The 144,179-nt window shown below is 48.9% G+C and overlaps 1 long non-coding RNA gene across 2 annotated transcripts; it reads left to right on the plus strand.

Annotated features, from left to right (window-relative positions):
* Positions 1–16,769: 16,769 nt before the first annotated feature.
* On the plus strand, positions 16,770–96,935 carry LOC138550342 (uncharacterized). Of its 2 annotated transcripts, none has more exons than XR_011294102.1 (3): positions 16,770–16,937; positions 72,656–72,742; positions 88,958–96,935. It is a non-coding gene; the product is annotated as an uncharacterized lncRNA (long non-coding RNA). The 2 variants fall into 2 exon arrangements; XR_011294108.1 differs by lacking the exon at positions 16,770–16,937 and adding an exon at positions 18,305–18,987.
* The last annotated feature ends 47,244 nt before the right edge of the window (positions 96,936–144,179 follow it).

The following is a 144,179-nucleotide window of genomic DNA, read 5'->3' on the forward strand; positions in this document are numbered from 1 at the left end:
GGGGAAGGGTGGGGGGGAGTCCAGTACAGGGGAAGTAGGCCAAAATAATAATACATAGGTCGCCTGGTGGCAACTGCAAAGATAAGTGCAGACAAGTGCTGGGAAGGGAGGGCTGTAGGGATAGAGAGACAGTACTGCAGTGCAGGGGTTGCCAGGGTGGCAGTGCAAGTGGACAGTGGCTGGGCCAGGGACCGAGGTTGGTGAGAGTGTCCCAGTACCAGCTCCTGTGCAGTTCCAGTGAAGAATTCTGCAAGGGAGAGGCAGAGAGTAAGCAGAAGCAAAGAGGAAGGTCTTGAGGTGCTTCCAGAACAGGAGATGGTTCCCCTCAAGTTCAAGTCAGGCAGGAAGTCTGTTCCAGGGGGAGGGCCCTGCTGCGGAGAGAAACCTACCCCCAGCTAGTTGCTCTGAGAAGCGGATGACCTGGACATGCAAGGTGTGCATCACACACACCTGCAAAACAGGCCATGGCCATCACTGTCATGTCACTCAAACCCTCCCAAACATCAACATGACATGGCAAGCAATACCCATACACTGACGCAGTAACAATAAGGTACACATTGCCATGTCCTAAATGTACAGTGGCATCGGACAATGATGCCTGACCCGGAATCAGATGAAATGACAGACCAACAAAATGTCCCACCCAAAATAAGTCGTTTCCAAATGCATTGCAACAGTCGTAGACGTAACATCACAATGAATGCCTGTCTATATGCACATTATGCATTGCAAAATCAACACTGCAGCTCATGTGTGCAGTGTCCCACTCCTGCATCACACTGCTCAGCGCACAGCACAGTGAACAGCCATTGCGTGTGATGCACACCCTGAGCATCACATCTAAGTGACAGACTACATCAAACATCAAATTAGGCATGTACTGGATCCATGACCGGTCACAGAACATGTGCTGCCGGGACACAGTGGGCACCAGAAGGCAAACAGTGTACACGTGGATATGCAAGGGTGGGAGTACATGGAGTGCATCCGAGTGCAAGTGTGTGGTTCTGCAGGGACATGCACTCCACATATGCATGTGCACTCAAGTGACCATCAGTGTTCCCTACACATCACATGTGAACATCCACCATGTGTACACCCCAGCATGTCAAACCACAACTATCCCCTCGCACCTGAAAGGAAAACACAACACATGAACAGGCATTGATCAGCAGAACACAACATGTACATAGGACAACAACATTACAATGTCAGAGTTCCCATCACACTGCAGGGCAATGCAACTATCAACAACAACCCCCCCCTCCCGCGCAAATGACCATGACCCGCTGAACAACTGCACCTGGGTCATGGAGCCTCCAACCCTCATTTCCACCTGGCCACAGGATCACCTTTACCCTTCGTGTCCATCTCCCACCTTGTGTGTAAAAAGATGCCTGAACCCTCAGAATCCACACTCATTTCCAAAATCACAAAATCCAAGGCATGAAAACGAACCCAAACACCCTCCAGTAGATGACTTGACGTAGCAGTACCTCACAAACGCCAAGTACTACCACAATGATGCAACAACCAAGGTAGCACAGCAGAACAATGTCACGACAGGATGTGAGACATGTGTGGTACATGACATAGGATGATGCACCATGAATGGATGTGTACTGTCACAGGTCCCCTGTACAGGCGCAGGAGTCTCATGAAACGACCACCCACACCATGTCCCGGGTGCCTGCAAGGTCAAACTCACACAGGCCCCTGAGATCATGGTGGGGAATGAGGTTCAGGGATATGCAGTCGGGACAGGTGTAGACACACTGGATGACTGGAATGAGTGGCAGGTGAGGGGAGGAGGAATGACACATGAAACTAGGGAATGCACGAAAATGTACAACCTGCATGAACACATACACAATCCAAACAAACTTGGACATCATTGTCATGGCCTTCTGTAGTCCAGGCTCAGGAGTGGTACGAACCAACCACCCCCTCTAGGGTTTTGGCGCCTGCAAGTTCGGGGCTTACACAGGCATCCGCAACCCCAGTGGGGAAAGAGGGTCAGGGAACGTTGCTTGGATAGGCACGGGAAGCAGGAACACCGGGTAGAGGGTACAGGTTTCATAATTGCATAGGATCACGGGTGATTAGGGAAAAAAACATACCAAATAGGACCACACATACATCCGTGCATCAGTACACTCCCCAGCAAGCCTATGCAGGGCAGTTTGTAAGGAAAACAACAAGACACTTAGCTCTGGTTTTGAGTGCTGGCCTCCTGCCTGCGCACTCTCAGGGCCGGTTACAGGAGCACTGCAATGCTGCAAAGAGAGACACAGTCAACAACCTGTATGTGCCAATTACACGAAAACACAACACAAAACATGCCCCATAGCAACAAACTACTCTACAAACAGACAATCAGTGCTCGATGCTTCGTACCCATATATAACATCACCCCTGTGACAGGTCATACACAGTCAATGCAGTAAGTCAGGCGCTGGTGGGTGCGTGGCAAATGGAACACCAATGTGTCACAATTCACACAACATGCAATGTTCCCTGGGTAAGCAGACAGACCCATATGGCAAGCCATGACTACAGAGCAAGTTGCGTACCACCATGACCAAAACAAAGTTGGCAGTGCATTTATCATGAAGTACGTGGAATAGACATGCACTGCACCCAAGTATGTCCCTTGCTGTATGTCCCTGTGAGCTGCCCCTTTCCATGTCTCGGAAGGCTACATGGTTGATACAAGTGCCTCCATGAACCTTGGTGTACCGCAGGGTATGTGCCACTGCCCCTGCATGTGTCCCAGACAACCCTACTATCAACAGCCATCAGTCCACAAACACATCTGAGCTGCATTGTGTGCTTCAACACCAATATTCGTCTAAGCTCACCCTCAGTGCTGTGAGTAAGCCTGCATGTGCAACTCGCCTGGTGCAAGCTTTGCTGTGTCGTGGCCCCCCTGTGATGCTCACCTTGCCTGGAGTTCCTTGGAACATGTCAGCAGTTCTAGGATGTGGGTCTGCAATCACTGTGGCTCTGCTCGTGCACACATGTGCATGTGGGCACCAACAAACGGGTCAGGAATTCCGTCGTCCAATGGGCCATGTCTGCTGGCAAAGGTGCTCTGGTGCCTCATCCCCCTGCAGAAAGTGCATGAAACAAATGATTAATGCATCAAAGTGATCTGTGTGTGTCTCATCAGGCATCTCATTACTTGACCATGTCAGAGAGTCACATCACAAATCACACCATCAGTCCGTCTTTGACTTCCAAAGTGTGGAACACTATCTACAGCATGAATTGCAACAGGCACGTGTACAGGAAAGATATGAGACATAATACACAACGCATAGCAATCAATGTCCACATTAATCATGACACACCCCATCTAGCAAAAGCTGAACAGTGGACAATTACACCTAAATCATCCCCACTAGGGGTGTCAACACAAGTCACAAAGCACCAGACATGCCACAGATATGACAGTCCAAAGCCCTTGTGTAAAATTCTGTAACACCGAACCATCCTTGCGAGCCCATGGATAAGGGAGGCAGGAGTGGCATATGTGAGTCAAGGAACCCAAGCAGCAAACACATACACAAGACAACCATGAAGGGCCCAGCTGGAACAGACAGTGGATGCCTTCAAAAACCACAAGTCACATGAAAGCACAATAGACTACAAATTTTAAACTAACTCAACTATTAACTAATTACACTAACTATGGAAAACCTACATTACCTATTTAAACTAACTATCAAACAGAAACTTAACTAACTAAACTAAAAGAAAAATCAAAAATGGCCACATACGACCCGGGTGGGAGGGGAGGCACCCAGGAGGGGGGAGGTACAGGGTGCTGCTCAACATCCACATGCGATGATGCTGAGCCAAAAAAAAATACCTCCATGGGCTCAACGCCTGCACAGCACGACCTATGTGGGAGATAGATGGTCGTCCGAGTCTGGCTCATCCTGGAAAGGAGGACGTGGCACAGTAGCCTGGCCACGCCTAGCCGCAGCTTGCCCCTCGTCGGCAGCAAGTCCGCCGGACAGGTGAGCCTGGTTCTGTGTGGCGATGTTACATAGGTCTGCATGCAGAACCTCACGTGATACACGTGCTTCCTCTTGCAAGGTAGCACGTGTAACACGGAGTTCCTCCTGCAAGGCCTGGCTGGACAACCGCTGCACCTCCCGGCAAGCCTGTAGCTCAGCCGAGATGGTGCGCTCAAGCTGTGCAAACCTCTCCTCTGCCTGCTGCCTCTGGGACATCATAAGGACACCCAGAGTGGATCTGAGGGAGGCATACTCCTCCCTCAGGGCATCCATGTGCGCCTCTGCGTGAGCAGCAATTGCTTGACGCAGAGACGACATTTCAGCCTGGCGTGCCCTGTCTGAGGCCGCCATGCCCAGCCTGAGCGAGCGGGCCGTGGACCGTGCCGCCTGCTGCTGGAGAAGCACCTGCCTAGCAGGGGGGAGCACAGATCGGGCCACACGCTCCATGCTGTCAGCGATGTTCTCCATTGCTGCCCCCTGCCGTTCGGAATTGGCAGTCATGTCTTGCTCCCACTCAGTATACAGCGGTTGCGCGCGGCGACCGCGTTGCCGGGCTTGACCCCTGCGGGACCCAAGGACCGGAGGTCCTCGCTGTGTTGGCACCGCCTGCGGCTGCACGACTACATGCCCCCGTCGACGTGATGTCCCGGGCACATCAGTGACTGGTGTGGAGGGTGACCCTGCGTCCCGATCCACCACGGGCGGAGGAACCAAGACTGTCTGATCCCTCAGTGCAGGTGTCGCAGACAGAGGAGTGTCCACATCAGAATCACTCACCCCTGACACATGGACTTGATGCTCATCCAACTCAACATGGACGTCAGAGTCGTCATCAAGGCTGGACTCACAGGCAGCCAGAGACAGGATGGACTGCAGCACTTGGGGGTTTTCGTGGCCTACCACCCCACGACCCCCACTAGTGCCGGGTTGATGTGGTCTTACCAACCCTGTGTCTGGCATGACAACACCATCCTCTGCATCCATTGCGTCATCACCTGAAAAATAGAGAGGAAAAGGTCACTACACATGTCAGAAGCACACAACACACACACACACCGACAGCAAAGGCATCCGGCAGACATGTGACACACGACATATGACCTGGCATGCATGCTGGGTCTACTTTGAATAGCCACTGTGATCAGACCTGTTGAAAGGTGACAGTTTGCATGGAAGTGGGTCTATGCAGTGCTGAAAATGTGTACGCCACTCACTACCTACATGTACAAGCACTCCATGGTGTGTGCCAGGAAATGTGAAGGCAGTGCAATGTCAAATTCAGACATCACGTGCATTGTGTATTCAATGTGTACCATGTCTAGCAGCCAAGCACCCCTCCACCCCAGTACCAAAGCAGGGATGCCTAGCATGGTATCAAAAGGCTGCCCATACACCTGTGTATTGACAAGCAGTGTTGACTGGCATCAACAGCTTAATGTGAATCAAATTACAACACTGCTAATGATGCTGGGACAGTGGGCAGGACACATGATGGAAGATCCGGAGGCCAGCCACGTGTGAAGAAGACACGACAAGAGTTGGACAGAGTCATTGGCCATTGAACAGGCTGAGGCCTGTGAGCCACACAGATTGTCATTGCCTAAACATGTGTGCAACGCAGGACTGAGCCACAGTTGACATGGGGAGGCCGATAATATGGTAGGCAATGTATGTAACCAAGGACTCATATTACAGTGATCATCCAGTCAAGGACACATAAGGGCATGCGTGCAATGCACATGGAGCATGAATGGGCACTCATGTCCCTGCGGGACATCTGACCCATGCACAGTACAAGTGGGATACCCTGCATCGAGTACTAAGGCTGTACCACACGGCATATGTCTGGCAGTTTCTAAGCTGGAAGTTAGCATCTACACAGGACACATGAACAAGAAACTACACATTGGCAAGAATGTAGCAGACCAGTGCAAAGGTGGAACTGGGGTGCAGATTGGCGGAGGAGGGGCAAGGGAGCATGCCCACATGGAGTCCCGCATGCAGGCAGAGGAGACATGCATGACGGTAGCATTGCATTACTTACACATCAGAACCATGTACACGTCACATGTAGCAGCAATCATGCACAACACATCCCACAAGTGAAACACACACGTCCTCAAGAACTACGCATCAACACTCACTGGACTGGGCATCAAAGTCCAGCATCTCTCCCACCCCTTCGACCAATTCTGGTGGTATGAACTCCGCAACGAGAGCCTCATGCGGAGTGAGTTCTTCCTCCTCTGGTGCAGGCCCACCGCCAGTCACCAGAGTCAAGTTGTAATTTGAGGCACGCTTAGCCTTAGTGCTGCGCTTGATGTCATTCCAGCGCTTTTTGCACTCCTGCGCCGTGCGCACCTCATGGCCGAATGAACTGACATGTTCCGCAACATGCTTCCAGTGGGTGTCACGTTGGGCAGCCGTAGTCTGACTATTGGCACCCACTAGCATGTCACGGCTGTGTCCCCGCACGTAGTCCACGAGGAAGTCCAGTTCCTGCTTACAGAAAGGCTTCTTCCTCGACGTGCAGGAGGTCGTGGCTGTGTGTGGGGTCCCAGCCTGTGCTGCAGGTGCAACCTTCCTCCTCTTGGACTGTGGCGCAGACCCTGGCTGGCTAATGCCGCCCTGACCAGTATGGCCAGTGGGTTCGGTGGATTGAGCCGAGGGAGTGGCAGGTGGAGGGATGACCAAAGGCCTGACTTGTGTCAGTGGCAGCTGGGTGCCCACTAATGGACCCTGCGCAGCAACATCAGCTGTGGCAGGGTCATTGACCGCAACGGTCCTGGTTGGCAGACTCACAACCGGGGTGCTGTTGGGTGCATCTGCCCCTGCACTTGCCAACACCCGGCTGTTCGGGGCAGCAGATGACATGACTGCCCCAGGGACACGTGTCTTGGTCTGAGCAGCCCGGCGTGCCCCTATGGTTTCCCCCCTGGCCTGTTGGAGATCTACCAAGGGCTCTTCAAGTGCCAACGCAGCCTGCGCTGGCAGACCCTGAGCCTGGGTGGCGGTGTCCACAGCTGCACCTGCAGCTACCGCTACCCTTGGGCCCGTGGCAGTCGATGGAACGGACTGCTGGGTCATACGGGTGCAGTGCCAGATGCAGGAGCTGCATCCCCCGGAACCACAGGGGGTGGTGGCATGGCTGCACCAACACATGGCACAACATTGTGCTCAAGTGGCGCACCCCTGCCTCTTCCCCCTCTGTGGCTGCCCTGGACACCCTGGAGTCCCCCTACTCCCTGGTCACCACGGCCACGTCCCCGACCACGCCCGCCACGAGGAGTATGCCCAGCTGAGGCGCCCCTCACCTTTGGTGGCCTCCCAACCATGGCACAGATGTAATAGTGCTGGCACAGATGGAGTGGTGCCAATGGGAGGTGTACACCACAATTGTCCTGGGCAATTGGGGTGAAGGGGGTGGGAAGCAAGATGTTAACAGCCCCCCTGCACCTGCAAGGCTGTATGTGAACCCGGTGATGTGGTGACGGGTCACGCAACGCTCAGGCACCCCAAAACTGCAGTAAAACCGTGCACGCAACCCTGCAGCCTACGTGCGTGGATTTGACCTCCCGCAGTACGCGGTGGCACCCAGTAACACGAATAACGCGTACGCGTGGGACACGCAGGCTACGATGACATCGAAAATGGGTGCAATACACAGGGGCACCCGCAGTGGGAAAAGGAGCGTTTGCGACTCGCCGTCTGACTAGCGCGATGCAGAAAAACACGCATAGCCAATACCCCCGCCAAAAGAAGAGATACGTCCTTGAGAGCTGTGAAGTAGATGGCGCGCGAAACAACTGGAAGCAGCAACACACGTCGGTCTCCACGGAAGGCACGTACAGCGAACTGCTGGGCCCGCTCACCTTTAACCCGTGCTGAGGGAAACGCACGCGCGTCACGTCACATGCGGACGTGCAGTTTTTCATGCGCGATTACGCGCATTACACGCGGACGTGCAGTTTTTCACGCGCGATTATGCGCATTACACGCGGACGTGCAGTTTTCCACACGCGATTAGCCTGGGTACGTGTTTTTCCGGGTGTGCGGGTAGTTCCACACGCGATTAGCCTGGGTACGTGTGTACCGGGGTGGCGTGAACTTTCACACGCGATTGGTTGAAATCCACGTGTGTTCTGTCATCACGTGCAATGAGGGATACAACCTCGCACGACACGTCACAGACGCGCTCACGCGCTGAGGGCCTTTGGTCCAATGAAAATGCGTATGCGTGCAGACGCGCTTACGCGCTACGGGCCTTTCCTCGAATTACACGCTGACGTGCAGATTTTTCACGTGCCAAATCACTCCGTATCAAGCTGGCCACGCGAATACACACGGAAGACCACGCTCCTGCCCAGAAGGCCGAATCACTGCCCCCCAGTGCCCCGAGCAGCCTCCCACGTGCCATCTGCTGCTGCCTGCCTGCCTGCCTGCCTGCCTGCTGCCACCGTGCCCTGCCATTTGGTGCCTGCACATCAGCCATCTGCAGGGGTCCAGTTGCTGTGTCGACCCCTGCTGGAACAGTAGACTCCCGACTGGGATACCATCGCTCCACAGCCCAGCCCCAGGACCCAGTTGCCCACCCACGCCTGCCTCGGGGGTCGCCATGTCGGGGCAAGCACCATCTGAGACCAGTGGCGACCCCCAGCCAGAGAGGCAGAGGGCCACCAGCTTCAGTGAGAAGGAAGTTGGTGTCCTGGTGGAGCATGTCCTGGGGCATTATGATGCCCTCTTCGGAAGACCACGCGCCAACAAGGAAGGACGGGAGAGGATCTGGGACGATGTAGTGGTTGCCATCAACGCGGAGGGGGTGGCAACCCGCGACATCAAGCACATCAAGAAGCGCTGGGAGGACTTGAGGTCCAGGACCCTCAATAAGGCCCGGCGCCTCGCGGAGGGGGGCCGGGCACGCCTGAGTGACATCCAGATGAGGGTCCTGGAACGCGTACACCCAGCGCTCCACGCCCAGATCCTTCGGAGGCAGACCCATCTGGAGTTGGCCGGTAAGTGGCCAAGCATTACTGTGTGAGACAGGGCATGTTGCAGTGTGCTGGTAGTCTGATACTTGCCTGTATGTGTGACATAGGCCATGTACGTATGTGTGTGTGCAGGGACATCATGGTCAGGCATGTGAGTACAGTGATGTGTGAACCACATGGTTGGTGCATGTGTTCTATTGCAACATGGGGGGCTCTGTGCGGAATGGACACATGGAAGCATGGCAGTCTGTTCCTGGACATGGGTGGGGGTGAGGGATGGGTGCTGGTCCCATGTACACGTATGGTGCCCATGTGTGTGTCTGAACTGCGTGTCTGTGACTTGTAACTGCCATGGATGCATGACACATGTCTGTGACAATGTTCAGATTCACTGATGCAGCCTAGTCATCCTTGTATCCACTGCGTCTGTGGTGTACGAGGCCAGATGGATGGAACTACGGTGAGGTGTGTGCATGTGATGGCAAGACCCATGATGCATGTGAGTTTAAAACCAACATTGTATGAATCATGAGTCCCTTGGTCATGTATGCCAATGTCCATGGCATGCGCCATGCCTGTTACTGTATGTGTTTTGCCTGCACTGACCCATGTGTTGTGGAGGGACATGATGGAAGTGATGTATGACAGTGCCACTCATCTGCTGTTGCTTCCTGTCTAGGGGATCATTGTACAGTACCCTGATGCTTGTGTTCTATGTCTCCCTCTACACAGTGGCAAGTGAAGAAGAGGGCGGAGAAGGCGCTGTGGAGCAGAGCGGCGGGGATGCCACCACGGCTGCAGCGGAAGGGGTGGGTGAGCCCCCACAGGGGCTTGCACCGGCGGAAGACGGCGTGGAGACATCCAGGTTGGTGGTTTCCACAGAGGGGGAGGAGGCCGCTACTGAGCCACACATGGGGCCTGGTGGGGGCATCCCCGCTGGTGCAAGTGTTGCAGTCCAGGGCCAGGGGCAGGAGGCAGCACAGGTCGCCGTGGAGGTGCCTGTGCATGTCACTGTCCCTGACACTGTGACTGCACCACCATGCACCAGCAGGGATGCCCCATCCCAGGCCCGACCGCAGGTAGGGGAGATGTCCATGTCATCTGACACTCCTCTACCTGCGGACGAGGGGACCCCTGGCCGTGTGGAGAGGGTCCTGATTGGTGTCGCGTTGCGCACGGCTGGCATTCGTGATGAGGTGCATGCTTCCCGGGAGGAGCATGCACATCATCACGAAGAGCACCGTGCGTACGTGAACCATTTGGGAGCCGCCATGGTCGGGGGTTTTCTACATGTGTGTGGCCTTCTGGCGACCCTCTCCTCCTCTGTGGAGGCTATGCGCCAGTCGTGCTCCATGCCGTCTTCCGGCCCAGATGCCACCAGGGCCCCCTGTGGACCTGCCCCAACCAACGCAGCCAGCTCGGTGGGGACCCCATCCCTGCCACAGTCGGGAGTCGAAGGTCCAGCAGGGGTGGACACACCAGCAACTGTCCCCCTGCAGATGGAGGATGTGCCGGCATCATCTGGCAGGGCACGTGCACGACGGCATCGGTGGATTCCATCAGCCTGGATGCCGTCGTGCTGGCAGAGGCAGTGGCGTCGGAGGCAGCAGCAGGCTCGACGTGGGAGGCATCATGGCTCGGGGCCATCAAGATCAGAGGGGCAGGCATCGGCCGGTGGGCAGGAGAACCCTGGGATGGCAGTGTCTTCCGTGTGGGAGCAGTTGGTCCAGCGGATAGGTGCGGAGCGGCAGCGGGCAGAAGAGGAGCAACTCACCATGGTCAGGGCGGAGTTCTCCATGCGTCGGGCGTTGAGGCAGGCTGAGTGCCTCGAGGAAGCTCGCAGGGAGTTTGAGGTGGACACGGGGTTGTCCCTGCGAGACCTCGGGGCCAGGACAGAGTCCCGCCTCCGGGACATCGACATGGAGTTCGAGGATGCCCTGGCCGGCAACATCACAGAGTGAGCCGCAGGACTTGCCCGCTGCCATTGTATATAGTTCTTTAGTTAGTTAGTGTTAGGTTTCCTTTATTTTTTAAGTTTTTTTTGGACCGCTCGGACAATGGCCACTTTTCTGTATATATTTTTATTATTAGTTAGTAGTAGTAGGTTTAATTTATGGTGTTGGGCTCATGGACCCTGTTTGATGTTTGGAAAACATTTGTTGGATTTATATTTGTGTTCACCATGAGGCAATGGTTTTTCCTTATTTTTCCCCCCATTATTTTGCTTTGGACTACATTAGTTTTTGGATTCCTTTGTTTTTTGATTTTTTCTATTAGTTCTCGGACATGGACCATTAGTTTTGTCATCCCCATTGTTGTGTGTTTTATTTCTTTACTTCATTTTCATCTTTAATACATATATTTATTACTTACATTTGTGGTATTTTCTCATTGGTTTCATGCATGTCATGATATGGGTTTTGACATTCACTTGCACCCATTGTGTATGTGTGTGTGAGGGACATGTGTTCATTTACATACTTGCCATTGGGGTTGTATCATGTAATTGCATCTACTATGTGGGTGGATGCAATCCTTGGCTGGGTGTTTGTGCTGGGTATGCTGCCCATTACTGCCATGATTGCGTTTCGTCAGGACGTGGGGGCAGGGGGACATGAGTGGGGGCCTGCTGGGGGGTGGGGGTGCAAGGGGACATGGTTGGGGGCCTGCTGGCAGGTGCCCCACAGTGCTGGGGGGTGGGGGTGCAAGGGGACATGAGTGGGACATGGTTGGGGGCCTGCTGGCAGGTGCCCCACAGTGCTGGGGGGTGGGGGTGCAGGGGGACATGAGTGGGGGCCTGCTGGGGGGTGGGGGTGCAAGGGGACATGGTTGGGGGCCTGCTGGCAGGTGCCCCACAGTGCTGGGGGGTGGGGGTGCAGGGGGACATGAGTGGGGGCCTGCTTGGGGGTGGGGGTGCAAGGGGACATGGTTGGGGGCCTGCTGGCAGGTGCCCCACAGTGCTGGGGGGTGGGGGTGCAAGGGGACATGAGTGGGGGTCTGCTGGGGGTGCAAGGGGACATGAGTGGGACATGGTTGGGGGCCTGCTGGGAGGTGCCCCACAGTGCTGGGGGGTGGGGGTGCAAGGGGGACATGAGTGGGGGCCTGCAGGGGGGTGGGGGTGCAAGGGGACATGGTTGGGGGCCTGCTGGCAGGTGCCCCACAGTGCTGGGGGGTGGGGGTGCAAGGGGACATGAGTGGGACATGGTTGGGGGCCTGCTGGCAGGTGCCCCACAGTGCTGGGGGGTGGGGGTGCAGGGGGACATGAGTGGGGGCCTGCTGGGGGGTGGGGGTGCAAGGGGACATGGTTGGGGGCCTGCTGGCAGGTGCCCCACAGTGCTGGGGGGTGGGGGTGCAAGGGGACATGAGTGGGGGCCTGCTGGGGGTGCAATGGGACATGAGTGGGACATGGTTGGGGGCCTGCTGGCAGGTGCCCCACAGTGCTGGGGGGTGGGGGTGCAAGGGGACATGAGTGGGGGCCTGCAGGGGGGTGGGGGTGCAAGGGGACATGGTTGGGGGCCTGCTGGCAGGTGCCCCACAGTGCTGGGGGGTGGGGGTGCAAGGGGACATGAGTGGGGGCCTGCTGGGGGTGCAAGGGGACATGAGTGGGACATGGTTGGGGGCCTGCTGGCAGGTGCCCCACAGTGCTGGGGGGTGGGGGTGCAAGGGGACATGAGTGGGGGCCTGCAGGGGGGTGGGGGTGCAAGGGGACATGGTTGGGGGCCTGCTGGCAGGTGCCCCACAGTGCTGGGGGGTGGGGGTGCAAGGGGACATGAGTGGGGGCCTGCTGGGGGGTGGGGGTGCAAGGGGACATGAGTGGGACATGGTTGGGGGCCTGCTGGCAGGTGCCCCACAGTGCTGGGGGTGGGGGTGCAAGGGGACATGAGTGGGGGCCTGCAGGGGGGTGGGGGTGCAAGGGGACATGAGTGGGACATGGTTGGGGGCCTGCTGGCAGGTGCCCCACAGTGCTGGGGGGTGGGGGTGCAGGGGGAAATGAGTGGGGGCCTGCTGGGGGGTGGGGGTGCAAGGGGACATGGTTGGGGGCCTGCTGGCAGGTGCCCCACAGTGCTGGGGGTGGGGGTGCAAGGGGACATGAGTGGGGGCCTGCTGGCAGGTGCCCCACAGTGCTGGGGGGTGGGGGTGCAGGGGGACATGAGTGGGGGCCTGCAGGGGGGTGGGGGTGCAAGTGGACATGAGTGGGACATGGTTGGGGGCCTGCTGGCAGGTGCCCCACAGTGCTGGGGGGTGGGGGTGCAGGGGGACATGAGTGGGGGCCTGCTGGGGGGTGGGGGTGCAAGGGGACATGAGTGGGACATGGTTGGGGGCCTGCTGGCAGGTGCCCCCACAGTGCTGGGGGGTGGGGGTGCAAGGGGACATGAGTGGGGGCCTGCTGGGGGGTGGGGGTGCAAGGGGACATGAGTGGGACATGGTTGGGGGCCTGCTGGCAGGTGCCCCACAGTGCTGGGGGGTGGGGGTGCAGGGGGACATGAGTGGGGGCCTGCAGGGGGGTGGGGGTGCAAGGGGACATGAGTGGGGGCCTGCTGGGGGGTGGGGGTGCAAGGGGACATGAGTGGGACATGGTTGGGGGCCTGCTGGTAGGTGCCCCACAGTGCTGAGGGGTGGGGGTGCAAGGGGACATGAGTGGGGGCCTGCTGGGGGGTGGGGGTGCAAGGGGACATGGTTGGGGGCCTGCTGGCAGGTGCCCCACAGTGCTGGGGGGTGGGGGTGCAAGGGGACATGTGGCTTGGCTGGGGGGCATGCCCATGGTGGATGGGCTGCCTGCGGGACATGACAGGGGTGCAGGGTAGTCCGCTGTGGTGTGGGCTGCCTGCAGAGGTCGTGGAGGGGGTAGAGGGGAGACCTGGGAGGACCCACACTGGCAATTCACCTCTTCAACTTCCCGCACACCCACGTAATACACTGCCCCACTCGCACAGGCCCAATCGCGTGTAGGATTTCTCGCGCACCCCTGTAATGCACGTACCCAGGCCAATCGCGTGTAGATTTTCTCGCGCACCCCTGAAATCCACGTACCCAGGCCAATCGCGTGTAGATTTTCTCGCGCACCCCTGTAATACATGTACCCAGGCCAATCGCGTGTAGCATTTCTCGCGCACCCCTGAAATCCACGTACCCAGGCCAATCGCGTGTAGATTTTCTCGCGCACCCCTGTAATACACGTACCCAGGCCAATCACGTGTAGAATTTCTCGCGCACCCCTGGAATCCACGTACCCAGGCCAATCGCGTGTAGATTTTCTCGCGCACCCCTGTAATACACGTACCCAGGCCAATCACGTGTAGAATTTCTCGCGCACCCCTGAAATCCACGTACCCCGCTCAATCGCGTATTTAACTTCCCGCGCGCCACTTTTTTGATGCGCTGGGACTCTACCGCCTGCCTTCGTGTGGCGGCCGTGTTTCAGCTTGTGCGTGTCTTTGGCTGTGCGTGGCTTTGCCCTATTCGATTCCATGAATACGTGTGGTTCGAGTGCGTGTGGGCGTTCCGTCTGCTTCCCTGCAGTACATCCCCAGTTACGCCCTTATTTTCGCGTGTTGTTCCCCATTCCGCGCGTTACGCCCCATGTCCCGCCCACTTTCTGGTGTGTGCGCTGAGGTCGTGCGCTTTCACTGTGCGCGTCGCGCACGCATTTCGCGATGTTGCAGTGACTTGTGCGCCATGCACGAGTTTGGCGCACATCCCGCGGTGAACACGCGCAGGGACTTCCATGAATCGCACGCGTGCGCGTGCGCCTGTTTTTTTCCGCTTGCGCCTGCTTGCGCCTGCCTGCGCGTAGATTTTCGGCGCACGTTTGTTCCATGAATCGGCCCCCTAGTATTCAAACCCCAATCCACATATTCAACAATATTTATGTGCGAACATAAGCTGTCAGTTCACATTAACATTTAAACAGCATTTTCTTTATTTTCAAAAGAGCAGATTCACACGTGTGCAGGTCTTGCATTTCAAGTTTGCAAATGCAGTTCTGCAGACCACAGGACTGTTTTTCAATTGATCTTTTGGGAGGTTTTGCCTGTACTGTTGGTTCATGGACACAAAGAGATACTGCACAGAGTTTCTTTGAAATGGACATGGAAAAGAGAACCACCACGCTATTTCCTTCAATTGCTGCAATTGGAGCGCGATGGTTCAGATAAAAGCAGAACTCTTTGCCCTTCATTTTTTGGCAATCAGATGTAGTAAAGCATGCAGGGGTGTGTTTCCATGGAATACATAACATACATAACTTTGTGGTGTTATTGATGAAAGAAAGAACAATTGCAGAGCCGTCTTGAATGTCGTGCACAACTTTAAGAATAAGAGGACAGAACAGCAAATGTCGAGCCGTTCTGAATTCGGATCATTTTCTTATGATTTAAATTGAAAGTAAAGCAAATGCAGAGCCATTCTTTGGGAGGCAGTGTTCAGCGCTCACCACACATGTGTCAGGAAGACAGAAACACACCCGTTTTTGTGTCACTGTTTCAATGCGGTTTTTGGTGGAGGGGATTTCTGCATAGGGCCTTAAATGTACCACACAGAGAGCGGCCATAAAAGGACCAGGCATAATCCCAGCACGACCAGGGGACCTATGACAGGTACAGGACCACCCCAGGATGTGGCGGGCATCATGGCTGTACCATCTCTGCCTAATGCCTATTGCTCTTTCCCCTTCCGGTGTTTCTCGGCTACAGAAAAACACATTTGAGGAAATGTCTCTTCTACTGGGATGAAAGTAGCCTGACAACCAGAGAGTGTCTGAAAGAAACGGAAGCTTCCAGAATGCAGAACTGTTTGTGTGCTTCTTGAAATGCCTAACACAGAGGCTTGCATTCGCTCCCTAGAGTTGGGTTGAATATGAACGGAATAAAGAGTATTTTGTTGTTTCCATATATAATGTCTCGGCCGGGGCTCAATGTAGTGATGGTTTCTGTGTCTTTGTTGCACTGTATCTTGCTCTGCCTCATCATTCACTGTAGAGCTTTACATGTGCTGTTCAGCCTCGCTACCAAAGGTGAGCCAAAGAAGCTAGGAGTTGCTGTTGGGCCTACTCAGTGGCAAAAGTCTTACACTGGGTGGTAGCCAGAGCAGACGGTGTCTCCTCTGGAACCGCTTGCTACAGGCTGCTGAAAGCCATCAATGCAACCCCCCTCCTGAGACTTGATGAGGGCGTATGGAGCCCCGCACCATTGCCAGGGAAGTGGATTGTGTAACCGATCCCGCGACACAAGGAGGGCTGGTAATAGCCCCACCACCGAAACTAGGTCTGGGGCACCACTAAGGTTCGAGCCATGATCCCAACTCCTCAAAGGCCTGAGGTCTTGCATAGCGCCATTCTAGCAATCAAGCTGGCCTCGCTGCGCGTAAGGATGTGGTGGCTGCACCACCCCGCTAGCCACAGCACGTTGGGTCCTGGGCGCACCTGCCCCGAGGCTGCCAGCGGGCCTCCCCACCCTAGTGCATGGGAGAGGCCAGAGCAGGCCCACCCCCGCCCGTCTCCCTGCCAACAATAATAAGCACAGGCGCAGGAGCCCCGCCCGCCCGTGCCTCCCCCCCCCTCCCCGGCAGTGAGCGCAGCCTTGGGTGTGGTTTCTAGGAGTACAGAAAAATCTGCACTTGAACTCGGCTGAGGAGACAGAGAGAGAGAGGGGGGGTAGAGGCGGAGGGGAGAGCAGGGAGGGGGCGGGGGCAGAGACCTGTGAATGATTTCCCGGGCAGCCCAGGCCCTCCCCGCCCGGAGGGGGCGGCCCGACCCATTCACAGCCTCATAAGAGACGCAGGGTGTGGTGCTGCTTTTTTTCCTCTGATAATTGGAGTTTGGAGACTGGGGCCGCGTGCTGGGGACGAGGCTGGCTGGGAAGTTCTCTGTTATTTGGGGATGGGGGGACCCGACCCGTGGACGGGTGCAGAGACGCCCCTGCAGGTAAGACCCTCTTTAAAATGTTCTATATTTATGGAGCCTCGTGCCCCCCCCACCCCGAGTCTTTAATTCACGTGCACGATGTTAGCACAGCTTTGTATAAATGGCCTTTGTTTCCAATGTTTGAAGGAAGGAGTTTTCTAAGTGGGTGCTTTTTGACACCTTATCCTCGCCCTCTCGCAGAGGCAGCGCCTAGAGGCGGACAGTAATAGTAGTTTGCAATCGATGAGCTGAAGTTGGGACCCACGTCCCCGAATGTGCGCCCTCGATGCTATATGCTTCTGGGGTACCCGATCCGGGATTCTGGGGGCAGACTAAGCCTCCAGGCCCAATGTACCCGACGCTCACCTTGGTTTCCAGCTCGGCTTTGCTGTCTCCCCTCCCCCAGGGTGCAATTATGGTCTTTTTTTTTGTTTCAACTCTGGCACTTGCAAGGCACCCACCTTTGCCCTTCTGTGGCTTCTTCTCTGCGCTTACTTCCGAGACCCCCTTACCCCCGCCCCTCACCCCCCTGTTCTGCTCTAGGTCCACTCGCCCCCTCGTGTGGCAAGTCTTCAGGCTGGCACGAATCTTCCTTGCTGGGGGTGTATACACGCCTGCCTCCCAGCTCCGTAGCATGTTCTAGAACTTTCTCTTGTGTGGTCCACGAGAGGGGAACTTTAACATGGGTGGGGGGTGGTGACAGGGGCGAGAGTAAGCGATAAGAGGCCTGGGCACGGCTGTTCCTCACCTCATGAAAGATCAAAGGGCAAACTGGGGCCTAGGCCCAGCAAGAGGGGGCAACGTCTTGGGAGTGACTCGGTGGTCAGTGGTTGCAAGGGTAAAAGTGAATGGTTCAGTCTAGGGCCCACCTTGTGAGGGCCAAGAACTCGGTGGTGACGGAGGGCCTTTTGAGGGGCAACCCTTGCCCTTGTCTACACGGGCGATGATACGCCGAAGGGACCGCCTTCGGAGGTCGAACTCCCATAGATTCGGGGCGCGCACCCTGAAGGGGAGGACAGGCCAAATTGGGGATCCCATTGGACTTTGGGTGATCAGGCATTGGCAAGGCATGGTGAGGAATCGTGCATGGATGCAGGGCCTTGTTCCCAGGCCCTGCACGTGAGTGCCCTGCCGGTGGGTAATGGTGGGTGCTCAGGGTGGGCACAATGGACTGGAGTATGGATAAAAAACACTGTTTCTTCAGTGGGTTCTTGGGTGCCTTTGAAATCTCCCCTCTAACCCATTGCACCTGGCAGGAAACCGTGTGGCCATTAGTGACATTTAATTTATTTTTTAAATGTACGGTTTTGCTGTATTGCTCAGAAATCATTTATTACGAAACAGATATTTTGCTGTGTCATTCCATGGGGGCGCGTCAACAAGGATTGGGGGCTGGTAGAGCCTTCTGGGTGGGTGCTGGTCTGCGTTTAGTTCTGCTGTGCATTTATGCATCATCAAAACTACACTGTGGCTGCCAGGTTCTCTGCTGGCCCCGCCGGCCTAGGGAGACACGTGAATAGGAGCGTGTGACGCACTTCCTCCTCCCCCGACCATAAGGCATTTCCCATGCGTGTGAGGAACACATTTCAGGAGTCCTTGCTGGGGCGCAAGCCTGGGCAGAGCGAGGGCCAGCGGCGCGCACCCATGTTGCCCAACCCACGGCGCGACTACCCCACTGGCGGCCAGCACGCTCACCGGGCCACATGGTGTAACCGCATCCTTCGCAGGCGGCAACGAAGATTAGTGGCCCCAGACGCCCTGTCTGGTGAGGCGGCCCCACCCAAACCGGTTCCCGCCTTTGAACGTCCCCACCCCTGGGCCATAACCAAATCCATCTAGAGTTATTTTCCATATGTGTTTCATGGGTGGCGGTGGCGGGCCGCTTCTTGGCTCGTTCCGTTCATTGCTGCCTCACACCAAAGGCACCCAGGGCAGAATCCCACGCTTCATCAGCTCCTGACTGCCCAGATGGCTGAAGAAGCGAGGAAGGACCATGGAGGCCCTCCAGAACCTCACATAGGAAGAAACTACGCAGCGGGCCTACTTGCAGGCTTTAGGTCTACACATTAAGGTGAGGTTCCATCTCCTATAACCACGGCATGATTCTTTATGGTTTTTGGTCTTCTCTGCAGAAGCGCTAAGTTTTTTTGTGAATTATATATAATCTTTGGTATAATTGGTGTCCCTATAGAAGATTCTGGTTTTCCGTTGTTTCCACTTGTGGTGGAACAGCAGTGAGCTATGCCGACACCACCGCTTTCGCTTAACTCTTTTCAGAATAATCATACATTTTCATCAGTAGGAAGCGAGATTGAGAAAAAAAAAGATTTTCTGAGTAGGATGCCGGCCGGGGCTTGGCTCCAAGCCAACCGTGATCTGCTTTAGTCGCATGCGAGGTGTGTGGTTGCGCGCACTCAACTCTTGCGCACAGTCAACTCTTTTGCAGTGGAACTTGCGTCATCCAGTCAATGGATACTCTTCGACATGTGGGAAATGATTCTGTTTCTGGGAGGTTCAGGGTGGGCCTCCACCTCTAACCATGAAAGGGAACCAAAGCAATTGATTTGGGGACTCTAGTGTTATGTCACGCATGTATCAATCTGTGGGTCTCCGCTCCTAATCTAGCACCTTTCATGGGTACTGAATTTGAACCCTAAAAATCTCATACATGTACCCTATCCTCTACACATTCACGCATGCCCTTAAAACAGTGGAGCCATGGAACCTGATGTGACTGAACATGCCACCCGGCACTGTAAGATACCGCCACAACGTGTCATTGCTCGAGTATAGTAAATATCATTTTTTCCGTTGTGCGGTTTCCCGGCTAGGTTTGTGATACGTAATCAACGTACATATGCAGATCTCAACCCTTGATGGCAACCAATAAGGCCCAGAGCTTCTAGAGTGATCAATGAGGTTTGATCTCACAGAATCCATGCACTACATTTCCAATCTTACCAGTACCAACACAATCTCCCACATTTCCAAGGTGCATAAAATGGGAACCATTGAGTTGTGATGGTTTAGCTCCTGGCTGAGGAGCATCCGGACAAGGAAGGCTGGTCTGGTCATAGGCTGGAGTTGGCTCAGTAGAAGGTGCCACATGCAAACCCACCCATACGATGCTGGGTGATGCAGACCTATAATCTGCGGTGCAGGGCCGATCATGGATCAATATTGCATGGCTTATCTGTATCATAGTGCATGACTTGTCTGTACATAAAGGATTGTTCGTTTCAGATCAGGACTTCAGATCAGGACTTTGTATTCATTTGAAATGGAAAGAATTGATTTTGGGGTAAAAATTTACTCTTTTGGCCAGAATTGATTCTCATTGAAAAGGCACGATCTTCCGCTCGTCGTTCGCTTCTTCGTCAGCTCTGTAATGGAACCATTATTCGCTATTCACTGTCGGTTTTCAATATGTCATTCGACGAATCTGTGATTCGTTATCCCCTTCTCAATTTTTGATAACGCAGCACAGGCGGCGAGGAACCCTTGAACAACAAAACGGTCTTTTGTACCCAAAATTCGCTATTCTCCATCAACCTAATTCAATCAAGCGAGACTGCTCTTCTCAGTCAGTTATCTATACGAACCCTCATTTGCTATTTATTAGAGTGGCGTAACAATGCGTTGGTTGGTTGCTTGTGGATTTGGGCTTTGAGTCGCAATTCGGATAAGAGCTTGCAGTAGAGAAGCATACTTGAATATTGAAATATAATTTTGCGCAAGTGGGAGCCATGGCTTACGGCTGCTCTGTACAATAAACATGAGCCCACATATGGGGTGAGTATTGAGCTTTGAGGGATTCCTCTGGGCCTCCCTTGAGTTCCGTGTGCTGATGGACATGCTTGGATTGGATACACGGTCACAAATGGATAACGGCTAATGGCATGAATGATCATTTTCTAGGCTCCGCCCTGGCCTGCACTCTCAGTGGGCACTGAAACACTGAGTCGTGTTATGGCAACAGAATGGTGAGCTGGTTGGAAAAATCCCAAACGTATTTCTTTCCCCCTCATCAGGCCAGACGCCCCCTTCTCACCCTTCTCTGAAAACATTGTAACTACTTTTTCACCTCCTCCTTTTGAACTTTGTGAAGCTCTCCTCTGGATAGGGCCAGGGATCTATGAAAGTTAAATTAAATAAATACCCGCCTTTATGCATCTTGGGTGGGGGGGTGAGAGGGGGGTGAGTTGAGGCGGAACAGAGCCATGTCTGAAGGGCCACACCATACTAGATGGTGCTTGCCTTTTTCGGACGAGGGATTTACAGGTAGTTCAAGCTGATGACGATCTCCCTTCCCGCGACTAAGTCCCTTTTTGTTTGTTGACCCGTAGAATGTACACCATGGTGACGGCAATGGGGGAGTTTGCTGCGAGTCCCACGATGGGTAGGCCAATAGGAAATGCGTGATTCATAAATTCTCATACACTTGATAAAGTAACACTGAAGGAGTCCAGAGGCCTATCTTGGCTTTACGATGGGCCCCCGCCTCCCCTGTTTTGACAAATTAGAAGGCAATGGCCCTTGGATTTGGGTCCCCTGCCCTCCTCTGCCAGAGGCAAGCACCTTTGATTGCCTGCAGGGCCTGAAGCACCTCTCGACAGTCTTAGAGACATTTTTTAGCGAATAATTCGGCATTTTTCTGAATGAGTGGTGGATGGTTCGCCGGAGTTTAGCAAACGCTCCTCGTTCCACGCGTTCTTTTTGATACCTGTAGTCCAAAGTCCGACGTGTATTAAAGAGTTGAGGGAAATAATCCCTGTTCCCCGGCCGCCACCCCACCCCACTTTGAACACCCCCCATTAAACGTTGGGACTGCATTGAGGCATGGGACAGCCTAATTCATTTTTTATCTAGTTCTCCAGTACCGAATAGAAGCCTATCATGGATCGCCAGGTTTGCAAAGTCCAACATTGGGTGGAAAGGCCATGTATGGAGACTTGCAATCAAAATAGCTCACATATGTGGGGTGTACTTTTTTCCTTTGGTATTATTTTGTCACTTTTGTCATTTTTTTGGGTGGTTGAGCGATTAGACTTTTTTTTCTTTTGGTATTTTCTTTTGTCATTTTTTTGCTGAATGAGTCATGTGACTTATATTTCATTTGGATTTCCTCACTTTCCTGGGTGGCAAGATAGCTCGGTGGGTATAGCACCTGATGTCAAGAGCTGATTTGTAGGTTAATTGTTGGAATCCTTACAAGGCCACCTCGGCTTGCCATCCACCCAATTAATACAAATGTATGTTCAATAAGGAGTGTTTATAAAAACGTTCTGTGTAAAGCACCTCCGTGGAAGCCCCATCTGCATAACATACTATTCGTGAAGCTTCTCCATATGCCCCGCTTTGAAGCAGAGGCCAAGAGCGGTAATTGGTGGTTTCTTGCCAGCTGGTTTGGACTGGTGCAGGATCTGCTTTGCACCAGGCTCTCTGAGCCTGACCTGTGGACCAGCCCGACTTGCCTCCATATTCCCTGCTACTGAGCCTTATGGAATTAAAAGCATCGACTAAAGTGGCAGCACTGTACACCGTGGCATACGTTTAATGGTCACCGCTGACAATCCAGCCTACAGAAAATTCCTCAGCAGGAGCACAAACCCACCAAGCTATCTTACTGTGCCATAGACTCTTTGATGTCCTGTACTGGCAGTGTGCCCACTGCTTCAAACTCGTGAATAATGAAGAGAGGCCACCCTTTTCCAAGAAATGGGGGACCAGAAAAATCAGGGAATGTAGCTTTTCATCCTGGCCTGAACTTGTCGACGACTGAGCTGGTATTCAACTGGGTGTAATCGTAGCAGAGCAGTACACCAGCAGGCCGGCCAATACCCATATCCGGTGGCCTGAAATTGTTTGCTGGCATGCGTATCTACCAACATCCGGCGGTTTAGTGCTATGTTAATGTTAAAGGATATTTGTACAGCGCGCTATCACCTCCGGAGTGGTCCCCTGGCACTCTATCTAGGTTTAGCCCTCACACTGTGGTCCCCACACCTTTCCCCTCACACCTCCCCGGAGATTGGGTGACCTGCTCCCCCTGTCCCCACCTCTGGCTGCTTGTAGATCCCCGGCTGACCCAGAGACTGGGTAATCTGCTCCCCCTGTCCCACCCTCTGGCTGCTTGTAGATCCCCGGCTGACCCAGAGACTGGGTAATCTGCTCCCCCTGTCCCACCCTCTGGCTGCTTGTAGACCCCAGGCTGACGTAGTGACTGGGTGATCTGCTCCCCCTGTCCCACCCTCTGGCTGCTTGTAGATCCCCTGCTGACCCAGAGACTGGGTGATCTGCTCCCCCTGTCCCACCCTCTGGTTGCTTGAAGATCTCCGGCTGCCAAATTGCCCCAGATGCCGTGCTGTTAGTTCCCTTGTTTTTATCCCTTACGATCTGCTTGCCTCGCCCTGTACTTCCCTCTACTTGTTGTGAGGCGCTCCATTGCTTCAGGGAGCTAGGTCTGTGCACAATAAATAACAAAGTAATTATCTGGTGTGTTGGCAATGGATAGACAATGGTCCAAAAAGTCCATCAATGGGAGTCATTTAATAGGAGGCATTTGTTAGGTGGATACTGGGCGTTAACGGGGCGGGGGGAGGGGGGTACATGAAATGCTTATGGACACAGGGGAAGGAGACTCGGGAGCTTTGAATGGCCAGAGTGGAGATCTTATTTATTGGGTTTTTATAATGCGCCAATACATGGGTTTCAAGGCGCAACAAGACGAGGGGGGGGGGGGGCAGAGATGACAAAACAGAACTGTCCTACTAGGCCTTGTACGTTCAGCAATAGTAGTGCAGAGGAGGAGGGGTGGGGTGGGGGGGTGGGGGGGCAGTGCCAGAGGGTTAAGCGAGTGCCCGGCGAGGCCAGCTAACTGCGAGGGCAGGGCTGGAGAGGCTGAGGGGTGCAGACCCAGCCAGGCTAGTGCAGGGGGCGCGACCCCCGAGGGGCAAGTGCAGGTCACAGCAGTGGGGGAAGGGGTCAGAGGAGACCCACTGGTGCCTTGTAAGAATCTGGAGGAACCAGGGAGCCAGTCATGAGACAGAGCGGGAACATTTGCAGGGGAAGGAGGAAGAGAAGTAGGGTCTTGAGAAGCTTCCAGAACTTAAGGTGATCCAGCTCAAGAGTGAGAGGGGCAGGGAGGCACCTGCGGAAGGGAAATGTAGCCCTCAGATTAAGAGGGGGTGCGGCGAGAGCGCCAAAACAGCAACATATCATCTGTGGACTGTTTCTTTGAGACCATGCAAAGGGAAGCTCGACATTTCCAAGATGTTACCCGGAACTTACTATTGGAGAAGAACCCATAGTTGGTTGGAAGCTTCCCATGTTGTGTACGTGCCAACCTGCATCCAAAACCCCCCTCCCCCGGGCTGTCCTCAGGGGGGACAGAAGAGCCATGAGGGAACTGTATAAAACCTTTTGAAAAAAATCAGGGTCCCCTTGACCTCAAAGTAGCCAAAAATGAAGAAAAAATATCCCGGCAAAGAAAATGGCATGGCCACCTGCTGCGATGGCACATATATTGATGATTATGGCTTTCGTAGTCCTCTGCTATGATATCACAGCGGGAGGATACAGCCCCCCAGTTCCCTGAAATCAAATGGAAGACAAACACAACAAAAGGAACCAGAGAAAAACAGATGTTCAAACTTTACAGAAAGTCAGTGTTTTAAAATGTGTATTTTCGAGATGAAATGACTGAATCTTTGGTGCTGCCCGTGGTGATAGTGATTGGACTGGTGGGCCTGGCCTCACCGTGGACCCCTCAGCTCGATGCAGTCCTCTTAACACTAAACCCTTATCTAGGCCTTCTTCCCTTTTCCTAACTAGTCCCTGTGAGATTTTCCAGTGTTGTGGTCTTTAAATATTGCCTTTTGTTGTTGTTGTTGTTGTTGTTGTTGTTGGTAAAAGGACCGGTCACAGTGCCTGGCAGATAGCTCAGTGAGCTAAGGTGCCTGCCCCTGATAGCTGTGCAGCAGCCTGCCGTGGCAGGTTCGAATCCCTAGAGGGTCAACTCGGCCTTTCATCCTTCCAAGATCGATACATTGAGTACTGCTCTGTGGTATGTCTTCTGTGATTCAGCGCTGTGATAGGTGTGTAGTGCTATATAAGAAATACATAATTATTCTGTTCACCCTAGGAGTACAGGCACACGAGTCTCCCCTCTCTACACATATGCCTCTGCGGTAGAAGGAGAGCCGCAGTATCTGGGTACTTGCAAACTGCAATGCATCTACACAGCAGGAAGGCTAGGTCTTCTGGCTGCTCCCAAGAAAGTTTACAAGGCGGTAGGGCGTAGCGGTGAAGTGGTCAGGCTTTTAGGCCTTGTGTGACACCTTGGTTAGTGTAAGGTCCGTGAGGAAGGTTCATGGCCACTTGCTCAGGCAAGTCAAGCTTTGATGGTTTCTGTGACACCGGAGTGTCCGTGTCGGTGTGAGATCCGTGAGGCGGGCGTGTGGCCTCTTGCTCGGTCTAGTCAAGCTTTGAGGCCTTCTGTCACACTTGTGTCTGTGTTAGGTGAGTGGCCTCTTGAGCTAGTCCAGCTTTGAGGGCTCAAGCGACACCTGCCTGCGTGTGTGAGATCCGTGAGGTGGGGGAGTAGCCACTTGCTTGAGAAAGTTGAGCTTTGAGGGCATCTGCTACCCCTGGAGGTTGGGTCTTCCTGTGTGACCTGTGGCGAAGTGAGTTTGGTCTTTCGTTTCAGACTTTGGGGCTTTCCCTCACTCTTGGGTGCCAGTGTTAGTTTCTCTAGTTTGCATCAACTAGGACTCCGGCATAAGCTTACGGTATGGTGCACGCAGAGGGGACCTTTATCTGGGGCGAGTGTCATGTCCCCTGAATTGCACTTTAAAATTTAACCTCTCATGAAACCTTCAAGAAACGGCTAAAGACCGCCTAATTGCCAGTATTAATTAATTCAGATTTTCACCTCCTATTTTCGTGGTGTTACATGGACGGTACGACCAAGATCCCTCCATGGATAGACTTCCACTCATACCACATAATGTGTGTGGTAGATTATGGCAAAGCGTGTCATTGGTGGTTGGAAGAGTGACATAGCTACCCATAGCAATACATACACTAACTCGCCATCTTATCCCGAACACGTATGTGTAATATGTTTTTGATGCACTGTAATCCACCTCTGTCCTTCCCAAACCTTTGACCTTTACATCCCTCTAGCGTCTCAAGGAACTATACTTGCACTAAATGTGCACCTGGTACGTAAAGTTCTTACCTGTTCTATGTGTGCGTTTTTATAAACCCATAGTTAAGTTTACTATCTGACTCCCCTCCCGAACCCCACCCTCCCAACCACCCCGCCTCCCTATGCTCTTCACCCGTCCGTTTAGTTCCCCAGCTAAGCCAAGAGTCCTAACCATCTAGGTAAGAAGCCAATTCAGTTATGATATGGCATTTATAAGTTAGGGCTCTAAGACGAAAACTTATTTGATAAGGGGTTGGCCCGATCAGGCACCAAACCGGCTGCTGCTCCCAAACACAGGTGGGGCTGGAGAAGTTGGATGTGAAATCCACGCGAGACCCAAGAATATGAAAGAAAGCAGTCCTGTAGCACATTTCATCTAGCAAAGTTTGGGGTGGATTTTGCAAAACTTATGTCCCAGGATTGTTCCAGATATGCTTACATGAGAAGAAATGGTTGTGTTTCGTGTCCTGATGCAGACCGGTAATACCAGGGGTTCGTGTCGAAACATGCCGAGTCAAAATAAGAAACAGTTTTCAGAATAATTATAGGTTGCGCAAATGATACTGAGAAATGATCACCTTCTCAGAAAACAAGATTAGCATTAGTGTTTTATTCGGTACATTTTATTCTTTTACATTTTGTACGTTGTAACTTTATGGTTGCCCCGAGCTTTCTTTCACCACTCCATTTCCCCTGGGAATGAAATTGGGGTCCCTGAAAGGAGGAAACCTGCAGTTTGCTCCCTGATTGGAGGGGTCTCCAATTTTAACATGCCCCCCCCCCTTCCCTATATGTACCCCTCCAGCACAGTGCGGGGGACCAGAAAAGGTTGGGTTCTTCAGCTCCCCAGAGGAGTGTTGTAGATGCCCGGGAGGGACCCAGACTCCAGGTGGTGCAAGAAGTCATGTTAACGGGGATATCATTCATGGCGTCATGTGTGTGCTCATGGGCTTTTCAAGGGGGCTCGGTGTTAAGGTGACATAGCAACCAAGACGTGGCACATTTCAAGGTCTTTTTTGTGTTGAACTGTTTCAACTTAACTCTCTTAACCAAAGTTATGTTACTGAGTGTACATGTATGTACAGGCTGGGCATAAATCATCCCGGAGAGAACAGTGCTAACAGAAATAGGAATTCAGTTAAAACAGATTTAAAATGATCCAATTCATTGTAACAAAACCCATGAGATCCAGGGGGGAGGGAAGTGAGGATAATCTTATCTTGGAGTCCCCTCCGCCCCGCATAGATGTCACCCATCATTCTTGACCCCTCCTGTGATCTCACGTCTGTCCTCATTGGCCGAGTAACGGCGAGTCACACAAGCGTCTCATCACTTGCCACATCTGCCACGTTTCATGGGTTTTGTTGCCATGAAACGGGCGTTTATTTATGTTTTTTTTTTTTTTTACAGAATTTCAAAGGTTTTGGTATGCCATGGCTTCTCTAAAAACAGGATCTGATATCCAAGGTGCTATGGCCAAACTGCTTCTTACATGGCACACATTCGTCCAGCTATTTTTGGGAATGTCCGTGTTCAATCGAAGAACCTTTTTTTTTTTCTGTGTCCAGCAAAAATGCGGTCTGGAAAATGTTGTGGTGAAAATACCTCTGCAGTGAAGTTGCCAAGCAAAAAGTGGTCAAAAAATGCAGCTGAAAAGTAGCCAAAAATGTAGTGCCTCTAGGGGGATTATTGGGGTTAAGAAGGGTTTAGTGGGCTTGTGATTGCCTGCTTAGGGGTTCGGCTAGGCCTTGGGGAAGGAAAGGTGTTATGATTGGCTGGTTAGGGTTTAGGCTAGGCCCTGGGGAAGGAAAGGTGTTATGATTGGCTGGTTAGGGGTTAGGCTAGGCCTTGGGGAAGGAAAGGTGTTATGATTGGCTGGTTAGGGTTAGGCTAGGCGCTGGGGAAGGAAAGGGGTTAGAGTAAGGTTAGTTGTTAGACTAGATTAAGTGTCTTGGATAATGGTAGGGTAGGGGTTGTTGCAAGGCTGGGACTAATACTGGTTTGGTAAGTGTTACTGGTAGGGAGCTGGGGGAGGCCTGGTGATGGTGGCGTCGGACAGCGTTTGGGATAAACGGGTTACGGTGAAGTCAGCATTGGGGTACATGTTAGACTTGCAGGTAGGTTCAGGCTAAGATTAGTATTAGAGGAAGGGTTTGGATGAAGGCAAAGGCTATGCACTTTGAGGCGAGCTGGTGATGGGTTGGAGAAAGGTTCACTGTTCATTTTCTATTTTGCATCGAGTCTCATGCAAATAAAATGCTTTAGCGCGCTGAAGGATGAGTTTACTGTGAGAGTTCAGAGAAGTAAGAGTTGCAATTCGAGTTAGGGGCAGGCTTGGGGTGATGGTGGTAGTTTTGTGCGAGAGTTGGGTCATATTTACAGTTACAGCCTTGTAGTTTTTTGTATTTTTGCTGGGCAACATTGTCACACTTTGCAGTGCTTGTATTGAATGACCGCATTTGTTTAAATGACATTTTGCATAACTACGTTTTCACATAGATCCATAAAGCCTAATACATTTTGAACTGTTTAACAAAATAGTTTTCAAAATATATACTTTGAGGGCATCGTGACACCCACGTGGGTGCTGGGAGCCTGTCATACATTGGTGTCGGGATCCCGTTATGCACGGGGCACGGGGCTGAACATTGAATCATTGGCGCCGCTGCGCAGCCCCCAGGAATACTCGGGTCACCTTTGTGGGTAAGGTGTTCTTTTTATGGTGCATGTGAAAAGCCCCTGCACCTTTTGCGCTTGCTCCAGTGTGCTCTATTCTCACAGGGAGTCTGAATATCACGGACGTGCACATTTTGACGCATCTTTTCACCCCCTTTTCAAATGTGCTCAAATAAGGGTCATTCGTGTATCTTTCCAAGCGCCCCCCTCCCCGACTACTCAAACGGAATCTTTAAAATGCACTGAAATCGGCGCAATCCCCTGCACGTATTTGGAAGGGAATGCACAATGCAAACGCCGCTCCATAAAGCCTTTTTCTTTTTTCATTTGCGTTCATTTGTATGTCCCTGCCACATCATTTTGTTGGCCACCATTCTCCTAGCATTCAAAGAGCCCCAAGTTACTCGTATCTTGTCAGCATGTCAAGCCCAGCTCCAAAAGTCCTCATGAAAGCCCATTTTTTTTATAACACTGGAAGGATGCAAAGCACTACTGCTTCTATGAAACTTTGCACAGCTGAAAAGTGCCTTTGCACTGCTGACGCACACCCTGATTCATGGAACTGTGCAAAGTCATTTTGTGTTGCAAAAAAATGGCTGCACGGATTTGCACAGACTTTTCACTGCAAAAATACACTTTGCACAGTTCCCTGAATCTGGGTTTGTGTCCAGTGCAAAGTCACTTTTCAGCAGTGCAAAGTCACTTTTCAGCAGTGCAATGTCACTTTGAACCGTGCGGAAAATCGGGCCCCAAAGCCTGCGCGAGAACCCCATTGAGTCCTCTTTTTAGAATTCTGCCTTGCAGTTTTCCTAAAGCTAAAATGGGGGAGAAAAGTCCCAGAATTGAAAGGTGAAACAGAACTGGCTTTCTCGTGGACGGCAATGAATGTCCCTGCTGAAGCACATCTTAAATAGATATTTATATCAACAAATCTTTACAGCACATGAGGACTGACTGTCCGCAGTAATTTCCCACTCCCTGGTCTATTGCGATTCTGCAGGCTCTCCTTCGTCTCCAATTCTGTCTTTGCTCTATGAGCGATCCCTGGGTTCTGCCCAGGGTTTGCTGAAAAGCCTGTCCTGCTTTTGCACCCACTACTCATGCTGAAAGGCATGTGCTTAACACCACCTCCTATAGCCCCCGGGTTATGTTAAGTCACAGATAGACGAGACGCCTCAGAAAAATGGCAATAGATCACCATAAGGAAGTCAAAGAAATAAACAATAAAAAAGAATGGAGATTGCGTATCGTTGCTATGGTGCCGAAAATAAAATGAATAAAAATGATTAAGTTGAACTATTCTCCCTTCATGCCTGAGGTGGGGCCATGTTTCAAACCCATGATGCTCTGCGCTGTCTTGCTTCCAATGCGTGGCCCCTCGGCTCCTGTCCCTAAGCTAAGCTCCAATGAAGGAGGGGGTCTATACTTCGAGGTTAGGGGGGGTTGTTTGGGGGGTCCAAAGATCCCCCAAGTATGAGTTATTCCATCATTTTGGCATAAGAAATCAGGTGGATGTAATTTTGTAAAATGTGTTTCACTGGGGTTCCCAAAAAAGACCACCATGCACTGTGGGTTAAAATAAATCCCTTCACTGTCAAAAAGACCAGGCCAGTATTAGAGTGAAGCTGACTGGTGCTACCCATCCAAGTAGGCCAGTCCCAAAACACTTCTGCTTCTGACTTAAGGGCAAGTACATGAACAGAAATGGGCCTCTTTCTAATTTACCAGAATGAACAGGGTCTGGATGTGCCCAATGCATGGCCTAAGACAAATGTGGCTGAAAATGCTGTTTTTCCTAAATACATGCAAAGCTACACTGGCTACTTAACATACACGCTGCTATCTGTCTCTTTATCTTTATGCAACATGAGACTGTGATCCAGAAATCTAAAGTCAAGCCAAGAACTTTATATGCGTCACAAATAAAAACCCATACTTTTCAACATTAAAATGAGAATATTTAAAAGGAGATGCCGACTTGCAGTAGAAGTGAACACTGGTGCTCTCTGTTGACTAGCCCATTTGGTGCAATTCTGAATGTACCTCGGTTAATATTGTGAAACCAAAAACTGTTATGAACTACAGGTTTAAGTGTAATTTACTATACAAATGTTTAATCGCAATGACGTGAAAAATGTCGAAAGGTAAAAACCTTTGGTTGATCTAAAGCTATACTTTGGAAGCATGGATGCAGAGAAGCATTTCCACTGAAATTAAGCTGTGACCCATGGCCTGTTGGTTTGGTTTTGGCTCTGGGAGAAAGATGACAGGTCTTCAATTTAAAGAGAAAAAAATAAAAGAATTATGGAGGAGCGATTCTAACTACGTGATTTGCTGATAAAACAGCCAACAGACACGATCTGTAAGGTCGGGTGCCCCATAAAAAGTGCAATTAGTTCTGAACAAAGATCCTTTGAAATCTGAACTCCAGACCTTTTGGAGCTGGGCCCACCAAGAAGAATGTCTGGTTGTCAATTAGTTGCTGATAACATGTCCTGCAGAAATGACCTTGAGGTCAAGCTTCACATAAACTGTACATTAAGCAATGAGCAATCCTTTGAAGCCAAGCAGAAGAAAATGTTAAGATAAGTATGGATAAACCAGATGGCTGGTCACATGTCTTGAGAGAAATGAAACCTACTGAGGCCATGTTATGCCTTGCCATTGATTAAACATTGAATACAGGTTTTCCTTAACAAAAGGAGCAGCGTGTATTATAGAGAGGCCACCCTGGGTTCACATTAAACAGGAGAAAGAGCCCATTAGGACCCTGTACAAATTAACTTTATGTGATGTACATAGTTTAAGTTATGTGGAAAGGTATGATTTTTGCAATTCATACACCTGAGCAATAGGAGTGTTGGCACGGGAGTAGATAATGAAAATAAAGTCTAAATGGGAACTGTCCCAATTTTAGCTATTTCGGCGCAGCAGAAAACAGCGAAAAATGGTAGCTCCGCTCAGGAAGGGCGGACCGAGGTAAAATTAGTATGGTCTGATTCGCCGGGAAAGGTTATTGCAGTATGAGATTTTTCAGAACTTAAGAGGCACAAATTGTTGTATCTATTCTCCTCCATCAGCATACATCATACATATCTCTCAACTCCTGGTCCTATCGGCAGTCAGGGGGTGAGTGAGGCAAGGTGAATGGAGCAAACTAGCCAATCCCGACCGTGGGAATTACGTCAAGATTGCAGTGTCACTAGCCCTATAAAAGGCCCAGTTTAAATCCAAACTGGGACTTTTGTGAATTATTCCTTGAGAGAGCTGCTGCTGGACTCTTGCGAGGAACAACTAGCAGAGGGGCCTCGATCCTTGCATTGGAGACAGCGGCTGGGACGTAGAGAAGCTAGCGGGGACCCATACCAGACGAGCAGAGGAGTCTGGGTGCAGGAGAAAATCCCTGACTGAAAGCCCTTGACAGAACTGTGCTGTCATCAGAGGAGCTCTGCTGTTTCCCTGACCCAACCCTCCCATGTAAGTAGCTATCCCAAAACCATCCATTGTGTGGGTAGCCACCTGCCTTTCTCTTTTCATTAGTGGGTAGAGGGGGGTGAAACTGGGTAGGCCCTTTGCACAGTTGATTAAATCTTACTCGACCTTATTTGCCCATTAGAAAACCACCCCTCTGTTGAAAATGAATCGTGTTGGGAGCAGCCATCCTTAAACCTTTCCATTAAAGTGTGGGGAGAGGTGAAGCTGTGTAGATCCTTAGCACATTTGATTAAAGTAAATCAATTAATTCACACAGAAAAACACGGGATGACGGTTGTTAGAATTCAAAATGAACAATCGCTCATGCCAGTGTGTTTGAGCTGGTATAGCCCATAAAGACATGGCTGTCTCTGAAATGCTTGACTTTCACATAGGAAGGGGGCAGTGTCCATCATCCATAAAACACCACCTATCAAGTCAGTGTGGAGGGTGCCACTACGAAATTCTTCATTTAAAATCAGAATTACAAAGTATTGCATTTCATCTGTGGGTACAAAAACCTTCCCTTTTGGTTCCTATTTTTCTCTGACACCAAGTTACCAAGTCTTGCCTTTTATTTGCAAGTGTGATGAAAAAAGGGTTTCATTTGCGTTCCATTTTCCCAACCGTGCCTAAATAACAAGCCCAAATGTTTCTCTTTGAATTCCTTTCCCAAACAGCACCTTGTTAAACAGAAGCGAACCGATTTTTCCTTGTCTCTCACTCCCTGCATCTTGCCTTTCAATCAAAGTGGTCATATTTAGTTGAGGGCTGGAGGGTGGGCGTTGCTGGGAGAAACGTATTGTTTCAAATTAAGTCAGTTCTGTGGATTTTGTACTGTATTGCGAATGTTTTCCATTGGTTAAATTGAAATTCAATCTGGTGTCAGTTGTTATGGCATGTTTCAAAATGTCACCTGTAGTTTATATAATCGAGTCATAGTTGTTGTGTTAGCTGTTGCCATAGCATTGGTGGCTGATGTTGAGTCCGTTTGTCAAATCTTGATTCAATAAATGAGTATTCTTACTACACACCGGCCTGGTTCCTAGTCCACTGGTAACACAAGTGTTGGGGTTGGGTGTGAATCGGCTTGGAGGCCTCACCAAAGTAAATTTAAACAGTGCTTTATTGTGTGCCACCTTTCTCTGGCGGGAGTGGGGGGCACTCCCAGAGTTATGTGTGACCACATAATAAACCGTGACAACACCCTGATGGTTGCCTGACATGGCATAGCTTGTACTTGTTTGTTTTGAATGCGCTTATTACCCAGAGGTTTCGAAGCGCGGACCTGGGGATCGAACCTGTGTAGCTCCTATTCAGTGTTGCTCCGCGTCCTTTCTTCAAGGCTAGCGCTTTGCCCTGAGCTATCCTCCCGCGGCGTGTGCTTGTGCTAAACCGGAGAGACCTTTTTATTAAGCAAAGGCCTTCCAAAATAGGAAAAGATGCATTTCACAAAACCAGGTACACTGAAAAATATTTTATGAAAAATCTTCCTCTCACTCAAGGGCTTTCTTGCATTGTAGTGCTTCTTACGCCCACATATTTTCACAACACTACATTTTTTATTTAAAGTTTTGTGACTAAATTTGTCTTTTTTTGGACGTGTGCCTTATTGCCATTACACGCTTCTGTAGGGCGGCTCTCTGTGTTGCTCGTCTTGGAGTAAGTTACTCCTGCATAAGTTACACAGTTGTGCGCATTTTCGAGATCACACACTTATGGAGAGTCGTATCCTCTTTTGTGATGCGTCTGCCAGTGTCTTTTGCGCAGCTGTAGTAATTTAGGAGTAAACTAAGGCGTAAGTCCAAGCCGAGTTCTGTTCTGCCTTGAACTGGTGGGAGGTAATTTCACACCACAGAGAAGGTCCGCCCTTACTAGGGCTGGTAGACGAGGGGGTGGGAGGAGGTGGGAGGAATTAAACAATAACACTTTGCATCAACAGTTGCATAAGAGAGGCACAGGCCTGCCCAGGACAGCTGAGAAAAGTTGTAGTTAGTAAAAGGTGCCCGCTGAACACAAAGATTTCATCCAGCCAATTTTGTATGTGAACGGCCCAACACGTCAACGCACAAAGCAAAAACAGCTACTTGCGTGCTCCCCTGTGCGCTAATACATGTACCCTTTAAACAGTGTGTGTGGTTCACCGCAAGCAGGCCTGCACCTTGGGACCCTATGCAGGGTCCCCGTAACTGTTACCGGCCCCCCGACAAACATGCGTACGATTTATTGTAACTCGGATAAAACTCAAAACTGCGTGTGGACCCCAGTAAAGCATTCCTGCGTCCCACCACACTGCATATGCGCACCCCTAAATTGGATCGGAACCCCGGCTGTGTACACACCCCTAAATCCAACACCCGATATTTCCTCTGAGCGGTCAATCCTATAAGTGCCTGTACTCCTGCCTTTGGGTGGCAGATACTGTGAGGGCTTTATGTGGCCATTTCCCTGCAAAGAGGTTGCGCGGACGGATTCATGAATACATATCGTTCTGCGCAATATTCGGCATTTGATGGACTGCCTATAGGCCGTTCCACATAACTCCCACATTTTCCCTTGCTCTTCCATGTTCCGCCTCCTACCCTGCCCTCTCCGCAAGCCACGCCCACACTCTGGATCTCGCAGTGAAGTGCCGAGCCTGCGCAGTACGAAAAAGTCCTGCGCAGTCGATTCCAAGAATCCACAAATGGGATTTTGTGTGCAGTTTGGTGCACAAAGTCCCATGTTCCGCGCAGATAAGTCCACGGATCTGGCCCCGTGTGTCTTCCTTGTAGCCGGCGGTGGGCATACCTGATGGGTCTGGCGTCTTTCGGTCTACGATCGGATTCAGTGAACAAGGGACACAACCTCCTCGCCGTTTGGATTTGCTCCCTTCCCATCGTCCTTGGTGCTCTGCGCACCCCACTCCTTAAACTCTTCCCTCTTCATTGGTGTCATTTTAGTGGGGGGGAAGAGGGCTTGTCCACCAACATTTCAGCAAAATGACTCCACTGTCCTCCATCTTGACTTAACACTTCTATTTCCTTCTCGGGCTGGGACTGCGGTGCTTTTCGTGCGCTGGGGTGGCGCGCGAGCCAATGGCCAGTGCATTGACCCTGTCTTTCCATTACCCCTGACAATGGCATGCCCGGGTGATCACTAAAGGCGTATTCCTGCTGTTGGGCCCATGTATCCGCTGGCACTGTTTAAAGCAGGCTATTGCCAAACTGAACAATTGTGTATGGTTCCATGGGGTGTGGGGGGGCAGAGGGAATAATTTTGAAATGTTAGTGAGGGGCCTCTTGGTAATCGACTGATTTCTTGAAGCATGGTTGGGTTGATCTCTGGAGCTCAGGCGGGCTCTTGGGGGTGTGGGGGGGTTGGAACAGCCGGATATGGGTATTGGATCTGAATTCCAGTATTTTCTCTCCACTGGCAATTTCAGGGCAATGTTATTCCTTCAGGCCTAGTAGACCAACATCTTCCCCCTCACCCCCTGCCAACCTAGCCCCCGCCTCCTATGAGATCACCGCCAACATTAAAAGGAGGCTTGGGGGTGAGGGGGGTGGGTGTAGGCACAGAGGCCTGTAATATGTTCCGTGAAGGGGGCAAAGAAACCTTTCGCTTCAAATGTATAACCAGGCGGCCTGGAAGGAAACGGCTGATTGCTGATTGAATTAGGCAGCCGGTATTAGCCATGATTAGCTTAAATTCAATCAGCCAATCAGGGGTTTGGGTGCAGACAGGCACTGCCAAAAAACGGCGCACAGATCCCAGGAAAGGCAGCGGGACCAGACGTGCCAAGTCTGGAAAATGGATTCCAGGCTCTGCAGACACGGGCCATTAACGAATTTAGGGGCTCTGGTCCGCCCAGAATCGATGCCTTGTTCTGGGAACGCCCCCGCTACTCTGAAGAAATGCCGTCTGTGATTGCTGAATACTTTGAGAGCGTTATCCCGTTTAAAGGGGCACTGCCTTTCTCATGGGAGTCTGTGCCACAGCTGCACTGCCCAAGCACCCAAAGCAGCTCCTCAAATCCCGGCCGGCACTATTTCCATGCGTCCCTTTGAGACCTGGGGAACCTTAGGATGAAGGGGGCCGGGGGAGGGGGGGTGCACCACACTCTGATACGCATTGCTTCCTCAAATCTGGGACCAGGGAGAAGAGCACCTGTAGCACCCCTGGCACTGTGCCTGGTGTGGGCAGCCTCCATAGACCAGGACTTGGGAAGCCATCTTCTCTTGTTTGGGATGGCCTTTCTTTGCCCACTCAGCGCAGCAATGGAGGCAGCACTCCTTCACCCATAATACTGAGCCATCCTGGATGTGTGTAGGTCTGGTCCACTCCTTCACCCAGAATACTGAGCCAGCCTGGATGTGTGTAGGTCTGGTACACTCCTTCACCCAGAATACCAAGCAGTCTGGATGTGTGTAGGTCTGGTCCACTCCTTCACCCAGAATACTGAGCAAGTCTGGGTGTTTGTAGGTGTAGTCCACTCCTTCACCCAGAATACCGAGCCAGTCTGGATGTGTGTAGGTCTGGTCCACTCCTTCACCCAGAATACTGAGCAAGTCTGGATGTGTGTAGGTCTGGTCCACTCCTTCACCCAGAATACTGAGCCAGCCATGGATGTGTGTAGGTCTGGTCCACTCCTTCACCCAGAATACTGAGCAAGTTTGGATGTGTGTAGGTCTGGTCCACTCCTTCATCCAGAATACTGAGCCAGCCTGGATGTGTGTAGGTCTGGTCCACTCCTTCACCCAGCATACTGAGCAAGTCTGGATGTGTGTAGGGCTGGTCCACTCCTTCACCCAGAATACTGAGCCAGCCTGTATGTGTATAGGTCTGGTCCACTCCTTCACCCAGAATACTGAGCCAGCCATGGATGTGTGTAGGGCTGGTCCACTCCTTCACCCAGAATACTGAGCCAGTCTGGATGTGTGTAGGTCTGGTCCACTCCTTCACCCAGAATACTGAGCCAGCCTGGATGTGTGTAGGTCTGGTACACTCGTTCACCCAGAATACCGAGCCAGTCTGGATGTGTGTAGGTCTGGTCCACTCCTTCACCCAGAATACCGAGCAAGTCTGGGTGTTTGTAGGTGTAGTCCACTCCTTCACCCAGAATACCGAGCCAGTCGGGATGTGTGTAGGTCTGGTCCACTCCTTCACCCAGAATACCGAGCAAGTTTGGATGTGTGCAGGTCTGGTCCACTCCTTCACCCAGAATACCGAGCAAGTCTGGGTGTTTGTAGGTGTGGTCCACTCCTTCACCCAGAATACTGAGCAAGTCTGGATGTGTGTAGGTCTGGTCCACTCCTTCACCCAGACTACTGAGCAAGTCTGGGTGTTTGTAGGTGTGGTCCACTCCTTCACCCAGAATACTGAGCAAGTCTGGATGTGTGTAGGTCTGGTCCACTCCTTCACCCAGAATACTGAGCAAGTCTGGGTGTTTGTAGGTGTGGTCCACTCCTCCACCCAGAATACTGAGCAAGCCTGGGTGTTTGTAGGTGTGGTCCACAGGCAGCCCAACCCCTAATGCTTTGCTTAAGGAAATGGTGGGAGTCTCCAGTCACCCTGGTCACTCATTTGCCAATTCCCGTCCTTGTTGCACATTGTGTGCGATGTATGAGGGATTGAGGGAGGGGCAGGCAGCGGGGCAGAGGGGAGTGTGTGGCGGGCAGAGGGAGAGAGGCCAGTGGCAGGAGTGCCTCGTTGGGCCTTTTTATGTCTTATTATGACTTGTGATGCTTGCTTTTCCTCTGTGTATTGTCCAGGCCAGATCATCCCTGGCTTTGTGCAGCTTCTTGTTCGCACGCCTCACTAGCCTCTTCACCATTCTACTGTAAACCATATCCAATACCGCTCTTCTCCTGGGTGCCCCTTGGCGATTCTGCCCCCATTAGTTCCACTGTGGATTTGCCCCGCTGTCATTTTGCTCCCAGGTACCCTAGTGCAATTCTGCTCCCCGGGGTCCCTATGGTGACTTTCTCCTGGGGCAATGTCACTCGTGTTGGGTTTGTACCCACGGCTGTCGGCTTAGGGCTGCTTGCGCTGTCCGCCCTTGTGGCCACCAGCCCACTCCAAGGGGTGCCTTGGGTATTCTCCCTGAGGTGCACCACCACCAAGACCTGGCTAGGCCTACCCAGCGGGGCTGCCTAGTTCCATATCGTAGGCAGATGAATTTCCGACCATAGGAAACGTGACCCACCTGGGCAGCCATGAGGTGGGACTTGTGACGCACCTGGGCAGCCATGAGGTGGGACTTGTGACGCACCTGGGCAGCCATGAGGTGGGACTTGTGGCGCACCTGGGCAGCCATGAGGTGGGGCTTGGGACGCACCTGGGCAGCCATGAGGTGGGGCTTGGGACGCACCTGGGCAGCCATGAGGTGGGGCTTGGGACGCACCTGGGCAGCCATGAGGTGGGACTTGTGACGCACCTGGGCAGCCATGAGGCGGGGCTTGTGACGCACCTGGGCAGCCATGAGGCGGGGCTTGTGACGCACCTGGGCAGCCATGAGGCGGGGCTTGTGACGCACCTGGGCAGCCATGAGGTGGGGCTTGTGACGCACCTGGGCAGCCATGAGGTGGGGCTTGTGACGCACCTGGGCAGCCATGAGATGGGACTTGTGACGCACCTGGGCAGCCATGAGGTGGGACTTGTGACGCACCTGGGCAGCCATGAGGTGGGGCTTGTGACGCACCTGGGCAGCCATGAGGTGGGACTTGTGACGCACCTGGGCAGCCATGAGGTGGGGCTTGGGACGCACCTGGGCAGCCATGAGGTGGGGCTTGGGACGCACCTGGGCAGCCATGAGGCGGGGCTTGGGACGCACCTGGGCAGCCATGAGGCGGGGCTTGGGACGCACCTGGGCAGCCATGAGGCGGGGCTTGGGACGCACCTGGGCAGCCATGAGGTGGGGCTTGGGACGCACCTGGGCAGCCATGAGGTGGGGCTTGGGACGCACCTGGGCAGCCATGAGGTGGGGCTTGGGACGCACCTGGGCAGCCATGAGGCGGGGCTTGGGACGCACCTGGGCAGCCATGAGGCGGGGCTTGGGACGCACCTGGGCAGCCATGAGGCGGGGCTTGGGACGCACCTGGGCAGCCATGAGGTGGGGCTTGTGACGCACCTGGGCAGCCATGAGATTGGACTTGTGACGCACCTGGGCAGCCATGAGGTGGGACTTGTGACGCACCTGGATGGATGCACTCGGGTGGTTCTCAGGGGTAGGAAAGGTGATGCACTCAGATGGATTTCTAAGGTAGGGGGGCTGACACATTAGATTAATTCCTAGGGTGGAGCTAAGATGCACTTGGATGGAGCTTGTGGCGCAGTTGGGTGAACTCTGGGGGTCGGGGATGTGATGCTCTTGGATGAATTTTTTTGGGGGGTATAACACATTTGGACTGATTCCTAGAGTGGGGGGGGGGCAGGAGCACCTGGATAGATTTTTAAAGGATTGCTGGGTTGGGAGGATATCGGGATAGCGAGGGGTGGAGCACTTGGCGAGAATTCCAAGACTCTCGCTGAAAGTCCATATTACTAACTCACTACTCTGCGTAGACCTCTCGAAGTCTGGACTTAAGACAACCAGACCCCTACAGCACCACAGTCCGCTCGTACTTCACAACAAAACAAACACAATCTCTCACCACAGAAAATCATATTCGTGCTCCCTGAACGGTGTTTCCGAACTGAAGCTGCCAACAGCACATCACGGCTCGCTTGCTCTTTTCCCACTCACCACTACTAACCACCCAACCCCCCTGCTTGCACTACAGACCCGCCTGAGCACCTGGAGACTACCCGTGTGGTATAAGAACCTTAATGTCAAAGTCTTCACAGACTGCGCCTCACTGCCATGCTGCAAATCTACCCCTATACACACACCCACTAAGCCACCCTGCGGAAGGCATTAGAACACCCCTCCCAGTATATATCATACATCAGAATGCTTGACTTCTCCAGCCAACTTCTGGATCACATAGGTCATATATGGCCAAACCATCCTCACACGGTGAACCGAGGCGCCTCCCCTCTGGACAAGGTTACCTCAAATGCAGTCAACACGATCCACCCAGAAGCAGGTCCAAACACAATGTCCAGGCACTTCAGAACTGTACACATCAACACAACAGCAAAGCCACCGTGCATTTTTCCCCCTCTTGCCCCCCACTGTCAGAGCGCCTGGAGGCCAGGCACATGGCAGTGGGGCGCTATACAAATTCAGTAACGGGTCCTAACGTAACTTCAAGGCTCCCACTGACTGCTTCAATAACCGAGTGCCTTTTCCTGCTGTGGTTTCACAGGGCACAGTTGTTGCAATGAAGGAGGCTCGGGAAATCATGTGACTTGCATGAAGTTCCTTTTTATTAAGTTACATCAATTAGAAGCGAGAACCATGTACGGATCTCCAGGAGACCCACTGGCTCCCACGACCCAGGCCAACATCCCTCAACTGCCTGGGCTGGAACCTACTGCATGCATACACATTCCAACACTTACTCAACGTGCTCCCATGAGGTCACAGGCGCACCATGCATCCAGAGAGATGCGATATAGCAACAATGTACCACCACCAGCAGCAGGTGCATTTTATACGAGTCACCACGGCGTGGTGTTCTGATATGGCATAGCATACCTCGTGCATAGTGTACAGTTGACAGTCCGCACGGCTGCTCTGGTTTCCAAGTGGTGGGAAGGAGTACTTCATGGAAGCGTAAAATACTTATTTTTTAATAATGTTCGTTTATTTAGCTTATAAATAGCGCTACGAACCCTCAGGCGTGTGGTTCTCATGTATAGACCTCGTGAGGATGAAAGGCTGAGTTTGGCTCTGCCGGGATTCGAACTTGAGTCGCAGGCTCTGCACAGATGTCAAAGCGAGCGCCCTACTCGCTGTGCTATCTGGCCAGCTAATGTATTAACGGGTATCCTAAATGGACTATACCATTCCCGCGGGAAGGGAACCCGGCTATAGAGAATGACCTGAGAAGCGATATCGCAATAGCTCTGGGTGACCTTTAGACTGGAAGAGGAGGGGGGCACACTCAGCCAGCTATTCGCTGTGTTAAGTTTTTGTTTTATGCACAAACCAATAGATTATTTGCCTGTGCAGCGAAATCTAGAAAGTTACATTAAACCCTGGATGGATTATAAACAGCAGAAACGATTACAATTGTAAAGTGAAGCTAGTGTTGCCAGCTTCGGAGTGTGATCCGGCATGGAGAATGATGCACAGAAATCTCTGCCACAGGGACACCACTAACTGAGCTATCCAGGGTTTTCCAATGACTGCAAGTTGGTAATACTCCTCCTTAACACTGTGGTGAAAGGACTGATGTGTCTACTTCAACCCACTAACCCCCCACCCCCGCACCGCTCTTCACTGCCATAAACACACACACACACAATAAGTCCTGAGCCTCCAACACAGAACCACTCCACCAGGAGACCAGCTCAGTGGGTTAATGCTCCTGCTGTAGATTGGTAGATGCTAGCTTCCAGGGACACACCTGGGCGCGTTCCACTGGGAGGGGAGCTCACAGGGCTATTGTTCCTGTTGCAGGTGATGTCACCAGGTCACTTGCCCCCTTACTGCTAAACAGCCAGCGTGAGGACGTGCAGGCGTTAATTGTGTATCCCACAGAATCCATTGGTTCTGACTGTTGAATGTAGAGACGTTTTTTTTTTAGGGTGAGTAGGGTGACCAATTAAAACTGCACAGACCAACTCCCAGTATTCACTCAAAAGGGTTTCTTACTGAATCAGAACAGGAAATGCTTCAAACTTAAAATTCTGCACATACGTATGTTCCCATAATTCTCTTTGCTATTATGCAAATCGCCAGGATTGATTTCTATTAAGAAATGCTGTATTGCGTGGCTGCGGACCCGCCCCCCTCCAAGGATGAGAGGGTTCCCCCAATTCACTGTTCCCATTTCCAGCACTGCTTGCTGGTACTCGGGTGTTTAGCTTTAAAAATGTACATGTGTGCGTTTTCATACTCTAGTAAATGACGTAGGCCCCATGACTTTTCACAAATGCACGACTTTCTTATTCCCTTAATTTTCGGGAGTAAACCACCGAGATATCTCCCCAAAAAGAGGAGATCTTCATAGAAATGACGTGTTAATAAATGGGGGCAGGGATTGGTCTTAAAGCGCTAGAGCGCCCCGATTGTGAACTCTTCTGGGGAGCGGCGGTAGTGGGGGTTTATGGTACCGAAGGCTCCTGCGCGACGGAAATACCATTTCCCCGGAACCAGGATGAAAGGCAGTCCTTTGCAAATGCACACGTTAGTTTTGGGGGTCACTGGAACAACACGGGGTCCCAAGAGATTGAATTTTAAGACTTTAGACATCAAGTCCTACCCCGCCCGAAGGAATTCGTGTGTGCGGGTGCAGAAAACGATTGAGGGATGTATCCCGAAATTGACTGTTTTTACCCGTCTATTACTAGCTGCCTAAAGGTTGGGTGTTCTCCGCAAATGCGATGGTACTCCTTTTATCCGAGGGGTCACAGCCAGCGGCTGCAGAGAACCTGGTGTGCTGTTACACGCGGTGTTCTCTGGGGGCGCTCTCGTGGTGCCAAGGGCCGGGTTCTCTACACACACTAATGCCCCATAGTGACGTCACCCCGGAAATCTGAAGGTACTCGTACCCCGCCCCCACCCCTAAATCTACACAATATGCTAATAAACGCAATCAACGTCAACAACGAAGGGAAAACACCCGGGGCGCCCGAAACGGGGGTCTGTTTACTGTCAGCAGTTCACACCCCATAATAACCCGCTCAGTCTACTTCATACCCGCTTGGCTTTACACCCCGAGTCCCCAGTAATTGGGGAGCACGTTTTACCACCATTGAACTGGGCTTCTGTGCCCACTATTTCAAACCCCCGCAACAGCGCGGCGACCCCCCCCCCCCCCAAGTGGGGGAAAAAGTTCTGCTTGAAAACCACACTCAAAGGAGCGCTTTCCATCGTTCAATGAAGCGCCTACTGGCCACTCGGTTTGCTCTGTGGCGCTTTGTGAAAGGGCTTGCATTTCTTGCTGAGAGGGTCCATGTGTGCGTGGCATCTAAACCACTTTCCCGGACAAGGGAGGGGCACGAGGGGTGTTTGGGGCCTGCATTCATTGCAGGCTCTAAATGACTGTTACATGTCAGAAATGACACCAGTGTTGCATGTCAGAAGAAACACCAGTTTCCTTAATGTGTTCCCTGTTCTTTCTTTTATAAACCATGTACACGTGGCCTTGTCATATACGGTATCGTTGGGACCAACTAAAAAACTCACATTTGTACTTGGGTGTAAATGGCGTGCAACTTGCACGTGTAATGTGGGGGCTACCAGAGGTGGGGCGAAGGGGAGGTTATAGTAGCTTGGATACCCCATACTAGGGGGGCGGGGCACATGCGTAGGAGTTGCACAGCCTCAGGGCCTCCACAGTGAGTAATACCATCATTCTTCTTAGTTGCCGCCCACTTAAAAAAAATGTGTAAACAGTGCACCCCTGTGAGACGGGCGCCCCAAATCTGGGCTCCACTGTTAAACCCTAACCTTTAGTACTTGGCTCTTAACCATTGTCGCTGCAGCGGCCATATTGGTTGGGCCAAGGATTCAAGCGTCACTCCCAGAATGCTTTGCAGGACCCCTCCTGATTAGCAAGAAGAGCTCCTGCTTTCATGTCCCTACATGGGGACCCCACCCAACCTGAAATCCCAGGAGAGCGAGCTCCTCGTCTTACCTTTCTGAGGCCAGTCTACAACCTAAATGCTATTGAGGTCCGGGGGTGGTAGTGATGGGGTGGTAGTGACCTAAAGGGCAGGAGGGAAAGCGACCTCCTCCAGCCCTGCGTTTCCGTCTTCACTTGGAAGTTCTGCCATCTCCAGATGCCTGGGAATGTCCTGGCGCACACACCCGTGCTGCGTGCTCTCCTTCCACCAAGGAATCTTTCCAGTTTATACACTAAGGGCCTGATTCGTGGAAAATAGGGTACTTGTGCACCAACTGCGCGCAAGTCTTCGTTCGTCGATTCATGGAATCGAATGTGCGGTACTTTTCCTAGACTTGTGCGGAGTTCGCTCAGGCTCGGCTCGTCTCTGCGAACCGTCGAGGGCCTTGTGAGACTGCACGCAGAGCGTGGGTGTGGATTGTGCAGAGCTGGGAAGGGGGCGCAACACCAAAAATGAGTTGCTAAAAAAACTGGGCGTTCCGAGGGACGGCCTGTAGGCAGTCTCTTGCATGCCCACAATTGCGCGGCACAAGAGGTATACATGGATTCAATTGTGCAACCTCTCGGCCGCAAGGAAATGGACACGCAAGGCCTTCATACTATCCGCCACCCGAAGGCAGGCGTAAGTACACTTGCGCATAGGAATCGCAGCGCAGAGGTGGGTTTGCATGTCGGTTTTCGGGGTGTGTATCCAATTTAAGAGGGCACGTATGCAGTGCATCAGGGTGCAGGAATGGTTTATAGTGGTTCGCACGCAGATTTTTTTGAGCTTTCCACCGAGCTACGATTTTCCATATGCATGTTGTCGGGGAGCTGGATACACTTACCAGGGACCCTGCGCAGGGTCCCCGAGATGCAGGCCTGCTTGCAGAGGACCCCACGCACTGTTTGAAGGGTGCATGTAATCAGACTCGGTGGAGCATGCAGCTGTTGTAGCTGTTTCTGCTTTTGGGGCGTTCTGGGCTCAAATCTGGTTAATTTGCGCAGTAAATTCCATACGTGGGGCGCACATTTTTCAATCTGCGTGCATGCTCGTGCAGTGTCCTTCTCGGTGCGCGGCCCTTGCTGGATTTCTGTGGATTTCTGCGCACCTTTCTATGAATCGGACTCTAATGCTCAACAATCAATGTGTTTTTTAAACTCTATCTTCAAACACATGTCTTCCTATCCACACGATAGCTACTTCCAGCTTCAAAGCGCTGGAAAGTGATCTGATCACATGATCCATCTCCAAATTCTACATGCTCAATGCGCCCGGGAGTCCCTTCCAGCTTTCAGTGCACGCGTGCCAGTATAATGCCTGGATCTGGTGCAGCGCTGTGCATGCGCTGAGATTCAACCACAGCTGGAGTATAGCGCCAAGCAAAACTGCCTAGGCACTGCTTTTCCCACACCGTGGCTTTACCAGGAATATTGTGTGCGTTTGCAGTGATTGAGTGAACTCGGTGGGTAAGCCACCTTCTTTTGACCCATTTCTCCAATATGGAGGTCACACATTTGACTTCAGGCTTGATATTTTTTCCAACACCATTTGCTTAATTTTTCGTCATTTTTGTTTCAGTGAAAGCCGGCGAGTTAAAAAAAGAAGAAAAAGGCAAACACAGACTACTTTTTTTCTGGTATTAGCAAATTCGAGGGTAATTTTTCTTTGTTTTTCTTCTCTTTATACAGTTATGGGGCAAATGTTATGAAAATCTAAAATGACCATATAACTTGATAGCAAAGATAGTTGGCACTGCAAATTTAGGGGAAATTGTCATCGCACACATGTCATCACATTGACATCCTTTTCAGTCCAGTTCCAACGGAAGGACCTCAGGCCCGCTGCTCCCCAACGAAAACCACAACAATTTAATATTGACAAATCTTTATTGAAAATGGGTGATGAAATTGGATTTGTAAGGCGCTTAATCCTGTAGGCATGCAAGTGGTCTACGTTTTAATATCCTGTTTTTGTAACATGTTACATACCTGATTTGACCTGTTTTTAAGTTCTTCCACATGGTCGTAAATTGAAGAATTGAGGGAGTAGGAGGCAAACCGAGTTTTCCCAGGATCAGAATTGGAGAAGCAGCAAAACTGAGATACAATTCTGTTTCAAAATCTAGGAAAGGCCTCCGAATAGGGGTGATTTATTTTCTTTCGAAAAGTTAGTAGCAAGCGCCATTTGTTGTGATGGTCCAACAGAAATTGCGTATTTTCGGTTCAGAGGATGAGATGACGATCTTGGATGACTTGAAAGCAGTTTTGTTTTAGCAAGCTATGGACTGTGGCAGCAGTCTTGGATGAGTAGCGATTGGAACGGTCACTAAATGATCCTCGGTGGACCGACGAGGCTTGAGCTGTAATCCCTGCGGACACTCAGACTTTCTGGGCAGAGTCTGCTCACTCTTGCCCCGATACGTCCCTGTAAACATTGGAGGAGTGGAGTGTCTATGAATGGGCTGAAATCGGCAATCTGTTCTTCATTAATAATTCTCAAATCCCACTAGACCTACAGAGCGAGTTCCTCAGTTTACATACTCAACCTAAGAGAAATTCACTTGTCAAAAGGTGACTGGTAACTAAATATGTACCAGTGCTTTTAGTAAAATGGTCCTTTTTGTAAAATGGTGCATGTCGCCATAAGCACACTACATATTTGCTGCAATATTGTCAAGCATGCACAGTGAAACTGTATTTGCCATTTAGTGCAAAGTGAGTTTGTAGTGAATGAAAAATAAGTTTCTAACATCCCCATACTGGCTAGCAAGGTCGAGTATCATGCAAAGGGTACTCACCGTTCATAAAACTACTCGCCAATGCTAGTGGGCTAGTAGATTTTGCAAGCCTGGTGATAGGTCATTTTAAGGTGGTTATCACCATCCCCACAGCTCATTGGGTTCCTCGAACAAGGACTGCGTGTATTCTGTTGTGAACAACAGTGTCCGAAGATGAGGACTACGCTGTCCCCTGCACTCCTTTATGCTGTAAACGCAGCCAACAATAAGTTACATTTGTAACTACAATTATTCCATAAGACATTCACACCGCAAGCTCAAATTAGTTGTGTTGGTTTCTTTTTTACTGTGGTTGAATAGAGCTATACGTGTTCCGGGGTAAACACGCCTTCTTCAGGAGCAAGATATCAATTGAAAACATAAATGAACAGTGTTTCATTATATATTCCACAGCTTCTGGAAGTACTTTTCCTACAGAGCAAATCCACACTCCTAAATGGGAATAAGGTCCCTACCTCTGACACGTTCTCCATCTCTTGTGTGATGGGTTGAGACCAGAAAATAACAGGAAGGCGCCATAGACCGTGCAGGTTTAACACCATATCTGCGTGCACTGAGAAGCGGCTAAGAACAGGAGAAAAGCAGTAACCAAATTCATCACCCTGTGATGCATGGACAAGGTATCCGGTGTATTACCCCACAGAACACCAAGCATCCAAAGCGACACACCCAAGAGGAGCTTTGGTCAAGATCAATAGAAGAACAGTCCGAGTTCGGTGAAAATAGAACGGAGAAGCACCGATGCTGAAACATCAGTTCGATGAATATAAGCAGGCCGTCTATAGCAAAGACCACCAGTGTAGGCAAAGAACACCAACAATTCTTAATCAAATTCTACTAATGTTCCTCTGTAAAGCGGAATTCAAGGCCAATCGCCGATAGTTGCAGAAGGTCTATGGTCGCCCAACCAAGATAGTGCATCGGTATCTCGTACAATACGGAAAGCAGGGTCTGAGTAAAGAAACAATGCAGGATATTCCAGTCACCCTTCTGTTAAAAACAGCCTTCATTAAAAGTGTCACCTGTACCAATACAGAGTAGGCTCCAGATAGGACAACAGTGAGAAAATACTCCCTGTTGCTCAAAACTGAAAGTAGAATGCTAACTGTGTTCTGATGCAAAAGTAAATATTACATGAATTAAGTACTTACCTGCCACTTGTAGTGTTGGGGCACAGTCGGATAAACAATGCTTCGACAAGTATTAAGGAACATGTATCTCAGAACGAGTAACGCCCCGTGTAAACACGCGAAGCGTTATTTACTATAGATGTGGAGAGTAAAAATAGAAAACTGACTGAGTAATGAAAGAATGTAGTAACGGGGGCCTGAGTGGCCATTTTAGACATTTTAGAGCAGAGTACATATGGTAGAGAGCCCATATGTACCCACGCTATGTGTACCATATTGGCGAGACTGCGGGGGCAGTTCGTAAGGCGAAATAAATGCAGACTCGCGTAAGGCGAAATAAATGCAGACTCGTTTTTCCAACTAGTTGAGAAAAAGCGTGTTCTAAATAACACTGTCTGCAGGGTTCGAAATTGAGATTGTATGTGAAGGAGCTAAAACCAGCTCCTGGGTGTCTGGCAAAACCCTGAAGGCATGAGCTACCGCAGGGGAACCGGGAGCTACCAGAAATGCTCCTTTAACTTGTTGTCCAGTTTGTATGAACAATTATGTTTAAATTCTCCTGTACATTCTCAAATACTCAAAGTTAATGTCACTTTTACGTGTTTGGAAGGCACCAGTTGGCCTTAGGAGCCAAAAGTAGCTCCTGGTAGCTGTTGCTTTCAAGCTAACCAGACTCTACTATGCAAGAAGAAGGCGCTAAATAGCTCCTAGCTCCCCTCAATTTCAAATCCTGTGTCTGGTTGTATTCTGGAGACAATACATTGATGATATTTTCTGAATCTGGTGCGGCACAAGAACAGAATTTAGCAATTTCTTTGAATATCTCAACCTGGTAAACTCAAGAATCAAATTTACCATGGAAGTTGGCTCCCCAAAAATACACTTTCTAGATGTGCAAGTGAGATTGTGAGTGGACGAATAATAACCAACACATCACAAGCCAACAGCCATGAATAACTTACTACACTTTACAAGTGCACATGCGAGGTCAATGAATAAAAGCCGCCCCTGCAGCGCAATCCTTAGACTGAAAAGAATAATTTCTGATCCAAATAATTTGGATTCATCGGAAGAGGATATCCAAAAGAGGTTCTGGCAGTGGCAATTGAAAGATGCAAGCATGTAGAGAGATGAATTACTTCAATACAATAAACGGAGCGATGACATCCCACTATTACTTGTATCAAAATTCTCTAGACACAGAGCGCACATTTTGCGCATAATCAAGGGACCTTGGAAATGCCCTTCACGTAGACTCTCAACTATTGAAACTATTTCCTCAGCCACCTGTAATGGAATACCAAAGAGGGGGAAACCTATGAGACAAACTGGTGAGGGCTGAGAAACCACCACTAGACCATAGTACCTTACGTGAATATAAGAAGGGGACTTTTCTGTCTCGCATGCAGTATCTTGAATAATGTAACGAAAGGCTATTGAGTTAAAGATTGAAAAAAAAAGATCTATTTAGAAAGACCGCTCTGTGACCGCACGCTCAGAGTGGTCTTTCTAAATCGAACTGCTGTCATGCCCCAGCCGCACACAAGTGCACGCAGGGGCTGACAGGCGGGTCGGGACCAGGAAGAGCTGTCACGGGAGAACAGGGAAGTGTTGGTGTGAGTGTGTGTTGCGTGTTGGTGAGTGTAGGGGTTGGGGGTATGCATGGGTGGGGAGGGATGCAGGGGCAGCTGAGGGAGGTCAGGGGGTGAAACAATTTTTGCAGCATCCTGCAAGTGAGGGTGGTGTAAAGGGTTGTCATATTTTCGCTTTTTGTCAGCTGCCAGAAATTGGGCAAAAAAATCGTTCTTTTTGGTAGGCAACCAACAAAGAGTGAACATATGACATTGAACAAACTAAAGGCAGTACAATCTTTACTCAGAGCCTGTTTTCCGCGTTGTATGACATACCGATACACGATCTTGGTTGGGCGCGCAGACCTTCTGCATCTTTCGGTGATTGGCCTTGAATTTCGCTTTACACAGGAACATTACTAGAATATATGGTAAAAGATTGTTAGTGTTATTTGCCAACACCGGTGGTCTTTGGTATAGACGGCCTGCTTCTATTCATCGAGTTGATGTTTCAGCATCGGCGTTTCTCCATTGTAGGTTCTTCGAACTAACTCTGACTGTCCTTCGATTGGTCTTGACCAAGTTCCTCCCTGTTTTCCAATCATTTGGGTGCGTCACTTGGTATACTTAGTATTCTAGGGGATAATGCACCAGATACCTTGTCCATGCATCACAGGGTGATGAATTTGGTTACTGCTTTTCTCCTGTTCTTAGCCGCTTCTCGGTGCACGCAGATATGGTGTTAAACCTGCACGGTCTATGGCGCCTTCCTGTTATAGTCTGGTCTCTACCCATCACACAAGAGATGGAGAACATGTCTTGGGTAGAGACCTTACTCCCATTTAGAGGGTGGATTTGAGTCCAGAAGCTGTGGAATATATATGTAGTGAAACACTGTTTCTGTTGCTATTTTGCTCCTGAAGAAGGGGTGGTTACCCGGAAACACGTAGAGCTCTGTTCAACCAAAGTAAAAAAGAAACCAGCACAACTAATTTCAACTTGCTGTGTGAATTTCTTTTGGAATATTATTTAATTGCACTTACAAGTTCAGCTAATTGTTGGCTGTGTTTACAGCATGTGTGTGTGTGTGCAGGGGGCGGGGGAGTCCTTGTCTTAGGATGCCATTGTTCACATGTTTGTCAAGCTCATGTCCGGGTTAACTCCCCTGCACCCAAATCTGAGCCTTCGTATTGTCCTGTATACAATTTACCTAAGAGTAGATGCACAATTAACACAATCATTTTTCTCTGTTATTCTTTTGGCATGAATAACATATTAAATATATCATTTTGGAACCCTTGTAAGTGATCTTGAGATTATTCGGGATCTCCGTCATCGACGATCTTCATCTAGTAGTTACTTTTACTACTGAGAAGGGACTGGCTAAGGAGGACCACGGAAGTGACCCCGTCCCCTTCACAGGCTATTCACAATGTGGGTCAATAAGCGACCTCTCACCCCATTTTCCAATGGGGTTGCTCTGAGGGTGGGGGGGGGGCGACGTAGTCGAGGTCCCTGGCCCTGCAGCTAAATGAGGACCACCATGAATGGGCGCCCACTTGTGTGCTCGATAGAGGCCCCTGAAGTTTTTTTTTTTTTTAAATATTTTTTTTAGTTTGACCCTCTCTGCATCCTTAGTCTTGTTTTGAAGCCACCTTTTGGGAGTTTTTTAAACTTGGTGATAGCACACACCCTGTTTAATACTCCTCGCTAGACTAATAATTGTTTCCAAATAAATGACAAAAACAAGAGGGTTCTGGGAGTTTCTCCACTACCGGCTTATATCCCGGGTTAGAGTCTCAACCAGAGTCTTTAGCTCACCATTCTTTCACAGAAGAGAAATTTCCACCACATATCAGCCTTTGTCCTGCCCAAGGGCAGTCCAGCACCACAAGATGACACAGCACCCCACACCACATCACGCCACTGAAAAGGCAGGGAAGCAACCACAAGCTGACCCCCCTATCCCTGACAGGAAGGTTAAAAGCCTTGTAACGTGGAAAGAAACGCTCGCCTGTGCAGCCACAGCACACTTCCTACCCAGCAAGTAGCCAGGATAATAGTTTACCAATATGTCCTTTTTTAATTCTGTAAGAATGTATACAAATATTAGTCAATTCGCTAAAGGGTAATTCATGACCATAAAAAATCAAATCCAGAGTACACTTTCAATAGCTGTACTGTATATTAATACAAACTTTCATTTACATGAAAAGCACCCATGGTAACAGGAAGCAGGCGGTATTTAGAATACAGCCTTTCTACTGGTCAGGTTCCCTATGTTTGGGACAGTATTTATCTTACTGGTCACGTTCACTGTGTGTGGGGTGGTGTTTATCTTACTGGTCAGGTTCACCATGTGTGGGGGAGGTATTTATCTTACTGGTCGGGTTCACTATATGTGGGGCGGTGTTTATCTTACTGTATGTGTGGGGCGGTATTTATCTTACTGGTCAGGGTCACTGTGTGGGGCGGTATTTATCTTACTGTATGGGTGGGGCGGTATTTATCTTACTGGTCACTGTGTGGGGCGGTATTTATCTTACTGTATGGGTGGGGCGGTATTTATCTTACTGTATGGGTGAGGCGGTATTTATCTTACTGGTCGGGTGTATTTATCTTGGGGAATATCTTGCAAATGCTGCAGGCAGTGACTTATGGGTTCAAATGCCTCTCAAACATGGGGATTTCATCAAACTTTAGCTCCTCCTGGTGGTGGAGGTGACATATTCTTTTTGCCCCCCCCCCCTAAAATGCTAAGGGGCAGTATATTTACGGAGGCAAAGAGATGAAAGCGAGGGGAGGGGGTGAGAACGCGCTCATCTGAGGCCCACATGCTCGTGCCCTTTATGGACGGAGATGCACAATGTTCAGAAGGGTCACCACTGACCCTCCTGTGCGTTGTCCCAGTAGGACAGCAGCAGCAGCGTGTCAACCATGCCCTCCCCTGTGCCCTCCCCACTCGCAGACCGGCATGGAAAGGAACTGACGTGGAGATGGCAATAATCCGCCATGTTTGACATGGCTTTACCGCCATGGTGGTAGTGAAGTCGTAACGCATAAGCACTCCTCCGGATTCCATGCGCGTGGCTTTTTTGTGGCGGGATCAGGCCTAATTTGCATATGGTTCCCGCCTCCTTAAAATGGCAGACTGAAAAATGGTCTGTAGGGCTTCCGAGGACAATGTCAGTGGTTATGTTTAATTCAAAAGGTTCTGTCTCCAACCTTCGGCTTTTTTTGAAGGCCGACCAGTGGAACAGGACCAGCAACTCCACCCACCCCCCCTCAGTTCTGACCCCTCCTTCATATCCTGCCAATGTGCACCGTTGGTATATGGAGGGAGTTGGTCAGCGCTACAAAGAACACTTACTCCTCTGGAAACCACTACCCATCAATAACCCCTGTGATGTCGCAGGATATGTACTCGGCGTAAGGATGTCTGGAGTGTGGGGCAGGTGAGTCAAGTATCAGGTGCTGCCTGTCACGTGACTTGCATACGTGCAAGGGTGTGGCATGCAATTCCATAGGCCAGCCTGCCTCGAGATCAGGCTCATTGGGGCACTGTTACTGGTAACCTCCTGGGTACATCCCCCCAAGTATAGCGCTCCATTGCTCCCCAGTGAGGTTGGCGCTTTATAAAGGAATATATATATATATATATATATATATATATAGGCACGGCCTTCATATGTGCACAGGTCCCACCTAACTCACCCCTCGCCCTTTCCTGCACCAGTCGCTGAATGTTTCGAAGGGGGGGGAGTTAAAATATTTTGTAATGATAAGCTTTACACCACAAATGCGGGGGAGCCCCCCCAACAGCTCCCCTATACTACTATTATACCCCATACCCCCCACATATATATGTGGTGTAAGGGGGGTCTAGAATTTCGTGAGTTGGAATTCTGAGGGGTGACATTTTGGGCCATTACCCAAAATTCTATGTTATACAGTGTGTTACTGTGCTGAGCCACGTATCTCGCCACTGTAATGGAGTGTAACCAGTGCTTAATTTGTGGGGGGTTTCTAGGGCTGTGTCTCAGCACCTCTTGTATGTAATTTGTCATTTAAATAGCGCCCTTATCCCATTGGTCTACCCCTCAGGTGAACGCCCTCGGAAGCCGTAGTCCGAAGTTTGTGAAAATTGCTCAGAGGGTTTGGCCATTGCGAAGTTGGGTAGGGCTGGCCAGGTTCCTACTAGCTACCTGTATCGAGCTGGCAGGTGGATGGGTGCTTTGAGGTTGACCAGAGTATGCGAGAGTACTGGAACTCTTTATGGGTACAGCTAGACTGAATTGCTGTCATGGAGGACAGCTGCATTCTAATAGAGGCGTTGTGCAATGTGTCGTTGGGCGTGGTGTATGGTTGCAGACATGTGCAGGGGTTGTCTTCCATAAGCATGGAGTGTGATCCGTATCCATGTGCTCTTCTGGCTTCTTGGTTTCATATGTGTGGCATGTGTTCTCTCCTGTGTTCTGCTGGAGACGGTTAGAATATTCTTACAGTCAGTTGGTGATTTCATGGAAGCTCTGTGCTGTCTCGGGGCTACCTGACCTGAAGTGGTTGACGAGCCCAGGAGGGCAGGATTTGTCAGGGTGGTAGAGGGGTGAAAGCCAGGTGGTCCTCTATGCGTCGGATGTCAAACAGCATCGAATTCCAGATAGTGGGGGCTTGGATGGAGAAGGAGGTTCCCCCTAGTCAGTCGATTTGTGGGGTTCACAAGGAGGAGTGTAGTGCCTGCGTGCGGGATTGACTATGTGGTTTTGCAACGGTGTGGCCATGGCCTCTGCATCCTGGGCCCGCCCATACCCGCGCTTGACACCCACAGACTTTAGCGCTATGTAAATAAATATTATCCACGGGCCTGATGACTCAGGTGGGCAGAGGTAGTTTTCCTTTTTCACGAATAACAATGAGTTTGAAGGTGGCAATGTTTGGTGCCCATGCTGGCCATGCCCGCACTCTGCTCCAGTCAGTCTGCATGTCACTGGTACAGTTCCCCTAATGTAATCCCGTGCAGCACTGCCACAGCAGGATGGGTTGACAAAAGGGCAGTCAAGAGAAACGGCACCAAAAGAGGCACAAGGCCAGGGAAAAGCACTGCCAAAGATGGGTGTGAAGGCCTCGTGTTCCCCAGGTCAATGAGGATCACACCTGCTTGACGCCATTGATTACCACTGGAGGAACGCCTACCCTGTGGACAGACGATCAACATGTTCAACTTGCCACCTTATTAACAATGATTGTTTATAAAGTGCTTAAAGAAGCACTTTACTTTTTCCTGGTTTGCTTGAATGGTTGCTGTGACTTTCGCATCTGCCATAGTCGGTGTAGTCATCATCCCTAAGGAGTTGGTGGGAGTTGCTGCACTAAGCCTAAATAACTTAATGTCGTGGGTGGTGGCAACAGTGGGTTGGGGGCGTCCCACCACAATGGGTCAAAGGCATTCATAAGCAATGTAACCCGAGCAGGGGGTATTACTGGGACAGGTAATTACCTGGGCCATTTAGAAGCCTGAACAAAGCGAGGGCTTTAACAATGGTACTGTCTTAACGTACCAGGGCTCTAATAGTGTTTTTGCTCAAATGTTCCCGTGGCAGCGAGGGACTCTAGGAGCGCCAGCTAAATGGGTCGGGGGTGGGTGGGATCTAAATGGGTAGCAATTTGGAGGAGAGGGGGTGCGCAGGGGCCACATACCTTGGACCTGGCCGGGGAAGGTGGCGGCCTCCAGCTCAAAGGAGGCTCGTAACGGGGGTTTTACACCGTTTTGAGCCTCAGGATTGGGTGAGGGGCCACCACACACACACACCCCTCAGCAGCTACTAATGGACAATATTTGGACCCTTTCTTTTACAAATTAAGCACTCAGTGTGACAAATCAACTTCTGGGTCACCAGTGGTCCAGGGATGAATATCAGTTTCTAAACCATCAATCAGCCGCACACCTCTAGTACCCAAGAAGGGATCCCGACAGATTGGAACACAAGTAAATGATAATTCCTCCTTGTCCAATTTTTGTAACGTGGACGGAACGACAGTCTTATCACCTTAAGTTCATGGATCTTTGGTTAGTCCAGCGGGGAAAAATGTACCCAGTGCTGAAGAAGTTCTTGGTGCTGTCGAGGCGGTTCCAGTGCGCTTCTCGGCCCTTGAGACAGAGTTAGTGGTGGGAGACAGCTGCGGGTACCGGGCGGCAGGCAGTTCGGCAAGAGGCTGGACGGGCGTCTGCAGGCTGTCCGGTGCAGTGGCTCAGGGCCACGAATCTGTCTCTGTGCTGATTGGCGGATCTGGAATGCTGATCGAGGCAACTTGGACGGCTCTTAAATTTGCAGCTGTATATGGTTAAAGGACTCGACTGTCTCAAATGTCCTTAAACGATGGACGCTGGATGCTTATGTGGCACTCCTAGCTTCATCGCAGGGCTGGTGTCCTTTCAAGGTGGACAGCACAAAGCTGAGGAGAGTGATTACAGGCAACAGCCTTGTCCTATATCCAGAGACTCTCCGGCACTTTCCACCGGGGAAGCTTGCTCACAGAACCTAGCAGAGCATGCTGTGTGCTGGCTGGGTACCGGTTCTGGAGCTGCTGGATGGGTCCTCAGGAGTCCGGTATCTCCCTCTGTTCCATGTGAGATATTTAGGGGAGGGATCTTGCTCCCTCGGAACACCTGGCCCTTCTTCAATGGCGGAAGATGTAAGGTAGATGGGGTCCAAATGAGACCACCTTCTTACTCCTTTTGAAGTCGTCTGATGAATTGTCAAGTGAGGGGTTCCATCCTCTTAAAGCTAAATGGACCGCAGTGATTGGTGCAGGCTAAGCCCACCTGAATGAACCAATCCTGGGTCCCCACCAACAATCTTCTGTTATGCATGAGGTCAGGACCAGAGTGCTCTGCAACAGGGGTCACAACAAGGGGTGACAACTCTCTGTTGTAGATCTCGGTGTCTCTGGTTAACTGAGCCCTCTCTGACTGCAGGTTTTTTCCGTTGAAGTATGTGGCGAGAGCAGACGTCTTGTCTCCTGCCAATTCACATACTTGCTCTTCAGGGACACCTGTGGTAACTGCTGGACCCAGACAGGCCATTCTCTGCCTTTCACACACAGGTGGGAACTAGTTTCAAGTTGACACAGCATACCTAAGGTGCGTTAGCCCGCCTTTCCTGTTGTCTTCCCGGCAACCAAGCCCCTTCAATTATCTTGTTAGTATGCACTGCCACCAGCCGGATTAGACAAAGGGAAAGCAGATCCATGGAACCGTAAATTAGGCTGCTCATGGCTGGAGGAAGGTGTGCCTCTTCCCCCCCCCTTTCTTGGAATGCTTTGATGTACCCTGGGTGGTCACATTCCAGATGAATGACTGGGGAAGACGGCGCCTGTAGGCTTTGTCTTCCCGGAGTATACATGGCGATGCGTTTTGTCCGGGAAGCAGTTGAAATGGGTGCCGAATGTCCGTACACATTTCTCAGAGGCTGATCTCCCATCATTCATTTTCATTATTAAAAAATCAAACAAGCCCAGGGGAGCTCACTCTCCCCATGCGGATGGTCGAATTCCTCACACTCGGTGTAACTGACACCATAATACATAACTGTGCATTGCAATGGGGTGCAGCTGAAGTAGTGCCACAAATCTGTGCAGTGTCAAGTAAGGTGATTGAGGCAGAATTGTGGAGCAGTGTGACACTTGGCAACTACGGCAGTGTCGCGTACTTGCAGAGAGGTACACAACTGCTTTGGTTACACTGCACTACAATGTGCAGGCGACACTGCATCCCATAGTACGAAGGCACAATCCTGCTGTGGGCACACTGACTCGCAGTGTGTTGCAGCGAGGGGTGCAAGACTAGGTAGTGTTTTGATTTCTGAGGCGCCATTGGTGATTTATTTTTATCTGCTTCTACATCCTTTTGTTGGCTGTATTCTTGGAATTCTCTGCGTTCCGAGGAGCTTCTCGAAGGCTTTCAGGATGTGAATTATTAAATGCATGCATTTCACCGGCCTGAGATGCTAGTCTCTGAACGTTCACTGCATGGCCGAGTGCAGTGCTTGAGATGTCTGCTCCACATAGGGCAGGTGAAGGCAGCATGCACTATTTATATACAGGGCACACTAAAATCCATACATCCGGAGGTTAGCGGCCTCTGTTCGCTACATGTGCTCTGTGCCTGCATTGCCCGCTGAAATAGACACAATAAAAGGTAGTTGACTAGTACATATTTGGCTGCAACAATACAAAAAGTACACAGATCAGCTCAGGTGTGGATTGTACAGGTGGGGCTGCGCAACATTAGAAAAAGTAAATGGATCAGGCAAATGTGTCTCATACAGGCGGGACGGTGATGCAGTGCAACACCTGCATAGGTTAATCCCATGCGTGTCTTGGACTACAACATCACAAAAAGTGCATAGATCAGTCGCAGCTGGTCCCTGGTAGTGGTAGGAGTATTCAACGGAGAAAGGTGCATTGAGTGCCAGGTGTGTTTCTGACTCGGTTGGGGCTGTGCAGTACTACTGAAAGTGCATAGTTGAGTCTCAAATGTGTGTCTGGACCAGGTAGGTTTGTGCAACGCTACAGAAAGTGCCTAGTTCAGTCATGGGTGGGTGTATGAGACATTACAAATCGTTCACTTCAGTCACAGGTGGGTGTGTGGTACACCCAGGCATGTGACTGGCACCGGTTGGTGTGTGCAACATTAATAAAAGTACATGGATATATTCCAGCTGTGCTGCTCACATGGTTGGGCTGTGCATTAAGGATTCCAATTCTTGCCCTTAGCCTAGGTGGTAGCGCACAATTAAAATAACCTTTTTATTTATTTCCTACAATTTGGATTGGGCTGGCACCCAACCCATCTCACACCCCCTTTTACAAATACCGCGGGTCACAATGGACCATGAACCAGGCTGGTGGGTGGAAATACAATATTTATTTTAAATTCAAAGAAAATCACACAATTTTAATATTGGGCAGCAATCACCAATGGGGATAACTACAGTGTAAAATGATGAAGTACACTTGGTTGAACTTTTACTATAACATACCCAAAGCACAGATGAATGGGAGCAATTTTACTGTTTGGGTAGATGGCACCCGAGTTAAGATTTCACATTTCAATGCTACATCAAACCCCCTATTAAGTGGATAGAAATGAGCAGCAAGGAGTCAGGGATACTAGGCAGCAAACAGAATTAAAATCCAACATTCCCCCCATGAAATGAGAGGCAAAACGTTTGCAATTGTATAAATAGCACTCGGAATTACTACCAAATCACACGTTGGAAAATTGCATCTTTTTACAGGTTTAAATGTCAAAACTGTTTGAAAACGGGTGACATATACACAATCGGAATGCAGTTTTTAGGTGGGGTGATAGATGCACATAACAGGGATAGTAGGAAAGTGAAAGAGTGACTCTAGCTGAAGAACTGGATGAGATTTTCAATGTGACAAGGAAATTCGCTTTTAAAAAGCAGTTCAGAGAAAATCTGTTTCGAGCGGAAAGGACACGTCTCACAGAAACTATATTTTAATGGCTACTGCTAGCGACACAGGTTACTTTGCAAGTGTAACCCCTTCTCGCCGTGTGGCTCTTCCTGTGGGAATTAATTAGTTTAATCAAAAATAGGACTAAGGATTTACACAAGACAGAAGTGAGTGGAAGAATTTCGCTAACACTAGGAATTCAAGGAACAGAATACACAGGATTCAGACTATCTTAAACAAGTAATCAGGGTATTGATGGGATTGCTTAAAAGGTGGTAGAAGATGAGGTATCAAGTCGGGGTTTTATATGTGTTGCTATGGGATGGCAGATACTCACAATCGGCGATAGAATTTGGGATTTGGGACAACCAAACGGGTTTCTGGACTCACAGGTTCTGGTCACGGCACCACGGCGGGACTCTCCTAGCAGAAAACAGCTGGGCCTGTCTGGTCACAGCACAGCGGCATGCTGGTAGTGGGGCAAAAAGCCAGTCTGGTCACAGGATATTCTCAAAAAGGGTACCACAGCTTTTCTCCCTGAGTTGGTGGGATTTTGTTATGGGCTTTAGTTCTGAAGGGTGGTTCTGCCTGGATAGGATCAGCTATGCTCTGGCCTGGCAGGGTAATCTGGAATCTTGCTGGATGAAGATGGAATGTCTGGATACACAGGAGCTGGAAAATTCAGAAGAGTGTCCTTTGTCTCTGTGAGATTCCCCCTTTTATAAGGCAGGTGACATCACGGGATTTACCATGGGGGCAGGCTTTGGCTGGACATGCCTATAAACAACTGGATTGGTCAGGGTTTATTGTTACCACCTTCCTGTCAGCCGTTTGGAATTTAGAGACATGACATTCGTTATATGGTGTGGGTTTACTATGCCCAAGCTCTCCTGCAGTTAATTTTTCCAAAAATCAGTTTTGCCATGAATTGCCCATTTTTACAGTTGTGGTGCTTTTGCAAATCATATAGGCAAATTACCTATTCCACACAGAGCATAATATTCCCACTCCCAAGTTTGTAGGACTTTGTTTTGTTCTACTAATAATCTTTCGCCATTCTCAGTGGGAAATATTTTACCTAAAATTCTATAATTATATACATGTATACCTATTATCACAAAGCATGTTAGTATTGAATTTCAAAGCAGCACCGTATACACTTTCCTCAGACTATAACATTTTCTGTCATTTCCGTCCCCAACATGCTAGTGAAAGCTACCCCGTCTTAATTTAATGCCCTGAAAATTGCATTTAAACTGAAACTTTTGCATTACTGTGTTGTTCAATTGCAGAAATAATAGTCTTTTGAGCCAGATTAGCCGGCCTTTGTCTTGGCAACAACCAAATGTCAGTTTAGCCCAGTGCTGCCTTGGAGTTCGTCTTTGAAGCTCTCCAGTTTAATTTGAGGGTAGGGGCTAGTTGAAATTTCACACCTAAGTGTCCCAGAAATCTATTGTACCAGGCCAAAGCCCAGATACAAAGTCTAACAAGCATGTGAGATGCTTCCTCGTGGTCCATTCATAGCTTTCAAGGGGCTGGCCCCTTTGGGGAAGGCAAATCCTGTTTCCCAGAAAGCAAATGTCCTTTGAAGCCACGTCAGGAAACCTGTTCTGTAGCTTCAGCACAGTAAATGCATTTCTTTATTTATTTTTTTGAATCAGAAGCAATTCTGTTGAAATAAAACATCCCATATCTGTTTTCAAACAAAAACCCTCTTTACATTTCGAGGCAAAGACAGGGCCTTACTCATCAATTTACTTAAATAGACATCAGTTTTGTAAAAAGCAACCCATTTTACACATGGTGAATTCTCCTTTTGCTGTCACTTCCAATGCAGTTTGCTCTTCCATATGGATTCCAAACATCAATTGCAGCACTAGTCAATTTCTCATAGACTGCAATCTGTTCAAGGCAAAGGTCCACTAACATAAGCACAGAGAAATAGGGCTTCTTGTTGAAGAGTTCAACTTTGATATTTTGTTGCAAAGTAAGGCATTTTTCTATACGGCTGGGAGTAAAGTTCTTGGTGATTTCACAGATCTTGCCTGACACAGCCTGTCATTCAATGAGAAATGCCCCTTTTTGTTGGAGCACAACCTGAATATGGCTGGGCCTACCTGGGTCTCAATGGATCGGAACTGTGTATTGTTTAAAGAGCATCAGGGTGCAATCATTTTAAATGTGTTTTTTATTTATTTTATTTTTTTTAAGGGGAAATTTTGAGCTAGCAGCAAAGCAGCACTCCTTTTCAATTCTCTTCTTTGGTGCACATAAGGAAACACGCTGGCAGCCTTTCTCGGTTTGTTCCATCTTGCCCGAATAGGTGCTTGGCAAGACAGTGCAGCCATCGTTATGAAGCTTTGATGCAAGGGAATGGTGCTCTGCAGAGCCAGCGCAGCCATTCTGCAGGTAACTGCTGAAGTGCAGATTGGTGATGGAGGGGAATTCTGCTGGGTGGGTAAATGTACCCCACAGCATCATTACAAAAAGTGCATAGGCCATTCATGGGTGTGCATATATGGTCCAATTGGGGCTGTGCAAAATTATAAGGGTGGCATAGGTCAGTCAAGGATCTGTCTGGCATAGGTGGGAGTACAAAATGTGGGCAGGTCATAGGAGAAAAAAGGGGTCAGCAGACCAAGCAAAAGGGGCAGATGTAGAAGAACTACGGTCAAAGTTGCCTCAACATGTGATTGGAATGGATCCAATATGAGCAACTGCATATTCGGGTGTAGTACTCGAAGGTCCTGCTAAGGAAGTCAGGATACATCTAAGGCAGAAGCGGGTGTTTCAATGGTCATTTGAGTCATTATTAGAACAAGGGATAATCGTCCCCACAACCAGCCCATCTAACACCCCACAGCTACTCCTAAAGAAACCAGTACTTGATAGTTAGAGATGTGTTAAAGATGTACAGGCAGCAATTACTAGTTCTGCCAACATTCCCAGTAGTCTGAAACCGAGCAACCATCCTGTCATGTGTGCCTCTCTGCCATGTGCTTTATTGTCTCGGGAGGATAGCTCAGCGGCAACGCGCTCGACTTGGAAGCAAGACGACACGAAGCAACACAGGTTCAATCACCGGGTCAGCGCTTTGAAACCTCTGGGTTTTAAGCACGTTATATAACCTATCATGGCAGCTGATATGTGTTCTGCCTACTTTTCTATTCACACACACACAGATAGCCAGTATGTGTTTGCCTTTACCCACTCTGGTCTCCAGTATATGTGGTGTCGCCTCCCACATGGGGTGCACCATGTGGACGAGCGATTGATAGCCTCACCTTCCTACAAGGTGTGTAAGGAAGACACATTAGTAAAGTTAACAGCACTGACAGAAAACGGGAATTTCACTCTACAAGGCGTAGGGGGTTGGGGTCGGTGTAGGAATGTTAGAGAAAAACCATCATTTTGTTGTACCGTCAAATCTATTATTTAAATTGTATAATAACGGGCACCCGCTCACATGCACACAGCCACAAACACCCATGTTTGAATGCATGCACAGCTATGCACAGATTTATGTGCAAATGCACACAATATTCTAGTCTGTGGCATCCATGTCTCTCCCATCATTATATAGTCGCCGAAGGCTGTCTTTTAGGGTAATCCTTATATTGAACGCTGAGTGTCCGCAGCGCTTGCCACAAGAAACTCCTTTCAAAACGTGTATTTCCGGATACGCTCTATTTTCGGTTGTGAGCAGGGGAGCTAGCTTTTGAATTTCTGGGGGAGGGGCTGAGAGGTGTGATCCTGGGCCCAGATTTTAGGGATGTTCCATTGAAAGTACTTTTCCTGGGTGTTGCCCAGGCCCCGACACACCACAGGCGTAGCCAGGATGGTCTAACCAGTGTCACCTCAAGCTAATGTAGTTGGGTCCACCGCAGTGACATTGACATCTGTAGATTCCCACACTGCTGCAGAGAGGGCATTTACAGATTGGGGGGGGCCTTGACCGCTCAGGCCCTACTCTGCGAGTACTCTGCACCCCTGCACACAAGCTTTCCAAATACGCCTAGTATCTCGTTTTTTGCCGGCTCACATTTGCTTCCCATAATTCAATGCATCGCACACTGTCCATCAGGGTTTGATTTCATTTGTAGTGGATGCCCTACTCATGTCTTGGCACAGCTACACTCCGGTAAGTGTCAATCGAAGTGAAGCCTGTCTCGGGAGGGTAATTTACAGATCCGAAAGCTGTAATGTGTTGGCACTACCCATGCCACTTGCTTGCTCGGTGTGGATGCTATCTTGCTTAACCGTGATATAAAGGCTTTGCCAGAGTGCTGACATTCGAGCAGGCAATGTAGTGCGACTCATGTCATTGGTACGTTGCATCTGGAATGCTCGACGCCTACGATGGAAGCCTTCTTCGCCGCCCTTCTGTATTGAATGCATTTCATGCGGTAATCTCATTGCACACTGTTTGGTTTCCTTCACAAACTAGTGCTGGCGTGCAGTGACCGGTTTCTCTGATCTGAAGCTGCCAACAGAACATCAAAGCCTTCTTGCTCTTCTCCCTCTCAACCCGACTATCAAACCCTGCAACCCCCCCTCCCCTCTACCATTGCAGATCCGCCAGAGTGCCAAGAGACCACGGAAGCGGCGACAGTGCGCGGTACAAGACCCATTAACAAATCAATTGCAGAAAGAATAACATTCAAAACGAACCCTCTGCACATGTGTGTGGCTCGTGGGCTTGTATGTGTATGGAGATGTTTACCCACAGCCTTTTCCTGTGGTCCATATTCAGTAATCCTTTGTGGTATGTATAGTATACTAATCGTGAAAAATTCCATGTATACAGCGCTTAACCGTTATCCAAGCGCTATGACAAACGTATGGGTTGACTAGGGATTAAATGAGTTTCTGGACTCCCGTCACTGGTCTTGCATTGCCAATACCTTGTTGGCAGCTTCGTTGTGGTGATTGGTTGCAGTGATCAGACAATCATCTCCCTCGCCCCAGTGGATCTGCCCCCGCCTCCAGGCATGGTCGTAGATGGCCAAGGAGGTCTGTTCGCTTGATGTACATTGTGCTTCAAGTGGGGGGGGTGCCCTAAAGTTACACTGAATGCTTTATCCCTTCACAGAGGTGAAAAGTGTCCGTTTGATTGTTATCGCACTTCACCGCAACAACACATAAGCCGCACCTACAGCACACACGGACTGACTATGGTACTCACACCAAAGCTCAGCACCCGGTGTATATCGAATTGCTGCCAACAGAACACCACTCCTCCCACTATCCTACTCCCTCTTCACCTTACTAACCCATCCCACTGTCTCGTTTACAGATCCGCCAGAGCTCCTGGGGATCAACTCCATTGGTGACGCTGCGCGGTACAAATACCTTATCATATCACTGTGGTGGGAGTCCATACGCTATATTTATATATTCAGGTCTGACCAAATTGAAGTCGGTTAAACCCTGGTGGTTGGTAAACCGAGCTTGGTCCTTTGCTGCCTTCGTTTAGAGCAGCAACATTCAAGGTGTCCGGCGAGACCAGCTGGGCGCTGCAAGGTGGGCAGAGAAGGGCAGTGGAGTAACTTTGCTGAAAATATTGGGGAGGACATGACATCTGGGGAAAAAAAGATGCCGCAGTCAAATTAATGGGGACCAAATGGTATGCCATGAAAGTTGGGGGGGGGGACAAACGCTCCTGTCCCCCCTAAAATTACACACATGGTGATGGGGAACATATGCAGTTTGGTACGATGATCTTGGCAAAAGTGAGTGCACACTTTCCTACTTGAAGTCTCTGAATGCCAACTATGTTGTACCAAAATACTGGGCAAAATGCACAACATCACTGCAACGGTTGGATTGTGTTTGCATGTGTACCACGAATCCCAATAATGGCCCATTGGCGAGCCTATGAAAACAATGCGTCAGCAGGGGGCCTTTACCAGAGGCATGCTAGGGTGGGGTCTGAGGGGGGCAGGGGAGATATAGCCCCAGGTCTTTCGGTTGTAGCCCCGGATAGAAGCTCGGCGACTACAACCAAAATGCTATAGCTAGCCCCGAATCTCGCCAGTCCTGACATTGGCTTAGCCCCTGATCTTTTCCAGACCTAGCAACACCCCTGGCCTTAACCACTATTATAAAGCCTGTTGCTCTCCCAACATTCTGCCTCACTGCTCAGTGGCTCGATTTTGTAATATAATACTGGCATTACAGCCTTGTGTGGAGGGCTGGAATGGGGGTTATCGCTGCTTACCCTATTGGTGGAGGACCTGATCAAAAATTGCTGTTTCTAAGGGATAGTCATCGACCCCCTTGCCACAGAAACGTTTAGGCTGGTGTCTGCAAAAATTTGGAATAATTAATTGCGTTTATTGCTTTTTGTATTGCCCGAGACAAATCGCCTTTTTGACATATTTGTATTTGCCCCCCAACCTCCTCAGCATAAGTGTGCCACCAGTGGCATCAAACCGCAAGGTGTCCTGCCCAGGCTGAAGGGTAGTGTGATTATCTCCAGGGTAAGGTGGGTGTCCTGCTTGTAGCCCCCCCTCCCCCCCACATGGGGCATGATTCATGGAATTCTTTGCAGGGAAAATAGGGTACTTGCGTGCCAAACTGCGTGCAAGATCAAATATGTGGCACTTTTCCAAGACTTGCGTGGTGGCTCGGCATGTCTCTGCGAGCCGTCAAGAGCCTTGTGCGAGACTCCATGCAGAGAGTGGGAATGGCTTGCACAGAGGAGTGGGAAGGGGCCAGAACACCAAGAATGGAGAAGAACTTGGGGCCGGCCTGCAGGCAGTCCCTCGCACGCCCACAAATGTTCTGCACAAACCCTATTCATGGATTTGATCGCACAACCTCTTGGCCGGGAAATGGCCATGCAAGTCCTTCATACGATCCTCCACTGAAAGGCAGGGGTAAGTAAGTACACTTGATCGTATGATTTGCAGCGCGGAGGTGGGATTGCACGTCGGATTTTTGGGTGCGTGTACGCAACCTGGGTTCCGAACTTACTTGGGAGTGCACATAAGCAGTGTAGCAGGGGGGAGGAATGGTTTATGCGAGTTCTCACGCCGAGTTACAATGTTTCAAAGGCATGTTTTCTGGGTGCCGGCAACAGTTACGGGGGATACAAGCCTGCTTCCCATGAACTGTTTGAAGGGTAAGTGTGTTCGCACCCTGGGGTGGTGGAGCGCGCAAGGATGGCTAATCTGGCTGTTTTATGCTTTGCGTGTGGCGTGTCTGGAACATTCCGGCCTCGACATGCAAATACAGTTACTTTGCATGGAAAAACGTCCTCAATATGCATGGCGCCCATTTTTTCCTGCGCACAGGCTTGCGCAGTGTCCGAATTGGTGCGCGGCCCTTGCAGGATTTCTGCACACATTTCCATGAATTCCGGCACATAGTGTTGTGTGAACTGGAGCTGCCTCCTGCATCTACTGAGCCACACCTACATGGGTATGCCTGGTTTACTCTTGCAGACCTCGCCTTGAGCTGCCAGGTCTAAACTGTGTGACATATGCCCACTTCCCACCCCCTCTCCTGCTCAAACCGCTGTTACCGCTTTTGGAGGGGTCCTTATGGACTAGTTGGCGACCCATGCAAATCCATTTGGATTAATCAGGGCACCCACTCCTGTGGCAGGTGCTGTGGGGTTGGCTGGGCTGACTGCAGCTGGGCACCCAGTCATGGATGTCTAGGTGCCTGGCTGTAACAGGTGACATACGAAATCCTCGTGCGCCGCTGTGCAGGACTTCCAAGTTGCAGGAACAACTCGGTGTGTTGTGCTGCTGCTGTGAAGAGGAATGTGAAACCTTCATGACATAAGGTTGAATATCCTTGTGGTTCACCCTCTCCTTTCACCGATGGTAAAACAAATATCGAACTACCCAGCTTTGAGGGTGGGGGCGGCTGAATCGTTTCTAAGGCCCACTATGCAAGGGTTAATATTACTAATAACACCAAATTACACAGCCCCTGCTCTCAGCCCCCCCCAGGCCCCTGTGAAAGGTAGGCCGCATACCTCAGCCCCAGGAGCTTGTCACGTGATCTCTGGGTCGACCAGTAAGACTTCACTGCTCTATCCCACCCTGGAAACCTTACCCAGCAGCTTTGCGTGAATTGTAGAGGCCGCGTCTTATACGGTGGCCTCATCTTTAGGGGTCAAACAGTATGTGTACCATGCCATTAACGGGCAGATTCCAGACCCTACATGCCAATCGATGGTTGGCTTCACACCATCCACTGTTGGCTTCCACACCATTGATGGCCATCGAAGGTCGGCTTCTACGCAATCGATGGCCATCGAGGGTCGGCTTCCATGTCATGGTTATCTAAGGTTGGCTTCCATGCCCTTGATCGCCACCAGTGGGCGGCTTCCATGTGACTGGTCAGCATTCACAGCATTGGTGGAATGGCTGGGCAATATTATGTATAGTACAATTTTAATTTACATTTTGATATTTACACAACTGTGTGTATTCTGAAACGGTAACCTTGTAGTTGCACTTTATTTTGATCAATGTCTCATAGGTGTTTGCAACATCTTACGTGTGGGTGGTGGCTTACAACTGAGCATTTAACCTACATAAACAATATCGAGATGTCGTAGTTCACCATTCAGCCGAAAATATCTAGATATGACTTTTCATCCATATTGCCCAACCCTAATTGTTTGGCTTCCACGACATTAATGGATATCGACGGTCGGCTTCTATGCCATCGATGGCCACCAGTGATTGGTTTCCACGTCATTGATGTCCATCAATGGACGAATTCCACAGTCTGCATCCATGCTATTAATGGCCACCGGCGGTTGGCTTCTTGACGATTCATAGCCATCGAAAGTCAGTTTCCATGCCATTGATGCTCAAACATTTGGCGTCCACGCCATTGATGGCCACCGATGGGTGGCTGCTTCACCATGTATGGCCATCCACGATCTGTTTCTACGCCTTTGACCATTGGCGGTTGGCTTCCGTGCCACTGATGACCATTGACATTCCGCATCCATGCTACTCATGGCCATCGGTGGCCGGCTTCAAAACCATTGTTAGCCATCAATGGCGTGGAAGCTGATGGCTAGCCATGTTTGTGCAGCTTCTAGTTTCTCTACAACCATTGGGGAGAAGAGGGTAAACCTTAGGCGGAATGACTGGAGCTTAGACTTGTGAATCAGGGTTATTGTGATCAGGAAAATGGTGGCCATTTTTACTTGGTCTGGCTTGGTGGCGGGGATGTTTATCATTGCCTAGTGCAGCTCTCTTCATTAGAGGCATAGATAAAGGGTTGCCTGACTATGCCATATTCGGGATGATGGGCAATGCCATTCCTTTGCTACTTGGACTCTGTCTGGTCAGTGATACATTCCAACACCCGCTGACAGAAACCAAGCCGCATGCAGCTGGTATATAGTGGAGAACTCTACGCATTCCTCACTTCCCAGTCCATGCCGGGCCTCTCCACCGCTTCATACAGCCCTTCACTTCTTACACCCCCACTAGTTTAAATGCCCCAGCCTAGCACTCCCATCCCGCATCATGCACCCCTACACTGAAACGCTGTGGGGTTTCTCCTGCCCCTCTCCGAAGCCTTCTAAGCGCCAGCTTGCCTCTGCAGTGTTACCCCACGTTTGGACTCTTGGGCAGATTTAGAGTTTGCAGTCAATGGTTTCCACCAGTGGAGAAAGACTTTCTGGCTTCCCACTGGTGGATTCCCGGAGGAATGCTGTTGGAATGTTCACAGGTGGCCATGCCACCGGCCTCCATTGCCTTGATTGTGGGTTGCTGGGTGGTCCGCTGGCAGTGGATAGTACACCAGCGTCCCACCGGTGGAAATCGCGAGGACTCCGTTTACTCAACTCTGTTAAGGAGTCCTTCTGTCTGGATCTTGAACCTAGGCTCAGCGGTATCTTGGCCAGTAACAGTGCCCCCCCCCCCCCGACCCCCTTCAGAATTTACCAGGAATATTCTCTCCAGGAGGCGTAGCAGGGTGCATTTCAGTTTTGCACCTCTTTCTTAAATGCACCATGGGGTACTCATTCATACCCCTGCAATCAAGGCTTTGTAGTATAAGAGCGAAACACAAGTCGAGGAATTCTAGTTGCTACATGGTGGTTGCGTTTCCCCGGATATTCTGTTTTAAGCAGTTAGTGCACGGTTTTGGAGTAAATGGCGAGTAAGCGCCCATGGCTACTTCCGTTTTGCCCCATCAAGTTGTGGTTCTATGGCTTTTAATTTAAGCAACGTTTGTATTTGTGGCACAGATTGTTGGGCGAGGGAGTTCTCATTCCCCCCCCAACGCCTTTCCACTGAGGAACTTTCCTAAATCCCAGACTGTGAGAAACTGGGTTCTTTCCATTGGCCCCACAATCACGCTGCCCACAGGGGCAATAAGTACCAACAAGGCCTACCCTACTGGTCAGGTGAGTACCTGCCAACAGGTTCTAGGGAGAAGTGTGGGCAAAGAGGAGGGATCTGGGGCAGAGGGGGCCGGGCACGTGCAAGAGTGTGGCGGTTCCTTGTGGGATACTGGAGTGGGCAGAGTGTGAAGGTTCCTTGTGGGATACTGGAGTGGGAGCGGGCAGTGTGTGGAGGTTCCTTGTGGGATACTGGAGGGGGAGCGGGCAGAGTGTGGAGGTTCCTTGTGGGATACTGGAATGGGAGCGGGCAGAGTATGGAGGTTCCGTGTGGGATACTGGAGGGGGAGCGGGCAGAGTGTGGAGGTTCCTTGTGGGATACTGGAGGTGAAGCGGGCAGAGTGTGGAGGTCCCTTGAGGGATACGGGAGAGCGGCCAGTGGAGTTCCTTGTGGGATACTGGAGGTGGAGTGGGCAGTGTGTGGAAGTTCCTTGTGGGATACTGGAGGGGGAGTGGGCAGAGTGTGGAGGTTCCTTGTGGGATCCTGGAGGGGGAGCGGGCAGTGGAGTTCCTTGTGGGATACTGGAGGTGGAGCGGGCAGTGTGTGGAAGTTCCATGTGGGATACTGGAGGGGGAGCAGGCAGTGGAGTTCCTTGTGGGATACTGGAGGTGGAGCGGGCAGTGTGTGGAAGTTCCTTATGGGATACTGGAGGCGGAGCGGGCAGAGTGTGGAGGTTCCTTGTGGGATAGTGGAGGGGGAGCGGGCAGTGGAGTTCCTTGTGGGATACTGGAGGTGGAGCGGGCAGTGTGTGGAGGTTCCTTGTGGGATAGTGGAGGGGGAGCGGGCAGTGGAGTTCCTTGTGGGATCGGCGGGAAGCTTCGAGAGTTGTGCTGGGCCAGGAGTTTAGATTGGATGGCATTGGAGCTGATCAGATCATCGCATCTGTAGAAAAACGGTATTAACTTGCCTCTTTGTAAAGCCAGGCTTTAATGGGGAAAATAGATTAACTCAGGTGGGGAGGGGGCTGGAGTTGCCACTACAAGTTTTAATTCGCCTTATTTGGGGGCATGTCTAGTGATCGTGTGAAGTTATGGGAAGGGGTCCGTGATGGCTGAGTAGTCCCCCTCATACATGCTAACCTGCCCCGTCCTCTGTCTGAGGGTGGGGGGCTTGGGTATCTATCCCCCCCCCCCTCCAATCCCTAATGCTAACATGATGGGCAGGAAGAAGGGGGGGAGAGCTGTCTGACAGTGTCCTTCCACCGTCCGTTGGGGGCGTTATTCACACAGACCCAACCTGCAGTGGCTGCCAGCGGTCGTTATACGAGTCAAAGGGCAGAGCCACTCACCTCGTGCACCAATGCCCTGAAAGGAGCGCCTTCCCGCCACTCATCAGGAGCATTGACTGTCATGCAGCCTTCCGAAAGGCCATCAAAACTATGCTCTTTGTCTGATTATGTTTCGTCTACCGCTGCTTCTGTAACCTTGCGGTCACTCCTATCTCTGTAAAAACCTTCCCATGTATAAGAATCTTCCTTGGGCAGCATTCATGTAACCCAGAATCGAGCCTACTTAAGCTCATCTTAGCGCCTCGATGCCCGTGGGCTGCAGTGCGCTTTACAAATCTAAATAAAATACACCTCCTAGGCGATTTTCATGGGCACAAGGGTGCAGTCCAGCCCCCTCTAAACAGCATTCATCTAGAGATGCCAGTCAATAACTGCAGATATTTGACTGCGACCCGGAGAATGTCTGGATGAAAGCTTCACGCTTGCATCTACTATTCCTTGATGTCTCTTCACACATTTATTTTAAGACCCTGGAATCCTCTTAATTTAACTTTTCTGAATCAGAGATTCGTTTTCAAGTTAATTTATATTCATGCCAGATGAACACATTTGATCCCATTTTTTTTATCAAACATTTTTCCTGTTTACAAATAATTTATGATTAAACTTTGGTTAATGTTTTGGTCTGTTTGTTTGATGCCATCTAAGCACTATTTATTTTTAGTTGCAATTTAGCAATTTATTAACTTTACTATTTATCATATTTGTTTTAAGCCTTATTCCCAACACAGTTTGACGAATACTTTTGTATATATAATGTCTGGGGGGGGGGGGAGTTGTTTGCCAAGTAAGATTTCACCATGCCTAGCGAGTTATTTCCCAAACATTAGTACTTGATAATAACCTTATCGAATGAATTTGTGGTGCATACCATTGGGTCATTTTAGTTTTCCTCCGTTATCACCTTACGCTTCCCGTAGGCATGAAAATGGGCAAGAAATAACATGTCTGATTGTAAATGCAGTCAATAATGCGAAGTTGACACCGTGAGTTGGTTATTGATCGTTATTGACTGCTCCTTACCCAATCCAAACATTTGGAATGCTGTTTCTCAAAATATAGACCACACTCCAAGCACGCTTAGACAGCTGTGTACATTTCACAAAAACAACAGATAGAAAACTAAAAAAAAATCTGAAAGAAAAATCTGAAAGAAAGGCTAAGGTATGTATTCATTCTAGACCCGACACCCTTCGCTGGGGCCAAGACCTGCTAGTAGCCCCCCCCCCCCCACATGCCCCCATGACTTCTCAGTTAACTAAAAGTCTGGGTTGTGAATAAGTCTACTGGAGTATGGTGGTGTCAAGCGATATCGCACCCTTTCTCTTAACAAAATAATACATTGACAGTAAAAGGAAGTCGTCCCAGTCGGCCCTATTACTGCAGCTGTCCACCCCAGGTGGTACTTCTGAAGTCTAATATCCTACGCAGTCTGTGCAGCTACACCTCCTGTACACCGCTTGTACTTTGAGCTTCCTACGGTTCTTTTATTTTGGGTATTTGTAGTTTGTTGGTCAACCCCAAGGTTTGCTGGAGCGGTTGTGGGTTGTTGCTCTCTGACCACTGGAAATGGTGGGCTTCCTGGAATGGGTTCCTGGATTGGCAGGTGATGCAGTAAGGCTCGGGCGTAACGCGGCCCATGAAGGGGGAGGCAGTGCAGTCCACCTTGAGAGGAGTCCACCTTGATCCGTTGATCTGATTTGGATGGTGGAGGATTGAAAACCCTCACTGGGATGGGCCTCCGACATCACTCTTGTATTGTGGGGTCTTGTAAGGGTGTACAGAGATGATCAGCACTATATGGCATTTATAACGCGCCTATACGCAAGTGTGTCAAGGCTGCCAGTTCATGATTGGCAGTCAGCTTGACAGGAACTGTGCATCTGAGTCTAGGTAGCAGGACCAATAGCTCCCAGCCGACCTCCTATGCATTCTGACTCTTCCGTCCATTACTCTGCTCTATGCGGATTTCGTATTATACAAATATAGTTGTGACCTAATCTCTGCCCATCTTTTAACAGGTAAAGCAGACGGCAGAAACAGAAGGGGATATAAACTGAGGGATCTCTACATCATTGGGATGGGGAGCAGCCCTGGTGGTGAACAAGGTACGTTGTTCATTTTAAATGAAGATCTTAAATATTTAATAAACACATTGTATTCGACAGTCAATGTTAACCTTCATGCATCAATGGAATGAGGCTGAGAACGAGGCTGCCTTGTTAATTTGACAGTGCTTGGAAGATGGCCAGAGGACCCAAGTCGCACTCTTAGCCATTGAATCTATCAGTGCTTTCATTCTGCTGCGGATGGTAGGATTCCTGGTAGAGTGATTTGTGGTTACCTGTATAAAATCACATTGCCAGGGATTTCCAACCATTCGCAGTTCGTCAACTGCACTACAGGATGGCCTCTGGCAAGGAAAGGTGGGCAGAGAGGCAGATCTGGGAGTGTTGTGCGGGTGTGAGCATATGACTGTGTCCTAAAATGTATGATGGGATTATGAATATGCTGCAAGTAAAGAATTCATGTAGAGTGTGGGGGAAAGACTGAAATACGATGAATTCAACCAGACCAAGGGAGGTGGAAAGGCAAATGGAAAGATCTATGGTAACAAAGCAAACAGAAAATTGGACAAAAGGGCAATTGAGAAATGGTAGTAGAATACTAGAGTGTGTAGTGATTCAGTGTTTGAGGGGGACTCTCCTGCCAGCCGGGCTCTTGAGTGTTAGGGTATCATGACCTGCCTTCTCTACCTCTCGTGAATGTGAGTCTTCCTGTGTGAAGGAGAGCCCTCCATTCCTCAGTGAGATGTAACCCCCATGAGAATCACCCCACTTTTCATGTGACCTCCAGGAGATTGGTACTGCTGCCCCCACTGGGTGAAGTGTAAAATAAAAGACCTGATGCGACTTGTCATTGGTCGAGATTTGCTAGAGCGGCTGCTGCTTTGGGCCATGTGTTGTTCAAGAATGATAAAACCATGTCCGGCGGGTTTCTCTCTGGTATAGGTTTGTAGAAGGTAAAGGGCACGTTCTAGGTATGTATGTGGTTTATATAGGGCAGACCTTGCTGGAGAGTGGTGTAGCCTTGGACATAAGAGAATGGTGGTGAGAAAGGGTATGGAGTTGGAGGGGGATTGGGTCTGCAGTGGTGGATAGGGGATGGTTATCTTGTGGTGGGAGCTGCATGTTTGTACCTTCTCCTAGATGTTCCTTAGAGTGGGGTTTTCAGCCCTTTCATGAACTAGAGCGTCAAGCTGTTCTCGTTGAAACCAGGATGATGTTCCAGTTGATGACGGCAGAACCGCATGCTCTGCTTTCCGTCTCATCACACCCAGATGAACTTGGTCCTGTTGATTAAGGCATAGCATGAGATGCCCGTGTCCCTGTTCCTTCCTTGCGGGAAACTCTGTCCGGTTGATTACGGCATAGCATGAGATGCCAGATTCCTTCTTTTCTCCTTGCGGGTAACTCTGTCCGGTTGATTACGGCATAGCATGAGATGCCAGATTCCTTGTTTCCTCCTTGCAGGTAACTTGGTCCTGGCGATGAGCGTATAGCATAAGATGCCAGTTTACTTGTTTCCACCTTGTGGGCTACCTTGGTCGTAGGGCATAGCATGAGTTTCCGGTTTCCTTGTGGGCTACCGTGGTCCTGTTCATGAGGGTCTAGCATGAGGTGCCAGTTTCCTCGTTTCCTCCTTGCAAGCTACTTTGGTCCTGTTAATGAGGGCATAGCATAAGATGTCAGTTTTCTTGTTTCCTCCTTGAAGGCTTATATGGTCCTGTTGATGGGTGCCATACCATGAGATGCCAGTTTACTCCTTGCGTGTATCTTGGTGCTCTTAATGAGGGCATATTATGAGATTCCGGTTTCCTTGTTGCCTCCTTGCGGGTACCTTGGTCCTCGGAGGGCATAGTATGAGATGCCCCTTTGGTGCGCTTGATGAGGGCATAGTATGAGAAGCCCCTTTGGTGCGCTTGATGAGGGCATAGTATGAGATGCCCCTTTCCTCTTTGCGCAGTTACCTTGGTCCTCTTGATGAGGGCATATTATGAGATGCGGTTTCCTCCTTGCTGGTACCTTGGTGCTCGTGATGAGGGTATAGCATGAGATGCTGGTTTCCTACTTTCCTCCTTGCAGGTAATTCAGTCCTGTTGATGAGGGCATAGCATGAGATGCTGGTTTCTTGGTTTCCTCCTTGCGGGTAATTCGGTCCACTTGATGAGGGCATAGCATAAGATGTGGGTGTCCCAGTTTCCTCCTTGCGGGTACCTTGGTGCTCGTGATGAGGGCATAGCATGAGGTGCTGGTTTCCTTGTTTCCTCCTTGCCGGTAATTCGGTCCTCTTGATGAGGGCATAGCATGAGGTGTGGGTGTCCCGGTTTCCTCCTTGCGGGTACCTTAGTCCTCTTGATGAGGGCATATCATGATATGCCGGTTTCCTTGTTTCCTCCTTGCGGGTACCTTAGCCCTCTTGGTGAGGGCATAGCATGAGATGCCGGTTTCCTTGTTTCCTCCTTGCGGGTAATTCGGGGCCTGTTGATGAGGGCATAGCGTGAGGTGCTGGTTTCCTTGTTTCCTCCTTGCGGGTAATTTGGTCCTCTTGATGAGGGCATAGCATGAGATGCCGGTTTCCTGGTTTCCTCCTTGCGGGTACCTTAGTCCTCTTGATGAGGGCATAGCCTGAGATGCCGGTTTCTTTCTTGCGGGTACCTTAGTCCTCTTGGTGAGGGCATAGCATGAGATGCTTGTTTCCTTCTTGTCCTCTTGATGGCATAGCATGAGATCCTGGTTTCCTTGTTTCCTCCTTGCGGGTACCTTGGTCCTCTTGATGAGGGCATAGCATGAGATGCTGGTTTCCTTGTTTCCTCCTTGCGGGTACCTTGCTTGGTGCTCGTGATGAGGGCATAGCATGAGATGCCGGTTTCCTTGTTTCCTCCTTGCGGCTGCCTTAATTCTCTTGATGGGCATAGCCTGAGATGCCGGTTTCCTCCTCCTTCCGGGTACCTTAGTCCTCTAGATGAGGGCATAGCATGAGATGCTTGTTTCCTCCTTCCGGGTACCTTGGTACCTTGGTGCTTGTGATGAGGGCATTGCATGAGGTGCCAGTTTCCTTGTTTCATCCTTGCGGGTACCTTGGTCCTCTTGATGAGGGCATAGCATGAGATGCCGGTTTCCTTGTTTCCTCCTTGCGGGTACCTTAGTCCTCTTGATGGGGGCATAGCCTGAGATGCCGGTTTCCTTCTTGTCCTCTTGATGGCATAGCATGAGATCCTGGTTTCCTTGTTTCCTCCTTGCGGGTACCTTGGTGCTAGTGATGAGGGCATTGCATGAGGTGCTGGTTTCCTCCTTGCGGGTAATGTGGGCCTCTTGATGAGGGCCTAGCATGAGATGCCGGCGGTTTCCTTGTTTCCTCCTTGCGGGTACCTTAGTCCTCTTGATGAGGGCATAGCCTGAGATGCCGGTTTCCTTCTTGTCCTCTTGATGGCATAGCATGAGATGCCGGTTTCCTTGTTTCCTCCTTGCGGGTACCTTAGTCCTCTTGATGAGGGCATAGCCTGAGATGCCGGTTTCCTTCTTGTCCTCTTGATGGCATAGCATGAGATGCCGGTTTCCTCCTTGCGGGTACCTTAGTCCTCTTGATGAGGGCATAGCCTGAGATGCCGGTTTCCTTCTTGTCCTCTTGATGGCATAGCATGAGATGCCGGTTTCCTTGTTTCCTCCTTGCGGGTACCTTAGTCCTCTTGATGAGGGCATAGCCTGAGATGCCGGTTTCCTTCTTGTCCTCTTGATGGCATAGCATGAGATGCCGGTTTCCTTGTTTCCTCCTTGCGGGTACCTTAGTCCTCTTGATGAGGGCATAGCCTGAGATGCCGGTTTCCTTCTTGTCCTCTTGATGGCATAGCATGAGATCCTGGTTTCCTTGTTTCCTCCTTGCGGTTACCTTGGTGCTAGTGATGAGGGCATTGCATGAGGTGCTGGTTTCCTCCTTGCGGGTAATGTGGGCCTCTTGATGAGGGCCTAGCATGAGATGCCAGTCCTTCCTCGAGACTTGAGGTGGCGGTTTATCAATGGTGGTTTATATGAGCATTGACATTCCCAAACCTGCCAAGAATGTAGGCTTGGGTGCGAGGACCTCTAGTGTGCATGTTGGGGGGGGGGGAGTACAAGCAGCAGCTGGTATCTTAGTTTTATAATAACGCCTAGAAATGGACCTCTTGCTCGCAGCTCTGCGGAACAAATGACCGGGTGATGGGAATGACTCTGCTACCTGCCCCGCACACTGTCACATGACGTACGTGGCACCCTAGGGAGGAACTGAGCAGTCATGGGTGCAATGCACCGTGCCTTATTGCCAGAAGCCTTGATAATGCTGCACTCCCATGGAAGAGCGCCCCGTGCACCGGGCCCACAGTCTCGCACTGCAAACTATCTTTTTCGTGCAGTGTCTTGCTCGTGCTGTTCGGTGAAGTCATTCTGCGCAGCCGGCTTCATCCTTGAAAGGCCTCTGCACAGGAAACGTGCAGGGTCCCCACCACATCAGTTACGCACGCAGCGAGCTCACCACTGGGCACACCCACACCCCTTACACGCGAAAGTCCAATATATCAACCGGTTTAGGGCGCTGTGGGAGGCGGCGGGGGGGGGGGGTGAAGCAGGAATTAAGATGTAAGAAGGGCCCACTGCTTCCTAAATACAATGAAATTGTCTGGCTCGACAGACGACGCTTAGTGATAACAAGACATTATGGTCGACGATTCATCGCATTTTTTGCGTTTTGCACCGCCCAAAAAGTTCAATGAATCGGGCCCTAATAGTCTTGTGTTATAGGACATTGTGTTCTGAAAATATTTAAAAATTGAGGCCCGATTCACGGAATTTTTTTGCACGGTTCAAAATTACTTTGCACTGCTGAAAAGTGACTTTGCACAGCCAACACAAACCCTGATTCATGGAACTGTGCACACACTTTCACTGGGAAAAATACACTTTGCCCATTTCTATGAATCGGGGTTTGTGTCGGCAGTGCAAAGTCACTTTGAACCGTGCAAAAAATTCCATAAATCGGGCCCTTGGTCCTTATTGGGGTGAACTCAGGGGAGTAATGGGATGTCTTACGGTTGTTACTGTACCCCGCGACCTGTGCTTAACCACGACCCAGTGCCCACCCAGTCAGGATCTGAAGTCCTTGTAGGAGCCCTGTCCCGGGGAGGCCATGGCAGAATGCCAGTGGCAAACTCTCCCCTTCTCTTTTTTTTAATATTAACAGTGTTTATGCAGACTGAATGCGGTCTTGGGCTAGTTGGTAACTGCTATTGGAAACCACCCTCAAAGATGAAATGTGGAGTCAGGCCGCCTGGGACTGGCAAGTGCAGGATGCACGCGGATCTCTGCGGCAGGAGTGCAGCCATGTCTGGGAGGGTAGTGGCGACCCTCTTGCGCTTCACACCCCTCTCGGGGCCTCTCAGTGTGTCCGTTTGGTTTCCCCTGCCGAGAAAGGAATGTTCCAGAATACTTGTTTCGCCTCTTAATCCTGCCCCGAGGGCCCAGCGTCTGAAAACCCGCTCGTGTGCGGTTCCCCAGATTGATATTAAACCGTGAAAAATTAAAACTCCATGGCAACTTAACCCAAGCAGTGATGTATTTATGGGCCCAGACAGCCCCAGCGCCGCCCCCCTTTTTAGCCCCATCAAACTAGTTCTAAATTAGCCCTTGGTGGCCAGAGCTGCAGGGGCTCCTATGCAAGTGCTGTGAGTCCCACAGACGCCGGGGAGAGCGCCCCGGCGTCTACACTCCTTTGTGCGCAACCGGAAGGTCGACATTGTATCCCTAGATTTGACAAACTGTGTGATCCTGGACACACCGCTTGATTTTAAGGCGCCGCTGCTTCCTTACCCGCTGACATTAAACCTGGATCCCTTTCATGGCTCAGCAAGTGGACAGATGGAGCAGCCATGGCTGGGTGGGCGTGGGATTGCGTGTCCATATCCGTGGGCTTCTGCTCGGGCCCTGCGATTGGTGTGTAGCCGTAGTGATCCAAAAGAGGGGTTCACCAGAACGAGAAACATTACTCAGGTCCCCTGCCTCATCTCTCAGTAAGTGGGGGGCTTGCCCTGCGGCAAAGCACTAGGCCTTCAAAACAAGAGGCCAATCTACAAACATGGCCACCACTAGTGTATGGGGCCTTCAGAACCAGGCAACATACTATGAACATGGCCACTGGTACAGATGAGGCACTGAGAACCAGGCAACATACTACAAACATGGCCACCACTACTGTATGGGGCCTTCAGAACCAGGCAACATACTATGAACATGGCCACTGGTACAGATGAGGCACTGAGAACCAGGCAACATACTACAAACATGGCCACCACTACTGTATGGGGCCTTCAGAACCAGGCAACATACTATGAACATGGCCACTGGTACAGATGAGGCACTGAGAACCAGGCAACATACTACAAACATGGCCACCACTAGTGTATGGGGCCTTCAGAACCAGGCAACATACTATGAACATGGCCACTGGTACAGATGAGGCACTGAGAACCAGGCAACATACTACAAACATGGCCACCACTAGTGTATGGGGCCTTCAGAACCAGGCAACATACTATGAACATGGCCACTGGTACAGATGAGGCACTGAGAACCAGGCAACATATTACAAACATGGGGACCAGTACAGATGAGGCATTCAAAACCCAGGAACATAATACAAACATGGGGACCAGTACTGATTGAGCCTTCAGACAACATACTATGAACATGGCCACTGGTACAGATGAGGCACTGAGAACCAGGCAACATATTACAAACATGGCCACCACTACTGTATGGGGCCTTCAGAACCAGGCAACATAATACAAACATGGGGACCAGTACTGATTGAGCCTTCAGAACCAGGCAACATACTATGAACATGGCCACTGGTACAGATGAGGCACTGAGAACCAGGCAACATACTATGAACATGGCCACTGGTACAGATGAGGCACTGAGAACCAGGCAACATACTACAAACATGGCCACCACTACTGTATGGGGCCTTCAGAACCAGGCAACATACTATGAACATGGCCACTGGTACAGATGAGGCACTGAGAACCAGGCAACATACTATGAACATGGCCACCACTACTGTATGGGGCCTTCAGAACCAGGCAACATACTATGAACATGGCCACTGGTACAGATGAGGCACTGCGAACCAGGCAACATACTACAAACATGGGGACCAGTACAGATGATGCATTCAAAACCCAGGAACATACTATAAACATGGGGACCAGTACTGATTGAGCCTTCAGAACTAGGTAATGTATTACAAACCCGGGAACCAGTACTGAGGCATTAAGAACCCGGGAACTTTCTATACATGGGCACCAGTACTGTAGGGGGCCTTCAGAACCAGGCAACATATTACAAACATGGCCACTACTACAGATGAGGCATTGAGAACTAGGGAATGTATTACAAACCCGGCAACCAGTACAGATGAGGCATTCAAAACCCGGGAACATAGTATAAGTCCCCGGAAGATAGCTCAGCGGCAACGTGCTGGCCTTGGAAACAAGATGACACGAAGCCACACAGGTTCTATCCCCAGGTCCGCGCTTAAAAACCTCGGGGTGTTAAACGCATTATAAATACGCAACTAAGACATATTCCTGGAACAGCGCCTCGATGCCCCCTGACTGTGTGAGCGCTTTAAAAATGCCCTGAGAACCAGGCAGCATAATACAGACCTGGCCACCAGTACAGACGAAGGATTCAGAACCAAGGAATGTACTACACACTAGTAGTTATAGCACTAGAAGCTGTATTAACCCGTTCTGCTTCAGACGTATGCACGGCGAAGCTAATGGTTTTAAATCGCACGAATGTGACAGTCATTTAGATAAGGGGGGGGTGTCAATGACTGCAAATAATCAATTCCCTTTGGCAGAGACACGTGACTGCCCCCTAGAGTGACTGGAGTTTAGAAGCGAGAGCTGCTAGCCGGGGACTGGTATTGTTCTATACCACCACAAAAGGGCAGGTACGTGTGTCCTGTCCTTTCTATACAAATAGTAATGTGTGTTGTACACACCCCTCCATCCTTTTAGCCCAAACTAAAAACTAAAATAAGTGTTCGGAGGGACAGGAGAGGGGGACCTGTTCTAAATCTACAGAGTGATCGAGGGGACAGGACCGCCATGAGCTTGAAATTCGAAATGCACGTGGAGAGGTAGAGAAATCGTGCGCTATGTATATAGCGCTTTTATCCAAAGCGCTTTACATGGACATATCTCACTGCATTAGTGACCAGAACTTCCCTGCAAGGCAGCTGCGGCCCAGAGCAGAGGCAACCTGTGCATGCAGGCATGGAGGAGAAACTTGATATGCTGGGAGAAGGGGGGAGGGGTGTGGGGGGGGGCTACAGCTGACAGGCCTAACCCTTTCAATACCTCCGCCCTGCCCCCATCCGGCCCTCTCCCAGACTAGACAGGAAGTGCAGCCGCACGTGCACTAATGGAGACCAGGACATGGCGGCTATTAATAGCAGGTGGAAATGGCGGCGGACCCCCACCCCGTGCGGGGGTGGGAGTGCTTTACTACAGGAAGCTGGAGGAATGGGGATCCGAGGCCGGCAGCCTCGCGCCGGAAATTGCAAATACTAACGCGGGCAGGAAGGAAGCCGGCTCGGAATCACGGGCCCGTGTGCTTTGAAGCCCGGGGCTGCCGCTTCTGTGCGCGCTCGCTTTAATGGCCAATAATATTCGCCGCTAAACCCTTAATGGCTATTCGGAGACGGTCGATGAACATACGGCAGGGCAATGGTGGGACGTCCGGGGTTGCATTTCACGTAGCTGTCATGGCTTCAAAACCATCGGAGGGCCAAACTATTCCAACTTGCCGCGTTATCCCATTCAGAATAGCACTTCCAAAAAAATCCTACAATCGTTGCTGTTTGTCGATAAGTGGGGCGACTCCCAAAAGAGTCTCCAAGGGCAGCACCTGACCGCGGCATATTGCGTACAAAAGCCAACCACCTGCCTCTCGCCTTGCATCTCCGGGCCCTCTGTTGGCTTTTGCCACAACTGTGTCCTACCCCCATGACCTCACGTGTACCCACTGACGAGGGCTACCAGGGCAAGGGCAGGAGGGCTCTAAAGAATGACATTTCGGGCCATTCTAGCGCTTCAGCGCCATGGCGTATGGCAGTAGACGCTATATAAATGCAAGATAGCATAGCGTAACATTGTAGAAATCGGCCACATCCTGTGGGATTGTTATGTTTAAGGATGTCTGTGCATTGAGGCGCTGGCCCTTATCGTGTGACCCCTTCCCTCCCGCCCCTCCTCTTCCCTTCCCGAATTCTGGCACAATTGGGCCCTCTGTCCCATCCTAGACCCTAGTGAAGTGCCAGATGCTGTTGCTATGTTCTGCTTGCATCCACACCATAAAGCTCGCTGAATAGGTGTATATGGTTCATGGTAAATCCCTTTAACGTTAGGGTAATGAGCGCCCAGCCCAGGGTGCGTTATGCATTTAGTGATTCAATCATACAGCTATTTTATCGCATAACAATTTGCAAATATAACGAATAATCTGTGGTCATTCTGATGTTTCCAAAATGCTCTTTTTATGCAAAATAGCCAGGAACCTCCAGGGTGCTATTTGCCCCCCTCCTTTTTCTCCTATGGGTATTTAAAAAAAAGTATTGCAGTCGTGTTCCAGATTGTTACCCGTTGAATGATAACTTTCTGTCCGAAAATTAAATAAAAATAAATTTGCTTTGCCCAGTATGGCAAGTGAAATGTTCTTATATATCCCGGAAGTGGTCCTTAGAAACGCGCCTTCTAAAAGAACCAATTTCTGATGTTAGTTACATAATTTCCTTTTCTGATTCGCTGCTTTTGCAGAGAATGCGCATCATTTTGTTTTCCTCTCAAGCTGTCCTTCCTTCGTGGAAGGGTCCCGCCCAGATTAAACCAATAGCCTGCTTTCTACTGGGCACACCACAGTCTGTCCTGGCCACTGATTGGTTGGTGTTAGCACTGATGAAGTTATGCACTTGTTAGTACGCCGAACCAGCCTGCCCCGCTGGAACTTGAGAACCACAGCCTGCAATGCAGTTCCGATCCACCCCTGAACTCCTCTCCCCCCTCCATGGAGGATTCACCCTCAGTACGATGGTGACATTCTCCAGCATTGGATCTTTCATGGATTCACATGCTTAGAATATTCCCCGTTCCCGCAGGACACAGGTGATGGCTGTGATTGTCCATTGGGGTGCCTCTGGTGCTGTGCAGCCCTCCCCACCATCCTACAAGTCGCTTTGTGTACCGAGTGCTCAGGATGAAAAGGAAACGTGTAAAGCTTTGTTGGTCAGTCAGAGGAAGTACCAGTGTTATTGGTCAAAACTCTGTCCGAACAGCCTCGGCCCTGAGGAAGGCATTACAGTCCCTGTCAAAACGCACGATATTATTGCCGATACTGTAGAAATCACAGAATACAAAGTTAATTTAGTTTTTCAGGGAAATAAATTCGGTCACTTCTCCATTAGGTAAAATATTTTCGACTAAATCACAGACCTCCGTTATTGCTGAAGACCGTCCTGCCCTGAGAATAAGCAGGTGAAGGACGGCTCTAATGGGTCTGTGAGCTGGCAACATATTGAAGATAAGTCTTTTTGTGACTTGAATCAGTGCAGAAACCGTTTGGCTTTTTGTGCATGGCTGGAGTCCTAAGATTTATTTTCACAATCCTCACCTGACGGGGCTGATGTCACTGATTTGAATGAATCGCACACCCAACATGATGGCTGCAGCTCCTCAAACCCACATGCTTGTAAGGGCAGCTTGCCAATTGTGGAGAACGAGACCAGTGCATTTCAGCCCCGATTCTGGCATTGGCATCTATGAATCATTCGGGAGGACTCTCATCCTCCTGCAAAGGCTAGGCACGTGGCTAATACTATACGCGGATTGCTGTTCCCTCCCATGGTAGGGATATTCATATCAATAAGTCCAGCCTGCCTGTGATACTACCCAGAGAGCTTCTCCTGGGGTCGGAAGAACCTGAGCCGAGAGAGTTGAAACCAGAGAGGCACTTGCAAATAAGGTCCTGCCTTGGTTGCACACTAAAGTTGGTCAAGGTTGTGTTAGAGTACAGGACCTTCTTTGACAGGTGGATATTAAGGACTGGTGCACTGGGAATAACACGGATCATGGGCTGTGGCCAGAGCATCTTGCCCTATTTTTGGGTCAATAAGTGGTGCCCTGCTCGTATCAATGTATAAGCGCCTTACACATGCACAATAAATATCAGAACAACATGTCATCTGCCTCCGATTTAAGGATTGTGCTGAACTAATTTCTGTTACTCTTCCCACCGGGTTCCTTTTTTGTACTTGTGCGTAATTGCGGTTTTTTTTTTTTTTTTTTGTTCTTTTTTTTTTTTTCTTCTGTTGAGCGCCACGATTCATATGGGCCAATAGCGGCACTATATGTCATGGTTTTAGAACACGGCACGCTCCCACCAGGGTCTCCTTTCCCTGACAATGAACGTGGTGCACAATTAAAAATGCTTTTATCTTTTAATCACAAGTTATTTATTTGACTAGGACTCCAACCCGTCTGGCATCCACCTTTTATAGACACCCCGTGTCACAATGGACTAGGAACCAGGCCGGGCTGTATCAATAAGATATTTATTAATTTGTTATTTAAAGGAAAAATATGCACAATACAATTATACAGTAGCCACAGTTTGCATGAATCTTTAATGGCAAACAGGAAAACTAATTTTAAAGCATGTGAATTGTATGAAGGTTAAGACCTCCCCCCTCCCCCCAACATCAGTATCTTAATTAACTTTTGTATGGAAGGCAGTGGCAAGGTGTAAGGATAAAGAGAAAAACCGAATTTAGAATACAGCCACCACCCCAAGATGGGGAAATCAGAAAAGAAAATGAAAACCTATTTAAAAAATGTGTTTTTTTTGTGTTTTTTTTTTTAGCAAAACGGCAGAATCGGGTTTGCCTGTTACTCACACAGCAACTCAAAACTGCAGTGGGACGGCTAGAAAGGAAATTTGTGGTGCTACACTTAAGGAGATAGGAAAGCTTATAGACCACTCACTAATCGGGAAAGCAGGGCAAGGTGAAAGCAAGGCCGGAAAATGGTTTATGGGGAAGAAAGCAAATGCAAAGAAAAACACGGCAATGGAATTTCGTTTTTACACGGAATTTGAGATGACGGGCAGCTAAGGAAAGGGCTTAGCTGACAAAATAAATTGGAAATCTGTTTCAAGGACACAGGTACATCTCAGGATGCTAGGCACAATGGATTGCTCTCAATGGCATTACGGTTCGGATTTTCAATGGGACAGATGCAAGTTAAGAGTTCATGGGGTAATGTGCACAGGACACAGGCAAATTCGGTTTGCAGTGACACAGAGGCTATAGAATTGTTGGTTTCGAATGGCAACAATATTGAATGTGAATTTCCAATGGGGAATTAATTGATTTACTTCATATGATACTAGGGACTTACAGACAACTGAAAGGTTTATCAAAGGAATACGCTAACATACACAGGTACTTCTATGGAAAGGTGAATGGATTATACTGGCAATTTGTGACTTTGAGTGGTATTTTCTATGGCATTTATGTTACAAAAGGAAAGGGGGTATGCAATTAGGGACTGGGGTTGGTTGCTACTTACAAAGTAAGCCTTGGTTTGGGATTCTGGACAGCCAGGTTGGATCACAGGGCTCTGGACAGCTTGGCAAGGGGGGTGGGTGTGTGTGTGTCCCTGTGTCTAGTACAGTCCCCTCTTATATGTCCCAAATGACATTACTTTTACAATCTGGGGGGGTGGGGGGGAAGTACCCTAGAATTACTCCTACCCAGGAATAGGACAGCCTACCATTCTTCCCTCGCCGCCCCCCCCCCCCTCACCACTGGCCTGATTGGTTCAGGGGAGAGTGCATCTTTGTTTCTCAGCACTTTATATCAAATCTGAGTTGCGCATTATAACTTCAAATTTATACTAGCCACCACCATAAGAAATAGATAGGCAGATTAGGTGGGTCACAGGGAATTAGACAAGCTGATCGCGAACTCTGCATGGCCCCTCTGCACCTTTTTGTCCTTTTCATGAAATGCATAATAGTTATCTCTCTGCAAATGATTAAGCTCATTCATAATGTACATCTCCATCTTTCCACCGACTGCCATATTTGTCCCTTTTTAAAATCAGCCAGAAACAAGTCTTGCGTGGCCATTTCAGTTTACAAATTCCCAGAAACATGCACCCAGTCTCTGAAAATCCACCTGAAAATCATATGAAAAATATCCTAAAGCAACATTTCTTATTCTGAGTGCTGGGGGAAAAAAGCCTAAAATGCATACATCCTTTAATGTCAATTTGGAGGATCTGTCACATATGGGGGGGGGGGTGCCACAGCCCCCCACAGCAAACTGTCGCTCCCTGGCTCAGCTTGCAGCAAAATTGTCCCTTTGAAGTTTGTCAGTTTGTCCCTCAGAGTGGTTGTGAAAAGGGAATTTGCACTTCTAGCCATACTTGCATTCTTTGTCTCTCTGCTAGGACTGCCTTTTAGTCTGGCAGAACCTGTAATCATCACACCCTCAGCCCCCTCATATGTCATTGCAGAATAGTTCACTTCTAAGTGTGACTTCCAGGGGGAGGCAAGACTTCAAATGGAGTTATTTTTTTTTTCTTCTCCTTGAGCCAAACAGGTTTTACTGGCATTCCTGAGCCTCTGCCAAGTTAGTCTTGTGGGGGGAGAAACATAATATTCATGGCTTTGTCAGCCCCCCAACATATTCACTGACAATTCTGTGCAAGCAAAGCTACCTTTTTCACTGTGGCTTTTAAAAGTAATTGTCCTTTACCCTGTTATACATGCGTGGAAGCCGTATAATGTTTTATCTGTAAATTGGGGGATTCTTTTGGTTTATCCTTCTTGAATGGGTTTGCATTTGTAGTTGATCCTATAGACTCGGGGAGATGAAAGGTAAACAAAAGCCATGTCGGGTTGCATTTTTGATGAATTCTTTACCCCTCATATGAATGAACAATAAGACAAGTCTGTTTTCGGATGTATTGCCTAACCTTTTGGCATTCAGGTGGAATATAGCACACAGGGCTGTTATGCAGCACATCATTTTGTGGTATTTCAGATGACAGAACAGCAAATGTAGAGCTGTTTTTTTAAAAAAATATATATAGTGCCTAACTTTGTCGTTCAGAGGAAAGAAAGCAAACGCAGGGACATTCTTCACTGCAGTGTTCAACTGCTTGCCACACATGTGCCAGGGAACAAAGCACAGCTGTTTTTGGTGAAAGGTTCAAATGCTTGCCACAGGTGTTTTTCGTGGCAATGTTTAAATGTGGTATTGAGGTGAAGGGGATTTCGGTTAGGGCCTGCTCTTATCGATGTATAAGCGCCTTACAAATGCACAATAAATCTGAGTGACATGTCATTGGCCGCCAATTTTAGGATAGTGTTTAACCAATTTCCGTTACTCCTCTCACTGGATTCCTTTTTTTTTACTTGTGCTTAGTTGTTTTTCTTTCTTCTTTTGAGCGCCCCGATTCCTATGGGCCAATAGTGGTGCTATATAAATAATAAAACAAAAGTTTCACTGTGTGATTATGTGGTGTGAGTGCAACCCAATGCTTTGGTGTACTTGACGTGGTGTGCGAGTATGGACATGTGTCTGGGTTAGTTTGAAGTTGTCGTGGTTTGAGACTGCGGCCCACCGTCTTGGCGCCGTTGCCGTGGTTTCGAAAGCATCACCCTCCTGAGGGGGAGGACTTAGCTCACTTTGTGAACAGATCGTTGGGCGCTATGTTCACAGTGGCTAAGTTCCACCCCACTGGAGTGGAACACAACGAGAAGAACCTTGGGACACCGGAAATCACTGCTGCGAGTATGTGCCACAACAGGCAGAGCCTATGGGCGTGTCCACGACAGGCGGTTAAGTGCACTAACCAATAAGACGTGAGTGTAAAAGATGAGGGACTTGGGAGTTTGAGCAAAAAAATGTACTGTTGTAATGTCAGCTTGTCGTCGACCTGCGAGAGGCCACTGCACACTTTTCATCTACCAGAGAACAGTAGATCTCCAGCACTCGGTCCCATCATGCGCCAGGGCTCTCTCACAGCTTCTCTATCACCTGTGGGCAAGTCTATGTCATCCCCCAGAGAGAGGGGTGTTCCCCTGTGTTCAGTCACTCTGCCTGAATATGTCCATGCTTACCCTGAACTCACGGTCCCTCTGCCCTGGAGCTGGAGGTAGTTAGTTCCCCTGTACTCACAGTCCTTCTGCCCTGGAGCGGGAGCTAGTTAGTTGCCCTGTACTCGCAGTCCCTCTGCCCTGGAGCTGGAGGTAGTTGGTTCCCCTGTACTCGCAGTCCCTCTGCCCTGGAGCTGGAGGTGGTTAGTGGCCCTGTACTCAGTCCCTCTGCCCTGGAGCTGGAGGTAGTTAGTGGCCCTGTAACTGGAGGTAGTTGGTTCCCCTGTACTCGCAGTCCCTCTGCCCTGGAGCTGGAGGTAGTTGGTTCCCCTGTACTCGCAGTCCCTCTGCCCTGGAACTGGAGGTGGTTAGTTGCCCTGTACTCAGTCCCTCTGCCCTGGAGCTGGAGGTAGTTAGTGGCCCTGTACTCGCAGTCCCTCTGCCCTGGAACTGGTGGTAGTTAGTTCCCCTGTACTCGCAGTCCCTCTGCCCTGGAACTGGAGGTAGTTGGTTCCCCTGTACTCGCAGTCCCTCTGCCCTGGAGGTGAAGTCGGACCCTTTTTATTGGTTTCCTGGAACTATATTTTAATTATTTTTTATTACAGGCTAACTGCTCCCTATCTCTAAACTCTGGGCAGTGGAATGTATCCACTTGGGAGAGGCCCACCCACTGAGGACGAGGGAGGGGCCTGCGTGACTGGGATCTTTACTCCAGCCCCCCTCACTTCTAAACCACTGTTTCTTTCTACTGCGCCCCTCGTTTGATTTCTCTTCCAATGCCCCACCCTCCACACTCACGCCTGCACACATTTTGAAAATCCCCACCCCGCATGCCAAAACCTTTTTCAGAAAACCTTTCTTAGCGCCTTCAGCCAGATGCATCATTTGAATACTGGACCACCCCCCCCCCAAGGTGCTCCTCTGTGACCGCCCACTCCACCTTGCCCTAGCAAGTCACCAGGGACATGCACCCTCCACTGGGTGTGCACGGCACTAGCTGATGGTCTAGAACCCATGCATGGTACAGTAACTAACGCTTTCCCCTCTGTCTCTGTTCCACAGACGCCAGTGGCTCTCAAACTGGCCTTCCGTTTCCACGGCTACGAGCTGAACCCGAGATCCTGTGCCTGCTATTGAGGCCACCGCCAATGTAGGCCATGCACCTGTCAAAAGTGGAGAGAGGCAGCAGTACAGAAGGCCAGCACTCACTATGGAGAAGAGCAGAGGCCTTCACTCACTGTGGAGAGGGTGGCAGGGAAGTCCTGCACTCACTGTGGAGAGGGTGGCAGGGAAGTCCTGCACTCACTGTGGAGAGGGCGGCAGGGAAGTCCTGCACTCATCCTGGAGGACACCACAGAAGACCTGCACTCGGTGTGGCGGACGGTGGCACACCCCCTGGGCTCCCCCTCCGGTGCCTACTGAGCTGATTTAGTTGATATGATGCCCACTGGCTCAGTTCAGCAGGAACCGGAGTTGAGCTCCTAAGCCAGGAGAGAATCGGGAGGAGGTGCCCAATGCCTGGCAGTACCAACAACATGCTCCATGCCAACCTCACCGCCAAGGTATTGACATGGTCCAGCAGAATACTGATGAGCAGGAAGGCCTTCCCTGCTCCACATGGGCAGTTTCGGTGGGGCACCCCTCCTGTCACCTGTAATGCATGAAATCAAAGTTACAGGTGTGGTGTTTTTCCGAGGATAATTGCAGTGTGAAGCCATCAACTACCGCACTATATATCAGGAGTCAGGGTAAGACCGCTTGTTGGTGCGCTTAGGCCCTAACTGTATGTGCTGTGGTGTGCTCCGTAACTAGTCTATTGAGGTTCATCCCTTCTCCTTATGTGTTGTAGACCGATTATAGTAGTTAATCGTGCTTCCCCCTGACATTGGAATCATATACAGGTATGAGCAACAGATCAGTCTGGGCAGATATTTAAGAGTTGAATTGATTGTAATCCAATTTTCTACTGACCACAGCCAACACATGTTTCGACACAAGCTCTTTTTCAAGGCATTTGTGGTTGGAAAGATTGCATAGTTGGAAGTGGGCAAGGTGGCCCGGCACAGCTTTCTCTGATGTTGGTGCCGGAGAGTTGAGTGACTGGGTCTGTCCAGGGTAAGTCCTCGACCAGGGTTGGACTGGCCTATAGGGAACTCTGTAGATTTCCTGGTAGGCCTCTGCACAAAGGGCACCGGCGGACTGGCCTATAGGGAACTCTGGAGATTTCTCGGTAGGCGTCTGCACCACGGTCAGCGTTTCAACATTCACGGCACAGTAACGGCTTAGTCTCCTTTTTTTTAAATGTTCACTCTAGCTCCTAATACATCACTTGTTGGGTACAAACTCATTATTTTGCTCTCAGAACAGAGCTCCTAAACTCACGCACTGGGTGCTTCATCAGATAAGATGGTAACACATTGTAATCTTTAATCGACCAATTAAAATGGTCATCAAAAAACAATTTAATTAATGATCCCTATTTAATATCCAGTCCCTGCTAAACTTTTATTTTTGGGGGGGGGGTGGGGTTAGAAGACAGTTTATAAACAGAGGAGTTTACACTCCCAAGAAGTTTATTGCATTTCTCCTCATCAGGGCAAAGCTTGTCTTATTTAATCATCTCTTCGTGCAATTTCCTGCGGAGGATGCAACATTTGCTCATAGATCTGTAAAACCCTCCAACCCACGTGCGCTTGAATAGAGACCCTCCAACCCACGTGCGCTTGAAGAGACGCCCGTTTCACGTCTAACTCCGACCATTGGGACTGACTTGGGCAAAAAGAGAACTTTCCTCCAGACCAAAATTCCAATGTAGACCAGTCAATATCTTTATCTTGCGTTTCTGCCCAAGAAATCAATCGTGGTAGTAATTTTTGATTATAAAACGGAGAACCAACCAAACTTCAAACCATTAAATTGACACCACTGAGCGTCAGAAGCTAGAAATGATGCTCTGAAAGTTTTGTACAATGGCCATGTTCCCCTTCTTGCATAAATGTAATGCCCAAAGTACAAAAACTCAACCACTTCTAAAACTTGGCCCTCAACCTTCCAATTAAAATCGTTCCTTGCATTAAGTCTTACAATTTTCGATTTTACTATGTTGAAATGCAGGTCCAGCAGATATGAATGTAAACATTCTGGAGATTACATAGTTGCTTGCGGTTTGGTTCTAGCTGACACCATCTAGTCTCGGGAGGATAGCTCCGGGGCAATGTGCTTGCCTTGGAAGTAAGACGACACGGAGCAACACAGGTTCGATCCCCGGATCCGTGCTTAGAAACCTCTGGGTATTAAGCGCACTATAAATTTACAATTACCAGGACACTGATTACTGACGCTACCCTGGGCCCAACGGCACAGGACGGTCGCTTAGCCTAATTTCCACATTTAGATTAACCAAAGTTCGTACAGCGATCATAGATGGTGGAATAGTATACTCAAGCATGCAATGGTCACTTAAACACATGGGATAAACAACAACCCCAAACCCCCCACAACCTCAAATCAGACAACACAAAGATACAATCCAAGGTAGATCTATCCCATCACTGCAAGTAAAACCTGGGGGGATATCACCATGTGTATTACCATTTAAAGGGAACAAGTCCCAAGCCGCGACATCCTGTCTAATTTGAAGACTTCTCTCACGAGCCTTCATGGAGACTGTCGATCTAGCTGATACCATATTGCAAGATGGATCAAGGCCTTCTTTCCTCAATCTTTGCTCTTCTAAAACTCAAGTTCTTTTTTTCCTCTTTCACTACTCTCTCCTGTCCTCCCCACCCCCTTCCTTCTTTCTTTTTCCCTTCTTAATGAAATGTTGACATCCTCTTTGACATCTATCCTTTTTATTCACATATTCCTAATGTGTTTCTCGATTGGTTTCATTTAACATTTGTGGAAATCGTCAATGTTCTCCTTTAAAGCCACCAAGTGATTGATCTCTGCCTTCTTCTCGGTCTCTACTATTGCTCCGCCCACTAATGGGACAGCCAGCCTATCCGCTTGCCTCTGAACTGTGCAATTCCTACACGCTGTAGTAATTTCCCTGTGCCTCTATTTTTCCATCACTATATTCTCTTTCTGGTCTGCTTTTTCATTTCCTTTCTATTGCCTTTATATGCATTCCTGGCTTAGCCCCTCTCTAGTTACTCCCTTTCATGCCTCTTGGAGTCCCAATCTCAATTTCTTCTCCCTGTCCCCAAATAGACTTTTCTGTTTGCAAACACTGGAGCTCCTCACCTCTGCCTATTTGTTCCTCTCACACTTTGTTACTTTTTCGTATCTGTCTTAAAAAGGTTTTCTTTCTTCCTCGGCCTAGTGAAATTATTCCCTCATTTTTATTTGTCTGTCTCCATAATTGTTACACCATATGCTTTGGCGAAAGTCTCTATGAATAAATAAATACAAACCCAAGTCTGCTCTATCGTGGGCCCACCTGCTGTGCACCAGTACCTTCCATCTCCACCTAACCCCCTTGACCCAAATAAAGAAATGCCAGTGGGCTTAACCTGCTCTAAGGGGTCCCGCCACTGCTCCCTCATCTTAGCTGCCACCTCTCTGCCACACCTGTACCATGCAAATAGAGGGTCAAAAGGGGGAGCAATGTTGAAGGTAGTTTAACATTTAGGACAGAAACAGGTTGCTGTTACCCCGTGGCCTGCAGTTTCCTAAAAAGAATTTGCACTTAGCACCCTGCTTGGTAGCCCCAGACAGGTAAAGATGATACACATTCTGGCAAGCTGCACCAACTTGAAGCTGCCCTGATTACTTACCAACCGGTACAGCCTACCAGTGTGGTGGATTTCAACCCAATAATTCTAGAGCCTTCACCCGGCTTACTGCTGTTTCAAAGTATCTCGGAACTATCGGAATATTTTTAAATGGAATACTGTGGTGTTCAGGCCCTGGCACGGCAGGGGGATGGGGTGGAGATTACAGGCCGCCAGCTTGAGCCATGGTAGGCCCGAACGCAGCGGGCTGATATCGTCCATGTCTAACACCCTGCTGGGATGTGAAAGCCATTCTCACCCCCAGGGTTTACCAGGGGTGCAAATGGTTTCTTTTTTTCCCCCCTTGTTCCCAGGAGATGAGCTCAGCAGAATGCGTGTCCCCATCTCCTCAGGAAAAATGGGGGGGGGGGGAAGAAAAATGCCTGCCACCTTTGGAAAAGGGCATAGTGAATGTTCCATTTTAATGGTGGGGATAGTCCCTTTTCAATTGGTGGGGGAGAGGGGTACTGATCAACAGGCACCAGAGTCAAGCATAGCGAGGAAGCAGCGTGACCATTCTGGGGTGCCACTCCAGGTGGGGACATGTTACCGCACACCCCACATCCTTTACTGTGTTGCTGTACACACTCCTGATCCAGGTAGCCCAACTGCACACCCTTGCGCCTCATTGTATCGATGCCTGTGCCTAATTCCTTTCACTGTGCATACCTTTGTCCCAGAGGTTCACTGTGCAAGTCTCTGTGTTGCTCCTGAACATGGGAGCATCCATGCTGCGGGAAAAGGTACATAAAGCTTCAAATGTTTTGACGTGGGCGGTGATTACTGCATCACGCCCGGGAAAGACAGGTTCTGAGTGGATAAACTGTCTTCCCTGGGTTCGAATGCTGCTCTTTCAGAATGCAATTCTCCAGTGCATTCAAAGGACACGGAATGGAATTTTGGGCTTCTGGATTATTCGAGATGGACAGAAGAGGGATTCTAGAGTTATGGCACATCCCAGCGCCTTCTAGAGTCGAAATCTAGAGAAGTTGAGAGCGACCTTTAGAAAGAATGATGAGGCTGGACAGGAATGCACCTTTAAGTCTGTCTCTAGACCCGGGGTCTGCAAGCCTTGGCTCTCTACATGTTTTGGACTACAACTCCTATCATGCTTAGCTGCATGGTCAATGATATGGGATCATGGGAGTCATAGTCCAGACTGGAAACCAAAAGAGGCCCTGGAAATAATTTTAAGTGGCACCGTGTCGCACATTTTCAGCAAACCCAATTTATTTCATAGGAGAAAATTTGGAAATAAAATGCGTTACCACACAAACGAGGCCCAGGGTGCAGAGACCGATCAGGAAATCTCCAGAGTTCCCTATATGCCAGTCCACCGCTGGTCATAGTCTAGAACATCTGGAGAGCTGCAGTTCATCTGGTGGGAAATCCTTTCTCTGCAGGAGGGGGTGGAGGGCAGTGAAGGAACTCAGTTGCTAGAGAGGGGGCAGCTGGGGGTCCTGATATATTTACTGATGGTATGTGCAACTTATACATCAGTTTCTAGGCTGTGAACTGATGCTTGGGATCCCTGTTTAGGGGGACTGATTGACACAGAGGCAGCCATATTGCCCGAAGGCGCCAGAAATAAAGTTTATACCATTAATAGCTGTACCAGACATCACAATGTCTCCCGCAACTCCCTGGAGTGTCCAGCAGAGGGACAAACTCCAGCACTCCCTCCAGATTAAAATAATTAAACCCCCAATTCAATCCCATGGGGAAATTCCTTTCTCCCACTTTCTGGATCTAAATCTCCCTCACACCTGGTCAAGAAACTTGGCATGTCTGCTGTACATTTGACTTCTTCCTGGCTCCCCGCTGCTCTGTGCCAAGGAAATGAAGAACGGACTTCACTTCAACGGGCAAGATGGAAGTGAAGGCTATTCTTTATTTTTGCAGCAAGGAGACAGCGGGCAGGTGGGTGCCACAGAGCAATGCAGGGAGGAAAGGGGGGGAGCAGGGTGTGCCAGGGTTGCACCCCGAAATCCTCCATGCCTCAGGGTCCATGGTTACACCAGCTCATTTTGCCCCCAATGATCGGACCCTGTTGCTAATAGTCATTTGGTGATTTAAATATCCGTTCCTGCTGGATTCCTTGAGCACTGTATTAATCACAACCAATATTATGACCCACTCTTAATAGTCCATTTAGTCGACCTGGAGGCAATGGGTGGATTCTGCTGACTGGGGTATCGAACCCCCGGGGCAGAAGCAGAGTTTCTAAATGGAGCTCTCGCTGGACCTGAAGGGTGCGAAGTGGAGCGCTGAAGACCCTCATTTCTCCCATGGCCCCTCCTTAGTGCAGTCCGTCTCACAGCATCACTGCCCACAATGCAAAGCACTAAACATTGCAGGGAACCGAAAGAGCACCCGCTCAGCACGGTGGGCATACATCAGGCAGACACCTTTACAGGTGTAAGCCTGTGCAGGCCCTTTGCGACTGGAGCATGCACTGTTCAGGCCGTGCACATGCACCAATGGCGAAGTGTTCTGGGACTGAGCCTTTATTGCACACTGAATCCCCAGAAAATGCACCCCTCTGCTGTCATTTACAGCCTTGGAGCCTTCGCCAGCAGGGAACTAGTACCCAGAAATCAGGTACCCCACAAGCTGAAATGAAAGGGCGCAGTAACCACTGTGCACAATCAAAGCTATCGGGCGCAGCGATGCGATGCACTCACCTGTAAGCCTGTTATATAATAACATTAGTTGATGCATAATTTGTCTGGCTCATCTAGAGCCACCTGCAGGCAGTCAGAACCGCCGCCCCCCCCCCCTGAAAAACACACCTATTGAAATAAAAACCTACTAGAGTGGAAGGCAAAAGCAGCAGCCTATAGTTCATTTAAGAGAAAGGCAAAGGTGGCTACAAACTGGCCAGGTACATGATGTGGCTACAAACTGGACAGGTACATGATGTGGCTGCCAGTGGACAGGTAAATGTGGCTGCCATTGGACAGGTCGATGATGTGGCTGCTTCTGTAAAGGTGATTGCTACTGGACAGGTAAAGGTGGCTGCTATTGGATAGGTAAAGGTGGCTGCTACTGGACAGGTAAATGTGGTCAGTGTGCCTGCTACTGGACTGGTAAATGTGGTCAGTGTGGCTGCTACTGGACAGGTACATGATGTGGCTGCTATGGGACAGGTAAACGTGGCTGCTATTGGACAGGTAAACGTGGCTGCTACTGGACAGGTAAACGTGGCTGCTACTGGACAGGTAAACGTGGCTGCTACTGGACAGGTATTTGGTGTGGCTGCTTCTGTAAAGGTGATTGCTACTGGACAGGTAAAGGTGGCTGCTATTTGATAGGTAACGGTGGCTGCTACTGGACTGGTAAATGTGCTCAGTGTGGCTGCTACTGGACATGTAAAGGTGGCTGTCTCAAGACAGACATATGATGTGGCTACTTCTGTAAAGGTGACTGCCACTGGATAGGTACATGTGGCTGCCACTGGACAGGCAAAGGTGGCTGCTACATCCTGAACTGTGCTGTAAGAGCAATGAACATGACTAAAAGATTCCCTCTCTGAGAAAACAATAATAAAGAGCTTGATTTCCAGGCAGCAAGGTGTGTCATTGAAAAGGAGAACAATAAAATGATTGCAGAGCTTGATTCTCAGGTGACCATGTAAGTTATTGGGAACAATAAAATGATTGCAGAGCTTGGTACTCAGGTGACCATGTAAGTTATTGTGAACAATAAAATGATTGCAGAGCTTGATTCTCAGGTGACCATGTAAGTTATTGGGAACAATAAAATGATTGCAAAGCTTGATTCTCAGGTGACCATGTAAGTTATTGGGAACAATAAAATGAATGCAGAGCTTGATACTCAGGTGACCATGTAAGTTATTGGGAACAATAAAATGAATGCAGAACTTGATTCTCAGGTGACCATGTGAGTAATGGAAATTGAGATAAAATGAACGCAGCTTGATTTTTCAGGTGAAAATGTAAGTAATTAAAATTCAAAACAATAAAATGATTGCAGAGCTTGATTCTCAGGTGACAATGTAAGTTATTGGGAACATTAACATTAAAGAAGTGCTTGATTGTCACTCAACAATTTAAGTTATTGATCTTCAGAATACAAATATGCATGCAGAACTGGATTTTGGGCGACAATTTAAAACTTGAAAATTGATGATAAAATGAATGCAAAGCTTGATTTTCGGGTGACAATGTAAGTTATTGAATTTGTAAATAATAACATGAATGTGTCTTGTGTTTGCGAAAATAAATTCTGCAACAAACTCTTAATTTCCAGTATTGTCTTTCTCCAGCACACACGTCCCTGTTATTTTATTGTATGTTCTTTATGCATGTGTCTGTTCCATGACATTCCTTCTGTGTCACTACTTTTTCCAGTCTCTTTGGGCCCGATTCATGGAATTTTTAGCACAGTGCAAAATCACTTTGCACTGGTGCAAAATCACTTTGTGCTGCCAACAAACACCCCGATTCATGGGGCAGTGCAAAGTCACTTTGTACTACAAAAATTCACTTTGCACCGCTCTATGAATCGAGATGTGTGTTGGGAGTCTAAAGTGACACTGCACTGCGCGCCAAATGCCCTTTTCTGCCCTAGCTGTACCCACTGTCCATCTTATGGCAATCAGCTAGTGAGCGAAGGGGTATGGGCCCCCAGAAAGCCTGCAACTAGCCCAGAAGAAGGGTAGTGTCAAGAGTAGAGCCCGCAAACCCAGACGGGGGTGTGAGAACCCTTTCAAATTGTACATAGTGTGACATGTGGCTAAGCAGCCATACTGCCAACCTACCTGCACCCACAGAGTAGACACTGGCGCACACGGTGGTTTCGGAGGGCAGGAAAAGCAAGTAAACTGAAGGGCAGCCATCCTCAGTTTATTGTTTGATGGGTAAATTCCTGCTTATTTTGAATTGTCCAATATTACAACAGCCCAGAATAAAAGCTAGTGGCCCTGGGGCACACTCTTGGTGCCTGGTGGAACCTTGTCTCTCCCCTGACTTTTACTTCTGTCTGTGGGTTAGTCTTCTCACCAGGGGCGTAGGAGACACATAAAATCTGGGGGGGGACATCTTGGGGACTTTGCTTTATTTATTTATTATGTTTTAGTCAAAGAACTCGACTTTTCACAAAATTTGAATTAAAATAGCAGTATGTATTAAATTACAAATATCACTGTAAAAAACAAGAGAAAAGAATTAAAGAAAACAGAAGAAAATTAAAGGATGCAGCAGCAAAGAACATGTCTTTGTATGTTACATTTCTGGATTTATCATCTGACTATGAGCTCATAGTAAGCGAGAGGAAATAATTACTTCCAGTGGGCCAGAGCTAGGATGCCAGCTTGTTAAGAGGCAGATCACCTGTAAGTGGACTCCTGCCAAATAAAGGAGTTGCAACCTTTTCTACCAACTGCAAGTTGCTACTTTTGTTGTGTGGGGCAAGGAGAAGTGTGTGTCTCTTGGAATGGAAGGATGGGGGTTTCAAAGAAAGGAAATCTTGTTTGTACCTCTGAGTAATCCCTGTTATGGGAGTAGAGGGACCAGGTGTGTGATGTTGCTGCTTTGACTCTCTTCCGAGGGGGGGGTAAAGCAGACAAGGAGGATGAGCGATCGCAAGCCCACCCGAGGGGGTGCCTAGTAGGTGGAGTGTATGTGGACCCAGGGGTTTGGCCAGAGGGGCAGCCTGCTATGTGGGCTGCTCCTCTAGCACCTCTGCGAGGGCCGGGCCAGCCTCTCATGGTGAGTCTGGTCCCTCTTATTCCATTTCATGCTGGCTTCAGAGCCCAGCCTTTCTTTGCCTTTGTTATTCTGAATGCAGAATTGGACTCTGTTCCTTTATCTTTTAACATTTGCGGCAAAACCTGATCTATTTGATTCTCTCATATGGTACTAGGACAGCATAGCATGGGTCCCCTGCCCTGCTATATTATTCAAAGAGCTCCTCTGGCCTTTCTTTGCCTCTCCCTTGTCTCGCTGCTTGCTTGCTTAATGCATACCTCCTAGCTTGAACACTCAACATATTCTCCCTAACAATGGCATCTACAGTCTGTCTTAACTTCTATTTGTTCTGTATCTTGAATTGGCCTCTTATTTCCACTTTTCTGTCTGCAGGGGAAAGGCATTTGGCAGTCACTGCCATGATGGTTCTACCTGGCCATAAGAGAGCAACAGCTAGCCAATATTGGAAGAACATGGGCATATTATGCCAGAGGCTGGCAACTGCCTTCCTAATGCCTACACAAGAGACAACTCTTGCCTTTGTTTCTAACAGTAATTCAGTGGATGAAGAAATGCGAGAACACGCATATTGCTTATAAATGAAGGGGATGATGTGACACTTGGTTAGGGCATTTTGATCATGCCAGGAGCTAATTACCGGCTTCAATTAAGCAATTACCTTTTAGACTTCTGGCTTTAAATAACGTTAGTATCATCTGGAAAGCACAGAGGTTGCTCAAAAGGGTTCCTGGAGCAGAAGGGGTACCCTGCTCGTGGGCATGGATGATTGGAGGGCATTCTTGCCCTGGTTTGAAGCCTGGCCCCTACAGCCATGATGGGTCGAGGGGCCTATTACTTTCGGTTGTACGCACCCTTTGAGGGTGGGCAGACATTGCCTCCTGCTTTAGCCCACTAACAGCTCTGCTTTGCAACTTTATAACACATACCTGTCAGGTGGCATGTAACTCAATGCTACTAATGTTATCAGAGAAGTCTGGAATCCTTTGCCACATCAACTAGGGTACAGGCTTGCCACCTGAGACTTACCCAGATTCGGCATCTGTCACCCTGTGGGGAAGACACACGCAGAAAGAGCAGGGCACAGTGCCCTTGTGGGTTTTTCACACTTCTTCCTCGGGGTGGGCACAATTCACTACACAGAGAAAGTGGCACATGCTGGGCAACATTCTCCCACTTTGCCAATTTCACCCAAAGAGCGAAATTGGCCATTTGAAATACCTATATCGACTTATTATTGCGCACTCCACACTGATGGGTTTAAGCACCTGCTTAACGCGTGATGGCAATTAAGGGCATTTGCCAACGCACTCAAGAAGCACAGGACACCCTCTTACCAGCGACATGCCATGCTCACTCATTCTGATCACGAATTGCCATTTATCTGGGGGCATTTTAAATGTATCTATTTATTACATGTGTAGCATCACGCAAAACCCCCAAGCATCAAGGCGCAAAGTAAACTGCATGGAGTGGACCACTTCCATTGGCGCACGTTTTTACTTTTCCGCCACAAAATGGAAGATTTTAGCATAAAAGGCAGATGAAATCACATTGCTTTTCCACTTTGGAAGAGTGTAAATACATCGCCCAATTAGCAATTGCTGGCAGAATTGACAAGGGCTTCCTCTGGACTTTGCCTGCTTTTACCAGGTTTCATTTCCAAGCAGATCCCAGAGGAATCCCTTTCCTTATTTACAGCATGAGAATCCATGCTGGCAGTAAGGTTGCATTTGTCTGGTGGAGCGGGAAATACAGGGGGCCCTGGTATATCCACTCGGCTCCCGAACTCCACCCAGAACATGCAAAAAAATCTGGCCAATTAGAAAAAGCGACAGTAATAGTGTTTTCAACCACTTTTCCTGAACCAATTGACCTAGAAAATGCTTTGTTGCATCGGAAGCTGAATGCATTCATTCTGCCTATTATCCCACCGGAAGATTAAGCCAGGAAGTGAACACAGGTGTTACATATTCCTGTGCACAATCTGCATTTGGAGCATTAACTAACTGAACTACCTTACAAATGATATCTCCACTGGGGCTTTGCCGTCTTAACCCCTTAACTGCCGTGGGTATTTCCCCCCATTGCCAAGGCCTTTTTTGGTGATCTCAGTATGTCGCCATTCAATCCCTTGTAACTTCTTTGTTACATAAGATATCTCGGCCAAGGTTGGCCCCTTTTTTTCCCCACATGTAGTCGGTCCTAACGCCACCCAGGAATCCTAGTTTGCTGTAGGGGGGTGAGAGAAAATAACCAAAAAGTAGAACATTTTTTTTTTCTCCAATAAAATGTTGTACAAAGAAGCCTGTGGTGTTTTCCTTGTAAGAGCTAGGAACAAATGGTTTGCCGTGCTGTATTTGCCATTTTCCAGGCTTTTAAGAACAGATTGAGTGGAAACCAAATAACATATTTTGATATGCTAATCAGCTGTTTTGTGAGAGGTAGGCGATTTTGGTGTGTTTTTTGTCCATTAGGACATGCGTGGACAGAATGGAAGAAAAGGGTAGGAAAGTTGAATGGGAAGCCAGAAAGCCAGAAAGGCATACATTTCTGAAAAGTAGACAATATTCCAGGTGTAGGAAGGGGTGATTTGTGCAGGTCAGGCAAAAACTATGTAGAGAATGATTCCATAGTTTGGGGGGAAAAAAACACAATTTCCGCACATTTCACTCTGGTCACCCATGGAAACGCGCAGCAAACAACACATGGCCTACCTTCCCACGTTCCCACATGTTTCCTGACGAAAATGGTACCTCACATGTGTGGGTGCAACTACCTCGGTGCAAAGGGAAAAGCCTAAAACACTGGTAACCCCAAGTCTTTTCGCACTGCAGATTTTCAGGAATTTTGCTCATGTGGACAACCTACAGATTTGGGCCTAGGTTGTCGAAGCCACGAAGGGAAACGGGGAACCACATGCATTTCCGCAAAGAAGACACCCGTGGGAATCCACAGAGGTCTGACTTGTGCGAATCGCCCCATAATTTATGACCTACAATCTCTGACAAAGTCTAAAATTTGGTGCAAAAAACACAATTTCCACTTTGTCTGGGATTGTGGGTATTAAATTCTGGGGCGATTTGCGCAAGTCAGACCCCTGTGGATTCCCACGGGTGTCTTCTTTTCGGAAATGCATGGGGTACCCTGTTTTTCTTTGTGGTTTCGACACCCTAGGCCCAAATCTGTAGGTTGTCTCCCCAAACCCTTTGGGGTTACCGTTGGTTAGCCTTTTCCCTTTGCTCCCTGGTAGCTGCCTCCACACATGTGAGGTACCGTTTACGTTGGGACACCTGTGAGAACGTGGGAAGGTAGGACATGTGGAGTTGGCGGCGTGTTTCGGTGGGTGGCAAGAGGGAAATATTTGAAAATTGTAGTTTTATCACTAAATTTCAGACTTTGCCGGTGATTGTGGCTAATACATTCTGGGGCAATTCACACAAGTCAGACCTCTGTGGATTCCCACGGGTGTCCTCTTTTTGGAAATGCATGGGGTTCCCTGTTTTCCTTGGTGGCTTCGACACCCTAGGCCCAAATCTGTATGTTGTTCACATGAGCAAAATCTGCTCTATCAAAAGGCTTGGGGTTACCAGTGGGTTAGCCTTTTCCCTTTGCGCCCAGGTAGGTACACCCACACATGTGAGGTACCATTTTTATTGGGACACACATGTTGGAACGCGGGAAGGTAGGACATGTGGTGTTGGCGGTGTGTTTCGCTGGGTGGGCAGAGTGAAATATCTGAAAATTGAGTTTTTTTTCCCCCAAATTTCGGAAACATTTCCCTCTGCCTACCCACCGAAACACTCCGCCAACAACAGATGTCCTACCTTCCCGCGTTACCACAGGTGTCCTGACGAAAACGGTACCTCACATGTGTGGATGCGCCTACCTCGGCGTAAAGGGAAAAGGCTAACCCACTGATAACCCCAAACCTTTCGGCAAAGCAGATTTTGCTCATGTGGACGACCTACAGATTTGGGCCAAGGGTGTCGAAGCCACCAAGGAAAACCGAGAACCCCATGCATTTCCAAAAAGAAAACACCAGTGGGCACCCCCCTTTCCACTAAAAACATCCATGTGGTTTAGTGTCCCCCCAGAACCACTCAAAACAAGTTATCATTTTTCTTATTTTTGTTTTTGTTTTGCCTCTTTCCTGGGGCAGATTGTGCTAGCAATCTGCCCCCAGGGAGGGCTACATGAGATGCCCCCATCCATTTGGGGTGGGGGGAGAGGGCCCCCCCCCTTTCCACTAAAAACATCTATGGTGGTTCAGTGGCCCTCCACACCCACCCAAAACAAGGTATTATTTTTTTTGCCCCTTTCCTAGGGGCAGATGGGCATGTGTGTGGCCATCTGCCCCTGGGGGGGCAAAATGTACTGCCCCAGGCTTCGGGGTTGGCTCTGCCAATATTTGCAGTGGACTCTGCCCCACCACAAATGGATGGGGGCATCTCATGTACCCCTTCCTAGGGGCAGAAATCTTCCCCCAGGGAGGGCTACATAAGGTGCCCCCATCCACTTAGGGTGGGGGGAGAGGGCCAACCCCTCCTTTCAAACTCAAAAAATCCTGGTGGTCTAGTGAGCCCTCCACCCCCATCCAAAACAAGTTATTATATATATATATAATCGTGATCAAGCGCTCAGTTGAGCGCGAAACGCGTTGTGGCAGGGCCGTTTACCAGGCGTCCTGCTTTAGTCTGTTCTGCTGTTTCCCCCCCCCCCCCCCCCCTATTCTGTCCTGCACACTTCGTGCAGGCTTTGTCTACTTTTTTAAATCATTAAAATTAATATGTAATCCTTCACGTGTGAGCTTGCATTCATTGCCTGGGTCCTCTCCTGCCACGGGATTGTAGGACCCTTTCTAGATTCACGGCGAGTGCGGTCCGCCCTGTTTCCTCTAGTTTTCCTGATATATATATATATATATATATATATATTTATTTGCCCTTCCCTAGGGGCAGATGGGCACATGTGTGTGCCCATCTGCCCCCAGGGGGATGGCAAATCTTACTGCCCCAGGCTTGGGGGCGGGGTGGCTCTGCCAATATTTGCAGTGGCCTCTCCCCTCACCCCAAATGGATGGGGGCATCTCATGTACCCCTTCCTAGGGGCAAAAATCTGCCGCCAGGGAGGGCTATGTAAGGTGCCCCCCCATCCACTTAGGGTGGGTGGAGGGCCACCCCCCTTTCAAACACAAAAAATCCTGGTAGTCTAGTGGCCCCCCGTGCCCCCACCCAACACAAGTTGTTTTATTTTATTTTTTTAAATTTTTTTATAGCTTGATTTACAAACTTTTTAAAACAATATCTCTCTTGTTACAGTTTCTTGATTTTAAATTCTCGAGTGGCAGTTTCGTTATGATCCTTTAGGATTTCGTCTAAGAAGTCAATGACTCTACAAGTCAAGCATCACATTGTTTCCACCAAGAATACGAAACCACCAGACTTCCATATTCGAGTTTTCTGGTGCATATTTTCCAAGATGAGTTGATCTTTGGCGCTTTAAGTCCACGCATTCAATTGTAAGGTGTTTGATGGATTCAACTTCGCCCCTACAAAATCTGCATAGGTTGTCGATCGTGTCATTGGCGTGTATCCTGAATAGCAGTTCTTTTGTCCTCAAGGCGTTTAGACGCAATTTCATAAAGGAGTCTCAGTGGTGTCTTGATGGAAATTGTTTAAGGTACCTGGGTAGCAAATCAAGACGATTTGCAACTGGGCCCAAGTATAGTGCAGAGTCCAAGTTGTTATAATGTTCTAGGTTTAAGATCCATTGCCATTGTTTTATTTTCTTTTTTGCATTTTGCGGATGATTTATTAACATGTCCAAAGATGTATCTGCATGAGACAAGAGCTCAACGAGTTTTAGTTGCCATTCATTTATCAGGGAATTCGAGCATCTTTTGTCACAGTTTTGGAAAATTTCGTACGCCGGTTCCGGGGAAGTTAGCTTCATTTTCCTAAGTAGGGACAATGATTTCCATAGAACAGTTCCTTGGAGGGGGTTTAATGCGAGTTCATTTCTGATCTTGATAACTGATACATGTTGGGGTAGCCTTAAAACCTTTCTCCAAAACTGAGCTTCTAAATACGGCCATATTCTATGGTTTAAATTCCAGGCTGCATCAACGCCATAGGTTAGTGCTGGTATAACTTTCAGTTGGTAAAATTCCCGTACAGGTTGCATCGTGAATTTGCTATACAGCCTATGCAGTTTTGTAGCTTGATGGGCAAATGTTATAGTCCGATGAATTAAGTCTTTAGACCACTCCCATTCTCTTATGGAAGTGTTAAAAGGGATTCCCAAGTATCGTATTTCATTAGTGGTTTCTAGCTTTTCCGCTCCAATTGACCACGTGAAGTTTCTGTTTCTTTGTCCTGATGTCGAAACGAATGACATGACTTTGGTCTTTGCGACATTAATACACAATTTGTTTATGATCATATACTTGTCTAACGCTGCTAGAAGCCTTAAGAGGCCGATCCGGGTTTGGTCGAAAAGGGCTATGTCGTCAGCGTATGTGACTCCTCTTATTTCATTGCCGTTAACTTTTGGAGGAAAACAGTTAACTTGATTTAGTGTGAGTGGAATATCGGCAATAAACAACTTGAATAAGAGCGCAGCAAGCGGGCAGCCTTGTTTCACGCCTGTGTTTGTCTCTATAGGAGTTGTTAAATCGCCTTGCTGATTCAACCATACTCTGATTGAGGTATTTACGTGAAGGGCAATTATGGGCTGTAGAATTTCTTCTGGACAAGACCAGCTCCTTAATTTCTTCCATAGTAGTTCTCGATTGATGGAGTCAAATGCTTGACGCATGTCAACAAATGCCAGATGTAAGTTCTTTTTTTGTTTTAATGCTTCAAGCTTTAGTAGGTTCAGGATTACAAGATTTACTTCTGTCCCGACACCTTTAGTGAACCCAGTTTGACGATGGTCTAGACAGTTTAATTGTACAGCCCAACTTGCTAGCTTCTGTTGTAGAAAAGAAGCCATTATTTTCCCAATCGTGTCCATCAACGCGATTGGCCGATAGTTATTTGGGTCTATTATTTGGGTTGTAATATATATTTATATATTTGTGTTGCCCTTCTCTAGGGGCAGATCGGCACATGTGTGTGGCCATCTGCCCCCAGCGGGGTCAAAACGTAATGCCCCAGGCTTGGGAGGGTGGCTCTGCCAATATTTGCAGTGGCCTCTCCCCCCACCCCAAATGGATGGAGGGCATCTCATGTACCCCTTCAAAGGGGCAGAAATCTGCCCCCAGGGAGGGCTACATAAGGTGCCCCCATCCACTTAGGGGGAGAGGGCCACCCTCTTTCAAAAATCCCTGGTGACTAGTGGTCCCACCCACACCCATCCCACTCAAAACTACGTTTTAAAAAACTATATTTTTTTTTGTTTGCCCCCCCTTCCTTGGGGGCAGATGATCACCCATCTGCCCCCAGGGTATTGCCCCCATGCTTTGGGGGTCAGGGGGGAGAGGGCAGCTTACATAGTAAGCAGCCCCTCCCCCCACTTCAAAAACAGATCCCTGCACGACACACCAAACATATTCTGGGGTGGTAAATGACATTACATCCCCCCCCCCCACTCAAAATTGCAGGGGGGATTTGTCCCCCCTGTCCTCCCTGTCCCCTCCATGTCCTACGCCCATGCTTCTCACGCTATCTAATCAGCTGGTTTACTGCAGGTGAATATAGTTGGTTCTCTGCCACTGCACATACTCCCACAAACCCTAAGCAATGGAAGTCGAAATGGGGGAGGGGTGACTGTAAAAATGAATGGTGTGTTGGAAACTAATCTCAATAATCTATAGGAAGCATCTTCCTGATTGCATTACATAATTGCACGTGTACCCTTCTTCACACTTGTACCTTGGTCTTCAAACGTCCATATTTGTTTGATTTGTTGATAGAGCCCAAGACCCGGAAGGTATCACGGCACTAGTGGAGGTTACATTACAGTCTCTGCGTTGTGACGGGTAGTTTACGGTTAATGTCGGAGAGATAGTTTTCGTTACAGGCAGTAGTTCAGGCATAGTTGTTAAACTGGTCAGTTTTTACTTTTTTTGGCGAAAGATCAGTAATGAGGGTTCTTGTTTGATAGAGGGTGGGAGCATGTTCCAGAGAGTGGGAGTGATAACAGCAAAGCTCGTTTCTCCAGCTCTTTTTTTTTTTGAAGAATTGCAGGGAATTTAGCGAGGAGGAGGATCGCAAGCTGCATAGGTTTGATTCTTTTTTTTTAAAATGTTTTTTTAAATGCTTTGGGTGAGGTATGGGGCAGTGTTGTGGAGGCAGCGATGAGTGATGGATTGGATTTCAAACTCAATGCGTGCCTTAATCCATAGTCCGTGTCCTTCGTGTCTCACTAGAGCGATGTGATCAGATTGTTTCAGGCCCCACACTGCCCCGAGGGAGTTATTTTGGACCAGCTGTAGTTTATTAGGGGTTTTCGTGGAGGTTCCTGCAAGCATAGCATTGCAGTAATCTAATTTTCTGCCAATAATGCTCCTAGCCAGCGTGAGGCAGTTGTTGGGGGGTGAGGAACTTTCTGGAAAAGTTAATGAGTTTGGTAGAGTAGGCAGTGGACGAGGCAACAGTCTAGACATGTTTAGCTCTGAGTCGAGATAGACCTCCAGTGTTTTGTCATGGGTTGATACAGGAGTGATGTGCCCGTCGATGTGAGAGATGGGTCAAGGTGTTTGAGGGAGTGTGGCAAGCCGACAATGAGCAACTCTGGCTTCTCGTCATTCAGACAGAGATGGTGGTTAGCCATCCAGGCTTGGATGATGCTGTAGATATCGTTGATAATTGCAGAGTCAAAGTTCATGGTTGGCAGTGAGTTTAAGAAGGACCTACCAAAGTTTGTTTGCAGAGTTTGTGTAAGGGATGTTTAGGCTATCCAGGTGGACCAAGAGGGGCTTAGTTTACATATTGTACAGTGTAGGTGAAAGGCAGGTTCCTTGTGGAACCCCATCGGAGACTAGAATGGGGCCAGCTGCTTCAGCCCTGGCAACAACCCTAGAGGTTCAATCACTCAGGAAGGACTTTATACAGTTGGCTGCTTCGAGGGAGAGGTTGAAAATGACGGTGAGGTGGTAACATAGGATATTGTGGTTGACGAGATCGAAGGCGGCCGAGAAGTCAAGTAGGTGAAGGATAACGAGATCCTCTGTGTTACGGATATGATCAAGCTGAATCTTTAGGTCTAGGATGGCATATTTTGTGCTGTGTCTGAACCCAGATTGGTGAGTGGCAAGTACATTTTGGGTTTCTAGTTGGGTTTGGCGTTGGAGTAGGCGAAGCGGTCGAGAATTTTCAAGAGGTAGGGCACTGTCATGATTGGGCGGTAGTAGGTAGGAAGGGTGGGGTTGAGGAGGGATTTTTTCAGGCGCTGCGTCACCCCGGCTACTTTGATGGAGTTGGTCACTATGCAGGAGTTGAAGAAAGTGTTGATAAATTTAGCAATAGCGGGACCGGGGGGGGGGGGTCTGTGCACATCTTGATGAGGTAGGCTGGGCAGATGTCACCTGTGTAGTGAGATGCTTTGAGGTGTTGGATGGTGATAAGCACATCTGTCGAGGGGATACATGGAAAGGGGCAGTTGATATGGAGACATCCAATTTTGTGGTGGGGTGCAGAGATTTCTTGAGAATAGTTTTGTCTCTGAGGTTGAGGGGTTTGTTCGTCAAGGCTTATTGTACAAGGGAGCATAAGGCTTTGTCTTTCGAGAAGCTAGAGCTAGGAGGGGCTGGGGCGTCCAGCTCTTTGGGATTTTAAACGGTTTACTTGTGTCAGAGCTGGTTTCATTGATATGATAGGTTATTTATAACGTGCTTAATACCCAGAGGTTTCTAAACACGAACCCGGGGATCGAACCTGTGTTGCTCCGTGTTGTCTTGCTTCCAAGGCGAGCACGTTGCTGCTGAGCTATCCTCCCGAGACGAGTGTTGTAGATGCTGGCTATTTTGGTGATAATCACTGTTTTGTATGAGGTGGCAATGTTGGTGGGGGGGTATGGTTTTCCCTCCAGAGGTGCTCTTTGGCAAGTTTGAGTTTGCGGAGGGATGTTAATTCCTCTGTGAGTCAGTTTTGGTTGTTGCTTTTTTTACGTGGTGTGGTTTCGAGGTGGGGGGGGGGCGGGCTGGTCTAGTGCACTGAGGAGAGCAGAGTTGGAGGCCTTGAATTGCTTCAGTGGGCGCTAGGGACGTAATGAAGAGGATCACCAAGTGGTCTATACACGGTCAATGATATGATAGGTTATTTATACCCAGAGGTTTCTATGCGGGGACCGAACCTGTGTTGCTCTGTGTCGTCTTGATCCCAAGGCGAGCACGTTGCCCCTGAGCTATCCTCGGAAGACTGAGGATGTGACTTAGATGGGAGTGTTGATAAATAGGATCCAGTGAAGTATCCAGCCTTTGGAATGGTTAGAGGGGGAGACCACGTGAGCAAAGTTCATCTCGTGGCAAGGGTGGTAGACTTCTGGTCTGCGGGGTCTTTGAAACCTAGGTTTGATGTTGGGCTTCAGGGTCGGAGCGATGAGAAGGGGCATGTCAGCGTCTGGATAGCCGAGGTTGTTAGTTTGATGGTAGAGGAGCAGGATGTTGATGGTGGTTTGCTGGTAAGATTTTGTAGCCCGGCAAGGTTGGGAGTGGGAGGTCTCTGATGGGGAGAAAGGTTTTGGAGATAATAGCAACTCCTCTGCCCTGGTTACCATCTCTGTTGGTTCTGAGACTAGAGTAGCCCCTGCATAATGGAGAGATAAGGACTAGCTGCCTTGTGCAGTCAGGTTTCCGTGATGGCAAGCAGGTCAAGGATGTCGTGAAGAGGTCATGTATGTCAGGTGCATCAACGCAGAATGCGTTTGTGTTGATCTGGGCACAGGCGAGGGGTTCAGGCCTGGGTGCGGTAGGTGGCAAATAGTTTGGGGGTGGTCTTATCTGGGAGGAGGTAGGCCTGGCTGTTTGGGGGGGATCTTTGAGCATCAGTGTGAAGTGGTCGTTTGGGAATAATTGTTCTGGATTGGAGGTGCTACACTCTGGCAGTGCCTGTGGAGGCAAGTGGGTTGGTCTTCTGGGGGGAGGAGATGGGTATTGAAGTACCAATGGGGGCTTAAGTTGTGATGTGTTTCAGGGGAATGGAGAGGCTAGCCAATCTAAAGCAATGTCTGTGTAGGCGTAGCGTGCCTAGGCAGGGGTGTGTGTGCACTTTTGAGTGTTTAATTGGTGAGGGTAGTGAAGCAGGAGTGCTGTGCACGGAATTTGCGGTGTGCCACGGCAATGTTGTGGGAGTAGGGGGTCGGAGGGGCTTGTTTAGTAATTGTGGCATGTGCCAAGGGGGTAGTATTTACTGTAGTGGAAGGAGGCAGGGTAGCATAGCCAAAGGCAGGACTGGTTTTGGGTGATCAGTTTGGTGTGAACGTGCTGGTATAGGACTCGGAGGAAGCTGACTGGTGGTTTGGTATAGCCACTAGGCTTCACTGGTGCGTCGGTGTGCCGATCACTCTAGGGTGGGCAGTAAAGCGGGGGGTCCTGGGAGAGGACGGTTCATCGGATACCTGGGTAAGGTGGTTGGGGGGGGTCTTTTAAACTGCAAGCAGCGTTCCCAGATGGGGAGGCAAGAGCCCAGAGGGGAGCAGCAGTGGGTGAGGGTCATCATAAACATTACAGGTATCATTGGCACAGCAGAGCAGACCAGCACAGGGCATGGGGGCCACAGGCATCTTGTTGCAGGCAATGTAGTTTTCAATGTTAGTACATTTGCAGTGCCAGGGGGGTCCGCGTGAGGCAGAGGGGCCATAATCATCTTATTGCAGGCCTTCCAGAAATTCCAATTAACATTTGCAGAACAGTACAGGTCTGCGCAAGGCACTGCGGCCAACTGCCTCTTGTTGCGGGCGTAACGGACCCTAGAACCAGAACCCGGACCTGGGGGTGCAGATACAGGGCTATCAAATGTTATATACACTACCGCAGGGTTCTGATCGAGTTTATAAAATGTATATAACATGTTTTGGTGGACATTACATTTATAGTGGTTCAATCAAATTTGGAGGGGTTCAGGGGCGGGGCCAGCTATCAACTGCAACGCTTGATGCAAGGTATCGCACTCTACTACTTTAACACTAGGGCACAATTCATTTTTGCATGTTTAGCCTACTTATGATAGTTCATATTAGCACTAAACCAAACCTTACCCTGGTGCAAAAGTCATACTATGCCCTAGTGTTAATACCATGCAACCCTGCAGTTTCACCAGTGCAAGTTTCTGTAATCAGACCACCGGTGATCAGGCTTGAACCCCCTCCCCCGCCCCCCTCAACCAGCGATGGGTTCTCAGCATACGGCTTCCCGTGACTTTCCAGAGAGGCAGCAATTCTACAGAGGACAAAGGGCACAAAGCCCAATTAGAGTGGTCTAAAAGTTGAGATCAAACAAAGCACACAGTTTAAGGATAGCGTTAGGTTTGACAAATCCCCCTTCACAGATCCTACTTTCAAAACCCATCCAAGCAAGAAGCCACGGACAGAAAACAGGTTCTATGCAGCTTCTAGTGTCCAGAACGCACAGGCCCAAAGTTGTGTGTCCTGAGGAGTTCGACACAGATATTGTTTGAAATCTTGTATTAAATCAGGACCTTTTTTGGATCATTTTCCAGTTTTTTTCTCATCACTTATGAATATATGAAAAAGGTTTGTGATAGAAATTGGGCATTACTGATGCAAACACTGGATGGTGAGGGGGATATTCCTCATTACGAGTTTGGGGGTAGCCATGCCCTTAATAAGGGCATGGCTACCCCCAAACTCGTGCCTGGGTCCTGCAAAAGGGCACTTATCGGGCCATTCCAACCTTGGAGGGCCCGGTAATTCCCTTTTGCAGGGCCCGGTACGTCCCCATTCCCATTTGAGTCACCATAGGGCTCTATTGGAATGGGGCGGATGGTAACAGCCCCGTTAATATTAACGGGGCCATTGCTGCCATCCGGTACTGCACGCGGGTGCCGCTCTGCACGCCTGGTCTGCCCAGGTGTTCCAGAGCGGCACCCGCGAGCATACTTGGAATGTTGCGGCGAGGTAACAACGGCGCCGGTAGCACTACCGCAACACTCCAAATGAGGCCCACTGTCTTTCTCGACCTGAATAATCATGCAATTGCCCAGCACACATCTGGTCTTTTTAAATGGATTTGTTAAGACACACTCACAAATGATGGGAACTCGAACGTCAAAAGTGCTACTACGACTTATGGTTTGTCCTCACCAGGGTGCATTCCTGTGTCTTTAAGGTGCACCTAGAATTCTCCCTCTGCGGGATGTGCACCCCAGTGTGTGCTGGGCATCTGAGGCGGACTCCATGGAAAGAGCCTGGTCTTAAAATGCACAACCAGGGCACTGCCACAGCTGGTTGCTACTGTCCTACCAGCGGATATCACGCTTCCTGTTCCCTAGTGAAGACCGGAAGCGACCAGCCACAAGCAGGACATGCGTCATTACTCAGGATTTGGACACACGGGATAGGCAAAATGTGCACTTCAATGATGACGTCATCATCTTCCCTCTATATTACGGGTGGCTTTGTCAATGCATGTTTTAACCAGACTTCTGTGATGGGCATGCATACTGTATAAATCATGTGGCTGAAGCCACACTGGGTACATACATTTTAATTACACCAGTAGCCAGTTTACAGCTCCAATGAAGAAATTAACTCTCAGAAGACTGCTTTGCACTAACGCTGAGCACAATGTTTGATGTTACTGCTTGATAAAGATATATCGAAGAGATCCTGGTAGGATCTGTTTTGAGCGGGGAGGGATAGGTAATGGGTGGAAATGGCCATGACCAGTCAATGGGTGGGTAAAGAACCAAGCAACACTTAGAAGCTTTTTGTCCCCTCTCGTATGCCATCTCTTTCCTAGCTATACTAATAAAGCAATATTTTGGCTTATTGGCAGGGCTTCGTTGACTCCTGGTGGAAATCAGGCAACAGGCCCAGATGATGTGCTGCTGAGGGTTAGGGATGGACATCAATTTTGCTACAAACCCACATGTGCTGTTGTGCAAAGAGCCAACCTTTGTGAAACAAGCATTAGCAAAGCCAAGAGTGTTGGTGTTTGTGTAGGTATGGGATGTACATTTGTCTGGCAGTCCCATGATGGTACGACCTGTCCATACGAAGGCAACAGTTGAAATATGGTGTGGGTACCTGGGCATATGATATCAGCGCCTGCAAAATTTCTACCCAATACCTTTACAAAATCCAAAACTGTTGGCTTTGCCAATGTGGGTTGAACGTCAGAGCAAGGAACGAATATCAATCCAGTGGTTAATACATTTATATTACACCAGTAGTGCATTTTAGGTGCAATTAAGCCATCAACTCTCAGCAGACTACTTATAAATAACAGTGGAAGGCCAAACAAGTGATGTTACTGCTTGAAAGAGCTAGCTCTAAGAGATCTTAGGAAGATGTGCTGTGGACAGGAATGGCCACAATGAGCAACATGAGCAACAACATCCACGAGCTGTGTGTCCATCCTCGTGACATCTCTTCCGCTAGCCGTGCTAAAATGCAATGTTTTCAGCATGTGTGTGCTGTTTAAGCACCCACTAATAGTTAAAACTAAAGAGTGAAGTTTCAAAGCACGGTTTTAAGAGAGTGATGCTCCAAAGCAGCCTTGGTTTCCATGCACTCAGTCAGGGAATGAGGGTGTGCACATCTGGTGCAAAGCAAAAGCAACCCAGAACCTGTGGTAGGGCGCAAAAGAATGCTTACATGGGAGTTTTGCGGCCACTCCCAATCATGCAAGCTGTGACTGCTGCACATCAGTACACAGTCTCTTTCCTCGACTCATCCGTCGGCTGTTGGAACTCAGTGTCCTTCCCTGTAGCACCAGCTGCCATGGCCTTCTAGCCCACCAGACATCCCGAGGGCTCTCACAATGTACCTCTATCCCGCCCCAGATCATGCATTGGACGTCAATACAGAAGCTTAAGGCACCCACATCCCAGCCCAGAGACATCCCCAGAACTCTTGCGATGTACCTCTATCCTGCCACAGATCATGTAATGGACGTCAATACAGAAGCACAGGACACCCACATCCCAGCCCAGAGAGACCCCCAGAGCTCTCACAATGTACCTCTATACTCACCCAGATCATGCAATTGACGTCAATACAGAAGTACAAGGTGCCCCCAGCCCAGAGACACCCCCAGAGCTCTTGCAATGTACCTCTATCCCTCCCTAGATCATGCAATGGACGTCAGTACAGAAACACAAGGCACCCACATCCCAGCCCAGAGACACCCCCAGAGCTCTCGCAATGTGCCTCTACCCTCTCCCAGATCACGCAATGGACATCAATACAGAAGCGCAAGGCACCCACATCCCAGCCCAGAGACACCCCCAGAGCTCTCGCGATGTGCCTCTATCCTCTCCCAGATCACGCAATGGGCATCAATACAGAAGTACAAGGCACCCACATCCCAGCCCAGAGACATACCCAGAGCTCTCGCGATGTACCTCTATCCCACCCCAGATCATGCAATGGACCTCAGAACAGAAGTACAAGGCACCCACATCCCAGTCCAGAGACATCCCCAGAGCTCTCGTGATGTACTTCTATCATCACCAAGATCATGCAACGAATGTCAATACAGAAGCACAAGGCACCCACATCCCAGCCCAGAAACATCACCGGAGCTTTTGCAATGTACCTCTATCCCTCCCCAGATCATGCAATGGAAGTCAATACAGAAGCACAAGGCACCCACATCCCTGTCCAGAGACGTCCCCAGAGCTCTCATGATGTACCTCTATTCTGCCACAAATGCAATGGACGTCAATACAGAAGCACAGGGCACCCACATCCCAGTTCAGAGACATCCCCAGAGCTCTCGCGATGTACCTCTATCCTTCCCCAGATCATGCAATGGACGTCAATACAGAAGCACAAGGCGCCCCCATCCCAGCCCAGAGAGACCCCCAGAGCTCTTGCGATGTGCCTCTATCCCACCCCAGGTCACGCAATGGGCATCAATACAGAAGCACAAGGGATCCACAAGTCAGTTGACAGAGACATCCCTGGAGCTCTCGTGATGTACCTCTATCCTGCCCCAGATCATGCAATGGACCTCAGAACAGAAGTACAAGGCACTCACATCCCAGTCCAGAGACATCCCCAGAGCTCTCGCGATGTACTTCTATCATCACCCAGATCATGCAATGGATGTCAATACAGAAGCACAGGGCACCCACATCCCAGTCCAGAGACATCCCCAGAGCTCTCGCGATGTACCTCTATTCTGCCACAGATCATGCAATGGACGTCAATACAGAAGCACAAGCCACCCACATCCCAGCCCAGAAACACTCCCAGAGCTCTTGCGATGTACTGCTATCCCTCCCCAGATCATGCAATGGACGTCAATACAGAAGCACAAGGCACCCACCTCCCAGTTCAATGACGTCCCCAGAGCTCTCACGATGCGCCTCTATCCTGCCCCAGATCATGCGATGGACATCAATACAGAAGCACAGGGCACCCACATCCCAGTCCAGAGACATCCCGAGAGCTCTCACGATGTACCTCTATCATCATCCAGATCATGCAATTGATGTACTTCTATCCCCCCCAAATCATGCGATGGACGTCAACACAGAGGCACAAGGCACCCACATCCCAGTTCAGAGACATCCCCAGAGCTCTCGCGATGTGCCTCTATCCTTCCCCAGATCATGCAATGGACTTCAATACAGAAGCACAAGGCGCCCCCATCCCAGCCCAGAGAGACCTCCAGAGCTCTTGCGATGTACCGCTATCCCGCCCCAGATCATGAAATGGACGTCAATGCAGAAGCACAAGGGGGCCACACCCCAGCCCAAAGACACCCCCAGAACTCTCACGATGTACTTCTATCCTCACCCAGATCATGCAAAGGACATCAATACAGAAGCACAAGGGACCCATATCCCAGCTCAGAGACATCCCCAGAGCTCTCGTGATGTACCTCTATCACGCCACAGGTCATGCAATGGACGTCAATACAGAAGCACAAGGGATCCACAAGCCAGTTTACAGAGACATCTCCAGAGCTCTCACGATGTACCTCTATCCCGCCCCAGATTATGCAATGGACCTCAGAAGAGAAGTACAGGGCACCCACATCCCAGTCCAGAGACATCCCCAGAGCTCTTGCGATGTACTTCTATCATCACCCAGATCATGCAATGGATGTCAATACAGAAGCACAAGTCACCCACATCCCAGTCCAGAAACAACGCCAAAGCTCTCCCGATGTAACTCAATCCCTACCCAGATCATGCAATGGATGTCCATACAGAAGCACAAGGCGCCCACTTCCCAGTGCAGAGACATCCCCAGAGCTCTCGTGATGTACCTCTATTCTGCCACAAATGCAATGGACGTCAGTACAGAAGCACAGGGCACTCACATCCCAGTCCATAGACATCCCCAGAGCTCTGGCGATGTACCTCTATCCTGCCCCAGATCATGCAATGGACGTCAATACAGAAGCACAAGGCACCCACATCCCAGTCCAGAGACATCCCCTAGAGCTCTCGCATTGTACATCTATCCTGCCACAGACATGCAATGTACGTCAATACAGAAGCACAAGGCACCCACATCCCAGTCCAGAGCCATCCCCAGAGCTCTCGCATTGTACCTCTATCCTGCCACAGATCATGCAATGTACGTCAATACAGAAGCACAGGGCACCCACATCCCAGAGACATCCCCAGAGCTCTCACGATGTACCTCTATACTCGACCAGATCATGCAATTGATGTCAATACAAAAGTACAAGGCGTCCCCCATATCAGCCCAGAGGGACCCCCAGAGCTCTTGCCATGTACTTCTATCCTGCCCCAGATCATGCAGGACGTCAATACAGAAGCACAGGGCACCCACATCCCAGTCCAGAGACATCCCCAGAGCTCTCACGATGTACCTCTATACTCGCCAAGATCATGCAATGGAGGTCAATACAGAAGCACAAAGCGCCCCCCCATACCAGCCCAGAGGGACACCCAGAGCTCTTGCCATATACCTCTATCCTGCCCCAGATCATGCAATGGACGTCAATACAGAAGCACAGGGCACCCATATCCCAGTCCAGAGACATCCCCAGAGCTCTCACGATGTACCTCTATCCTCGCCCAGATCATGCAATGGGTGTCAATACAGAAGCACAAGGCGCCCACTTCCCAGAGACACCCTCAGAGCTCTCGTGATGTACTTCTATCCACACCCAGATCATGCAATGCACTTCAATACAGAAGCACAAGGGACCCACATCCCTATCCAGAGACATCCCCAGTGCTCTGGCGATGTACCTCTATCCTCCCCCAGATCACGCAATGGACGTCATTACAGAAGCGCAAGGCACACACCTCCCAGTTCAGAGATATCCCCAGAGCTCTCGCGATGTACCTCTATCCTGCCCCAGATCATGCAATGGACCTCAGAACAGAAGTACAAGGCACCCACATCCCAGTCCAGAGACATCCCCAGAGCTCTTGCGATGTACTTCTATCATCACCCAGATCATGCAATGGATGTCAATACAGAAGCACAAGGCACACAACTCCCAGTTCAGACACATCCCCAGAGCTCTCGCGATGTTCCTCTATCCTGCCACAGATCATGCAATAGATGTCAATACAGAAGCACAAGGCACCCTCATCCCAGTTCAGAGACATCCCCAGAGCTCTTGTGATGTGCCTCTATCCTGCCCCAGATCATGCAACGGACGTCCATACAGAAGCACAAGGCGCCCACTTTCCAGTCCAGAGACATCCCTAAAACTCTCGCGATGTACTTCTATCCCCCCCAAATCATGCAATGGACGTCCATACAGAAGCACAAGGCGCCCAATTTCCAGTCCAGAGACATCCCTAAAACTCTTGCGATGTACTTCTATCCCCCCCAAATCATGCGATGGACGTCAATACAGAGGCACAAGGCACCCACATCCCAGTTCAGAGACATCCCCAGAGCTCTTGCGATGTGCCTCTATCCTTCCCCAGATCATGCAATGGACGTCAATACAGAAGCACAAGGCGCTCCATCCCAGCCCAGAGAGACCCCCAGAGCTCTTGCGATGTACCTCTATCCCACCCCAGATCATGCAATGGACGTCAATACAGAAGCACAAGTCGCCCACATCCCAGCCCAGAGACACCCCCAGAGCTATCGCGATGTACTTCTATCCTCACCCAGATCATGCAATGGACGTCAATACAGAAGCACAAGGCACCCACATCCCAGCCCAGAGACATCTCCAGAGCTCTCGCGATGTACTTCTATCATCACCCAGATCATGCAATGGATGTCAATACAGAAGCACAAGGCACCCACATCCCAGTCCATAGACATCCCCAGAGCTCTCGCGATGTACCTCTGTTCTGCCACAGATCATGCAATGGACGTCAATACAGAAGCACAAGGCACCCACATCCCAGCCCAGAAACATCCCCAGAGCTCTCACGATGTACTGCTATCCCTCCCCAGATCATGTGATGGACGTCAATACAGAGGCACAAGGCACCCACATCCCAGTCCAGAGACATCCCCAGAGCTCTCGCGATGTGCCTCTATCCTTCCCCAGATCATGCAATGGACGTCAATACAGAAGCACAAGGCGCCCCCATCCCAGCCCAGAGAGACCTCCAGAGCTCTTGCGATGTACCTCTATTCCGCCTCAGATCATGAAATGGACGTCAATGCAGAAGCACAAGGAGGCCACACCCCAGCCCAAAGACACCCCCAGAACTCTCACAATGTACTTCTATCCTCACCCAGATCATGCAAAGGACATCAATACAGAAGCACAAGGGACCCATATCCCAGCCCAGAGACATCCCCAGAGCTCTCGTGATGTACCTCTATCACGCCACAGGTCATGCAATGGACGTCAATACAGAAGCACAAGGGATCCACAAGCCAGTTTACAGAGACATCTCCGGAGCTCTCACGATGTACCTCTATCCCGCCCCAGATTATGCAATGACCTCAGAAGAGAAGTACAGGGCACCCACATCCCAGTCCAGAGACATCCCCAGAGCTCTCGCGATGTACTTCTATCATCACCCAGATCATGCAATGGATGTCAATACAGAAGCACAAGGCACCCACATCCCAGTCCAGAAACATCGCCAAAGCTCTCCCGATGTACCCTCCCCAGATCATGCAATGGATGTCCATACAGAAGCACAAGGCACCCACAACCCAGCCCAGAGACATCCCCAAAGCTCTCGCAATGTACCTCTATCCCCCCCAAATCATGCAATGGACGTCAATACAGAAGCACAAGGCACACACATCCCAGTCCAGAGAAATCTTCAGAGCTCTTGCGATTTACCTCTATCCCATCCCAGATCATGCAATGGATGTCAATACAGAAGCACAAGGCACCCACATCCCAGTCAATAGACATCCTCAGAGCTCTGGCGATGTACCTCTATCCTGCCCCAGATCATGCAATGGACGTCAATACAGAAGCACAGGCACCCACATCCCAGTCTAGAGACATCCTCAGAGCTCTGGCGATGTACCTCTATCCTGCCCCAGATCATGCAATGGACGTCAATACAGAAGCACAGGCACCCACATCCCAGTCTAGAGACATCCCGAGAGCTCTCACGATGTACCTCTATCATCACCCAGATCATGCAATTGATGTCAATACAGAAGCACAAGGTGCTCCCATCCCAGCCCAGAGAGACCTCCAGAGCTCTTGCGATGTACCTCTATCCCACCACAGATCATGAAATGGACGTCAATACAGAAGCACAAGGCTCCCACACCCCAGCCCAGAGACACCCCCAGAACTCTTGGGATGTACTTCTATCCTCACCCAGATCATGCAATGGACTTCAATACGGAAGCACAAGGGACCCACATCCCAGCCCAGTGACATCCCCAGAACTCTCGCAATGTACTTATATCCCGCCACAGGTCATGCAATGGACGTCAATACAGAAGCACAAGGGATCCACAAGACAGTTTACACAGACATACCTGGAGCTCTCACAATGTACCTCTATCCTGCCTCAGATTATGCAATGGACCTCAGAAGAGAAGTACAAGGCACCCACATCCCAGTCCAGAGACATCCCCAGAGCTCTCGCAATGTACTTCTATCATCACCCAGATCATGCAATGGATGTCAATACAGAAGCACAAGGCACCCACATCCCAGTCCAGAAACATCGCCAAAGCTCTCGCGATGTACCTCTATCCCTCCCCAGATCATGCAATGGACGTCCATACAGAAGCACAAGGCACCCACAACCCAGCCCAGAGACATCCCCAGAGCTCTCGCGATGTACCTCTAGCCCCTCCCCAAATCATGCAATGGACGTCAATACAGAAGCACAAGGCACACACATCCCAGTCCAGAGAAATCTTCAGAGCTCTTGCGATTTACCGCTATCCCGCCGCAGATCATGCAATGGATGTCAATTCAGAAGCACAAGGCACCCACATCCATGTCCGGAGACATCCCTAGAACTCTAGCAATGTACCTCTATCCCCCCCCCAAATCATGCAATGGATGTAAATACAGAAGCACAAGGCACCCACTTCCCAGTCCAGAGACACCCCCAGAGCTCTCGCGATGTACCTCTATCCTGCCACAAATGCAATGGACGTCAATACAGAAGCACAGGGCACCCACATCCCAGTCCATAGACATCCTCAGTGCTCTGGCGATGTACCTCTATCCTGCCCCAGATCATCCAATGGACGTCAATACAGAAGCACAGGGCACCCACATCCCAGTCCAGAGGCATCCCGAGAGCTCTCACGATGTACCTCTATCATCACCCAGGTCATGCAATTGATGTCAATACAGAAGCACAAGGTGCTCCCATCCCAGCCCAGAGAGACCTCCAGAGCTCTTGCGATGTACCTCTATCCCGCCCCAGATCATGAAATGGACGTCAATACAGAAGCACAAGGCGCCCACATCCTAGCCTAGAGACACCCCAGAACTCTTGCGATGTACTTCTATCCTCACCCAGATCATGCAATGGACTTCAATACAGAAGCACAAGGGACCCACATCCCAGCCCAGTGACATCCCCAGAGCTCTCGCGATGTACCTCTATCCCGCCACAGGTCATGCAATGGACTTCAATACAGAAGCACAAGGGATCCACAAGCCAATTTACAGAGACATCCCCGGAGCTTTAACGATGTACCTCTATCCCTCCCCAGATCATGCAATGGACGTCCATACAGAAGCACAAGGCACCCACAACCCAGCCCAGAGACATCCCCAGAGCTCTCGCAATGTACCTATATCCCCCCCAAATCATGCAATGGACGTCAATACAGAAGCACAAGGCACACACATCCCAGAGAAATCTTCAGAGCTCTTGCGATTTACCTCTATCCCGCCCCAGATCATGCAATGGATGTCAATACAGAAGCACAAGGCACCCACATCCCTGCCCGGAGACATCCCTAGAACTCTTGCAATTTACCTCTATTCCCCCCCCCCAATCATGCAATGGACGTCAATACAGAAGCACAAGGCGCCCACTTCCCAGTCCAGAGACACCCCCAGAAATCTCTCGTGATGTACCTCTATCCTGCCACAAATGCAATGGACGTCAATACAGAAGCACAGGGCACCCACATCCCAGTCCATAGACATCCCCAGAGCTCTGATGATGTACCTCTATCCTGCCCCAGATCATGCAATGGACGTCAATACAGAAGCACAAGGCACCCACAACCCAGTCCAGACATATCAACAAAACTCTCACAATGTACCTCTATCCCGCCCCCTATCATGCACTGGGCGCCCGTGCAGAAGCAGAAGAGACTCTTTGAGGTCACCCACATCCCAGTCCATTGACATCATCAGAGCTCTTGCGATGTACCTCTATTTGGCCCAGGCAGCCACATCCCAGTCCAGAGACTTCCCCAGAGCTCTCACAGTGTACCTCTATGCCACCCTGTTTCATGCACTGGATGTCAGTGCAGAAGCATAAGGCACACACATCCCAGTCCAGCGACATCCCCGGAGCTCTTGCTATGTACCTCTATCTGGACCCAGATCATGCAAGGACATCACTACATTATAATGAACCTCTTGTAGGCACTGACATCCCAGACGAGAGACATCCCTGGGGCTCTCACAGTGTATCTCTATCCCGTCCTATATTATGCACTGGTGTAGCACTGTGACTGCTGCACTGGCTACCAATAAAACAGCAAATAAGTTTCAAAACAATGTGCATAGCACACAGAGCAATCCACGGCCGAGGAGCAGAGTTCCTAAAGGAGAAAATAACCATGGACCATCCGACAAGACTACTCAGATCAAGCAACGATATTCGCTTAGAACCAAAACCATACAATAACAGAAAATTCAGAGGCTCATCCTTCTCTCACCTGGTAGCAATAACATGGAATCACCTACAAAAAAACATACGCATCACAAGGGATCCACTGGAATTCAGGAAACTACTCACAACCTGGCTCTTTGTTCCAGAAACAGGAGGAAATGACAAGTAGACCCAACGGAAATCAAGATTCCCAGTGAGGAAACCATCTCCCAGCTTAATCTTCCTTAGCCATAAGGCAGGGGGTGGGGGGACCCGACCAACCATGTCCACCCACCCTAATCCCCAGAGGAAACAGGTAGGTAAGGGCCCACACGGGATGGGCAGGTAGGGACCAGAATCCCCGAGAATAAACATCGCCAACCCCAGGCTGGGAAAACACGCCGGCAAAAACCAGGTACACATAGAAAACTGCCACTCCTTAACAGGCCCGCCATCTAGGCAGACGATCTACAACACCAAACACACAGGATAATCATACATGTTGAGCACAGAAATGCAAGACGAAGAGGTAATAAGGAAAGAAAAACTGTGTATCCAATTCTAAAACCTCAACTTTCTGCATTCATTTCTCATACATAAACTCTCACAACCACCTCTCGGCACAGCAATCCACACACACTTCACCACATTGCAACAACGGACTAACAACACATAACCTGGCACAACAGAACACTTAAGCTCAGTGAACGGTGCAAACCAAACTGAAGCTGCCAACAGGACATCACAGCTCACACTATCCTATTCCCACTACACCTACTTATCCCCCAAACCCCTTTTCTTCACACTATCCTTTTCAGATCTGTCAGAGCGCCTGGCGACCACTCCAGTGGTGATGGTGCACAGTAAAAATACCTTTAACATGAACACTAGACTTCAGTATAGTAGCAATACAGGGGTGACCAGATATGACAAATTTAGAGGGACAGTCCTGGTTTTGCACACCATGCCCCTCTGCCCCAACAGGCTTCTGCAAAACAGTCAGGAAAAGCCTCCTGTGAGGGATAGATAGTGTGACATAGGTAGCCTGCATTGCTGCCAGAAATGCACAAGCTCCAGAAAAAGAAATACTGAGCAGAAAAGAGATGCATGACTGGTGGCCAAGTACTGAGGTATACAAGAGTACTGGAAATTTTATGGATGGGAAAGGATGCAAAGGTGCAAGGAGAGGCTAGAATGGAAGTGGTAGAAATACACTGAGTGCAGTGTTGGCATTCCCAGGTGGTTCACCATCATTAGCGCAGCTCAGTGCTTTGCAGGTAGCCCCCCACATCTTCCTAGAGAAGTGTAAACTCTTCCAATGGTTTCTCCAAAGGTTGAACTATCCATAAATGACACAGATAGTAGCTAAAGATACTTCAGAAGTCGATGAAATTCAGAAAACAGCACTCCACCATCATAGCAGCTAGAAAGCTGCACACCAGTCAGTCCTTTTACTGCCTGCAGACCTGTGAGAGCGGGTCCTGTTCCTGGGCGCCAATGCATTTCACTGTATGGCGAGTGGCCCCTCCACCTTGCCTGGCCACCTTTAATTATTTTATTTTACTTATAAAACATATTATTTCCTACCCGTGCCCCACTCCCGCCCACCCCTCACATGATTGGGGCTCACATCCAGGAAGTAACGTCTTAACAGAAAGCCCTAGGTCAGCCTTGCCCGGGCAGCCAGCAAAGGGCCTAAGGTAAAGGGCATCTCCTTTACTGGGCAATTTTCGTTCCTTGTTTGGCCCTGGTCGCCAATGGACACCCGAAGAGGAACATTGCTGCAGCTACAACCAGGTAAGTTGGTAACAGTGTGGAATACAGACATTACTGTACTTCTGAAACCCTGGCATAGTTTAATACTACTAAAATTAGAAGCTACAATCACATATATGCACCAGTGCATTAGTTATACGTTTCTACCTTTCTGGAATCCTAGGTTGACCATCGACTCAAATTCCACTACACTAGTACTCCCTCTTAAGGTGAATCAGGGCAAGTTTTCTCAAATATAGCCACCGCCAAATCAGGTGTGATTTGTTGAAATAGAGCCTCTGTAGATTACAGGCAATTATCATCTTTAGGGCCAGTGCTGAACACAGGCTACATGGTGTAGGTAACCTCCGCTATATCCAGGTGCTATACAGTATCTTTTTCATATGAGTGAATACCACCACATGGCCACTGTTGAATCTGGGTGTACCCATGTATAGGCGTTGCTGGTGTTTGAAACCCGGTATGCCTTAAGGACTGCATCTTTTGAATCTAGCTCCACTTTAGATACCACTTATAATTATACATCTAGCTGCATTGTAAGTACTGCATATAGCTCGAGTCTAGCGGCTTTTAGGTACTACAGTGCGATTGAATCCAGCAGTATTATTTCTACGGCATATTGTGGCAACAAGGAATGAAGAGACAGGCCAAGTGGCGCCATAATGATTATACAAGCATTTACTAATGGAAAACCAAACCTATCTATCCCTACACTTGAGGTAGTTTCCCTACATAAATAAACTAAACTATGGTCTGTCAGGTGGTCAGTAGTGTTAAATCAAAAAGGAGAGTCTTGGTCAAAATCTACTGCACTATCCCTATCGCTACAATAAACAATAACTAAAGTTCAAGGTCTTATCTGACCCCAGGAGAACGGCTCCCTTCTCCTGGATATACAAGTCTCTCAAAACACAAGTTTCATGAAAAGTTCCAAGGTTTCCAAAACAAAAACAGTTCTCTGAGGTTCTCACTGGGCTAGAGAAATGACTCCCTTCTCCTAGCTGATTCCCCAGTGTTCCGTATGGTTTTTAACAAAACTTGCAGTTCTTTCAAATGGGTTTTCACCGCAATACGCTTTCTTTATATTCTTTAGCTTGCCCCCACCAGAACGATGAAGATGTTCCCTGAGTGCCTTTTGACTTTCCAGCACCACACTTTTGCAGAACTGCCCAGGGACTCTCGACTTTCCAGCACTACACTCTTGTGGAACTGCCCTGGGGCTTTTGACTTTCCAGCGCCACACTCTTGTGGAACTGCCCAGGGGCTCTCGACTTTCCAGCACCACACTTTTGCGGAACTGCCCAGGGGCTCTCGACTTTCCAGCACCACACTCTTGTGGAACTGCCCAGGGGCTCTCGACTTTCCAGCACCACACTTTTGCGGAACTGCCCAGGGGCTCTCGACTTTCCAGCACCACACTTTTGCGGAACTGCCCAGGGGCTCTCGACTTTCCAGCACCACACTCTTGTGGAACTGCCCAGGGGCTCTCGACTTTCCAGCACCACACTTTTGCGGAACTGCCCAGGGGCTCTCGACTTTCCAGCACCACACTCTTGTGGAACTGCCCAGGGGCTCTCGACTTTCCAGCACCACACTTTTGCGGAACTGCCCAGGGACTCTCGACTTTCCAGCACTACACTCTTGTGGAACTGCCCAGGAGCTTTTGACTTTCCAGCGCCACACTCTTGTGGAACTGCCCAGGGGCTCTCGACTTTCCAGCACCACACTTTTGCGGAACTGCCCAGGGGCTCTCGACTTTCCAGCGCCACACTCTTGTGGAACTGCCCAGGGGCTCTCGACTTTCCAGCACCACACTTTTGCGGAACTGCCCAGGGGCTCTCGACTTTCCAGCACTACACTCTTGTGGAACTGCCCAGGGGCTTTTGACTTTCCAGCGCCACACTTTTGCGGAACTGCCCAGGGGCTCTCGACTTTCCAGCGCCACACTCTTGTGGAACTGCCCAGGGGCTCTCGACTTTCCAGCACTACACTCTTGTGGAACTGCCCAGGGGCTTTTGACTTTCCAGCGCCACACTCTTGTGGAACTGCCCAGGGGCTCTCGACTTTCCAGCACTACACTCTTGTGGAACTGCCCAGGGACTCTCGACTTTCCAGCGCCACACTCTTGTGGAACTGCCCAGGGGCTCTCGACTTTCCAGCACTACACTCTTGTGGAACTGCCCAGGGGCTTTTGACTTTCCAGCGCCACACTCTTGTGGAACTGCCCAGGGGCTCTCGACTTTCCAGCACCACACTTTTGCGGAACTGCCCAGGGGCTCTCGACTTTCCAGCACTACACTCTTGTGGAACTGCCCAGGGGCTTTTGACTTTCCAGCGCCACACTCTTGTGGAACTGCCCAGGGGCTTTTGACTTTGCAGCGCCACACTCTTGTGGAACTGCCCAGGGGCTTTTGACTTTCCAGCACCACACTTTTGCGGAACTGCCCAGGGGCTCTCGACTTTCCAGCACTACACTCTTGTGGAACTGCCCAGGGGCTTTTGACTTTCCAGCGCCACACTCTTGTGGAACTGCCCAGGGGCTCTCGACTTTCCAGCACTACACTCTTGTGGAACTGCCCAGGGGCTTTTGACTTTGCAGCGCCACACTCTTGTGGAACTGCCCAGGGGCTTTTGACTTTCCAGCACTACACTCTTGTGGAACTGCCCAGGGGCTTTTGACTTTCCAGCGCCACACTCTTGTGGAACTGCCCAGGGGCTTTTGACTTTCCAGCGCCACACTCTTGTGGAACTGCCCAGGGGCTTTTGACTTTGCAGCGCCACACTCTTGTGGAACTGCCCAGGGGCTTTTGACTTTCCAGCACCACACTTTTGCGGAACTGCCCAGGGGCTCTCGACTTTCCAGCACTACACTCTTGTGGAACTGCCCAGGGGCTTTTGACTTTCCAGCGCCACACTCTTGTGGAACTGCCCAGGGGCTCTCGACTTTCCAGCACTACACTCTTGTGGAACTGCCCAGGGGCTTTTGACTTTGCAGCGCCACACTCTTGTGGAACTGCCCAGGGGCTTTTGACTTTCCAGCGCCACACTCTTGTGGAACTGCCCAGGGGCTTTTGACTTTCCAGCACTACACTCTTGTGGAACTGCCCAGGGGCTCTCGACTTTCCAGCACCACACTCTTGTGGAACTGCCCAGGGGCTTTTGACTTTCCAGCACTACACTCTTGTGGAACTGCCCAGGGGCTTTTGACTTTCCAGCACTACACTCTTGTGGAACTGCCCAGGGGCTTTTGACTTTCCAGCGCCACACTCTTGTGGAACTGCCCAGGGGCTCTCGGCTTTCCAGCACTACACTCTTGTGGAACTGCCCAGGGGCTTTTGACTTTCCAGCACTACACTCTTGTGGAACTGCCCAGGGGCTTTTGACTTTCCAGCGCCACACTCTTGTGGAACTGCCCAGGGGCTTTTGACTTTCCAGCACTACACTCTTGTGGAACTGCCCAGGGGCTTTTGACTTTCCAGCACCACACTCTTGTGGAACTGCCCAGGGAATTGTGGTATTTTATTGATTTATTTGCATTTATAAAGCATGCAGCGGCCCTGGGGCATCATGGCGCTGTTACAGAATACTTAGCTTGGGAACAGTTCAAAAGACAAGGTGAGCAGTAAGTGGTCAGGTGCAGTAGGGGAAACAGTGGTAGCATACATGAGTTAGGCTGTTGCTACATATGAACAACGTATTTATGCATGGTACAAAGTGATTCACTATTTTCTCTACTTCTTAACGGTTTACAGTCCCAAATCTTCCCGGCCCCCTCCCAGACTTATCCTTGCTCCCGTTACCATCTCCCGGGGAACTCTTCACTGGTTTTGCCATGGGTCGAGGGTCTACTCCGCGTACTTTCCACACCTCCACCTACGCAGCTCCACTGTAGGCTGGGGTAGGCGTCTCCACCCACTACAGGTCACACCACCGTTCGCTCTCTACGCTTCTGCTGAGCTGGTTTCCCACCGACTCACAAGATGTTTCTTGGGAGTCCTGTGTTTTATCTCTGCAACTAACGCGACCTGCTTTTCTCGAGTATCGCAGAGTCCAAGTTCAGTCTCACAAGCTTGACAGTGGCCTCCTCGCTCTGGCCTCCTCACTTGCTGGGTCCGTCTCTTAGATTCAAACTGGCTCTCAGCAAACCAGAACTGCATGGGCTACAGCCAGGCTAAGCACAAAATGACAAAGAACTCCTTCAAATCTCTGCCTCTGGTGGCAAAGAACACTGCCATTTTGCTGCAACTTTGCTGATTAGTTTAAATAGCGGGGACGGCCCCAGCGTAACATCAGTCCAATTGAATACAGCTTCTTGAGCACTCTTCCTGATTGACTGAAGCGTGCTCAGGCTCTTCTTCGTCCCGGTACTTGTCCAACCAAGGTTGTTCAGATTCATTACAATAACACATGAATTCCAATATAAGCCTATGTAGAGAAGGCTTGGTCACGAGTGTCACCCTACGGGGCTGGCTTATCCCCAGGAGAGGCGTTCCTCTCCATGATATCCTCCTGCATGTTACCACCCCTAGCAGGACTATCGGTTAACGGCCGCACCTCCCTAGCCTCACTGAAAGGGGCTCCCCTCTGGGGAGAAGTGGTGCCTTCTGAAGGATCATCGCAATATATACAGAAACTAGCTTTATTGTAGGTCATGCACATATTTTGGATCCAGCTGCATTTAGGTACTGCGTATATCTTGATTCTAGCTGTATTTTAGGTACTGCACCTTTGCCAATGCAAGTGGTAATTCAGGCACTGCAGATATCTTCAAACTAGCTGCATTGCCGGAACTGCTTAGATTTTGGAACTAGCTGCATTGTATGTTCTGCATATATCTTGACACTGGCTGCATTGTAGGTACTGCACGCATCTTGAATCTAGCTGAATTTATGTACCGTATATATTTTGAATCTAGCTGCATTTTAATTACTGAACCTTTGCTAACCCAGAGGTATTTCAGGCACTGCGTATATCTTGAAGCTAGCCGCATTGCAGGTACCGCTTAGATTTTGGAACTAGCTGCATTGTAGGTTCTGCATATATCTTGAAACTAAGTGCATTGTAGGTACAGCACATATTGTGAGTCTAGTTGCATTTAGGTACTGTATTTATCCTGAAACGAGCTGCATTGGAGGTACTGCACACATCTTGAATCTAGCTGCATTTAGGTATTGTATATATCTTGAATCGAGCTGCCTTTTTAAGTACTGCACCTTTGCTGACCCAGAGATATTTCAGACGCTGCATGCATTTGGATACGTGCTGCATTGTAGGTACTGCACATATCTTGAATCTAACAGACAAAGGTTTAAGTTGCTATTGGCCCCAAGTACTTTCTAAACCATACCTATGTATTTCTTTATTTTGTCATTTGTAAAGTGCACCAAACCCGGAGGCATCAAGGCGCTACACTCAATCAACACACTGTGACTGCTTTAAATGATGCTGCACCCACGTGTTTAACGTGCTGGTGTTTCCTCTCGCTGAATAATCTTGCTGCATTCAGAGGTGTGCATTGTGTCTGTTTAATTCTTACTCCGCACAAAGGCATAGGTTGCTATCAGTCTGTAGACGAGAGCCAAATATGACCCTCATGGCTCCCACATGTCTCCAAACACAAAGGCAGGGAAACGACAGATGTGCCTCGCTCTGAGGCCTATCACCGCAGTCATTGATGTATCGCAGGCGTGAGAAACTCTATTTTCTCAGACAGCCATTCAGACCATACCCAATCGATGATTTGGACGATATGCAAATGACATTGATCGAGCAAGTCGACTGACTGCAAAGCCAGAAATCAATGATGTCATCACTGACATCACGACGTAGTCGCACTGATACATGAAGTACATGTTCATCCACTCATGAAGTTAGACGGACATGCGCTAGTTTTTTGCATATAGGCATGAAGCACATGCTTGTGACCCACGCAGGTAGAGGATGGACACACACATTCATATCTTTTCGCCAAAGCTGAAACCGCAAGATGCAAAGTATTCATATATTTACCTTGCAGACGCTTGATGGCCACTAACACAGAGAAACCATAAGGAACAATATGGAAGCTATTGGCCTCCAACGTGACCGAGGAAGGAGAGACAAGCTTTGGCTACATGGAAAGGCTGACATGATCGTCGGAGCCAGAGGCAAGCAGAAACAATGCACCCAGCCAAGGACAAGTGGAGACAGGAAAGTTCCAGTTACCAAGGTAATGAGCCACCTGCAGAAAATCTGGTGAAAATCCTCATAATTACAAGCAGGACCGCTACATTTTGTCGTCTCAACACACGTGATCCAGATGAAGGAAACAATGCCCATTCAAGCAATGTAGACGGAGAGGGCTGTTCCCATCGAACTAGAGGAGAAAGGTTATAAGTGTTGCCGACAAGCTATCAACTGAATGTAATCTCACAGGCTTAAGTGATCAGAGATGGCAACACTAGGGAACAAAGAAAACACAATCACACTGCGCTATGGAAACACGAAGTGTGTATTTTTATGAGGTTTTTAATCTTCGATACAGAGTCCAAAGCCCGACACGTGTTTCAACCTCCCGGTCTTTTTCATGGGCTGAAATGAGTTTCATAAATGTAAATTTCAGGAGACAAATTCATCACAGACAAATTACAAAGTTCACCACTGGTAACAACACAAATCATTGATGGACCCTCCCCACCCCATTGCACAGATAGGGCAATCAATAAATTCAACATGTATGCATAAGCCTGTTATACATTTGTATGTTCAAATGTCGGAGACAGTACATTGATACACATACATCGAGCCTCTGCATTGGGATAAAAAACCGCAAGACAATATTATGGCAATGTACCAGCCATGAACAGATTGATATCACAAAAGAAAAGAAGAGAAAGACAGCACAGAACATGGAAGAAATGGGAAAAGGTATTTTTAATTAGTTATCACACTACCTCCAAATCGAATCAGAGTTAACTCAATAACACCTTAGTTATCACACAAATCCACCATCTTGGACAACATGTGCGCCACACGCAGCCAATTTACCAACCTGAATCACTACACAGATGTGAGTTTATATACATCTAGCACCATCCTTGTGCCCAGGACCACCATGTGGAAAGTTAAAACGGCGATACCCAAAATTAGTAGGAGACTAAAACATAAGTAACCCAAATTTGAGCCGGGGGTACTGAAAAGATTATGAAGTCCCTCAAGTTTGGACTGAAATGTGAGCAGCATGTGATATGCATCACCTCCCTTGAAACTGAACTCAAGTAATGACACCCATGGGGTGAACAAACCTAACTAAAAACACAACAGAACTTCTCACAGAAAATAAACACCTCCTGTCGTTGGCAGCTGATCGCGAACTGGGAGTACCGTGTTGTGCAACCAACTAACTGTATATAGTGCGGTTTGAATACCTGATCTCGCAAACAATTGAACGTCGTCAGTGCGGAAGATATGACTTGTTGAAGCGGCTAAAAAACAAAAAGAAACCCGGACCATAGTTCATAAGCACACCAAAACTATAATTACCACTCGTTGCGAACTACTTCGGCCGGCACTGGGAAAATATTAGCCGCTTACCTTTGTTGAGCTGGTGCAAGCTCGTAGGTTGCGTCCACTCGTAACTACTGAGGAGCTAACCTTATACCCGGAACTATGCCCCCGGAAATGGAAGTACCGGTTCATTACTGACTTAGCCACCATCTTTGAACGGTGCATTAACTGATTAGAATTGATGCGTGAATACTGGGAACACTGGTACCAACCCAATACTGGTCCGCGCCCTGATGCCTATTGGCCTCAGCGCGTTAGTAATAGATAAATAAATACAGTATAGATAAGCAGTCATAAAACAACCACTAAAAGTGACCAAGCGTATGATTCTAATTCCTGCCAAAGTGCGGCGTAGACCCATAACTAAACATGACATTTCTCGAGATCTGCCATACTTTTCTTGGGCTGCTGCCCTTTCGCGGATAATATATAAAATACAACAAGCTCTTTCATGCAGTATATCTCTGGAAATCAATACCATTTCTAGTGCAACTAGATACTTATAAATAACAACTAGATCATTCTTAGTCTACACTCAGGCACAGTGCACCCAATTACCAATAGCCAGTTCACACGGGTGCACAGGAATATGCATTGCTGGAGCAAAGCGAGTCAGGTATTCAAAAACAACACCATGATCCAATTCACGGCAAGTGCCAGTCTATAATAAACACCCAGACCAAACAAAGCATCTGGGGCAATTAAGTCATTTTTAACGACATCCAGGTAGTACAAATCAGAACTGTACACTAAAGACGATACATCAAACTGGCAAAATGACACTTGGTCAAATTTGGTGCCTGATGGCTAGAGCTAAATGGGCAAAAACTAGCACCCCTGGTTGTCAAATTGATGACATCAATTATGCACAGGTGGGGAGATAGACACAGGTGGCACACATGTTCCCCACAGTAAGAACAACCATAGCACATGACACATATCATTTAGGCTATAATAATATTGCATGGCATAAGGGAACCGCATTTATCAGTACAGACCATTATAAAAACATGGCAAACTCTTTGTACTTTTTAGGCCACAATTAACCATCCTAAATTTACAGATCAGTCGGGATTCTATTTGTACCAAAAGCAAATCACGATTTCCACCTTACTGGGACATTTTAGCTTGCATTAGAACTACAAAGCGTATCGCATCCTTATTGTCCAATTGGTGAGTGAACTGCCCATGGACGGCAAGCAGAAATTCAGATTCCTGACTAGATATAGCGCTAAGATGTTCTCTAATGTGGACATTCAGTGGCCTTATTGTGCTACCAATGTAGTATAAATTGCAAACACATTTGATACAGTAAATTATATGTTTGGTATTACAGTTAATAAAACCTGTGATCTTGTGATTACCAATGTTGCCAAATTTAACAGAATCAGTTTCCCATGCGTATATACAAATGGAGCATTGTCCACATTTATGGAAACCACCAATACGCCTGTGGGACAACCGGTCCTGGCTCGTACTTTCCTCTTGCATGTATGGAGGGCACAAAATATTCCTCAACATCAGTGTTTTACTGAATGTGTTGGTCAATTTAGGAGCCATGTAGGGCACCAAATCATGGTCTAGCTGTAACACGTATCAATTTCGCTTCAAAATATGATACAATTTGTAACTCTCTGCACTCAATAGAGTTATTAGTCTCAATAGATTGCCACACATTGACACTACCGTAGGCATTGGAAGTAGCAATTAAGCTCTATTCATTGTGCTGACTTGCTTCAGTAGAGACAAAGGATATCCTCTGGATAGAAATCTAGCCTGAACATTTTTACATTCCAGTTTGAAGTCTTCACTATGACTACAGTTCTTTTTGGCTCTAATATACTCCCCTTTAGGGATATTTGAAACCACTGTTTATCTGTGACAACTCTTAGCATTTAACACAGAGTTAACGGCTGTCATTTTTCTAAAGGGCTTGGTAATATACCCTGTTGGTGAGATGCATATTTGAAGATCCAGGAAATCAATGCTAGATCTACTATGCCAATATGTGAATGACAGTCCCCAATTATTAGCATCCAAATTCTCTTCAATCTGTATAAGCTCTCTTTCAGTGCCTTGTCAGATCATGATTACATTGTCGATGTATCGACGACACAAATGTATGTATTTCAAAAAAGCTGTATTGGAAAACACAGAAGACTCTTCGAAACTAATGTATGAAAATATTGGCGAGAGATGGAGCAAAGCTTGCCCCCATTGCAATACCAATTTCTTGTTTGTAATGAGCACCATTAAACAAAAACAAATTATGCAAAATTTAACAGGTCTTGTATAATCGATATGTGGTCATGGTAAAATGCTGATTTTTATCTGAAAATGTAGTTAAATTTGCTATAGCCAGGTAATGTTTGATAGACATGTATAAGGATTTCACTTCAAGAGTCACCAGTATGTGATTTGGACCAATTATAAGTGTGTTAAATAAATGAAGCACATGCATGATATCTCGAAGATAGGTAGGTGTGCTCTTAACTTCCAGAAACAAAATATCATTGATATATTGTGAATTAGGTTCTGTCATCCACCTCTTGCCACTCATGATAGAACTACCTTCGGGAATTGACTGGTATGGTTTGTGAATTTTAGGAAGGAAGTACATTAAAGGTAGGGTAGGGTGTTCCACCGGCATAAATTGTTTTTCTGCATCTGTCAACATGCCTCTTCTGTGCCATTTCAAAATAATTGTATTGATATGGTAACAATAGAATTAGTAGGATTAGTTCCAAGGGTTGAGTAACATCCCGGCTCCTTTACATGATTGTAGGCCTGTTGTTTGTAATCTGGTTTGTCTAGTATTACAACAGTACCACCTTTATCGGCTTCTTTAATAATCAGGGTGTTGTTGTTCATAAGTTGAAGCAGGGCCTTGGATTCTAACTGGGTAAGATTAGAACTAGAGGTTGATGCACCATGATCTTCTAAAGCATGAAGGGCCCTGATCACAGCTTTGTGGAATGTGTCAATGACATTGTCACTTCAAAAGTAAGGCATGGACCTAGATTTCGGTCCAAACTCTTTCATATGCATCGACTGCTGCTGTATATCGCATTCTTGCAATAATTCTTCAACTGATGTTTTTTGAACCTCTACCCCGCCTACTAGGGATGTTAACACTTGAGTTGTCATAAATATTTGCATAGTTATATCTGAAGGAGAAATACATGGGTCTGATGGTGTATATTGTTTTACGTGTGCAGCAAAGAATTTCTTCAATTTTAATATCCGGAGCAAATTTAAGCACATCTATCTGTATATCGGTGTAATTATTGTGTGATGAAGAGGCAAATAAAAGTCCTCTGTTCAGGACCAAGATTTCCAATGGCGTTAGCTGATAAGTACAAATGTTATACACTAAACTGGTTGCCTGCTCCGATTGATCATTCTCTGCTGCCTTGCCCGAGTCACTCTCCTTTCTGGCTGGATGTCATGTCCGTTTCCTATATTTGCCAGCCCTCTTGCCCCTAAACTATGCCCGGGGTTAATATATTGGTGACAACGGGATCTTGGAATCTGACTTGTTTGGTATTGTTTCATCGGTTGCATTTTTTAAGTGCCGTATTTGATCCAAAAGAGAGCCAGGGTTTCTGAAGGTCTCTGTCGACTCTTGATGTCGCACAGGACAGGGTAAGTCCAGAAGCCGCACCAGTATGCATGTCAAGGTCGCTTTCGATGTTGGTCCTAACAGGAGATGAGGCAGTACTACTATCCCTTGATCTGGGTGTGTCATCAAATTTAGGTTGGTAGTTATATACCCTGTCCTCTCTTTAGTCTTTATCGTCTCTTGAAAATGTACAGGACTTTCGGAGTTTGATCTTATCTTGCTGTTGCCGTAAAATAGAAAACATAGGTTTGTAATCTTTGTCCATAATAGTGGATGGAGCTGACATACTTTGTATCTCCTGTTTTAATGCATCTATGAGCATTATGAGTCTGGCATGTTCCCTTTCTGCATGTTCGTTAAGCAGCTTAACCATTACTTGGGATCTCGCAGGTAAGTTCTCTTCCGACTGTGAGGCTTGATCACTGTCCAGAGGATTCTGGAAGTCTCCCATGATCAAGATTCTGAGACCCCTTGGATTTTTATTTTGAGACAAATAGTGCTTAAGAGTAATTAGCTCCCAAAATGGATACATTTCTCGGATACTCCAATCTTAAATATGTGTACCGTAAATCCTCAGTTTGAGGGGAAGCATTTTTGAAGGGGTTCAATGTGGATTCAGATGGTGCAAAAAAAGCTTTAATATCATTGTCTCTAGTCAGTACGTTTTCTGCTGTCTGTGACATGTTGAAACTCTGTATGAGAGACTGCTGCTGTGGGTCAATACTAAAATCAATAGAAATTAATTTTGGGCGGTTTTTAGAGGCAACACAGCTGTGTGCATCTATAATACATGCTAACCATAAGTGGAACCATTAGAATGCACCCAATTAAGCAGCGGGTGATGGTGTGAGTAAAAACACCTTTCCCCAGGGGCCCTATGTAAATGAACACAAAGAAAACACAATCACGCAGCGCTATAAAAACACGAGCTGTGTATTTTGATGAGGTTTTAATCTTCGCTACAGAGCCAAAAGCCTGACACGTGTTTCAAGCTCCTTTTTCATGGGCTGACATGGGTTTCATAAATGTACATTTCAGAAAAAAGAAAGAAATTATAATAATATTTGCTAAGTTCAGCGCAGCACAACACAAATTATTGATGGATCCCTGATTGCACAGATGTGGCAACCAATAGGTTCAACATGTATCCAAAATCATGATATACATTTGTATGTTCAAACATTAAAGCCAGTATACAACAGTATACATTATAATAGTTCAACTTATGGATAGCATTTATTACAGACGTGTGCAGGTGGTTCTCCTCTAAAAACTGCCCCAAATCACTTTCTAACATAAGTGAACACTTTGCGACTCCATGTTTGTTCCAATTGCCTTGAAAAGTTACACTCAGTCTGGTAACTGTCCAGGGTCCCAGAGATGGGAGTACACATTCTGCCCAATCCAGATCCACCACGCAGACCATAGAAGCAATAGCCTGCCCCAACACTTGGAGAAGGCCCCCCGCCAAAAGGATAAGATCACACTCAGAGCCTAGATAATGTGGGATATATTGACCACTCAACAGTATTTCACCACATCACCAAGCTACCTGTCTGCAGAAAACAGCAAATGGCTGCGCTGGCTCCTGTGCGCACCAGGACCTCAAAACTGCATTTTTGCAGCAACAAAAAGATGGCTTCACCGTGCTGCAAGCACACTTCGGGCAGGTAGGAGCGTGCCAGTGTGTTCTGAAACATATACATGGAATAAAGTGAAAAAGCTGCACTGCTTTGCTGAAAACCTAAAATTTCCCTTCAAAATAAAACTTTGTCACCCTTTAAAAAGGCTGCCTTGATGCTAATTCCATCTGTTCTTTCTTAAACTAAAGTGATCAAAAAGGCCCTGTCATTCCCAGCATATCGCATTGTGCTTCACCAAAACCAGGCATGATTTCTAAATGATAGGCCCTGTCAAACCAACTCAGAAAGAAATCAACAAGGAACTTACACTTTTACTCGCACAGGAAAACACTTTTTCATTTCTTTACAAATGTATCAAAACTCAGTAGTTCAAAAGCGACTCCAGCTATCTGAGCCAGGTCAGTTTCAAGGTATCTGTGCTTCAGACAAAACTCCTGCATTCAAGAAAATAACAATAGCTGCAAGACAGTGTGGGAATCTGATGAAGATGCAAAATCGATTTGAAAGGAAATGCTAGCAGTTTTCAACATGTGTAAAAATGGGCTTTTGCAAAACTAAAGGAAAAAATATCCATCAAAAGTAAACTGTTGAATGAAAGATGGCCTTATTTAGCAATGTAAAGGGGTTGTGTTGTTTGTGATAATACACAAATGGGTTATTTTATTTCACAGGTTTGTTTTAATTCAAGACTCAAAATAAGAAAATAAAGATTTTAAACCACATGGGCCGCTCAAAACAGTAATCCAACCCCCTGGCTATGTGAGGGGGAGGTCCCCCTCACTGCCAGGGGGCTGGGTTACCTTCGGTTTCAATGTAGCAGCCATTTCGGGCTGCTGCAGTGAAAATAAAAGGTGAGTGTTCCCCTTTCTCCCCCTCGATCTTTGGCTGTATTTCAGATGGAGGGAGGTGTTGTTGGAAAGGGGAGATTCTCCCCTTTCCAACGACACCCTTTGTGACAGCATTGCTGCCCACGGCAGCAATGTCCACTAGACACCAGGGATGTCTTTGAATGCGGGGGGGAGGTGTGGGCTGCTTACAGTAAGCAGCCCTCTCCCCACCGGCCCCCAAAGCATGGGGGCATATATGGGTACAACCCTGGGGGCATATGGCTGATCATGGGGGTGGGGGGACCTGGGATTTTTTTGCCCCCTGAAATGGTGGCAACTCTTGTAGCCCTCCCTGGCGGCAGATTTATGCCTCCAGGCAGGAGTACATGAGGTAGCCCCCCCATCCAATTGGGGGGTGGAGGTTAGGGCCACCAGACATAAGTGTGCAGGTCCCCCAAAGGATGGGGCCTGCAGGTTATGGCCCCCGCCGGGGGCAGATGGCTGATAATCTGCCCCCAGGGAAGGGGGCAAAATAAAAAAATAAAAAATAAAAAAGGGAATTTTGGGTGGGAGTGGCGGGGGCACTAGCCACCAGGGATATATTTTACAGAAAAGGGTGGTGGCTCTCTCTCTCTCACCCCAAGGGGAAATGGGGACACCTCTTGTAGCCCTCCCTGGGGGATGATATCTGATGCAAGGAAGGGGCATCTGACCCCAGGGAGGGCTGCTGAGATGCCCCCCTCTTACCTGCCCCCATGGAGGGCTGAATGAGATGCCCCCTCCTGCATTTGGTGTGGGGGGTAGAGGGTCACCCCCCATTACATTAGAACATTACCTGGCGGTTTAGGGTGCCCCTCAGCCCACCCTAAAGTATAGTGTAACATTTTCCATTTTTTTCTTTGTTTACAAAACTTGCCTTGGCGCAGAGGGGCACATTGTTGTGCCAATCTGGCCCCAGGATGCCCAAACCTTACTGCTCCTCCCACTGGGGGGCCTTCCCACAATCTTTGGGGGCCTTTTCCCCCCACCCCAAATGGAGGGGGGTGTATCTCACGCAGCCGTTTGTAGGAGGCCCAGAGAGGCCTGCATGAGGTGCCTCCGCCACCCAATTGGGGTGAGGGGAGAGAGGGCCCCCAAATATTGTGGGACAGGCCCCCCAGTGGGTGGGGCAGTAAGGTTTGGGCACACCAGGGCCAAATTGGCACACCAATATGCCCCTCTGCATCAAGGGGAGTTGGGTTACCAAAGGAAAAAAGTGAAAATAGTGGAACGCATTTTAGGAGGTGCTGTGAGGCATCCCAAAGGCACAGAATACATCTCGCGCTACCTCTCCACCTACAACGCCCACTCAATGGATAACAGACAACTGGCAAATAACCCACAAGCAAGAACCCAAACAAACCACAAGCAAAGTTATACCAGACAATTTCAAACTAATACATGCCTAATTACAAAACTAATACGTGCCATCAGAGAAAACCGAAGTGGAGGCCGATTCGTAATGGCATACAAAGTGCACATCTGCGCCACGCCACTCTTCTCAACTGACATAGAAGAATGTGAATCTCTCCTCGTCAAGATCAAACTAAACAACCAAGCCAGCATTGTGTTACTTCTGCTCTAGAGAATGCCATCCTACAAACCAAACTATGTAACAAAACTTGTTGTCTCCATCGTCAATCTTTCCACCTACCATGATAACCTAATCGTCCTGGGAGACTTCAAAATCTGGCTAGAAAGAGAAAATGAAACCACAGCTATCTCACTCTGCGATCTCCTGGAAACACGCCACTCCAAGCAAATGGTAAACGGGACCACCCACAATGCTGGAGACACCTTGAAGGCAATCTTCTTCAGAGAAGGACTCTGTGAATCCGCCCCACCAACACCAATGGTATGGAGTGATCACTACCTGATATCATTCTCCGTCAAACTTTCAACCTGCATTCTTTCCAGAAATACAATATTATACTTCACAATGAAAATAAAATGGAAGAGTCTTGACTAAGAATCTTTAACAGATCTGCTGGAATCGACTCAACCGAACACAGCCAAACTGAACAGAAAGTCCACAGACTCAGCGGAAAAACAACTCACACCGGGATCACCAAGATTTTAGACCAACTAGTACCAGCAAAACCATTAAACTCCGCAAGCTGGCTTCAGACCCATGAGGGAATGGAATCGCCACTCCTATCCATATGGTACGACTTAAAAATAAATGCTGACAACAGCACTCAATCTACCCTCATACTACTGGACACATCCGTGGCTTCGACACAATTAGTCAAACAACACTAATCGAAAGACTGAAGGAATGTGGTGTAAATGACTCTGCCATAAAATGTCTAAAATCCTTCATCACAAATCAAACCGAAAGAACCTACCTACCGCCTTTAACCCCAAACACCCAAAACATCTCTTGTGGAGTGCTAAAAGGCTCCAGCCTCTCCCCTCTCCTCTTTACATGTCCCCATTGATGAAAATCATTCGTAACCATGGACTGACTGCCTACAACTATGCAGACGACACATAACTCATTGAACTTGGTAAAAAACCAAGAAATACTCATGGTCAATGGACTCTCAGTGGAACCACAAGTCAACAATATTACAAAGAAATGCATCTACCTCCTTGGACTACTCGGAGGGATGCTCCCCTACCTCTCATTCCCACATAGAACACTCACAACCATCTCCCTAGAACTATCAAGAATCGACTATGCGAACAGCCTCATCTTGGAATGCCAGAACATCTCACCAAAACATTTCAACTGATACAAAACACTGCAGCAAAGATGCTCCTGAGACTAAACAGAAGAGACCACATCACACCAGCTCTGAGAAGCCTACGTTGGCTACCCGCAAAAAATCCTGCATTATATTAAAAGCCCTCTGCATTGAAGAAGAAAGAATAACCTTTATTCTACTCCCTCTTTCCTCACTAACCTGCTGTATTGCTTTCCCCCCAAAGTGCACGGAACAACCATAAATTATCAATGCAATTATAGAGCAAATACTTTGAACGTAGACAGACATAATAACTCACAGCCACGCACTCTTAGAAGATAATCAGCTCTTAAACAGCTATTTATTCAAAGCTTAGAAGTACATAGAAATAACTCACAAAAATAATATGGACATAAATCACAGAAGAAGTAAAGAATCCAAAAGTGAATACATCACTGTGAGCGTAACAGGATTCCTCATCTCGTCCAGAAGCGGCTGGAAGACCCCGGGAACAGGCAGCCGAGAGCACCACAGCTCACAGGAGGGCCGGACGTAAGCGTCCTTCTCCGGCTGAAGTATCACCTGACCACCTCCGGGCTTCCGCATATATACACACTACGGAAGAGCCATCGGTTGCCAGCTGGGTCAATCGAGAGCTCCCCCCAAGAAGCGCAGTGCCTCCCTTCTCTAAAAAAACGCTCCACGGAGAACAGTAGCAAACCATAACGAAGTTAGCATTCCCAGCAGAAATGTCCTTGACCGCATACCAGGTTTGGAAAGCATGTTTTTCTCAGCATCGTGAATCTAACATTCAGCAAAATGTGTGCAGCTTTTCACTACGGCATGAAGTAAATATCCATCATGGCTCCGAAGGCTCCCAGAATGCATTGCGCACAAGCGCCATTTTAGATCAAGCATAACACCTGCCCAACCCACTCTCTTACAGAACCACAGCAATCGCCTGTGGACTATGCCAATGGTAACAGTGAGCAGTATAATACAACTTAACAGAACATATGCATCTGTCATATTTTTGGCCTCCCCATCTGAAGCCCCTTTTCTATGTTTAACTTTATAAACTTTACAGGTTTTTGGTTTGGAAAAACTGGTTATCCTAAGCATGAGGAACTGGCACCAGTACAGTGACATGCCCAGGGCCCTCTCAATGCACCCTTATACTAAACCGTCACACACCGCCAGCAAACTACTGAAAAATCCAGAGCTCTCACAAAGCATCTCTAGTTTGATTTTAACCGTGCACTAAAATCCACTAATAAGACCCCAACAAATCTCTCATAATGCACCTCTAAGCTGACGTGGGCCATTCACTGATATACTAGCAGTGGTAATGCCGCAGAGCTCCTTCAGTGCACCTCTACCCTGTCTGGGACCATTCACTGGTAGACTTATAGTGGAAATGCTGCAGAGCTCTTGTAAGGCGCCTCTGCCCTGATTTAGACCATTCACTGATACACTAGTAGTGGGAATGCCGCAGAGCTCTTGTAAGGCGCTTCTACCCTGATTTAGACCATTCACTGGTATACTAGTAGTGGGAATGCTGCAGAGCTCTTGTACGGTGCCTCTACCCTGACTTAGACCATTCACTAGTATACTAATAGTGGGAATGCTGCAGAGCTCCTTCAGTGCACCTCTACTGTTACTCAAACCTTTCACTGGTATACTAGTAGTGGGAACGCTGCAGAGCTCCTTCAGTGCACCTCCACCCTTACTCGAACCTTTCACTGGTATACAAGTAGTGGGAATGCCGCAGAGCTCCTTCAGTGCACCTCTACCCTGTCTTGGACCATTCACCAGTATAATAGTAATGGGTATGCAGCAGAGCTCCTTTAGTGCACCTCTACCCTGACTTGGACTATTCACCAGTAAACTAGTAACAGGAATGCAGCAGAGCTCTTTCAGTGCACCTCTACCCTGCCTTGGACCATTCACCAGTATACTAGTAATGGGTATGCAGCAGAGCTCCTTCAGTGCTCCTCAACCTTGACTTGGACCATTCACTTGTATACTAGTAGTGGGAATGCTGCAGAGCTCTTTCTATGCACCTTTTACCCTGATTTGGACCCTTCACTGGTATACGAGTAGTGGGAACGCTGCAGAGCTCCTTCAGTGCACCTCTAACCTGACTCAAACCTTTCACTGGTATACTAGTAGTGGGAACGCTGCAGAGCTCCTTCAGTGCACCTCTACCCTGACTCGAACCTTTCACTGGTATACTAGTAGTGTGAAAGCTGCAGAGCTCCTTCAGTGCACCTCTACCCTGACTCGAACCTTTCACTGGTACACTATTAGTGGGAATGCCGCAGAGCTCCTTCAGTGCACCTCTACCCATACTCAAACCTTTCACTGGTATACTATTAGTGGGAATGCTGCAGAGCTCCTTCAGTGCACCTCTACCCTCACTCAAACCTTTCACTGGTATACTATTAGTGAGAATGCCGCAGAGTTCCTTCAGTGCACTTCTACTCTGACTTGGATCATACTACTAGTAGGGGTTCAGTCACAGAGATTCTGCAATACTCCTCTACCTTGGCATGGAAGGCACACCAGTGCACCTTGCAAAACTCTTGCAACTCACCACTACACACTACTGTGGAATTATATTAGCCTGCATCTATTGGGATTTTGCACTAATATTAGTGTGAGTGTTATTGTGCTTTTTGCCACTGGGGACACTATTGGGTCATTCTTCATGGAGTCCTTTGACTCTTGTTGTCCTGCACCTGATTTACAAAGGCTGGATGTTCTTCAAATTAATCTAAGACTATATGGCTTGCCGTTTGGGAATTACTATCTCGTGCTCTCTCTGAGACGTTCGGAAACTCCTTAATTTCTCAGTAACCTTGGCTCTGTTTACCAGCTACTGCCTGAGCTATGCACAGGTCTGTATTTCTGTAAATTCAGCATTTTGAATTCTCGTGAAGCCTTGAGGTCTTTCATTAACTTAGAAGCATGCTACAACTTCTATTTTGTAAAAGATGGCTGCCCATTACTGCTGCGCTTCTGTCAGTGAGATATATGCGCGTGTCGTTCATGTTGCGCTCAGCTTGTACATTACGTATGTTAGTATTTTTCATGCCTTTATGGATGCCACAATAACATTCTTCATGTATAAATGCATATTCGACCTAGTGTGTGTATTCTTCGTGGTAGCTTTGTGTCTAATGCATGCACATATAGTATCACAACGATAGCTTGGTTTTACTCGTGTCATCTTCAGCTCACAGTGTATTCATCGCCTGTTGTACCTGTTGAGGATATGGGTGGTACGGATGTCTTAGTAAGTAACGCTTCTCACCTGTGCGGTATTGGGCCGGGGGAGGGGCAGTAGCAATAGATGACATACTTGTCTGCCTCACAACATGTATGCACTAACGTAATCGGATTAACTTTGATCATAATCTGGGATTAAACTACACACATCATCCTTCAGGCGTTCATATGCCACACGTGACCCACTGCTCTCCACCAGCCCTAAAGCCCCATGAAAAGTGGGTTGGGAAGGACTCTAATTACCCACCCAGAGCTCTGCCAGAGTCCAGCGTGAGGCTTGAACGCTTAAAGCCAGTGATAGAAAGCCGTGGGTTGGGAACATGATCTTTCACACCCGCTGGAATACTCTACCGTGGTCTAGTCTGCGGGTGAGTTGAGCAACACCTTCACCACCACCTGAAAGTTCACCAAAACCCAGCCGTATTATTCCCGTGAAACAGATGCCAGTAGTCATTGACAGTACTTGACAAGTACATTATCTTTGGGCTACCATATGCGAAAATAGAGCTGAAACCCTAGACAGAAAACACCAGTTCTAGATAATTCGCCTTCAAACACAGGATCTGGGGCGTGCGCAGCTGCTTCTGTCATAGCGGTGATTGTCTACTCAAGCACCAATATAAGATATCTCATTATAAGGCTTTACTGAAGTAGCAGCAGGCATTTAATTTCATACAGGCTCTTGTTGGAGAGCTTTGGCATTCAATAACTGTCTTATTCGTCTCCTAGTTCCTAGAACGGTCGCTTTCTGACCATTCACATTGTGTTGTGCCTTAAGGTCGCTTTCTGACCATTTGAATCATGTTGTGCATTTAAGGTCGCTTTCTGACCATTTGAATCATGTTGTGCATTTAAGGTCGCTTTCTGACCATTTGAATCATGTTGTGCATTTAAGGTCGCTTTCTGACCATTTGAATCATGTTGTGCATTTAAGGTCGCTTTCTGACCATTTACATTGTGTTGTGCCTTAAGGTCGCT

Source organism: Ambystoma mexicanum, chromosome 1q, assembly GCF_040938575.1.
Source record: "Ambystoma mexicanum isolate Mex_15411 chromosome 1q, UKY_AmexF1_1, whole genome shotgun sequence".
NCBI lineage: Eukaryota > Metazoa > Chordata > Amphibia > Caudata > Ambystomatidae > Ambystoma > Ambystoma mexicanum.